Here is a 144,179-nt window from a genome sequence, read left to right as displayed (position 1 = left end):
TATGAGAGATGAGTGAAACCGTTTGGAACTTCTTTTGGTGTTTAATTGCACAGATGTATTTTGATGAGGAGTACAGTATGAGTTCCTTGCCTCCCTTACGCATGATATATTTTTTATTGGATACATAAACAACACATGAAAGAATTTACATCACAAAGAAGGGAAAGTACAACCAGAGCGGGGGTGGGAGTCGAACCCACCGCCGCAATTGTGTCAATGTCAAGCAGTCACTTAGACCGCTCGGCCACTGAGGCCCCGCGTTTGCAATTGGTCGACCACTAGAGAGTGACCGCAAGCATTTCTGAATGCCTCGCTTGTTGGCGTCGAAGAACAAGGTGTAAACGTTTTTCGTTTCTGAACGCTTGCGGTGCCACCGGTGCGACCGTTCCTTGTTTCCGAACGCACCCAGACTGCATGCTAAGCGCCTCGCTTCCGTTTTACCGTATGAAAACAACGACTATTTTCCATTTTCTTACTTATTAACTGAGGAGACAACACATGAAAGATTTACAGCAGAAAGAAAGAAAATAACATCCAGGGCACTGGCGGAAATAGACCACACGTCCTCTTGTGCCGCAATCAAAAAGTGCAGTGAAGATTAGTTGTGCGAAACATATGCTGTTCTTTTCCTTTGCGAGAAAGAAAAAGGTGTAGGACAAAGTTCAAATTTTATTTCCATTCTATTACCTTTTTCGTGTTTGCTTCAATAAATAAATAAATAAATAAAATAAAATAAAATGATAATAATAATAATAATATTAATAATAATGAGATTTATGTCACTGATGCTTCTATAGTAGGCATTGAAACTTTAGGTTCAATGCCAGTGATATTGGTATCGAAGGACTCGATATTACTTTGATATCGGTGTCGAAAGACTCGATACTACACTGACAACGATCCTAAAGAGTGAGAATAAAATTTTTGGATTTGTTCTCAATATGCTCCTACGTTTCAAAACTTTCGTTTTAATTTAATTTTTCTTTCGATGCCAAATAATCCGTAATAGCGGGGTAGTCTGTATACACGTAGAGCAAGGGTGTGTGTTCCATTGACAGCAACGCAATGTGTGGGCCGAAGAAGATGGGCTGCTGAATATCGAGCTTGGATGCAAAATAGTTGGAGTAAAGTGCTATTAGCTGATTAGTTGGGGCCAGAGTTGGGTAAATATTAATTGCATTGACAATTAAAGATTAACAATTGATTAATTGATAAACGTAACCACAACTAACAATGGATCAATTGTAAATGTGAAAAATTACAATTAACAATTAATTAATTGTTAATTAATTAATTAATTGTTAATTGTATTTTGCTACAGTTAACAATTAATTATTTTGTTAATTGTAGTTTACCGCAGTTAACAATTAATTAATTGTTAATTGTAGTTTACTACAATTAACAACTTAATTGTTCTGTGAATTTTATTTAAAACTAACTATTAAAATAAATATTGGTTTTGTATAGTATATTCTACAGGCGACAGGTCTACCTGGGACGTGGACGCCGGACGGGCACCATATTACTATCTATTTAAATACATATGTTAGCAACAAATAAAATATCAATGCACAACAGTAACTTTATTACGAGCAATAAATTATTTACTGCAGCATATGACTTTTCTTAAAAAATATTATGGTTCCAGCAAAATTTCCCCAAAAAAGGTATATTTCAATAAAAAAATTCAAAATTATATTTTTTCCCGCACTAGTAAAAGTCCATAGAACATCTGAGGGAAATTACAGAAATGTATCTTAATTACACGATTTAAAAAAAAAAAAAAACAGAGCGGTCTCTGAGATCTTATGTCCCCTGTTATGCCCTTCTTTCTCACCTCCTCCGTTACGGGTTAAACTATATAAAACAATGATTTGCAAACTTAAAACACTTAATTAAGACACAAACATTTACGTGTGGAAAAAACTTGCCAAGACAAGAATATTTCACGCAGCGAGCGAGCAATCAGAACTGAACGAAAATACAAAATCGAATAATACTTTGAACTTTGTACCTTGCGCTGTACCTATCGATACATTAAGTTAAATGTTAGTTTTAATTGTTTTTAATTTTGAAAAAAAAAATTCAGAATAAACTAAAAATAATAAAATTGTTTTGATTAAACGAATTTTCTTCTGTATTGTTTTTACCCATCGTTCTCAGACGGTAGATGCCTTTTCTTATTGAAAGATTTTTGCTCATATTACCCGTACGAAGGGTATAGAGAAATGGAACTCAAGCTTTATCTTTGATTCTCGTTTTTGCTTGTAGCATTCTCCTGTTCAAAGGAGTCTCCCTCCCCGTCCACTAGAGTACTCTTGCTGTGGGGGGTACGTGTCTAACATGCGACAATAATTCAATTTTTTACTACGCTTCAAACAAAAAGGCCTCCGCCTTTACGCAAAAAGAAGTTACAATGATCAGTGACTTATACGCGATCTCTTTTAATCCTGTGTTTCACTTCAACACTTTTTTTTTTTTTTTTGTGATTCCGGAAAAAACAATGATGTCCCGAATTTGTTTGCATGCCGCTGGTTGCTCTATCCCTTACTTTTGCCCGTCACAAAAATCTTTTCAGCTCAAAATCTAGATTCCTCAAGTGAATTGCAATAATTCTCTTTTTGTTCTGCTTCTAGCATTGTTGTATCTGTCGAAATTGCTACAGAATTGCTGGGGGGAGGGGGATATCCGAGCAGTCTTGTAACCGAATTATGCATGTTAAAATGTATACTGAGAATATTGTCACGTGGATCAAGCACACATCCCCAGAAGAGGAAAGCAAGTTTTATTCTAACCAAGCGAGCTATCACGCTGCCAAGTTCTCACTCTCAGCTCGAGAGAGGGTTTTTATACATAATTGAGGAACATTCTAGAACAATCAAGACTATTTACATAAATTTACATAATTCGAATTTACATTTTTCTACAACTTATTGAAAGGAAAGAAAGTAAAAGAGGAAGGGAACTAAAGTCACACCCAAGTTTCGAACTCACGAGCTTTGGGTTATCAGTCCAGCGCGCTAACCATTCGGCCAGCCAGGCGCTTTCTTGCAATGCGAATTACGGTAATATTAAAAGAGTTATCACCCCAACTGCAATCAAATTTATGAACAATATAAATGCTACTAAATACGTAGACATTGCAATGAGCAAAAAAGGAAAAAGAAGGAATGAGTAACTCCAAAATTTTCAAACAGTATTCTGAAACAGAGCTTTTAAATCGAGACAAATGCACGAAGAGAAAAATCAGAAGATCACTTTTCGAAAATAATAATTATTTAAAAAAATATGATAGCAAATCTCCCAAAACTTGATTGACAACGTAGCTCAAAGCTCGTCACTTTCCAGCAATGAAACTAATGAAAGATGATGCATGAGGGCCCCAATTCGAGTAACGGAAAAATGGACGGAGTAACGGAAAAAAATAAGGGAGGGAGAGTTTTATTTGGAGAAAACCGCATTTGTATAATAAAGGAATAGTAGGAACGAGATAAACAGAAGCATTAGAGCAATTTCACGGTAACAGGCGTACGATCGTTGTACAAAACACCTTACAAAGACTGCAAATATGTTGTATTCCGGTTTCATTGCATGGACTTTATGAGGAACATGGATTCTACTTCCATGTGATGGAACTAAATTTTGCATATTTTCATAAACAATATTTAATCAGTAAGTTACCACCCTATAGCCAGGGCGAAGGCAAACATACATGAAATACACCGCCAGCTCAGTCATTCCAACCGAGGACTGCAGTTTCGTGCTATTAGCACTCATCAGCCCGGCATAGGAACTGACTGAGCTGGAGGTGAAAACCAACTAAAGAAGCCAAGAGTGCCAAACAAACTAATAGCTAATATAGAATTCAGCTCAGTCAGTTCCTATGCCGGGCTGATGAGTGCTAATAGCACGAAACTGCTGGAATGACTGAGCTGGCGCTGTATTTCATGAATATTTAATCAAATTCATTTGCTCAGAAACTTTTCTCATAGCATATGTTCATTACTGAACTAAAAATCGTCTAAGTAATTTTTTATGGAAGTCTTCAAATTTTAATTTATTTAAAAGTAGAGTTTATGTTCTTCATCAAGTTCATGTAATGAAGCAAGAATGTAACACATGAGTCATTCTCCAGAAAACGTAACTTTTTAACGCAAATATTTTTCAATTTCGAAACCTTTTTTTTTTTTTTCATTCTTACATGAAAGTATTACCTACTAGAAGTAACCATAAACAATGACCCAGCTAAGTTCCAATTTTTTTACTCAAAAATTAAAATAAAAAAAATTATAAAATGCCTTGTTCACGAAAATAAAAAAAAGAAAGAAAAATAATGTTTAAAAATTGAAGACAATTTAATATCAAAGTGATAATTTTGTTATTTGTGCAAACAATGAGCTACTTTAACGATTAGTGGATATTTAATATTAAGCTCTCTTTAAGTGCGGTTTAATTAGTAGTTATCGTTTTAGTTCAAATGTGTGCTAAAAATAGTAGGGTCTGGTGGGGGAAAGTGGTCAATGGGGTAAAGTGGTCATACGTCACATAAATGGCTATAACTTGGAAATAAATGTTCGAATGAATGTGAAAATTTTATTTTAGAGTAGGGCAGTTAGAAACTACATTTTGAATACAAAATTTTACAACTGACAAAATTTTACTAGGTATAAAAAAATATTTAGCGTGAATATGAAAAATTTTAAAATCTAAACACCTATTTTAACTTCCTTGGGAAATTTTGTTTGTTAGAATTAGGAACAGATTGACTGCACAGGAAGCTTCCTACATGCCTCAAGAACTCTTACTCATTAGCAGTTAGCTGAATCTATTTTAGATAATTTTTTAGAACAATTTAAGTAAGATGGGGTAAAGTGGCCGTAATATTAGGCTCAACGAATATTGTTCTTCTAATGTCACTCAATCTTTAAGTATAAGACAGACACAAATTAAATATGAATTTTACTTAATATGTATTGTTTTAACAGTAAACGGGGATAAATATACGAGTATATGCGTATATATACGCCTATATACTCGTGTTCACATGAATGCGCCAAAAAATATGTATATGGGTATCTGCAAGTATTTTTTATCCATAAAGTTATACATTCTACTATACACGTATATGCTCGCTTATACTCGTATATATAAGAACACTTATATACTCAAGTAGACACGTATATACGCGTACGTACTCGAGTAGACACTTGCATACAAGCATAAGAAATACAAGCATACAGGGTGAGTTTAAACTCTTGAGCAAATTATTAAAAGGTGTTACAGGGGAGGATAAGAAGCAAGAATCATAAGGAACATATGGTCACAAACACAATGCTGACGCGCTACATGCACGCAAAGCCAGAAACTGATGGATGCAAAAAAAGTCACAAATTTATTACACAAAGACAAATTTACACAACATTTTAGGTCTTAGGAAAGTTTTAAAGCGATTGATGAAATTTGCGGCCTGCAGCTGTAATACATGCGACGTATTCACAGATCACTCTTTGTTGCAGTAACGAGAAATTTTGAAAAACTTTCATCAGTCGCTGTGCCTTTGTTGTGATGTGTGAGCTACTACAGGCCGTAACTTCTAACAACTGCTCTAAATATTTCTTAAAAACTAAAATGTAAGGTAAAATCATCTTTGTGCAACAAATTTGTGCCCTGCTTTGCATCTATCAGTTTCTGGCTTTGTGTGCATGTAGCGCGTCAGTGATTATAACTTCCTTATGATTCTTTGCTTCTTATCCTTCCCTCTCACACCCCTTTGATTTTTGCCCAAGAGCTTAGAATCACTCTGTAGGTCGAAATGTATATAAGGGTATATTCTCGTGTATACATACATGTACTGGTGTATACACGTAAATGTACGTATATATGTCTATATAGGTATATAATCGTGTTTACACGTATACAAGCGTATACACTCGTGCTTCCATATTATATATACGTGAGTCTAGACACGTACCAAAGACGCACTGGATGGATCCACGAATTAACTCGTTTATACCCGTATATGTATGTACACTTATATATGCGTATATACGTCTACTATACACTTATATACTCAAGTATGCACGTATTTTCTCGAGATACAAGTGCATACGTGCATATGATACTCGTTTATACGCATATATACTCGTGTATACACGTGACACGTATGTACTAATCCTGTAGGTAATCGCGTATAGATGCTTATATACTCGTATATATGCTTATATACTCGTATATACTTGAGTAGGCACGTGCATGCATCTGATGTATACATGTATCTACTCATATAAGAACGTGTTTATTCGTGTATAACACACGACACGTATATATTCGTGTATACACGCATGTACTCGTGAATATACTTGTAACTATAAATATAGCCGAAATATACAAGTATTAGGGTTATTTATAATGGTTTTGCATCTATTTTTAACAATGACCACTTTCCCCCACCCCATGGGGTAAAGTGGTCATAAAAACATAGGGAAAAGAAAATGCTATAAAACTACTAAAATCAATATTTTTTCTTCCTAAAATTCAATGCACCGTGTTCTTCAATAATGCAATGTAAAATAACAACAGAAAAAGTTGAAGTGTTTAAAAAATTTGTTGTATTTATTATCCACCTAAGTTGAAAACCTACGATTTTTTGACCACTTTACCCCACCAGACCCTATTTAATAAGTTTGAGAATATTCTGGCAGTTTATAATTGTGGTAGAATGCCAAAGATTTAAGTTTGATGTATTTCCCCTTCATTTATTTTCACCTCACAAATAATGGCATTGATATGGTCTGTCATGGAGGCGAGGAATTTTCCTTTAATATAGGCCTAATGGATACATTTTTCAGGGAAATATGTTTTTCTTCGTTGCTACAATCTGCACATCTCAAGCATATGAAAACATGTTCACTTATTTTTTTTTTTACATTTATTTTCATCCCTGAAATTTGAGTTCACGGAGGTAAGAAATCAGAATAACCACACTTTTTTACAGCAAATTCTCACAACTTCAACTATGGATGAAAATAAACAAAGGGACTCCCTTGTATCATGAAAAATAAAATTTGATGTCATTACTGCCACGTGTTAATGAGGAATGGCATTTTGTGTCTAGGTAACGGGGGTGAGAATTTTTTGTGTGACACGACTACTTATCCTAAAAAGACAAACTAAAACACATTGAAAAATTAAATATACTTAAACAATTAGTATTTGAGACACTTGTGAAAGGAACAATAAATAAATATATACTGTTAATTAAACAAGTTATTAAGTAACATAAACAGTCACAAGGTGTGTGACATACCACGGAGGTGAGAATTCACACATGTTGTGAACCAAAAATATACTAAAATTAAAATTATTATTAAAAAAATGTTAGCAGGTTTAAATAGATATATTTTTGATGAAATTAAAAAGCGTTGTTAAATGAATTATTCCTTAAAGTTTTTTCTGTAAAAGCCGCGTGAAAGAAAAGTTACACTTTTTGAAGACTGACTCATATTCAGTTCATTTGTGGGGGTTTTTTGTGCAAAAAATTATAAATTATTGAAATGCAAATCCCATCAATAATATCGGAAGAATTTTTAAGGCATAAAAAGAATATGAAAATGGGCAAAAAAACCGGAAACATTAGTTTCCTGTGGGAATGTTTACCACGCTTCAAGCGCATGTTGTGAATGGGGATTTAGTCACATGAACTAAAATCCCTAGGTCGTAGTTTAAGTAGCGACACGTCCGCCATCTTGGACCTAAATGCCGCTTTCTTCCTATGCTCGCTTCTTGTAGTGTTTTTCACATGATACTCTTGCTGCGCTTTTGGCTTGCAGAGCTTTTATGAGTGTTCCGGCATTCGGCATAAAACATTTTTTGGGGCAGGCAAACTTGAAACAATTTCCGTTTGGCCCTGAAAACTATGAATCTAGCAATATAATAATAAAGTACTTTAATTTTTAATAACCCTTTTTGCCACACGTGCAAAAAAGTTGTCATGTGGCCGTACGTGGTTAGAGGGAAAAATAGGTTGACCTCTTTGAACCTCTGTTCTACATATTTCAAAAAGAGACTAGAGCGTCCTATTTCCATTTATCTCAATTAGCTGTTTCTAATACCTCCATAACCTATTTTAAAGAAGACAAATTTTCAGATTCGACTTAGTTGTCGTCATAGTGTAATAAATTGGTACACAAAAATCAACTTCTATGAGCTGTGTTTTCAGGTACATTTCTGCCAAGTTGCTTCATTTTCTTTTACTTGAAATACTAGAGTTAAATTTCATTTAACGGTTTTACATTTGTTTCCAACACCATTTTACGAGACATTAAGACTTGTTTCATTATTTAGTAAACAATTAGTTTTATACATTTTTATTTTCAAGGAAACGTAAGGCAAACAAGTAAAAAAAAAGTCAGATGTTGTCCAGTTGTAACCTTAGCTCATTTATCGAAAAATATTTAAACCAATTGTGCAAATATGAAAAATACACGCAATAAATATAATTCACAGCCAAGTCGAATGTGTATCTTACAAAGCCTTACTTGCACTTGAATTACGGGGAAAGGTAAACTAAACGATTTTAGTAACAACTCTCTTGACAAATAAAATCGTGGAAATCACCCATTTCATGTTGGTGGCGGATCTGCTAAAAGGGAAAATATATGGGATCATGTGAACTAGGATCAGTTTTTTTCTCATAGAATCATTGACAAGTTTTCAGACAAGAGTGACGTCTCCGTTAGATGTTTAGAAACAAGTGGAACTCTTTCAGTGGCTTTTCTATGCTTTCAAGTCGTTAGTCACTGGTTAGTTTTCACTACTGCCACAATGGCGGCAGTGAATTGATTCAGTCTATACAATGTTTCCAAAGTTATTTTTAGGAAACTTATGACCTATAAAGTTTTAAATTTTACTTTCGCAAACAAAAACAGACAAAAATGAAAGCTATTTATTCAAATGTTTACTAATGTTAAAAGATTCTATATACAAGGCTTTGAGATTATATATACAATATCCGACTGGTTCCGGGTGCCAAATGACTCGGGTGAGAAAAAACACTTTGGCGACTACTTCAAATCATTCTTTCAAAAGCCTCCCGTGCTGTACTGAATTTTCTAATAAACTCAGAAATAATTAGTTTGCCCCCAAAATATTTTCCTGTTTCCAAAGATTTGTTTTGTCTCTGTGTGTGCATCGACAAAAATTGTAAATCTGAGGAAAAGGAAAAAAAATTAGCCGCCAGAGTAATAATTTCCCAGGTTTTATATGAAAATTCTGAATAATATGCCTTTTGAAAGATTTTTGTTCTAAAAGAAACTTGTCACCTAAGTATTTTTCTTATTCTCCTGCGATTTGTCGGACCCTGCATATGTATATCTTGCTTTTGGGTACAGTGGCCGCCGTTTATATGAATCACGTTTGTTCTGAACAGTTTTGATTCCATAAAGCGGCTGATTCAATAAAGCAGCTAATTCAATAAAGCTGGATATTGTTCTGTTTTTGCCAATTTGATTCATTACAGCGGTTGATTCAATTAACCGGCGTCCACTGTACTTCATTATGATTGGTTTAATTACAAACCATGCTTGTAGAATCCCCCAGTGTGAAATTACGTAAATTTCTGTGACGCATTTCGTTTGTCGTTCCGAGCTATCCTGAAATGAGAAAATTGTTTAATTTTTACTACATTAGACGATTTAAAACTAAAAGAGCAAGAATAAAATTTTATTTTCGTAAAATATTGATGCATGGAATTTTAAAACATATTTTTGAACTTTTAAAAACTATGAAACTCAAAAGAAAATCTTCTCATATGTCCTCATCACTCGAGTCTTTTGTCTGAAAAAAAAAAAAAGTTAAAATATAGAGAAATATGTGTAAAAGGTTGTGACAAAAATTTTTATTTATACTGAAACCTGTGCATAAATTTTCTATCTATAACAGTAAACTTGCCTATAACGATCATTTCTTTGGTCCCAGTAAAATTCTCATTTACCCAATGCTGAAAATGCATTGCAACGGTAATCAGATTTTAGATTTACCTGTTCATAAAGATAATTTATACCACTTAAAAAATAGACAGCTGATACTACTTTTCATTGATACTTGTAAATATTTCTTTACAATTAGAGTAAATGCGGAAAAAAATCAATGTTTTAACTTGATATTCTTCCTTTTCCTTTGGATGCATTGAGCGATAAAAATTAGTCATTCTATTCTACTACTTTGGTAGCCAAAATTATAAGGACAAAAGAAAAACCCTCAAAATCTTGACTGAATTTGGTCGGAAAGTTATGCAAATTTTATGACTGGAAACAAATGGTAAAAAAAAACATTTTTAATAACTTTTATTGAAAATACACATTAATTTCGCAATCATAAAATGAAGTTCGAATTTAGACATCCCTGTAATACGGACAAAATTTAAGGACAATTAGATTTGTGTGTTTTAAAAAGCGAAATTTGCTTGTTTTTGTTCTGCACACAGCACTAGATAACGATATAAGTACTTTGCAAGCGATTGAGGACGTCACATGCTATTTCTACAGTCATGACGTTAGTACTAAACTTAATGAGTTTGAGAAAAGGAAAGTGGTTGATTGAAAAACTTGACGACTTATACTGTACGTCAAATAACAACAAATCTGAAAAGACAGATTGCTTATTTTCGAGTTTTCTCAAAAATCTCGGCAAATAAAAGCTACAAAGACGAACAGTTAGAAAATCTTCTGTTTCTCTGGGTGTGAAGCACATGATAGTAAGAGAGAGAGAGAACTTGCTCCAAAAATCTAACATCATGAGATATTAGATGGAAATTCAAGTTGTGATGCAGTTCTCGAAGTGTTCAATATGTTTTACAAAAAGAGAAAAAGTTTCATGATGTGAAATTAATGCCACGACCGACTGTTAAAAAAAATCATAAGAGACCGAGCAAGAGTTGAGCGTGCCAAAAATGCGTTGTGGTATAGTGTAATCTTTTCTGGTGAGAAAAAATTTGATTGGGATGAACTAGATGTTTTTTGCTACTTCTGGTACGATCTCGGTGAAGGAAAAAACAAATTTCAAATCGTATATTTGGAGGCGGCTCAGTAATGGTCTGAGGAAGTTTCGCAACGGACGGAAACTATACCAATATTTTTTGTGCAAGGCAGAATGCACTCTAAGAGTAATGTTGATGTAATTAGCAATTTTTTTAAACAAAAACACCGTTAATTACTAGTTTAAATAGTTTGCTTCAGCAGGATAATGCCTAATTATATGTTTCTTAAGCCTCAAAATGATTTCTTTGTACTTGTTTTGTGAAATTACTGTACTGGCCGGACAAAGGCTCGATCTAAGTTTAATGGGAACTTTGTGAGGCATTCTGGCACCCAAAGCGTGAAAAAATGGTATTCAAGTACGAACTCATTTCTTCTATCGAAAAACTCGGAATAAAAATTTCCAAGAGTGTTCTTTAGCTTCCATGACACCAAGACTGAAAAAAATGCGACTGAAAAAAGGGGATATTAGTGATTACTATGGGTTTTCAGGGCAAAACGGTAGTTATCTATATAATTTTGTTCAACTACATCGAACACATTTTTATTAACCACGACAAAACATTTATATTTTCAAATGTTCTGCGCTCCACAATGATTTCTAGCATAAAAAGGCATTTTGTGTATGAATTTCACTGAATAATTTCAGAAATATTGTTTACTGTGCATTTTTCTTTGTGTCCTTATCATTCTAACCAACACTGTATTCTCCGCGAGAGGATCTAGAGGGTCGTTGAGGTAAATCCGGAATTTGTTTATTAACTGCCCTCTAGCGGTTGTTGAGTGCATATTTGCGAATAGGTTATCTAATGTGTAGTTCATATCGTCACGAGGCGCGCGCATATAGACATGTTACAACAAGCAACAACATGAGCCGGGAACAAGACAGAAGAGCAGAGATCCTTGAGTCCCTTCGTGCCGGTAAATCACAAAAGAAGATTATTGAGTGGTTATCTTCAGGTGTTATCTTCAGGTCAGTTGAGTGGATGCTTCAGAAGTGCCCACCGTCATGCACACCAAATTTCCAGCAGCGGTCATAGTCCTTGGGGTTATCAGCAGCGAAGGGGATGTTATGCCACCTCATTTCTTTGAAGAAGGTCTCAGAATCAACGCCGATGGATACATTCACGTATTGGAAACGGTAGTCAAGCCCTGGATGGACATGGTGGCCGCCGGAAGAGATTATGTCTTCCAGCAGGACTCAGCGCCAGCCCACAAGTCGAGAAAAACCCAAGCGTGGCTTCACAGTAATGTGCCCTACTACTGGACACCCAACTTGTGGCTACCCTCCAGCCCGGACTGCAATCCTCTCGATTACTACTTTTGGGGCGTAGTTGAGGAAAAGGTTAACGCAAAATTTCATAATACCAAGGACGCGCTGAGAGTCACCGTTACTGAGGTGGTGCCCAACGTGGACAGGAAGGAGGTGAAACATGCATGCGGTCGGTTCCAGTCACATCTTGAGCGAGTGGTGGCAGCTAACAGCGGCTATATAGAATAATTTCTTTTTATAACATATTTTCTATAATATTGCAAAGTTGTGTACAAAATAAATCCTTTTTGTTTGCGTTATAAGAGTTTTAATACTTGTGTCCCATTTTCCGGATTTACCTCAACGGCCCTGTAGTATAAAACAATCGACTGACTTTTTAATTGAGTGAAATTATGTGTGTATTTATTCCAGCGTATTTCCCTTTACTCTACAACAAACCTGCCTGACTGAATGACTGCATTAAACAGAAATATCCTATTTTTCATTGTCATTTAGGGAAGAATAGGGATTTACTATCGTTAGAAGTACAATCAAATGTAAGTTCTATACTAAATCGAGGAAAATGTTCAAAATCCATGAATCTTCAGAAAAAACTAGTCGAGTTGGCAAGTATGCCAAAGGTTAGGGGGTAAGGGTAAACTTAAAGTGTTTCCTTCTCTATACGTTGAAATCCCTGAGCCAGGGCGTAGTCATAAGGGGGTAGGGTGGGGCAACTGCTCCTGCCGAGAAGAGATAATCTGATTATCACGCTTTTTCAAAATGTTTCGCAAGATAATTTAAAATAGCAATTTTAGGTCTTCAAAGTCGAAAAATTTCCGGGGGAGAGTCACATAATCGATTTTCCTGTTTTCATCTAATCAAAAGTAACACAAAATACTTTTTAAGGGGAGAGGAGAACTATAATTTCAAGCAATTTCCGAAGTCCGCACAGGGGGGGGGGGGGCAAATGAAAATTGCAATCTTGTTGCTCTTACGGTTGCCCCTCCCTCACGGGAGGCTACGCCCATGTCACTGAGCAAGAATTTGACCAGAGCACTCGTAAATGTTATTTTGGCTGTTCTTTAACCCGTACTTAAACTTAATTTGATCAATACTAGCTCCTCATTTTGACAGTCCGTTTCTGCTTTGTAGATGAAAAGGTATTCACTCTGTAATAGCGCTATGGTTCATATAGACCGATAACTGTGTGATTCGAAATGCAAAATTTAGCAAATTAACAAGTTCTACAACAACACAATAGTGAATCTTAGGTTCATTGGGTTGCTTACGCCCCGCTGAATCCTCTAAATGCAATCTGAACTCATTTAAAAAGAAAAATCATACGAAAAACGAAATTATACCTTTTTTTTTTTCTTTTGTAAAATACACTTAAGTGCAATTTACATCTAAATCTAATCTTCCAAAAAGAGAGAAAGAACAGCTTAGGTTTTTCAGTATACCTCCTATGGGTGAGGATGCATGATAAATACACGGAAACATAATTTGCACATTAAAAATAACTGAGAAGGTGAAAATCATAGCTTAATGGTTTAAGTAAACTTCTATATGACAACTGAAACCAGTTGCTACGCGTTTGTAGATATGCTGAAGAAGAAAATATAAGCTCGCTCTAAACTTTGGTAAACAACAAATGAGGCAGTGAGATGCAAAGGGATTGAATGTTAAAATTAAAAATTTGAAGATAACCAATACGAATGATAGATGAACCTCGCCTCTGTCTTGGGGCAAGAGATGGTACTAGTAGCCCTGATAAGTGCAGCTATACAGCATGATTTAGAAAATTTTCTCAATGAAAGCGTACCAAGGAAAAAGGGCGGTCATTCCAAGCTCGTCAGTTTGCAAGATCGAGATTCTCGCTCACGTGATTGGTTGTGATGTAGAAATGTCGCAAAGTGGTATAGACACGTTTAGTGTGACGTCAGGGGTTGCCAGAAACACGGGGAAGTTTCCAATCATGCCATTACTATGCGCGTTGCTAAGGGAGAATCAGCATAGGATCTTCGTAGGAATAGGGTTAGAGAGATGTTTAATTGATAGTTTTTTGGCAATTAAATGGTCTAAATAATTTTTTTTAGTGGTTTCAAGTTACATATAAGCCACCTGTAGACATCATTTGACGAGTATCGATAATTTTTACATGTGAATCGGGTTAAAATTCGGCTAAACATAGAATTATGTGGAATACAAGTGTGTTTTCTAGAGTTATACACTCTTCTTATTGTTATTTCTTTTCGTTGGGGGAGAGGGGGACAGGTCCGACATTTGAGAGGGTCAGGAGAGGTATTGCCCCTCTCATGTCTTTTGGAAAATAACTGTATTTCTATAAATTTGGAGTAATTTTTGCTGTTTTTCGACGCAACATACTCGTACATTGACTTTTTCCTTTTTGCACGTACCCTTCAAGGAAATTTGATATATCATGACTTGGGGGGGGGGGGTGAGATTTTTCTTTTAAAGTTTAGAGCGAAATTTAATTATTATTATTATTTTTTAGGAAGAGTAGTTTTAATTGAATTGTATGCATTCTTTTCTTTAGAAGACGAGAGACCATGTCAGCCTAGTCAGCGATACCTGGAGGAGGGGGAGAGAATTTTTCTGCATTTGGTCCAGTAATAATGCATATTTTAATGAAACTCCATTCCTTCGGGCTCTTTGGGGGACAGGGAGAATTGCGTGTTTTCTTCAAATTGTCACGAGTATTTTAATCTTTTTTTTTTTTTTTTGTATTCCGAGGCGGGAGATTTTTACTTTACTCTACATGTTATACATATTTTTTGTATCAATATACATAAATATACATTGAAAATTTCAGTTTGTTCTACTATTTGCAATGCATAGTTCAATTAAATTCTTTTTTTCTTCGGGGAGAGGGGATATTTCTTCTTGCTGCGCGTAATTTTAAGTAATTGCTCTTTGGGGGGGGGACAAGGATATACATATTAGTTTTTTTCTAGATTCAATGGGAATTTTGTTAATTTCTTCAAGCTAGTTTTTATTCCTATTGGGAATAGAGCTCAATTGGAGTTTAACTTAAATTACGTGTGTGTTCTCGCAGAAGAAAAACTTTTAAACTAAAATATCCCAATAAAACTCGCATTAGAATAAGGACAATGTAACCTAACATCCCCCTCCCATTCGAAAAAAATAATTTCAATGCAAACAAGCATCACAATCGAGAAAACTGAAAAATTCTCCTTCCCCAAACAAAAAATTACTTATACCATTAAAAAAAAAAAAAAAAAAAAAAAAAAAAAAAAAAAAAATCCCGCCCGAAGAAAATAATTATAATCAAATTTTAGAAAACTTTAAACAGGATTCAAAAAAAAATATCGTCATTTCAAATTTTTCTGCAAAGGGGGGGGGGGGGTTAAATCATATACAGTAAATGCATATTGCATCGGAAGACAAAAAATTGCACAAAATTTATAGAAATACAGCAATTTTCCGAAAGCGGGGGAGGGGGGGCAATGTCTTTCCAGACCCTCTCAAATGGCGGAGCTGTTCCCCTCCACCCAAAGAAAAAGAAATAACAATAAGAAGAGTGTATAACTCTAGAAAACACACTTGTATTCCACATAAGTTTATGTTTTGCCGAATTTTAACCCGATTCACATGTAAAAACTATCGATATTCGTCAAATGATGTCTGCAGGTGGCTTATATGTAACTTGAAACCACTAAAAAAAATTATTTAAGCATTTAATTGGCAAGAAACCATCAATTAAACATCGCTCTAACCCTATTCGTACGAAGATCCTATGTTGTTTCTTCCTTAGCAACGCGCATAGCAACGGCATGATTGGAAACTTCCCCAAGTTTCTGGCAACCCCTGACGTCACCACTAAACGTGTCTATTCTAATCTACTCGAACTTAGCTGACGGCTACGTTCGAGTAGATTAGAACACTACTTTGCGACATTTCTACGTCACTACCAATCACGTGAGCGAGAATCTCGATTTCGCAAGCAAGCGAGCTTGGAATGACCGCCCAGAACTTAAAACGCTATTTACTCAAAACTTGAAAATATCCATTTACATTATTTTGCGCGTCGCTGTCTCAAATAAGATTTTAATTTTCAAACAATGACGTCCACTTAATCGTTTAAAAGCACACTGAACTATCAGAATATCTCCCGTATGTTGTCTATTCACTTACCAATGATTTAGTTTGAGAGATCACTAAAATTGTGCTCGTACGGTATGTTTTCCTCCTCTGGTCTGACATAAGTTGCATAGCTTTACAAGAACCATGGGCGCCCATATAGGGGGGCAAGTGGGGGTTCAAGCCCCCCCCCTCCCTCCTTAGAAATTAGAACTTTTTTGCTTTTAGTACTTTTTTCTTTGCAAAAATGTAAAAAAAAATCTTCTCCAGCCATCAATGAATAAGTTATTAAAAATGTCAAACTTTAATGACTATAATCTGTACTGAAATTTGTTTCCGTGGGGAAAATATCCTGATAAACAATGGGGAAAATATCTGAGCTCCCCTTAAAATTTTGCATATGGGCACCCATGACAAGAAATCCTTGGTTTAAGACACAGTCATAACAGGATACTGAAATAACATTTTGTCTTACTGATAGACTGTCTAAGATGGATGGGTTAACATAGCCAGCTGCCTTATCAGCCAAGTTGAGGAAAAGGAATCAACGGGAATGACGTTCAGTTAAAAACGTATGATTTTTGATTACACTTCGAAATTGTTTGAAGAGTTTACTGTATAGGTAAGCAAATGAGCCTAGGAAATGAGCGTAGCAAATCCAATCCGCAAAGATATTTGACCGGAACCCAGCGATTTTTGCTCGTTCACGTTAAAAATTTCCCATGCTCAGGAAAAGAAAATACCATCATGATGAAAATAATATCCTATACGACATCATTTACGTGAATTTGGTGATTAATTTTTGAACGTTTCTATGGTTTTTCAACAACGTTTATTTACTTCTGTATTAATTGTTACAATAACTACTTGTCTTATTCTTTAACATTTAAATATTTTTTGCAACAGTTCTTTACACTAATTAAAATTTTGCAAAGTACTTAATAGTCCTTAAGTATTTTTCTTTTTTGAAAAAAAAAAAAAGCTAAAACTTCACCGGTTCGCAAACAAAATTCACATGTTTTAAACGGTCTACAAATGCAAGGTGTTTTTTTTTTTTTACGGAAAAAAGGAAAAAAGGGGAAAAACCCATCACTGGCCCACGAATTTGTTTTTTAAGTTCGTGCTAGCTCACGGGTCAAAAATATTGAGAAACGCCGATCTAGATAACAAGCTCATCTAGAAACTTTGTACAACTGCCAATTTCAATAAGCCATATATTCAGTGCCCATCACAGTTAACTAAACATTCATTCTTGCGTTAAGATAAAATATATAAACTTATAGTGTGAGGAAGCAACGAAAATATCTCACCATTAATACATTTACAACCTCATCTTCAATGCCACTCACACGTTGCCGTTTTCGAGATTTTGCATCTCCTCGAGTTTTTTTATGGATCTAAAAAAAGTGAAATCATAATAAAATATTTGTAGTGCAACGCGTACAATAAACATTCATTTATAACGCATAACGATGTGTAAGAATTATATTCAATAATAAAAACTTTTAATTCGTTTTGCACTCTTAAAGAAGACAAAACAGAATCATTTGAATTGAGACGGTTATTTGATCGCTGAAAGTGTTGTTTTAATTAGATTATCTAGGTGCATATACACAATAGGCACTGCGCAGCAAAAGTAAAGACGTTAAAACTGCACAGTAGACAGTGCCTAAACAAATGCCGATTGTAAAATAACAAAAAGGTCACCAAAGTTTTGTGGCACATTAAATACTTTCTTTGCAATATGATGAAAATTAAATTTTACAGTTTAAGATTCCGTAATGAAAAAATATAATGAAAGTAGCATTCAAAAACAATCAAGTTCAAAAACTTCAGAGAAAAGTTTGACTTTTGAAGTACTATATAATTTTTTGGCAGTAATTTTATTACTCTTAAGTACTACTCATTTGTCATCCTCGTGAGATGACCATAAGATATTTCAATCTTGTAACTTTTCAATGTAATGATTTTCTTTTTTTTAATTAGAATTAAGTACAAAAATTGGCATTTTAAAAGCGTTACTGTGTCTTAGTTTTTGAACAAAGAATATTCAAACTACATGTATGCATGAGTGGTGACAAACGTTGAAAAAATATTAGTAACATCAAAGAGTAAGCTTTTAAATTAAGTATATTCAAATTCATGCCTCATTTTTAATAGCTTGCCGCTCATACGTAATTTGATATTACAATCAAAATATATAGTGGCGGACATAATAACTGCACAACACTTGCAAAAATATACATGTTAATGAATTTTTCGAGAAATAAGCGAACAATTGCTCTGTAATTTTTGTCACTAAAAAGTATGCCTCAGCTGACATGTTTCAGTAAAAATTAAATCACCGATGCATTTAAGGGAGCAACAACAAATTAAAGAAACCAAAAAAGTTTTTTTATCATCCTGCATCGTAAAAAGCTGCGAATAAGCTTTAAATTTCAGCAATTAAAGTACTTACCATGTACTATAATTTTAAAGATTTTTGTGAAAGTATAACTCATATTCACGCAGATATAAGCATTTTGTTCAAAAATAATAATTTTGCTCGCATGTTTTTGGCTAATAATGCGGAGTTTTTTTTTTTTTTTTTTGTCAGACTTTACCAAAACTTGCAGAACATTTGACCGTATACAAGAAAATATTAATACTTGAATTTGAAATCAAAATAATGAAAATTTGATTAAATATGAGTATTTAAAGCAATAAATTAAACATTGCACATGCGTGAAAGGTAGTTATTTATAACCTTCATAACTTCGCAGGCAGCTGCATATGCCAACTTCAAAAAAAAAAAAAAAACATTTTAAAAATTTAGAAAGTTATCGGTGAACTAATGAGATGCATAACTTTAATGATTCTTGGAAGCGTAATGAAGCGTTAGGGATTGTACAAATACTCTGTTTTTGTCATGAGCCATACTGAACAGTTACAGGCACGTGTTGCCGATTTGTGAACGATACCCTACGTTTCGTCAGGCATTCGAGAATTATTAAAGTACAAATGATTAAATCGCCGTTACCTTTCTAGATTTTTGAGATATTCAGCTTCAATATTTCTATGGTTGGCAGACAGGGCCGTTCCAAGGGATGACGGAACCTGGGGCGAATATTGTCTGGTACCTCCCCCCCTCCTCGTACCCCCCCCCCCCCCACACACACAGAAGGGTGGGTGCATAATGAAAAAGTACAACATTTTTATATTCATTTTGAATGTATTGAACATGCAATCTGAATTATTTCTAGATGGTGTCATTCTAGATAGGAATTAAATCTAATGTGTTAGCTTTTAAAAACTATTTTTTAAAAAGAATGATACTGAAAAAAATTATAATCTAGCAAGAGCTTAATTTAAGGGGGCCTCTCATGTCTTGGCGCCCGGAGTAATTGCCCCGCCCGCTTCCCTCTTCGGACGGCCCTGTTGGCAGATACATTTACCTGAGAAATTAGGAAGGTTATAAATTGTCATAATACTTTCGCGCATGCGCGGTGAAAAATTTGCCTTCTACATTCATATCTCTTAAAATTTTCAATGTTTTGATTTCAAATTTCATTACAATGATTCTCTTGCATGTTTGCAAGTTTTCTGAAAGTTTGGTGGAAAACTGCGTATTATGAGCCAAAAGCACGCGAACAAAATTGATAGCTTTGAAAAAAATTCTTATATTTTCGTGAAAGCTTTCACAAAAATCACTAAAATTATTAAACATAGTAATTACTCTCATTGCCGAAATTTAAAGCTTATTCCCAGATTTTTACGATGAAGGATGAACAAAAAACATTTTTGGCTTCTTTAATTTGTGGCTATGGTCTGATAAATGCATGTATGATTTATTCATTTATTTATTTTTTCAAACATGTCAGCTGAACCTGTTGCGTGAAAAAAGGCTGCGGAACAACTGTTCCTTTGTTCCTTTATTTCTGGAGCAACTCTTTAAGAAACATTCTTTAAAATGTTAATTTTTGCAAGTGTTGCAGTTTTTTTTTTTTTTTTTTTTTTTGTCCGCCACTGTACATGCTTCTATTTTCAGCCGTTGGAAAGTTTGTAATTTTAGAATTATGTTTTGGCCGCTAAAAGTTCGATTTTCGCATTTTAAACAGTAAGATACATTTTAAACCTTCTGTACTTCAGTGCAGTTTCATATTTCATGCAATTGAGACTTTTCATAGAACTTGCTGCAATCAATCAAAAACATACCTCTGAAGTAGATTGCTGCGCATTTCTCTCTAAGTCAAACGACATTGGTTCAGTCGACGGTCGAGTAAGAATTTCTTCGTTTCTCGATGCATCAAAGAAGGCACTATCTCCTGTAAAATGAATGACGAGTTAATTAAAAAGAAACAAGGGATAATAATAAAGGGCAAATGACTTACTTCTTGAAAATCGTGTACCAACGGACGATGTTTTTTCGGTATACTGAGTAAATATCTAATTCAAGAAAAAATCGGCAGCATTCCACTTTAGATTGATGTCATACAGTGGCGTAGTTACAGTGTTTGCCGCCCGGGGCAGTTCCTCAATTTGCCGCCCTTTCTTTGTGAAATAGCTAATACATTAAACCGTCAAGGGTGTTAATATTAAAACTAGAAATTTAACTTAAGAAAAAAAAGTGGGGGGGGGGGGGGGGGTAATTATTTTCTACATACTTACAAAATAAAAGGGGGGGCTGGCCCACACTTGAAGAAAATTGCTAAATTTACATATAAAAATCGAAAATTTAGGCAGTTTTTGGTAAAGGAAAGGGAAAGGGCGGGTTGGGTTTGCTTCCGATTTTTCTTTCCGAAGTCTCTTTTAGTGTTTCTTTGTTGATGTTAAGGGATCTGTGGGCACTGACAGGAAATGTTCCGAAATCAAAGTTTTAAAATGCAGTTTAGGCGACTTTGTGGAGAGGTTAAGAAAATCGGGAATGGTCGGATACTAAATTCGAAAATTTTCAGCTCTGAAATATGCAGTTTTTAGGCTATCTTTGGCAACGCAATTGCATGTGTATTCTATGTCAGTTGCAGCGTTAGGAGAGGGAGGGACGCTGAGGTTTCTTATTTTTTTTAATTGAAATCAATTATAGGGGTATATCTTCAGTGATTTATTGGAATGGGAAAGATTTGGTTTCTTTCTTTGAAAATTATTCAGCACCAAAGTGTCAAAAACGCAGTTCTAGGCTATCTTTGGTGACGTTAAAGGGTTCCCTAACACCTAATGGCACCGAAAATTTTGACACCAGGCGGATCTCTTATATCAAATTTCCGTAATTGACGCCCGATTTTGGGCTTTGTTTGATTTTGATGAAGTTAGGAGCAAAAGGGGACAGAGGGAGGTTTCCCTCCCAAAATCTTTCTTCAAGCTGAAGTTCATTTTGGCTACCTTTGAGAAGGAAGAATTATCGAGCTCTCCCAGACACGCAAATTTCTATGAGCAAAACTTTTGGCTGTCTTTGGGGACATTAGGAAAAGGTCTGAGAAATTCGGCTTTCCTTCTTTAGAAATTTTCTTTCTGAAATGTACTGTTGTTTTCAAAACGAATTCCAATTTGTTGATTTTGAAAAAAGGCAAGGAATCTTAGCTATTTCCCTTTGCCTCATTCTTTTAAATGGAACATTTTGTGCTACTGAATATCAAATAGTTTTAACTAAGACTCAAGGAAATCACTTTTAAACCACGTAAATATCTGTTCATTAACTTTGAAAAAAATATCGAAATCTATGGTAGGAAGTTTATTACTTTTGGTTGTTAGCGTTGTTTGACATTAAAGATAAGATAAAGTTACTTTTCCCAGTTTATTGATGTCAATGCTTCCAAAATCGGCTGAAATTCAGGAATAAGGATGCACGAAACCAAAATAGTAATTAACATTCATTACCTAACTGTTGACCACCAAATGGACTGTTGCAGAAAGGACAATTCCTTTGGCACCCAGGATTATTTGAAGAAATCATTGTTTTCTGAAATATAGGATTACAATTTCAAATCGCTAATTTGAAATTTACTACACAAGGTGCTTCAAAAAGAATGATCCGATAACACGTGTACATATCATGAAAAGTATTGAACACTAAGCAATTCAGAGATACATATTTTTCTTTTAACGAAATTAAATTTTCTAATTATCCACTAATTATACTAATTATTTTTGTTTGATACACGAGTTAGCTAGATAATTGATGTACCTTAAATTATGCGAGCCTTTGATTTGTTTTTATAATTCACCTCGGGAGTGTTAGCAAAGTGGACTGCACTTCAAAACTGGTCAATAAAAAAATAAAAAAACAAACCAGACTACAGCAAAGAACACTAAAAGGTAAGAAACCAGGTAGGTGCTGTTTAATATCATCGTCTTATTGAGTAAAATCTGTCATTTGATATGTTGCATATTTTTTTTTATTTAGTTCTATTGAAATTCTCTGTCGCTTTCACATTTATTATATTATAATTCAACTCAAATGACGTAATTGTGCGTTGATTTAAAAAAAAACTAGTTGGCAACGGCATTTGAATTGAATTATAATGTAGTAATAAATGTGAAAGTGACAAAGGATTTCAATAGAACTAAATAGATAGGAATGTATAACATATCAAATGACTGGTTTTACTCAATAAGATTACATTAAACAGCACCTACCTTGTTTCTTACCTTTTAGTGCTTTTTGCCGCAGTCGAGTTAGTTTTTCGAACTTTTTTTTTTATTTTAATATTTTTCGTTTTAATCTATAACAGACAACAAAGTAAAAGCGTGAGTAACACACTTAACAAGCAAGCATTTTAGTTTGAAAAAGAGAACGATAAATTTAATTTATTGCTATTATGTCAAACTGATAGAAAATTTTAACTATAAAAGATTGATCTTAATTAACAAGACTATAATAGTAATCAACATCAAACTTGTTTCTTACCTTTTGTTCGTTTAGTCGGGTCATTAATAAATTTATTTAAAATTCGCGCTAAAAAAATTTGCTAAAATCGAGATTTACAAGGTTAAATTGACTCCTCCTATAGTTGAAGTCGTTTCATACTTAGATTATGCCACTCGGGCCATAACAAATCGACTGACACGTTATTCTTAAAAATCGGATAAATATTTTATGCGTTACGGTAGACCATACGTATAAATACAAAGACTGTTAAATTCAAAAAAAAAAGTCTCCTGCTGTAGTTAAAGTCGGTTAAAATGTAACCTATGTTACCCGGGCGGTAATAACAAATCGATTGACACCTTATTCATCAAAATCGGATGAATCGTTTAGGCGCTATGGTGAAACATACGTAAATACAAAAACATACATCGACTGGTCAAATCATAACCCTTCCTTTTGGCCTCGCCGTAATCGGGTAAAAACAGGAGAAGGCAGGGTTACTATAGTCAAAAATAAGGGGCAAAACAAGGTTTTTCATGAAGCTTCGTTATTTTTGTCGAAATGCCACCTGAGAACTTCTGCGCCTATTTCCCTCAAAAAGGTTAAGAATATTTTTTAATTCAAAATATTTTATTTACTATTCACACTAAACACCAATAGTGTTGCAAAATAAAAGTATTTGAAGCAAATTATTTTTTTTTATGAAATAAAGTAAAAGTTTTATTTGTTCTTGGTATGAGTGCCACGGTGCAAGTTCTGGAGTGTCAATAGAATGTCGATAAGTAGAAGCATCGGAGGAATAAAAAGTTATTTCAATAACCGGATGTGTTACGATTTAGGCCTCCTACAAACCAGGCGCTTAGGAGAATCAACTCAACGAAAAAGTTGCCTGCTAACTAGTTAATTTTTCGTTGTCGTCACTCGAGGCAACTTAGTTCGATCAGATCTTTTCTACTAAGGCTAATTTACACGAGCAGCTACTTCAAAACACTTAAAACTGGACCTAGTTGACTCGACTACTAGTTTACCCGTGTGTAGAGCAAACGCTTGGCATGTCCCGATGAGTGTAATTAAATAAAAAATTGATTGCACTCGACACTCGTCGGGATGAGAAAAGTAGCGGCTAATAGGCTTGGTGTCCTGGGCACACCAGGCAGTTAACTGTCGTGTGAAGGATGACAGGCGATTCCTTCACTTTTCTAGCTGGTTACACCTCCTAATAACCGCCCGTTCGAAAGTTGTTTGCACTAAGTTGCCTCTTGTGAAGGAGACAACCTTTTATAGAGCATTAGCGCCACACCTACGTCATAGAATAAAGTTAAAAAAAATAAAAAATTGCGTACGCACATCACAGCAGGTATGAAAGGTTCGCTTTTTTTTTTTTTTTAAGCTGAGTCGCGCTGGCTTTGGCAGGAAACAGGTAGCAAAACTTGCGGCAAAAACTGAGTAATTACAATTCAAGTGACCTTGTCTCTATCCGACCATCTCCGATTTGAACGAAATTTTATGAAGGCGAAGAGATGCCTTCGTGAAACTTACCTATACAAATTTTCAACTTCCAAGACCCAAATCCTGAGGAGCTAGGATCGATATTAAAAAAATGGGATCAAAATTTGATGATCAACTTTGTGAAACGAATTGCCATGTTTGCCCAAAGCCAACGCGACTCAGCTTAAATACTAGCGAACCTTTTTTACCTGCTGTGATGTCCTTACGCAGAAAATTTTTGGGTCTTTATACTATGACGTAGGTCTGGCCCTCATGGGCCTCTTGTACTATTACTCTTGCTCATTTGTCAAATGATTTTATTTCTACCACTTCTTCGTTCATTTACTTTCGCTTACAGGTTATCCCACGTGCCTCCTCGTGAAAATAAATTTCACGTACAGTTACAAATATTTTGGTTATACGAAGAAGTTCTATCTAGTAATTTTAGCATTGCTTTATGTTGTTGTTATTATCATTATACATTAAATTTCGTCTCAATTGCACTTGATTTTGAGGGGAAACCTTTTCTTTTAGTTCAACATAGGTAATTTGTTATCAAACCTGTTAGAGAATTTTCAAGTGTAGGAAGTTTAAGCTCGGAAATACATTTCAGGCTTCAGTTAAATTAGACGCATTGCAATATTTCTATGCGATCACATTTTAAAAGTATGCAATAAAAAAAAAAAGATTTGTGTTCTATTTATAACATATCACTCACCTGCTGCAATAGTGGCATATCTCAAAAATTTGGTAAACTTGGAAAATTATTGATTTACGTAAAATTTGAATTTAATGATTTAACAATTCTCGCTACAAAACTCGCAAGAAGGTAGTTTGCATAGCTGGTGAGTGTTGACGTATAAACAATAAAATCAATAGGGATATACTACAATTTCGTACTTTGGTCGAAGACATTTTTCGAACTAAAGGCCATGTCACACGTAACGAAATTCGCTCAACCTACCTGTTCAACTTCAAGCTTTCATTCAACTTTCTCTTGGAGAAGTTGAACAGGGTTTCCAGGCTCTCAAACGAAGGGTTGAACCTAAACGTGGCTTCTGTCTACCATTTTAGGCGACTTAGCACAATGTACTCTGAACGATGTTTTTTGGATTTAATGAGTTTTTTTTTTCTCAATTTATTTCAAAGCTGTAAATAAATTTCAGTTTTGAAAGTTGCAATCTTTCGAAATTATGAAAAAGTGATTTATAAACATGTTGATTTTACTAGCTCAATACAGCAATAACAGCCCTATTACCTAATAACAATGAGTAAAAGCAGGCCTGGATCTGTAAGTTTTGATCCCCCCTCCCCCGATAAGAATTGAATAAAAACATGGAAGCTTTTCTTCACTATTTTTTTAAAATTCAATATTATTATTTATTTATGTTTTAACTCGCTATTTTGATGATCATACAAAGGTTTTTTTTTTTTTTTTTTGATCAATCACGATTGCTTATTGTTCTCATTTGACAGTCCTTGACGTTGTGGTTCCTTTTTCAGCTTGGATCAGCAGCATCACCGCCCACCGGCGGCGGCACGGCTGCTGTGGTCCTGAGCACTGTTCCCCGGAATCCACTTCTGCAGGGTGGTGGCGTCCATATCCTACACACGCATGCTCATACACCCTCGCCTACACGCACGAGCATTTACACACATACACAGGCCTACGTGCATACACTTAAGCCTGTACACACATAACCACATAGGAGGAGGGGCATGCTTGGGGGGGGGGAGCCATTTCTAGAAACAATAACTCTAATGAGTAGGGTCTTGTCGCAACTCGTGATTGCGAAAAACATAATTTGAATTCAAAGTTTCAGAATTCAAATTAGAGTTGATTGGAGGAAGAGGGTCACAGGTTTTAGACTTTTTTTTTCGACTTATTTTGTTTTTGAGGGAGTTTGAAATTCTTAACTCCTGATTTTTTTCCTCTCATTTAAAGTATAAGTTCATTACAAAATCAACGGACCGTAAGAAACTTTTTGCAATAAAAATTTTGTTTTATCCATCTTTCTGGGTCCAATAGCAAGTTTTTTTTTTTTTTTTTGCAAATGTTGGTAATTCTTATGTAACTATTACGTTTTTTACACATTGATTAGTCTTGCTGCTTTTCATAATGTATTTAAAGGTTTTTTTTATATAATTTATTTGAAACGCACATTTTCGTGGCTGATGTTAAGGTAATTCTATGTAATTATTTCACATTTGCTGATTTTCCAAAATAAAATCTTTTAATTATCATGATACTTTACAGAAATGTCCCAAATGTGTTTGCAACGTTGAAGGTTTAAGTGTATTCGTTTATTTAAAAAGTTTTCCAATTTCTTGGGTCGTTGCTCCCCCACCTGCGGGCATGCAGATCTGGACCTGAGAAAGAGTCGATATTTATAAATAACTTGTCTATTAATGTAAAAGTTGTGATTATTAAACCAGTAAACTTGTCTACCACTTAAAAATATGTGACAAAATTTAATAACAGCAATTATAAATTAAGTAAATCGACATTTCTGAGTTATTACTTTTAAACACTTATCCGCCCAAAACCTGACTAAAAAATTTGTATTTACTATAAAATTACTACAACAAATGATTCTCAGTTAAAAGTATTTTGATTTCATACACTAGAGGAAACTTTTCGACTATTTTAGATTAAAAAAATATATGTTTAGTAAAAAATCCCAAACAGAATGTTGATTCAACAAGCTGCTTGTCTGTAGAATGAGAGAGATGAATAAAAGAGCTACTATTAGTATAAGATAACAAGTATTGGAAATAGCAGTATATTGAATAGTAACAATAATAATGACTATTTATTCCCTAAATTTTTTAAAGCTGAAAGTGCAAGGCAATGCATACATTTGTCTAGTTTAATTTTCAAACTTTAATAAAATTTGCATCTTTAGTCAACATTTACATTTATTCCCTCTCTAAATCTTTTTCCTCAAAGCATACAGTGATAAAATACTAATATCAAATCCTTTTGCACACCATATCTATTTCTAAGTTTGGAATGGATCAATTCAAAACTGAAGAATATCCTCTCTATTGATGCTGAACAGGGGTATATTGTTTTGTCTAAAACTTTCCCATCATACTTTTGCTGAGACATCCTAAATTGAGAGATAACCGCTACAAAAGCTATTAGAGTTGGTATTTAAGTTTTTGACACTTACGTCTTTGGTTGTATCAAGCAACTATTAGTTCCTCTATAAACAGAGAATATTTATATTAGAGAAAAAATAAATAACATAAAAAATGTAAATAGCACCATTCAAAATATTTAGATACTATTATACTGAACTATTGAGTGCTGATCAACTTAGTTTCATTTTTACTCAAAAGAAAAGAGACATTGCATAAATCCTTTCCCAGAAAGCCTTTTTGATTGATAAAATTAATTGTATCTAATTGCTACAAATAAATTAAGTTATTAAAAAGTTTAAAACAAAACTACTTTGAAAACAAGCTGTAACAGTTATCCATAACTACTTTTACAGTGTAACAAGTTTACAGGAAAATTTATCAATTAATTTTAATCAAACTTATTAATTGAACTATTAATTTTAATGATATAATGTGAAATAATTTTTCAGCATCAAGAAACCATATGTGTTTATAAAAATTATCAATGTCAGTATTGGAGTTTTTAACAGGTCATGTCATAAACAGGTTTTTTTTTTTTTTTTTTTTGTGAAAACCTCAACCTCGTCTAAGTATTATTATTTTGCTATTGAATGTACACCAAGAGTAGTTGTTGAAATAGAAATCTTATTAGCAATACACAAAAAGTGGAATAACAAAATTTTCTACTTTTATATATACATGCTACTGTTTTTATATGAAACCTTTGTACATGAACCATTCTATTTTATCTTTCCAACACATGCACATGAAATTTATTGCTTTAAAAAAAAATCAAAACTTAAATTTTTATATAGTGAAGAGTATAAAGTACTTATTGCATAGTTTACAAGTTACATAGAACGCAAGAATACCAACTTTTTTACTGATTTAGGCAGGTTTGTACTACTTTTCATAGTTTGAAAAATTAGACTTAAATGGTTCTATTGATTTAATTGAGTCATGCAGGTACATTCAATTAAGTAAGAAATTGTGAGTTGTTTTACTTTTGTTCTCTGAGAAGAACAATGCTTCATAGATGTTTTTACAGAGCATACTGAAAGAACATTATCTTTTATAATATATACCAAGAAAGAAAAAAAAATTAAAAAATAGTTCATTTTTTCTAGTATTCTTTAGAGAAACTGACACATAAAATTTATACATAAACTTTATTTACAATAAGTTTCATACACACACACATTCATATGTATTAATACATAATTTTAATTACATTTCAAAGTTCAACAATAATTAACTTCGCCCTGGAACAAACCGTTTTTGACTGCAACCTCTAGAACTGCATCTGTACACAATAACTTGAAATTCTTTCTCACATAATCTAAAATTATGAAAACAAATTAGACAAATATATATAACATGAATATTATACAGGGTGGAGGACAGGCAAAGTACCCCCTAGCTTTTATGAAATGTAAAATCAATGTATTTCAGTAAAGTATAGGCATGGTGTGTGTGCTGTTTTTAAACAATCCACATGTTATACCAGACAGCCCGGTTATCACATCCAGAGACACAGTTTCGTTTTTATTAGAACTCATCAGTCCGGAAGAGCGAATAACCGAGCTGGAGGCAGATGTCATCTCAGCGATAACATCTGCCTCCAGCCTCTGAATGTGATAACTGGGTGTCTGGTATATTATATGCAGAAGAAAATTTAAGTAAAAGATGATAAATTGTAGCAAAAAAATGTGTTGTTATTAATAACAATTGATTTATGATGTGTATATACTTAAATGTTTAGGACAAAGGGGCTAAACATTTATTTCATTTATTCATTTGTTTATTTTTTGTGCGTATTTCTATTGCATGAATTTAATTTATTAAAGAAGATGAACTTTTGTTGCTATTAAATGTTTGGAAAGTAAAGCTTATCTATGAATTAATATTTAACTTTGTGTATGTGTAATGCAATATTTGGCCAACTTTGATGCTCTATAACTCTAGTACCAGTTGAGTCTCAGTCATCAAATTGTAATCATATTTTCATGTCATAAAAAAAGTTGTTACCTGTATCAATTTCATAATTTTTCAGTAGTCCGTTTTGAGATATTTGACTTTAAACTTAGCCAAAATTCGATTTTTTCCATTTTTGAAAAAGTTTGCAAAAAAAAAAAAAAAGACAAAGTTCTCAAGTTTAAAATTCCTACAACAAGTAGTCCTATATTATATCTACACAAGAAAAAAAAAATATAGCTGAGACTCTCCTCCTTTTACTAATTTTGTTGCACTAAAACTCGTATTTTATGCTAATTTTCTGTTTGTAATTGTTAATTTTTTTCTTCACCTTTCTCACCATTTAAATAATATTTTGCAAGCAAATGGTATCTACGGCATCCTTCTGGTGATGTAGGATTTTGTTTTGTCCTGATAGCTGTAAAATTAACCGAGTTAGGTGCATTTACGTAAAACTTGTTTTTGGTCCAAAAAACGGCAACTAAACGAACTTAAAATGGCGGGTTAAAAAAAAAGTACGAGCCTAAAAAATTTTCTTTCAACACTTTTGAATTCACCTAGTAGTGAGAATTAACTAATAAAAAAATTAGGAAAATCAAAAATGCCGAGCAACATGGCCTGGGTGATTTCTACTGGATTGACCATTACCGTTGCTCTTGCTTCAGATTATTTACAAACATTCATTGATTTGGCAAGATTACACACTACGAGATTGGCGAATTTGGCAAGGAAATTCTTACGACGACTTTAAACTAGAAATCGACCTTTTAACACAATAAGGTGGAGGTTTATGATACATTACGTTTTATATTTGTTTTTAACAAAAATATAGTAATAATAACTCACCTGAAGTTATTCTAGCAGTTTATTCCATTCCTTGCACGCGTTGTTGATGTTGTTACAGGCGGCCATGTTGTATTTTGACGTCACAGGTCAGAGGATTGCTTCCTCCTGATTGGCTGAAAGTTGAGGTTGATCCAACTTTTTTGTCGAGAAGATAAAAAGTTGAATGGAATACGTTGAGTCGAACCGAAGTTGATCGTCAGGTTGAACGAATTTCGCTACGTGTGACATGGCCTTTAGGCTACACGAACCAACCAGTAAACGCGTCAGAAATGTTTTGCACGTATTGTAGTATTTGAGACTAAATCGATTAAAGTACTATCAGTTAAAAAAACGTAGTATTGTGTAACAATCATGGCTTTCTTTAAAGCTGCGGTTTTTTTTTTCTTTTGAGAGATGTACCACGATGTTTGCCGAAGAGCGATATACAGGTTGGTTATAAAATAACGTAAGGTGTTTAGAGCTCTCTAGCAAGTAAAGTATTGGACGGAACATTGCCAAATTTTATGGGCGTATAAAGTAGGCTATGAGATGTCGATTTCTGATTATAAAAAAAAAAAAAAATATTACGAAAAATCGCCACCAGGGGAGATTCAAAAAGGTGTATTACTGTGAATATTGTAGGATTAAATTGCTAACTGACAAGATATGCCTTAATTTTATTCACAAAATATGATTTTTACTCACAAATGAGGTTCAATATAACCAACACCAAAGTTTTCCAGGTGCTGCATACAATGCGCAATATTTTCTACACATGGGTAGGGGGGGGGATTTCCTACCTTTGAAGTAATTCCAGTTTTCATAGAGATATCGGGAACATGTCGTAGATACACCACACCGTGAAGAAATCCCCATGGCCTAACGTCACAAGGTGAAAGGTATGGCGACCACGGTGGCCACCGTAGGAAATGTATGACTAATAAAACTGCTATCAAAGAAATATTGCAGCTTTACACTCAGTACCTAAAGCCCAACGTGGGGTGGTGCAACATCCAACATGAATATTATGTAAGAAAGAAATCCTTGTTGCAGCGCCGAAATTTCTTCGTGACGACTTTTGGTATTATTCTTTTCACGTTAGAAACTGAAATTCCTTGTTGGTTTTATTGAACCTCATTCGTAAGCAACAAACATTTGTAGAAAAAACTTGATGTGTGCTACATTTTTAGGCATTAGCTGCTTCAGTATTCGCAAATAATACATTTTTGCAGGGCCAAAATTCCCGCTGGTGTTGACTTTTGGTACTATTTTTATTGTAGAAATCGAAATCCCATGGTCTATGTACGCCCGTGAAATTTGGCAATGTTTTGTCCAATACTTCACTTACTAGACGGCTCTGAACACGTTATTTTATAACCACCCTGGATAATAGACGTCACAACAAAATTTCAATGTCATACTATATACTCTGTTTCATAATAATAATATCCGTTTTATTCCTTTACTAGGGGCTTCGCCCCCCGCTCGTCTCGATTGCCAACCCTGACTCAATGCCGCCTGTGGCGGATGACAATGGATGATTTTATTGCTTATACTTCTGGATGTACTGAGCACATCCCGGATGCCCAGCCCTTTATCTAGAAGGGTATGACTGGGCGGAAGGGCTTTCTTTGGATGTCCTGTATCCGACAGTACCAGGATTGGGATGGTAGACATTGACAGTCTTCAGGAGATCGGGTTGCAGATTTTAATAGTATAGAATAGTATTGCACTGAATAAGGAAGCTAAAGCACAGTATCTGCAGAAATAGGTTATTGAGATAAACGGGAGAAGCGCGTTTATTAATCCATACTATGAATAGGGAAATGTCGGAACGTGAAGTTATTTTCGTGCTCTATTTTCAGCGAAAACCAAATAAGCAAAGCTTGTACAAAAATTTAATCGATTACAAAAATGTAAAAAAGGTGAAGAATGAAAAATTATGTGCAAATATCAGCAGCGGTGTAATTAAGTAATGGTATATTTTGATCTTCATTGATTCTCCCTAATGTCTAGTTATTTTACTCCTCTTATTAATATTTGATTAGAATATTTTTTCCTTCATTTTATATTTGCTTACGATACAACTGTTTTATATATTTTTTAAGTTGATGCATTTTTGTTTAAAATTATGAAATAGGTCAATCAACCAATGCTTGATGTATTTTTTTTTTAATTTCGAGCACAGGTATTCCGATATCACGTTTTAAATACCGAATGATAGCACTTTATTTTTGGTCTGGGAATGTAATTACTATCTAAATTCCTAAAACAAACTCTTTCGTCACACAATGTGAAGCAAAATAAATAAAGTTTCGGGCAATACGAGAGTAAATTTCTGCAGAATTAAATTTACCTACAATTTTTTTTCTAATGATGAATATCATTAAAAAAAAAAAAAAAAAAAACATTTTCAATAAAGTGTTCAGTGGTCTGAACGGTCAATATGATTTCAAATGTTGTATTAACTCTCTGCCTCTGATAGACTACCATTAAAATTTGAAAAAGAATCGTTTTTAGTAGTTTTTATCAATTAAAATCATTTTGCAACTTTTTCCGTTGACCAGTGGCGTATTTACCATGGCGCAACTGTCGCAATTGCGAGGAGCCCCCCCCCCCCCACAAAACCATAAAAGTGCGGAAGGAGATAAAAATATACACATTATAATATTATAAATGTTTTATAAAGCTCTGTGATAGACAAAGGGACCCAGAAATGCATTGCGACAGAAAATCAAACCTGCAATTAGTACAACACAGCCGTTTGCGTGAAAAATGAAAAATATTGAGTTTTAAAATTCTAGAATTTCTATACTAAATCAGATCGTCTATCAGCCAGTCATCGTCAATATTCAGGCCACAGAGAAATTCCTGTCTTTTTTCTAAACTTTATTCATTTATTTATTTAGTTATCTGCAACATTTTTCTTAGAACAAAGCACTAAAACTGTGTTCAAAGTTTCTGTTGCTTTGTATTATTGGTTGTCAGGCAAAAAGATTTGGGTTTCTTCTGCATACAGTAGGGTAAAATATATTAGAAATTTTCAAAAATAGCCTTATTTTAATCGAATCCGAAAATCCTCTTTTAGTTTTCTCGCGAAATATTCTTTCAAGTGAAATTCAAATGAAGCGAATTCGCCTGTCATATCAGCATTTATATAGGATTGAAATTGCGACTTGAAGTAAAAAGTTATTGTAAATCTTCAAAAACAAACAAAAAGTAGTTTAAGTTGAAGAAATAAACAGGGGATCAAGTTGTATCACCTGCTAGGAATTTTCAAACAAATAAAAACTTTGTTCAGCATCGAATTCTTCCCTAATGGTTTTTTGAAGATTTTCCGCGAAAGATATGTTAAAGTTGAACAGAGAGAATCTTGACACTTAAGCTCTTCTCATAGGTCTGGTTCCATCGAGAAGAGATAAAATGGAGGGATTGAAAACTTTCATTCGTGAAACAAAGACATCAAGTCACGTGATAGATTTTAAAGCGAAGCATTGGAAGAGGTCACGTTTCTTTCGCCAGATTCACACAAAACGTGTCAACAATTCGTTTTTAAGTCGCATGACTTGAGATCTTTGCCCAAGCTTTTGCTAAGCCAATAATTAGACTTGCTCCCACCATTTGCTAATTCCTGCTCAAAGCACTGACTCCATATTTTTTAATTATGTTTTTTTCATTTAATTATTTTTTGTTCTAGTTTTAGTGAAACTTTTATGGATTAGGCATTCTTTTCAATTACATTAATTTTAATGTTTTGACGAAAAGTACACTAAAAAATGTTTTCTTTTGAATGGTTTTCTCCCCTCATGCTATATTAGAAGAGTTATTTCTTAGAACTTAAATTTCAGATAAAAATTTTCCTTGTCCTACGTCAGCTGGTACTCAGGCTACTTAGCAGTTCTTCGGAACAATTTATTCTAAGAATCCATGTAGCTACCTTGTTTTAAACTGTAACAATTGCATGCTGTGAATATTTAAGAAGTCAGTCTTCAGATAACAAAATATTTATACCGAATTGGCTGGAGTTAGCTGTTTTTCTTCAAGTTTGGAATCTTCCAGGCTCACCGTACGTTGATCTGAAAGAAGAAATGTTACCCATAATAATAGGATGTATGATTTAAGAAAATATTTTCTGCATTCATGACTTGTTAAAAGTTGAGTTCATTGAAAAATTGGAGCTTGATCGGTTTCTGCATAACTATATTTTCATTTAAAATATTTTTTCGATCCATTTGTTTCCTCATTCCATTTATACGTTTTCAAACGTAACTCTCTTACACGCATTTCATCTGTGTGTGAAGAACGATGAATTAAAACAATAGCCCTGAAGCCAATGCGGTAAATCTGGAAAACAAATATTCAGAAACTTATTTTTTAGCATATAATAGTTGCACTAATTCAATAGCTAGAAAAATCTAATCCTGAAAAACAAATCAACTGGTTTATCCATTAACAACCGAAGACTTACATTTTCGGGGTGTATTTACATTCGACCTTTGTTAGGTTGACAATGTTTTGTGATCATGCTCCCAATCCCTGACAAATGAGCTTGGTATGCACACAAGAATCTTGCTGGTAAAGAAGCTGCCATCGTCTTTGTTTTGGTCTTTTGATTGAAAATAGCGTTATTTTAAAATCAGAGCATTAAAAACACTTATTTACTTCATTAAAATTTTCGAAAATTTTTGAAAGAGTCTGATTTGCATTGGCTTCTGAGTGACTCAAATGGTAAAAGCTTTCAAATTTACACTTGTTCATTTGAGGCAGTGAGAAGTAAGGGATGTTAAGTGGCAAAATTAAAAATTTGGAGACAACCACACTGCTCAGGAAACTTTTATGGTAAATATTACTGTAAAATGGAGTATTGACAGTACAGAAAAAAATTACAATAAATTGTACCGAAAAAAAAACCGATTGCAGTGCCAATTGATACACCACGTGACTTGCAGTCGGAAGCAGATTACACCGTATTCCCCTTCACTCGATGAGCCCCCACTCGTATGGTGGGCAGCAAAGCCGCCTACCAAATACGTAGGTCCCGAGATCGAACTGCTGCTCGCATTTTGCGTTTTTTTAACTATCCTTTATGCTACTGTAAAATTTTATTGTAAAGTAGGATTTTACGGTAAAAGTCACTGGCAACATGGATGCCAGTAACTTTTACTGTAAAATTTCAGGATTTTTTTAAACAGTACAGTAGAAATGGTAAGTGCACCTCTCCTCTGTTTTGTAGCAGGAGAAAGTAATAGTAGTTTCGGTAGGTGCTGAGCTGATATACAGCATGATTTATAAAAACCTTTCAATGAAAGCCTGGAACTTTCAAGTTGGAACTTTAAACACGTTTTACTCAAAACTTGTTAGTGTCCACTTACATCCCTTTGCTTCTCACTGCCTCAAGTGTACTAGTCATAATGATTTACCAGCGATGTCGTGTCACAATAAATATTGAATAGTTTTAAATAATAAAACTAATGCAGTGAAAGAGTTAATATTTAAAAAGGATTAAACTCAAATTTAGGAAGATTAACCATTGGATTACCTTTGTAAAAATCCATTAGTTGTAAATGTTTTTGCTGCTCTGTCTCCGTGCTGGAGATATACTTCGTCAAAAATGACACCTGGCTGTTAACGCTGCATGCAGAAGATTGTTTTAATTTTTCTAGTTGAGTAACTAGTTCAGAAGTGAAATTTTTCATTTCGATCTCCAGATTTTTAACCGTTCCTTCGACTGTCTCCTTGTGGATTAAAACTTGATTGCAATAAGCCTGTAAAAGAGATAAGTAGAGAGTATTAATGACATAGTGGGGGATACGAAGAACTTAAATTTTTAGGAGGGCAGACATTCTCAGCCGAACAGAACTTCAAGTTTTTCCGAATGATGACAATTTTTCCGAATGTAACTCTAAATTTTGCCGAATCGTCAGACGCCCTTACGTGCAGACATCTTTATCGGATAACGAGATGCTCAACTTGACAAACTCCTCTGGATGTTTTTAAAAAAAAAATCAACTAAAAATTTTGTCCTTCAGTCACACTAGATGACCCGTACCAAACATACGCGCTCGACGAAAGGAATTCAAAATCCCGGTTTTTAAGGGGAGTTTTTTTTAAATAGTGAATATTTAACTTTTCTGTTTTCACTGATAGCAGTGGAAAAAAGATGTTACTTTTGAAGTTTCATGAAGTACTAAAAACGTTCTGACGTACCCTCCCCTTTCAAAAAAAAAAAAAAAAAACACAATAGAGAAACAATATACACGATATGTTACGCGGATTTTTTCCTGATTTCAATGCAACACAACTGTGATTCAGAATCCTGCCTCAATGAGTTTAGGTTATATTGAATGAATTATGAGTTAAGATTATATGCTGGCAGTATTCAACTTTATTAAATAAGATTTAATTCTGGTAGCATATAATTCTCATAAAATTTAACACTGGGATTTGGAAGATGTGAGCAAGAAAAAACAGTTTTTTGACTTACACCCTTTTCAATGTCATTTCCTAGATTGTCTTGGACCCGCTTTTACTTCCTTTTACAAAAAAGGAAGTATTGTATTCGCGAAAAAATTTTCACTCAAAAATCGGCCTTAATTTCCATTTTGCTCACCCCCGAATGAATGTTGAGTTTATTTTTCAACCCGACAACAAGTGGATATATGCCTAGGAACGTACAGACAACCGAAATATCCATTTTGACGATCCCCGAGTTAATTACAACGAGTTTTCTCGTGACGTCTGTATGTACGCATGTATGTGAGTATGTGTGTCGTATAACTCAAGAACGGAATGTCCTAGAAAGTTGAAATTTGGTACTTAGACTCCTAGTGGGGTCTAGTTGTGCACCTTCCTTTTTGGTTGTATTCAAATGTCTTTTGCTCCTTTTTGGGGGAGGGGGGGAATCATTGTTAATTTCGATGTAAACTCAAGTGTTGTTATAATTTGGAGGACACTTGGCGATATATCGCCAGTCTTTTGGTCGCCAAGTTTTGTCACCAACTTGGCAACAAATTTGGCGATTTTTTTTTAAAAATCTGGTTTTAATTTGGCCACTGTTGGTGATATTTAGAGAGTGAACTATTGAATCACATTAAAATTGACAATAATGAGAAAATGACATTAAATTGGAGTAAAAGGAAGTCATGTGATGCATACATCAGCTCCTTTGTATGTGTGTTTTGATTTAGGAAGAATGGGCATATATACTCAAAATGTGCTACACCGATCTACAGGCAATGTTCATAACGGTCACGCAGATTTTCTACATATTCTGGAAGTTAGGTTACTACAGATTGCTAAAAAACGAGATAATTTTCTACCGTAATGCTGGCACAGTTCTGAGTGGATCCGCACAGCTGAACACTTTGTTCGACAGACAAGATAAATGCCTTTCAGCTGAAAAGTAATGTTCGAAATAACAACGTCAAAAAGCACAAATTGCAGATTACTGCATACACGTATTTCGGCGTTCCTTGTAACGCCGAAGCACGTGTCTGCAGTAATCTGAAATTTGTGCTTTTGGACGTAGTTATTTCGAACTTTACTTTGTGTGAACTTTTTCCATGAGTAACGTGTAGGCGTTACAAGATATACGATCGAGGGAATGTAATGGCTGCCCGACTGATTTCCACTGTTGTTAAAATCAATTTGCTTTGAAGTCGAAACTTTGAGTAAGACCAATTGAGTTTGAGGTCTGACAGAAACAAAAGGAGCATTAACTACTACTTGAGCAAGCGAGTTACTAGAGTGAAATAATCAGGGGTGCCCATCCCATCAAACAGGAATGGCTCACTCCTTTCATACCCTACGGGCCACCATTTCCCAAGTATAAGCCCCCCACCCCCTCAAAAAAAAAAAAAACAGATCTTAAAAATCTTCTAAAATGAGCCCCTTGAAAATTTTTAATCCAACTCGCCTAAACACCCCTGATTGAATTACATCGTACATTAATAAGAGATAATTTACATCCGAATTGCCATTTATCTTGTTAAAAAAGCGAAACATCCTTACCGTGATGTACGTATCTGGACTAGGTTCGTCTACTAATTCCAATTCCTTGAAACTCTGGAAGAAAATGAAGGTATATTACTGCAGGAACGAAAATTTGAACTTGACATTGCACAACTAACATGCCGACATTTTTACCATTTTCTTGACCTCCCCCCTCCCCGCAAGGCCTCCAGTTTTGGGACGAAAGTGATTTAGGAAAACCTACACTGGTGTGCAAAAATTAAGGACGAGACGGTTTTTTCAATATAACTTTGTACAAAAGCTTTCCAAATCAGAGGGATAAAAAGAATCTTTATTGAAAAAGTAGCATGGAGCGCAATGCGACTGAAGGCCGAAACATCCCTGTGATGGGTGTCCAGCAAGAAACATCCGGTCTTTAGTAGGGGATATGATCTCCCCCGACTGCTAGGCAGGTTTCACAGCGTCTGCCCATGCTGAGAATGAGGGTGTCAATGAGTTGTTGAGGCATTGCTGCCCATTCGTCTTGCAGCGCCAATCGACGCTCCCGAATCGTTACTGGTGGTAAGGTATGAGCTGCCAAGCGTCTGCCTAGAAAATCCCATACATGCTCGATGGGATTGAGATCCGGAGATCGTGCCGGCCAATCCATACGTTCAATATCCTCACTCTCTAAGAGCTGTTCGGCAGCTACTGTGCGATGACATGGTGCATTATCGTCCATGAAAAGGAACTGCGGAGCCATAGCGCCTCTAAAAAGACGCACATATGGAAGAAGAATCTCGTTACAATAACGGGTCCCGTTGACTGAACCTGCGTCGAAGATGTGAAGGTCTGTATGACTACCAAGCATGATGCCTCCCCAAACGAGAACACCGTGACCTCCATACCTGTCCCTTTCAATGATGTTCGAGGGATGATTGCGGCTTCCCCGCTCTCTCCAGATGAGTATGCGATGAGGATTGCTACTCAGACTGAATCTGCTCTCATCTGTAAAGAGTACTCGTCCCCATTCATTGTCTCTCCAATTCCGGTGTTCCCGGCACTACAGAGAACGCCTTCTCCGATGGGCAGGCGTTAGAGGTACACACCGTATAGGGTGTCGTGCAAACAGACCACCACCGTGCAGTCTTCTGGCCACGGTAAAACGCGATATCGGTCGTCCAGTCGCCTGTGTCGTGTGTCTAGCGATTTCTCCCGCTGTCTGCTCTGCCTGTTTCTTCTGGCCTGTAAGACAATATACCGGTCATCTGCGGGTGCGGTTCCTCGTGGACGACCACTACTGAACCCCCGGATAGCTGTTCCTGTAGTCTGAAATTGTCTCCAAAGTCGTGAAACGATGCTGTGAGCAATTCTGAACTCTGCAGCCACACTTGTCACACTGCGGCCTTCCTCCAACTTCCCAATGATTCGACCTCGAGTAAAAGCATCCAGATGTCGTCTAACAGATTGATTATTCGCCATTCCTCGCTGAGGCAGCAACTCGGTGTGATTTTAACTGCTATACGGCGTGCAATCTCTTTGCCAGAAATACTGATCTTACACCAACAGCATGCTTTATACTACTCAAACACTCCCCCATTACGTCTGCCTGCATATCTGCGCATGTGCTACCGTACATCACCTTACTTAATCTCCTGATTGGTCTTTCTGTCCGGTCTGTCTCTTCATTCAGCTGATATGCTAATTTTTCGACTTCGTCCTTAATTTTTGCACACCAGTGTATTTAGTACTCATAAATGAAGATATTTCCAACCTAGTACCCTTAACTAGGTTCATCTACTAATTCCAGTTCCCTGAAACTCTGGAAAGAAATGAAGACATTTTATTACAGGAACGAGAACTTGAATTTGACACTGAACAACTAACAAACCGACATTTTTTTCGCTTTTCTTGACCCCACCCCCAGGCCTCCAGTTTTGGGACGAAAGTGATTTATGAAATCCCACTTAGTACCCATAAATGAAGATATAACGAACTCTTCCCAAGTACCCTGCTTAGGATGCAATCTATTAGTTAAAATTTTCTCTTCCAGTCCATGAAAAAAAAACACAAGAAAATGTGACTTGAAGGTTAGAAATACAAATACAAAAGTGACGACCAGCAGCATGCTCTGGGCCCAGCTAGATTAGTCCTAGTCAATTTACAATTCCCAGTGAAGATCAATGGCCCTCTTAAAACTATCTACTCCCTTGCTCATTACCACTTCTTCCAGGAAGCTGTTCCAAGGTTCCACTACCCTGATAAAATAATAATTTTTCCTAATATCCATGTTTGCCTGAGATTTAAATAGCTTAAAACAATGACCCCTTGTCCAGTTTTCAGTGCTAAATTTCAGCCCCAAAACATCTTTCATTTTAATGAATTTAAACAACTGAATCATGTCCCCTCGGTCTCTTCTTTGCTCAAGACTGTACATTTTTAGCCTTCTAAGCCTGGAATCATAATCAAAGTGGGAAACTCCATTTATTAGCCTTGTAGCCCACCTTTGAACCCTTTCCAATACATTAATGTTTTTCTAAAGATAAGGAGACTAAAACTGAACAGCATACTCAAAATGGGGTCTTACCAAACTTCTATATAAGGGCAGAAGAACTTCTTTAGATTTGTTTGAAATAGATCTATTGATAAACCCAAGCATCTTATTGGCTTTGTTACTAGCAATGCTGCACTGTTGGCTAAACTTTAAATCCTGACTTATTAAGACCCCCAGATCAGTAACTTTGTCTGCCTGACTAATGACTGAACCTTGCAAATAATAACTTGTACCTTTATTTCCATGCCCTAAATGTAGCACTTGACATTTCCCAACATTAACAGCCATACCCCATTTATCAGCCCACTCCGTAATATGATCTAGATCCTCTTGCAGCTGATTTGCTTGTTCTTCATTTTCTACAGTCCCCATAACTTTGACATCATCAGCAAAACAATTCATGTTCCTAGAAATATTTTTGTGAATATCGTTCATAAAGACAATGAACAAAACAGGCCCTAACACTGATCCTTGAGGAACCCCGCTTAAGACCTCACTCCAATCAGAATAATTTCCCCTTACAACTACCCTTTGTTTCCTTCCGGTCATCCAGTTTTTTACTAAAATGAAAGTTTTCCCTCCCATTCCTATATCAGCTAATTTGCTAAGTAGAGCAACATGCGGTACCTTATCGACAGCTTTTTGAAAATCAATGTAAACAACATCTACAGGCTTCTTATTGTCCGAAGCCATGGTAACTTTGTCATAGAAATGTAATAAATTAGTTGCACAAGATTTACCTTTCCTGAAACCGTACTGAAAACTAGTCAATAGATTATTAGTCTCTAGAAAATTTACTATCTTAATTTTCATCAATGTTTCAAAAATTTTGCAAACCACCGAAGTTAGACTCACATGTCTATAAAATCCCGCACTCCCTTCAGACCCTTTTTTGAAGAGCGGTGTAATGTTAGCCAGCTTCCAGTCCTCTGGCACTGTCCCTGAGTTATAAGAAGCATTGAAAATATTTACTATTACATCTGCTAATTCCTCCGCACATTCAACTAAAATTTTTGGATAAATATTATCTGGTCCCGGAGCCTTAGTCTCTTTAATTTTTTTCAAATGAAGTAAAACGTCATTCCTGGAAAATACAAAGTCCTCAAGCTGTACTATAGCTTGTGTCTTTTTGGTGTCAACTGTTGAGATACAGTTATCGTTAAAAACACTCGAAAAAAAGTTATTAAGAACATTAGCAATATCACTATCGTCCTGAATTAAAATTCCGTGCTCATCAACGAGTGGCCCAATATGACTATTTCGATCTTTCCCCGAATTAGCGTATGCAAAAAACCTCTTGGGATTCCTGTTTATGTTATCTGCCAGTCTTTGCTCCAACTCTCTTTTCTGAATCCGTACCAAATACTTAAATTTACGCCTTGCCTTACAAAATTGGAGCCTATCTGCACTGTGACCAGTTTCTCTAAACCTATGAAAAGCGGCTTGCTTGTAATTTAGAGCGTCTTTAGTTTCCCCGGAGAACCACATTGGCCAAATTTTAGTGTTGACACCCTTTCTCCTAAAGGAAACATGATCCCCAACCGTTTTCGCTTTATTTTCCTTAAACTCTGCCCACTGAAGATTCACACCGCTATTGTCCAACCCAGAAGAAAAAAATGCTTTCAAACTCTGTCTAAGTGCCAAAAAGTCAGTATTTCTGAAATTGGGCACAAACCTAAAATTCTCTACTTTGTGCATATCAAATTTTATCCCAAACCTAATACTGTTGTGGTCACTATCTCCAATGTGCCCCCCTACACATAACCCCTGAACAGAACCTTCCATGTCGCAGAAAACTAGATCCAAAATCACGTCCTGTCGAGTACCCTGAGTTACAATTTGATCTAAGAAACAGTCAATTACTTTCAAAAATTCCTCTTCTCTGCTATTACTATGGTAAAAATTATTCCAATCAATTCCTGGAAAATTAAAATCTCCCATTATGATAACTGACCCCTTGATAGAAATGTCACTAATAATACTAAACATCTGTTCATCTTGACCCTGGCCTAAGTTGGGTGGCCTATAAATGTTCCCTAAACGTAGTTTTTTGCCCTTATTGCTTACCAACTCCAGCCAAATCATATCAATCTCATTAGGTTTATCATTAATTATCAATTCATTGCAAGTTAAAGTGTCTCTGACATAAAAATAGAGCCCCACCACCTCTTTTACCTATTCTATCTTGTCTAAACAAATTATACCCAGCAATAGATAATAAATCATCATCACTTTCGGTAGCCCATGTCTCAGTAATTCCAATAATATACAACTTCTCGTCTATTATTATGCTTTTCAATTCTTCCATCTTGTTCCTAATACTACGAGCATTTGTATAAAAAACCTTAAGTAAGCCCATCTAACTTTTATTTAATGCTGCACGATTATTTGAATCCCAACTGTTAAAATCTTTTCTCTTATTAGCCACCCTATTTCCGTTTCTACTAAAATCCCAATAGTTAGTACCCTTTCGAATTCTGCTCCTTAAACCATGCCCCCCATTCCAACTTAGTTTTTTTGATTCTGAAGCCTCTAAAACCAAACCACTAACCATTTTGACCCCTGTAGAGCTCAGATGCAGGCCATCCCTAGCAATCCAATCGCGTTTACATTTACTCCACATATCAATAAACCTGATACTACGCTTAACGCAAATTTCCTTGAGTACCAGGTTCATACACCAATGCTTCCTATAATGCATCATGCTTCAAGAATTGATCTTGTAATGCATATTGAGGAGAACTTAAAAAATAAGTATTCAAGGAAGGAAAGACCATTTTAGGTAAGGTAATTTACATTTTATTTAACCGTTATAAATAGTATTACAGTAAAACCTAATAATTTTCCCATTCTTGTAAGTTGACCACCTGTCTAAGTTGACCGCTTTTTTCAGGCACGGAATTAGCCCTTATCATATAAATCAGCCTTTGTAAGTTGATCACCTGTTTAAGTTGACCACTAAAATAGTGCACCGCAAGTGGTCAATTTGCACAGGTTTTACTGTATAGTTACTGTTTGATGTTATAAATTGTTAATTTATGAAGAGGTTTTTCATTTAGTTCATAAGTTCGATTTCATTCAGTTTTGAATAAATAAATATTTGAGCATTCATTTGATATTTTGTTGTTTTTACTTCATTTTATTCATTTACTATTTGAAGTATGCACACGTGAATGTGACCAAGAGCCTTAGGGGGGGGGGGAATGTAATGTAACGCGCCAATGTTCCGAAATAAGAGCGTGGCCAAAATATCGCTCATTTTGAAGAAGACTGCCACAATACAAAATTTTTAATTTTCTTTTTTTTTTTGCGCTTAAACGGTTTCAAATGACGTTATCTTCTTTGGAAAATAATGACCGATTTTTTGTTTGAATATTAACCACTAGAGAGCACAGAAAAAACTTTTCTTAATGCAAATTGCATGAAGAGTTCAACTTCTAACGCTTCTCCTGTAAAATTTCATTTCTTCGTATTGTAGCACTCTTCCAAATGGACAATGAGAGTTTTTTTTTTTCAAAAATTTTTTCCATTTTGTAAAGTGTTAGTTATCATGAAAAGCATGATAACTGAATGATTATCTGAAAAGCATGGTATTTTTGTCTGAGTGGCTTCAAAATTATTATTGTATTTCCGGAGCGTAGGAAATTACGTTGTAATGTTAAGCTTATTGCCAAATGTTTGACTAAAGTAGTATGCTAATTTCTCTTTGATTTAATTCTTATAAGCATGATTTTTAAAAAACACTACTAAATATGTTCTTTGGCTTTAAACTTCTGTTCACATCATGAGAAAAATATTTACAAAAATCATAGTTTAATTTAGAGATGGTACAGGGTAAAACAAAAACCTGGCAACATTGGGTAGTAACATAGAAGACAACAAATAATTTTCCATCAAATGTCCCAAAACATTGATAAAAATTCAAAAAATGTCTTACTATTTAAGCAAGAGTAAATTTATTTGTCATAGAATTGAAAGAAGTATGCTTTCTCAAGCGCATTAAACTAAAAAAAAAAAAAAAAAAAAGCTTTACATTTGCGAACTTTGGAAAAAAAAAAAGTCTAGTTTTTGTTTTCCACCAAATTGCTGCATTTACAAGATTGAAAATGATTTAATAGCATCTTCAGTGAGTATGCTCGTGGTTATTGGCAACTGCAGAGTTTTAATTTGTTGTCATAGAATTTCAGAAGACAAAATTGGGTCTGTTGCCAAATGGCAATGCGATGTTTTTAAGGGTAAAGTCCCCTATTTTTCATTTAACTACAGCATTAGCATTCAACTTCGCTTCAATTGCCATGACGCGTTAAATTTTCAAATTTATTTGGAAGAAGAAAAAAACTTACTTTTGACATCGACACAAGTTGGGAAGATTTTTGATCTAATTTATCGCAGTTAACTAAATCAGCACCAGTAAGGTTTTTCTGTAAAAAAGAAAGCATTATCAATTAAAAAGTAGCAAATATTATTGGATATATTTTCCTTTAGCTTTAAGAAGTTATAAAGAAAACAATATATTTCATCGAAGCGCTGAACAGAAATGCTATTTCAATTATTCTTATTAAAACACATGACATCAAGAATATTATTACCATATTTTCTGGAAAAATTTCTGAAAGATTCCTGGATTCAAGATTTTTACCCAGATCATCAAAAGCTTTCACGGATGAGTCACAAAATCTGCAAATGAAATTGAAATTTTCATTTTATTCGATGATATTTAATTCTATGTAAAATTAAAGTTGTGTGAAAAGACTCACTGTAGCATATTTGATGAAACTTGCTTCCCAATACTTGTGAAATCTTTCAATTTTAAGTGAGCCTGAAATATACGAAAAAATGCATTAGAAAACTATTAATTGTAAAAAACAAGTTAACAAGTCATTCTTTCAAACATATAAGTAGATTCCAACTATTAATAAATTTTAAACGAAAGCTTGTAAATTCAAACACTTTTCCCCAATATTTAAGCATACAAGCGTATCGGAAACATAAACCTTTACTTAGAAAAATGTCTGCAACATAAAATATTGAATTTAAAGAAAAAAAGCAAGAATAATTTTACAATACTCAGCAAATTTTTGAGCAACTTCGTAAAAACATATTTTACTGTTTGATCGTATATTCGGGCAGAAAAAGTTATTGCAAATTTAGGCTGAAAAAAAAATATCGTTTCAATAAATCATTTAAAATTAAAATACATACAGCTCTTTTTTTTTTCCTAAGAAAAAAACGTGCTTTGATATCGCTTTTTCCATTTAATCTCAAGTTTTTGTCAGTGCTAAGTTCACTAGCAAATGTATTGCGATTTTCATACCATTTTCTTCTTCCTGAAACAAAACTAAAACCGTATTTGGTTGTTCAGCACAAAAATATTGTGGTTTTTATAAATAAGATTTTCGTTTCTCCTTTTGTGCTAAGGTTTTAAAAAAAATAAATTGGCTAGAAAATACCCTGAAAGTGATCTTATGCATTTTCATTACATCAAGTTTTCTTTAAAAATTTATTCAAATTAATTCTGCCTTCTAGTTCAGAATTCTATGTGCTTCACATTTTCCTATAGTGCTAATGTTAAGAGTCTCAACTGATCAAAATTAAATTACACACCCGCATGGGAATGGGGTAAAGTTTGGAAATGGAGTGATGGCAGATGACCTTGAAGCGGAACCATCATTTATAACAGGTTGTTTGTTATTATTTTGTAATTGGTCAGATCAAAGAGAACGCATTTCTTACTACTCGGCGCTTTCTGGCTGATTCTACCTATTACAAATGATGATGATCCAAAATTTTCTTATGATCGAAATCTTTAAAAAATAACATGTTTCGCTGCCATGGAATGAATGTCTATAAAAGTTAGGCGAAGGAAAAACGTCGGACAAGCAGACATATCTCGATCTCCATAGTCTTGTTTTCTAGTTTTACATTTTTCAATATTTAATTTTTTGACTTATCTTTGTTTCAAGAGACGTTAATACGATGCGTTATTATTTGTTTTTTCAACTTTTACAGAAAAGTAAGCTAAAAAGGCTAAAAGCTTGTAGGAGCCTGGTAGAAAAGGTTTACATTTTTCCTGGGAAATATAATTCAATTTAAAGTTTTAAAACTAAGTCAAGTGCTACTCATGAATGGGAAGGCAAAAAAGCAACTTCAAATTACCATGCTCTGGTATAAATTTGAAGAGGGGGATGAGATGCAAATTTACAATTTTTTTTTTTTTAAATTTCAAAGGAGTAAGTCTAAATTTTAGAAAATAGGCTTGACAAGAGGAGATAACTTACTGATAGGTGATTCTCGAATTCTTCTTTTATGTTCTTATTGCAGAACGTTTCCAAAGAGCACACCACATTTTCAACAGCATTTATATGTTCTTCCCAATTCTGAAAGTGAAATATAAAATATTTCGTACTTGTAAAACAAATCAAATATGAATATCTTTTTACTGAATGCAAAAAACCTTCGTTTTATTTTTATTGTTAAGGAATTTTTGGGCGAAAAAATGTGTAAAAAAATTGTCTCAATAACCAGGGGTACTCACTCTACCCACTCCCCGAAGAGCAAGGACGCATCCCCTAATATCACGAAGACCCCCCCTCAAATCAAGAGCCCCACCCCCCAAAAAGTGAAAAATACCCCTCAAAAAACTCCCTCCTAAAAATTTCAATGGCGTAGTCTGCGCCATAATCCCCCCCCCCAGGTGACGCAACTGCAATCACCAATTTAATGAAAAATTGTTTTCCCTACTCTTTCTTCATTAGTTCTTCGTTACGTAAGATGAACGGAGTTTAGTCCTATATGAATATTTTTGATTGAATTACTAACTGACCCGTGCTTCGCATTCGAGCTTGACAGATGGGATTCAAAAACCCAGGCTATAGTTCCTTTTTTAAATATAATTATTTTTTAATAACAGCAAAAATAAGACTTGTGGGTTATTTTTCCTGAAAATTATGTCTTACTTTTGAAGTTTGATGAAACAAAGAAACTGCTGGTGCAACCCCGCCCCCTTCCCCCACAAACAAAAACCCTTTTCAAAATAATAGAAATGATATTGCAATTTACAATGTTAAAATGAAACATTCCCTTGCCTTTGATTTTAATGCAACACAACTGAGGTGTAGAATCTTCTTCCCAATGAATTAAGATTATATCTTCACGGACATTCCGCAGTTCAGAATTCTGCCGAGGAAATGTAGTTATTCAAAACCTAAATTTTCTGGCCGATGGACCGATGATTACTCGAAAGTTTTAGCCAGTCCCTTCGGACTTCAAGTTGTCAAGAGTTGACTGCACATATACACATTGAAGGGCCAAAATAATTGGTATATGATTGTGAATGCAATAAGCAGCGGCATGAAGCCAATGAGATTAATGTAATGCGATCTGCAGTTTCTATACCAGACGACAAATGTCTGGCAAGGTTTCTAGACCAGCTACTTAGGCTACAATGGCAAGTAATCTTAATTCAAGCGAGTTAGAGCATGGTGGCTTACTTTGTGTGCGAGCGATAGGCCATAGCATCTCCAAAGTTTCGATGAAAGTGGGAATTTCCCTTGTGTCAGTTTTTCGAATTTACCGTAATCATAAAGAATCCGGAAAAACATCGAATCTCGGAAATCACGGAGTCCGGGGAAAAGACTTATAGAATGTGACCAAAGATGACTGACGAGAAGTATTAAACGTGACAGATGAGAAATTCTCCCCCAAATTGCAGCAGAATTCAATTCTGGAGCATCCACAAGTGTCAGTTTCCGAACTGTTCAACATATCATCAGGAATTGGAGCTTTCAGAATCGAAAACACCCTATGTACTATTGTTGATAGGGACAGGACGACATAAAGCTCTCACCTGAACTCGCCAACTCTGCCATGGACTGTTGACGGCTAGAAACACCTTGCATGGTCTGACGAGTCTCTTTTCATAGTGCACCGGTCAACTCACGTGCACTGGTTTGGAGACAACCACACGAATCCATGGACCCTTCATGTCAACAAAGGGCTGTTCAAACTGGTGGAGGCTTTATCGTGTATTGGGCGTGGTCAGTTGCCGTAATATCGGACACATAAGGCGTCTAGATAACAATTTGACAGGTAAAAAAATACGAAGGCATCCTATCCGACCACTTGCATTTATTCATATACATTGTGCCTTCTGATGGACGTGAACAATTCCATCAGGGCAATGTGTCACCTCAGGAGTTGCTACAGAGGAGCTGCAGAAATAATCTTCCGACTTCAAACATTTCCGTTGGCCATTTAAATCCGCAGATATCTGGGATGCCTTGAAGCTTGCTTTTCATTTGAAATCAGCACCACCTCACCCTACTATGAATTTGTGGATTTATCAGCAGGATTCATGGTGTACATTACTTCCAGGATTACTCCAAACATTAGCTGAGTCCATGCTGGGCCGAATACGGTATTAGCAAGGTATACCAGTCATTTTGGCACACTTCAGTGTGTGTGTGTGTGCGTATATATATATATATATATATATATATATATATATATATATATATATATATATATATATATATATATATATATATATATATATATATATATAAAATTTCCTTCCACTGAGACAAACATCCAACCAGCCTCCACAGATAGTAATTTTCTTCGCTTTACCGAATGCTACTCGAAGAAAAATATGATTCTATAAAAGTTGATAAGATAAAGTTTAATAGTGTTAGATGATATAAAACTGTTTTGTCACGTAATACAGTTAATTGATACATCCTAAAGGTATACATTTAAGTTAAGTAATCTTCCTGAAAACAAACTAATTAGTACAGAGTTTCACCAAAATCCGTTTCTACATGTCTCCTCGCTTAAAGGAAGTCAATTAGGTAATATGGTAACTCAAACTAAGCTAAGAATCATAGCAGCACAAACGAAATTCTCTTTAAAAAAAGTGTATTAAGTAAAAATCAAAAATGGATTGTACTTTATATCTTTATTGTCAAAACTATCAGTAGTAACTCCTGGTTCTCACTAAGCGACTTTGCAAGTTTAACTTATTTTTCGGTGATCTTCATAGATGATTATTAACTTATTACTGTATACATCAGTTGCCAAATAGACATAAATGTCCACCAATGAATTTATTGAATTTTTTTTTTCTTTTGGGGTGTTTAGTAGTGCATAGTTTTCCCCCCAAATTGTTGAGGAATAGAGCCTTATCTAAAAAACAGAGACAATATTTTACTTTACATCATCTGCAAGTGCAATTTTATATGATATTAACCTACCTTATTAGTCATCTCACGGTTAGCAGTTTGTGAAACGATTGAGCGGTATCCTTCGTATGCCTCAGTCAAATTACTCATCAAATCGCTTGTTTGTTTTGTTACAGTCTCTACCGAATTCATTTGATCAGTTAGGCACAAACAAAGAAACTGCTCCTGTTCCTTCAACTAGTAAAAAAGGGAAACATAGCTACAATTAGCATAAAAAGATTTTTGCTGAACCTGAAGACAGTTTGAAAGATTAAACTCTATAATCTATGTTCAGAGATTAAAGTAACGTTTTTATGGAGTTAATGTTGAAGATGAGAGAAACTAAATCGCCTACTATTTTGTTGAGTAATATATAGAGAGTCGATGGCAAAGTAGTTTTGTGCTCTTTCATTTGCGTTCAGCTACGTATAGTATGTACATTGTACAGTAGTCACATCAAAAATCGTCGTGCATTACGAGTTGACGGCTTATTTTAATTACACATGTTCAAAGAAGCCGTTCAATGCAAAGAAGCGATATTTTATTTGTAAAAAATGTGCTTTAAGAAGGCAAACTTTCGTCTAGCAAAAAATGGAATGACCTAGTAGAGGGGTTCTCAACCTTTTCTAATCCATGTACCTCTTTGTGTATATCGTTAACTATGCATTCCCCTTACTAAAACCATTAGTTGCGTTAAAATATGTTACATAAATAAACGTTAAACTGTTTAACCATTAAATTTAATTACATACTATGACAAATTTAACTTCATAGCAATAATTTATAATTTTAATGGTTGTTTTATTTTTATGTTTTCATTATTCAGACATAAAATTAAAAACGTTTGGGAATGAAATAATTAGTGGGAACTTCGGGCTTATTTTCTTTATTATGTGTAGCTCCAGCTTGTGCAAATACAGCACCAAATCATCAACATGCGATTGTTTCCGTACTTGATGTTCAGGTAAGTTAAACTCCAAAACCATATTTTGCGGAAATAAGTTGTCGCAAGCCCCAAAAGGTACTTTAAATCAACGATTGCTTATTTTTTTCCAATACTAGCCTAAAAGTTAATTTTGAAAAAATATTCCTATGCTTGAAGTTGAATTTACGATCACATATTAAAATATTGTCGCAACTAAATTATATTGTTATCAAGAAAATTTTAAATACTTTTTCTTAGTTAACCGCGTACCCCTTATTAAGAACCACTAACCTAAAACTTGTTCAAAAAAGCAGCTGGGGCAGCCTTCAGGATATAAGAAAAAAAATGACTTCATTCTTAAGCAACCATTTTTTCAAAAATGGGATTTGAAATCCATGGACTTTTTTTTCGGAAGAAAAGCACTTGCAGTCAAGTGCCCATACTTGGGACAGTTTTGATGCTTTACCTTTAGTAGCATATCAATCATATGTTTTCCATTCGAACGAATTATTCTATTTTTATGGTTTGCCTTAGTACCTCACCTCAAGACAAGGTATTATAGATGTGTAGATATCTCCCTTTAACTTAGAACACTTATTATTTTTATCTTTCTTTCATGTGTTTAGCAATAGATAATAGTTTCGGACACCAACTATCATTTAAAAGAAGTTTCTTTTACAACTTAATAAAGAAAAAAATATTAGATAGAAATAATACAATCTTGTAAACTTTCAATGATTTCAGAATGTTTTTTGCCCCTGAAAACATTGAATGTCTCCCCAGCCTTCTTAATTCTTTTGAACGTAATATTTAGGCTTTTCCCTCTATATTTGGAAGAATAAAAACAATTGGTGAACCCAAATAATTATTAAGACAGCTAATTTTAGCTCTCTATGTCCCTAATTTCACAGCTTTTCACATTCATTTTCATTCCTTCATAATACGTGAAATTCACTACAAATAAATTAGTCTATACTCTGGGACTCATTTTCATTAGTAGAACTAATATATGTAATATTTTGGCAAAACATCTTTGCTCATCATCAAATTATTTTTTTTTTTTTTTTTTTTGTCAATGACAACCTGTTCTGTCCTGTTATGGTATGATACATTTACTGTCATCAAAATAGTCATCATTTTTAAAATTTTTGTGTCTAATTTTTTTTTAATATTAACTATACACTTTATTTCCTCAATATTCCTTATAGACACTTTTTATGCCTTACTACCTTAACTTGGAACAGTGTCCCAAATTTGGAGCGTAGTTGCAATTTCTCAAATTTATGAATAAATAAGTTCAACTGAATTAGTTGGGTGGAATTGAATTTGCCTAAATAAGGTACAGATACATAGCCGAGATGAATTGTGAAACAAATTTATTCAAATGCTGTTCATTTAGCGTAGGTAACCGAAGTTATTTCCAGGCTTAAAAATCGCATATTTTTGCGAAATTTTCGAAATTATAAAAATAACCCATAAAGCTGATACATCAAAGTTCAATTCACATAGCCTCATAAAATAACTACTTATTTATTGTGTAATATCATTTATTTCTTCTTGATAAAACACCAACAGGTGTACCAGCCCTTAAAACTAAATTTGGCAAAATGTCCCATGTTAGGGTACTGTCCCAAGTATGGGCACTTGACTGAATTTGATTTCCATGCTATCTCAGGTTTTATTGGAAAATCGGGTGTTACCTCCAATATTTAGACAGCAGAATGAGTTTATGATGCAATAGGGCAGTATATCAGTTTATGATGTTGTTTTATACAAAAATGTAAATAAACCTATAGGCCCAGAACAAATTTGAGCATTCGGAAGAAAATAGACTAAACTGAACTGAAAATAGTTTTGTGGAAAAAACTAATTGCATGTTTGATATCACCACACCCAAACTAGGTAAGATCAAGTGCTTATATAAATGCAACAGAAATACTGTTCTCCAATGTTATGAACTGCTAAGCAAAATATTTTAATACAGTGAAACCTGTGTAAATTGACCACTTGCAGTGCACTTCTTTAGTGGTCAACTTAAGCAGGTGGTCAACTTATAGAGGTTGAATTATATGATAAGCTCTAATTCTGTGCCTGAAAATAGCGGTCAACTTAGACAGCTGGTCAACTTACAAGGGTGGTCAACTTTACAGGTTTTACTGTATCATTAATATCATGACTTAGAAGCGCTCTACGTGTTTTCTCTAATTCTTTATTGACGTTTTGTAACACAACCTTATTTTCAACAAGTACACGAAACAAAATAAAATTATTAGTTTGTAACCCAATTACTTACTTTGGTATATAGATCGTCTTTCCATTCTTTCAAGGAAGCAAATATAACCGACAAGTTGTTTTCAAATGCATTTAGTAAATCTTCGAAAGCCACAAAGTCCCTAGCATTCTGAAAAACATTTAATGAGTAAAAAGCAAAAAAAAAAGTATTTAAGTATTAATGAAACATTTGAGAAAACTTTCATTGGTTAAAGTTTCGAGGCTTGGATGTATTTTTATTCTGAAGTAGCTGGAGTAGAACAGAAAATTACACTACTGAAATGCGTCGAAACTAATAATGTAATGAGCAGTTTCCTCCCTTTTTTAAAATTAATCGAGACAGGCTATTGTAAAAAAAGAGACGCGTGTAATATAGGGTAGACCGGGGCACGTTTACAAGGATTTTTTTCAATGAATTTTCTAATTTTTATGTTTTAACTTAGGAAATTTTAGACATGGCGATTTTATGAAGCAGTTAATGGAGTCAAAATTGGCATATTCACTTGTTGCTCAGTTTGGATTTTTAAACGTTAAAAATATTATTTTTGAGTCCACGTCGGTTGCGTAAACTTACCCTGGACACGTGGCACGTTTACGTAAATTTATTTTGTCCCCTAACGTGGTTCTGTTAGTGCTTCGAACATAACGTCTTACCATCGTTAAAATAAAGCAAATTTATTTCAGACTGAATAGTGTATGAAGTAAAAGTTGAATGAGCAAGAAACAGCACTACATGATTGTAACCTATAAGATACGAATTTGTTTAAAAAATAAATGGTGGTTTTCAAAACTTAAGAGCCTGAAAATACTAAAAAGGTTTGAGACAGTTCGGAGCGAAAAAAGCGTCAGGGCACGTTTGGAAGTAAGACACCGTAAGAACGTGCGTAAAAGTGCTCCGACGTCAATGCGTAAACTTGCCCCGTCGCCAAGTTTGGATATATTTTTAACGTGATAAAAAAGAAATAACATTTCACTTCATACAAGTACAATTCTCAAAAATGGATAAAATTCTGCTAAGTTTTATGTATTTGTTCTTTTTTAACTAATAATTATTGATTCACAATAAGCTTCAAAACGTTCAACACAAAAAACTTACTCAACTTGGTAAAAAACAGATTATTATTTCTGCATGCTAGACCGAAGTTCGACTGATGCTCAAAAACTTATGTGAACATGTGCTAAAGAGCAGCATCAATCTGTTATGACTGTTGGCTCTCCATTTATAGTTCATTTTGAAAAAATGGCACTGCGTAAACGTGCCCTGGTCTACCCTACTGTAAAAAAAGGCCGTTTAATAGAAAATTTCTAGGAAACTGGACTTCCATAATGGTTCCTATAGCTTCTTAAGTAGCGGTACTTGATAAGCTGCATCGTTAAAACGTTACTTAAAAAACAACATAGTTACAAAAAAAATTTAGGAAAACCCAATTTCCTAGACATTTTTTAGTAAACGGGCATGTTTTTTTTTTTTTTTTTTGTAGAAATTTTAAAAAGTTGTGAATTCCAACAGTAAAAAAACTGAGCTCAAAAAGATGAAGATTAACAGTACCTAACTTTCTACACATTCTATAAAGAAAACATGAATTATTACCTTTATAAGATTAATTTTTTTAACCGACTTCAAAAAGGAGGCGGTTATCAGTTCATACCGTATGTTTTTTTTTTTCGTTTGTCCACTCACAGCGTCTCACCTAGTGAACCGATTTTGATGATTATTTTTTTTAATGGATAGGGGATGGCTCAACTTAGTTCCCATTACTTTGTTTGACCCTATTTGTCCTTTAGAAAAAAAGTTATGGGCAAAAAACTATAAATTTCATGCAATTTCCCTATTAAATGATTAAATATGAAACCCATTGTTATGACAGTTTGGTGCCATACAACAGTAACATTAATAGTAATTGTAATGATAATTTTGAATGAAGGCTTCTCTGAAGCAAGCATCAAATTTCTTCACCGGATATTTCGATAATGGGGAATCTGGCGCTGTCGTCTCATTTTTGGCGTAAATAATTTTATTTTAGTAACCCTGCTGATTTATAGTAACCCTATGTGAATTATCAAAATCTTACTAGCCCTTCTTTTCCAAACTCACTCCTTACGAGAGTGGATCGTTCCATTTCCCTTACAGGTGGGGAAGGTAGAGATTTTCGCTGCTCTCGAAACAAACTAATGCGCATGCTCAGAAACTTAGCGCTGAAGAGCGGGGGAATTGTTTCTTTTATATTCTGTGGCTACGATTGTGTTTACAGCGTGCTATTTTGCTATGTCTGACCATTTTAAAACAAAACGGCCCTTTTCAGGGCCAACTTCAATTAATTTGGATGACGACTCGGAACGGATTTTGGATAATGAATTAATGGATACGGATCAAATATTGACTTCAGACAATAATGTTGACGACTCGGAACGGACTTTGGATAATGAATTAATGGATACGGATCAAATATTGACTTCAGACAATAATGTTGACGACTCGGAACGGACTTTGGATGATGAATTAATGGATACGGAACGGACACAGAACACGACGGACACAGGATTACATCTTGCTCAAGAAGTGAAGACATTTTCATGTTCTTTATGCAGTATAACGTTTTCCCGAAAAGATAATCTGCGCCGACATGAAAAAAAAATTCATTCCTTAGATAATGGAACTGGCTCCCAAATATGTGGAATTTGCAATCAGAAAACACGAACAATTGTAGATCTGCATAAACACATTGTGGATGAACACCCTGGCATAAAGTTAAGTTTCTTTAACAAGGTATTTTTTTGTCAGTCTGATTTTGACCAGTGGAAAGCTGAAATTGAGAAGCAAACTGTTTCTTCCTTTGCCCTGCACGCAACTAAAATCAACAAAAATTCAGAAGTTAGATACTTCAGATGTCACAGAAGTGGTCAACAAAAAGTCTGTGAAAATCCAGCAGGTAGTAAAAAACGGCATTCCAAATATTCTGGAACAATTAAAACTGGCATCACTTGTCCTGCAGTGATGAAAGTAACTACAGAAACTGTTCATGAGGCAACTCAAATTACGGTAGAATATCAGTCTACCCATGTTGGACATAAATGCGAAGTTGGCAAACTACATTTGCAAAAAGAGGAACGTAACAAAATAGCTAATTTGCTGAGCTCTGGTGTTCCAATCACTGTTGTCATGGATAAAACACAAGCTCAGTTCTCCCCAAGCAAGCGATTGAGCCTAACAACACGGCAAGATATTTACAATGTTGCAAGGGATTTTAATGTCAGCAGCGTTGTACATAAAGAGGATGCAATGGCTGTTGATATAACTGTGCAAAAAATGATGCAGGAAAACTATAATCCGGTGCTTCTGTACAAGCCAGTCGGGGAAAAACTAGAAGGATATCCTTTTATTGATGAAGAAGAATTTTTATTGGGGATTTCTACCGAAGCCCAAATAGAACTGTTAGATTTGTGCGGTAGAGAATGCATAATGTTGGATTCGACACATGGTACGAACCAATATGGATTTTATTTAACAACTGTTCTAGTCCATGATAAAAACCATGAAGGACTACCAGTGGCAATTTTTTTTTCCAAAAGAATTACTGCAGAAAGTTTTGAACCTTTTTTCTACGCCCTCAAAGAAAAGTTAGAAGATTTTGAGGCTGAAGTATTAATGACTGATGACACAACCTCTTTTTTAAATGCGTGGAAAAAGGTGTTCAAAAAAGAACCAAAGCATTTGCTGTGCGCATGGCACATTATGAAAAATTTCAACAAAAACTTGAACTCTAAAGTAAAAAATGACGAAATAAGAGAGAGCATGAAAAGTGACTTAAAGAAACTACTACATGAATTAGATGTTACAACTTTCAAGAAATATGTTGAAGATTTTTTAACTGAATATGAAAAGGAGGAAGCTTTTCTCACTTATTTTAAAGAATATTATTTATGCAGAGAGGAGAAGTGGGCATACTGCTACAGAAAAGGACTTAAAGTGAATACGAATATGAAGCTTGAGCGGTGGCACCGTCAAATCAAGTACGAAGAAGCAGGTGGTTTAGTGATGAAAAGACTGGATAAATCGTTAAACATCATCCTAAAAGCAGTAACCAAAAAACTAATTAATCGCTTTGTATCCATCGAAAGGGGAAAGTTAACAAACCGTGTCAAACTTATTAGGAAGAGACATGCAGAAAGTGAAACGATGGATGAAAGCATGTATACAGTTTTAAAAATGAACAGCAACTTGTTCATTGTTAGCAAAATTCAAGGTCAGGGTATCATTACATATGATGTGGAAGTTGAAGATAATAAATGTGATTGCTCAACTGCGTGTATTGATTGCAATGTTTGCATTCATACACTATCATGCTCTTGTGTTGATTTCAATATAAGATTTGTTATTTGCAAACATATCCACTTTGTTTGCAAGAAGTTTAACATCGTTCGAGAAAACAACTTGAGTTTTCCGAGTACATCTGCCGAGGAAGGAGAGTTACTCATTGATGTAACAGAAAAAGAAGTTTCTGAAAATGTTGAAAAGAATATTATTTTGAAACAGTTACATAAAAGACCTCATAAGGATATAAATGACAAAAAGTTCTTTCTCGAACAATTATGGAAAAATATTTCTTCCCAAATTCAATCATCGGACTCTTTCGAAGATCTGCAGTATGTAGAAGATAATTTGAAAAATATTCAAGGATATTTAGAAGTGAACAAAAAATCTAAACTTGAACTTCAAACTTCCAAATCTATCCCTGCTAATAAAAAAATATGTCCTCAAAGAACCTTCAAAATTCCAAAACGAAAACAGAAAAAGTAGATGTAATTAGCAATGAACTTTTTAATCTGAAGCATTTCATTTTTGTTTACCTTTTTTCAGTCTTCATTGATTGTTATTGTTTAGATTAAGGGGGGTGCTGGTTATATTTGTCAAGTTTACCTTTTAAAAATATATGCTGTCATAGGTGTACAGAAAAGGAGAAACTGAATATTAAGTTAAAATTTTAAAAATGCCAAAAATCACTATGCTTTAGTATCCTTATGTTAACAATGTTTATAACGAACTTAATGATTTAAATAGATACATGAACTTTGTATGAATCATCTATAAGTTATTCCCATGATTCTTGTGATTTTTCTAGTTATACATATTAAAGAACTGTAATGTGCATTCTTTCTGGTATTTTAATGTTCAACTAGAACTCTAGATGTTTAATAGCCCTAAATTACTATTAATGATCTTGATCAGTGATTAGTGTTCCTTACTGACGTGCCTGTTCTGGTCGATGTTTGAAAATTTATTTTTCATAGTAAAAATTGTTAAAAAATACTTCTGAATAAATTGTTACTATATTTTAAGCAAATTGGGTTTATTTGTATGTGAACTCTTTGTACTCTTTCTTTATAATATAGTGTGCTACAAAGATATCAAAAGACATATCTATCAAGAAATTAAGTATCAATCGATGCAGAATTGCTTATAAATATAAAACAAATTTTCAATCTCTATATTAATTTAAAAGATGTTTCATTTTTTATTTATTTTAAATTAACAACTATACTCAATGTGGAAAAATTTAGGAGTTGAATGGAAATGCATCGACATTTTACAAAAAAGTATAGATAAACCTTTTCTATATTAAATGGCATGAAATAAATATATTACAGTTAAAAACTTAGATCTAAATGTTCGGATTTCATCCGAATGTCCAGTTAGATTTTTAACCTAATATTTGTTGTTCAGTATTCTGCAAAATATGCTATTTGATGGATCTCGAACTATTAACTTTTTTCTAACTTATTAATTTTTTAGCAACTTTCCAGTTAAATAGAATAAAAGTATACTGCTAATATTGTAGGACAGTTTTTGGGTCAACATTGGGTCTTCAGTACACACAAACCTTTCAATCAAACGTAATTTTCTACTATGTTTTACTACATGGTAGAATTGTGTGTAACTTGAAAAGGATATTTTATCAAATTATTATTGTAAGATGAATATAGCATATATAACTATAACCAAACCCAGGGCCATAACCAAACTTTTGTTTTTGGGTAAATTTGAGATTTTGTAGTTTTTATATTACAAACAGTTAGAGGTAAGATCTGAGCCTTGGCTTCTGACTCTTATAGCTCATAATCAGTAAAGTCGGACCTTGCAGCCCTACTCCCTTGTGTGTTTATTAGATAATCAATGCCTATTCAATAAATAAAACATGTTAAATATCAAGCATTGTATGTTCAATTTTAAAGAAATTCGATGCTATCACCTGAAATGTAAAACTGCAAAAAAAAAAATCTCATGCTTAAGAACTTATATAAAACAAAATTAGGGAAATAGAAAACAGACTAAAGTAAAATCCCTCTAATGCGGACACTAACGGGACAAACTTTTTTTTCCGCAATAGAAAAGTGTCCGCAGGACAGGGGTTTAATAAAGTTATTTGCATTGGAACTGGGGAATAAAAAAATGTCCGCCTTTGAGGGTTGTCCGTTAGAAGGGCGTTTTACTGTACATTCAAATCCAATTATCTACAGGTTTTCTAAATCTGAAGAAAAATGCTGTAGTTTCATTAAAAAATTATGTTCTTTACCTTTTTGCCTTATAGTTGCAATAAAAATAAATACGGAAGGTGCAACACTTAAGTTTGCAAATTTTACATACTACTAATTTCATTTTTCGAATGAAGTTGAAAAAAATAAATTACTTTTTGAAATGAAATTGAAAGCAAAAAAAAGTGCAACAATGAGCATTTTGTAAAATAATTTCCGAAAACTTCAGTGGGGGGGGGGGGGGGGACAGCCCTATAAACCTCCTTGCATATGGCCCTGTTTCATTCACAAAAAATGAAATTTATTTTTATAAATGCTCTGCAAAATGTCCAAATTTAAATGAAAGTGAACTGAAACATTAAGGTTATGACAGTAAATTACTGCACCTAAGCCAGGGCTAAGGCAGAACCTCATGCAATATAACATATATTTGCATTAAGTTGATGATTAATGATGCAGAATGCTTACTTTAAAAGGAATTAAGATAGCATCTTTAGTTAAACATTTGATTGTGTATAAAATAATTTGGATGAACTTTAGTGATGAAAACATTTTGGGCAGTTACTCATTAAAAAAAAAAAAAAAAAAGAATCTTAAATTTAGATAAATTCAATCAATAATACCTTTAATTATATATTCCAGTAGATTCTGTGCAATGATCAATCAAAGACAATTGATCAATCCTTTAAAATACAGCTAACACAAATACAAATCAAATTTTTCATAAAATTCTTAAACTCAATGTTGACTCTAATCAAGTATTCATAAGTCTTGTTAAAAAATTCAAAACATGAACCGAGTACAGATTTAATAATTTTCAGTAAGCAAAGTATACAATTCATTTTTTGCTCTTTTTTTTCTTTGTTTTTCTAAAAAATTAATTAAGTAGAGAAGAAAGTGATTTTATAATAATAACGACTCAAAAGTACAATTAGAACAAAAGAAACGTAGCTTGAAATGTAACTCGTAGGTAGGGCGCCCCAAATTAAGTTTGGGAGGGCAGAAATTCTTAATTTGCGGAACAGAATTTCAAATTCTGCCAAATGATAAAATACGGTTATACACATATCGATCTTATAAAAAGGGATATTCTGACATTTGAAATCAATCTTGCAAAGATGTCTCCAAATCGTAGTTAGAGAATATTTGCCGAATAATAATTTTCCAGGAGTGAAGTTACCTCAGCTTGTAGAAAAATTTTATTTTAAAATATAAAAAACTTGATAAGCATTATTGCTGTTTCAATTTGAAACCAGTAGATGGCGCCACTATTTTAAATTCAGCAAGAAATATTCCTCCTTTCCCCACCTGCAATAATAATGGAATGATCCACTTCCATAGGGAGTGAGTTTGGAAATGAAGGGCTAGTCAAAATCTTCCCTTCTTCAGTGCTATTGCTCCATAGTAGGTGTAAACCTAACCTGGAAGCGAGGTGATGCAGTGATTAGGATCTGCTTAGCCTTCACAATGCTACCATTAGCTTTGCCTCAACTATTGTAGTATTTTTATCGTTATCATCTATTCCGATAACAGATAAGAAAATACAGGATTGCATCATGAGCAACTTAGATTCTGTGAAATGTAAATTAGTTAGGAAAAACGCAATACTTAAATGGTTATAATTAAATTAACTACACATGATTTCCAGAGAGGAACAAAGATAAGTTTTTAGTGCCAATCGCTTAAAGTTTAACGCGTGTCAATATTTTTTTTTTAGTATGGAGCATTTTTAAGAAAAGAATGTGAAGTTTCGTGATGGTAACTTCTTACTATTTCTGAAATACCTACATTTACACTAAAAGGAATGAAATAAAAAAATTTTGAAAAAAAAATAGAACCGACTTCAAAATTGCTCTAAAAAGTGAAAAATAATTTTATTCTTTAAACACCATCGATAATGCTTTTAAACATAATTTTTGAAGTTGGCGCAAAAACGATAGATAAAATCATTCACAGCCATAACTCAACTACAACTATAAATTTAACCAGGCCCAGTTTCTTCACTATCACATAAATTATGCATTGATGACAGCATATTTGAATAACGATATAAATGTTTCGTTCGTAACTTTGGATGCTTTTCTGAAAAAAAATATGAACGAAGCATGGTTACACTGGATTTTACGTTTTGTTTTTGCGCCAACTTCAAAAATTGTGTTTAAAAGCATTATCGATGGTGTTTAAAGAATAAAATTATTTTTCACTTTTTAAAGCAACTTTGAAGTCGGTTCTATTTTTTTTTTTTTTTTTCAAAATTTTTTTATTAAATGTTTCATATCGTGGGGTTACATGTGATCCAGTATCAGACTCCTGGTATTTTAAATCTGTCTACTCCTTTTCTCCTGAATCAGTCCGACTCCGACGCCCTGGTGAAGAGTTCGTTTCGTGCCCAACATCGTGTGTTAGTGGACTATGAGGATGCGCAAAATCGTCAATGTCCGTTCTTTAAATAGCAGTTGCAAAGATAAGAGAACCATGATTGGTAAATTTTCGGGCATGGAATCATTCAACTCGAGCAAGAACATTCAATACAACCCAAGATGCATTGAGTGCTAAGCATTGTGGTCTCGCAAGTACAGTACAATTTCGTCAATCCGGCTCCCGGTTATACGGGTTTTTTGTCTTTTCGGGATCAAATTTGTGTAGAAAAAAATGTATTCACTTGCAGTTGTAAATCATGATAGCAAGAATGGAATTATAATTGCACCAAATATTCGCTTTTTATGTTGATTAAATGTACAACTTCCACATAGATCGTCGTACAATAAACTATAGTAATCTAACAAACAACATGGTGCACTTAGAGCGTCAGTATGACACCAGCTGAACTATAAATGATAAAGTGTTTGCAAGAAGCTATCCTGCGTAATTTTGTCACAAAGCATAATTTTTTACCGCGATAAAAAATAAGTCTGCTTATTTAAGAACGTGTTTTTTTTACGACCCATACTCCCCTCTACCCGGATGTTCGTTTTACCGGATTGCCTTTGTTCTCAGTTTTATGAACAAGATTGTACTGTTTAGTAACGGCAGAAAAAAAATAAGGAAAATGGTTCGACACTCCGTTTGATTTTTCTTTTTTTTTTGGGGGGGGGGGGTTATGTCAAAGATCTTGTTTCTCAAATACCGACCAAAAACAATGCAAGAACTTCTTGAACGCATCTGTGCAACATTAAGAACTGTTGACAGAGTGATACTACAAAAATATGAAGCTTTGACTGAGGGAAACTACAAAATGCGAGGACCGGATTGGATTACAAAAGCTTGACCGCACAGAGATGGCGGATGACTTTGACGCGAAATCATCATTTATGTCATTTGTAAAAGGTATAATCATTCAAAAAGCACCCAGTAGCAAGAGTAGTTCTGGTTAATCTTATCTATTACAAAATAATGAAAAACAACCTATTACAAATGGCACAAATGATGTTTCCGCTTCAAGGCCATAAACTATCTCTCCTTGGTCAAGCTTTATATTCCTCTTTACCTTCATGTATCTCTTATTCTAGTATGAACAGTGTTTTCGAAAATGAGATTTTTTAAACTGGGGTCCATCATTTGTACTTACTCTGTATATTTGAGCCTTAAGTTCTGTATTATTATTCAACATTTTCCAGCTCACAACCTTTCTTTCTGAAGCTTAAAACTTGAGATATTTGGTCGTTAGTGCGTTACTTTTCTTTTGTATTCTTGATTTCTAATAGTTAATACACCTTACCAATGTTCTAATTCCGTGAAATAACCGATTGCTCTAAATTAGCAATATGTAAACTTATCACTAAAACCCCACGAGTGTTATTAGGGAAGAATGTTTTCATTTAATGAATGCTCCTTCACCTACATAAGTATTAAAATTTAAAAAGTCTACATGTAAATCCTTTACCAAATTACTGTGGTTGGTATATTCTCCACATGTATTTATCCAATTTTCTATTGAAGATTTTTGGTTTTCTGACAAACTTCTGAGACTCTCACAGAACGACGCATTTTCATCCTTTAACTTGTCGATTCGTGAAGATATGTCTACAAACCCATTTTCATGAAAGCTGTAATATTCACCTAGAATGGAAATTATACATTTTACTTATTTCAAAACTCTTTTCAAAGCTTGTAATCTTTAAGAAAAAAATTGTTTAATAAAGATTAAATTATATGGAAATTCATTTCTGCACGAGATAACAAGTTTTAGACGGCATCATGAACGAGTTTCTTCGAATATTTGATTAACAAAACAAAAAGATTTCATTTTTAAGCATTAAGAGTTTTTAAACGTTCAGAAGAGGAGTTTGTTGATTCTGATAAGTGTGAATTCCATAACGTAGTTTGGCTATATTGAAACAACTCTGCCACGCATTGTTAAAATAACATTTAATCTCATTATCCTTTAGATTTTTTGAAAAAAAAAAAATCCATTAAACAAAAATTTTGCTGTATTTGTTTAAAACACAAACTTCAATAAAAATTGATGCTTTAAAATTTTGTTTCAGCTATTTTAAATCATTTTCAGCATTACCTTAGAATAAAGCAAAATATTCGAAATATATTGGCAAAAATGCGACTTACAATGCTTCAATAAATTAAAGTTTTTGACTGGGTGCCAACGATTCAAAAAGAGGCAGACTTCTATATGAGAATATTTCTTTTATTAGTTCACTAAGCAGAAAATAAGAGGGATGCGTTTGAGTAATGAATCAAATATCTGAAAAATCTCATTAATTTGCATCGATGTGTAACTTAGCAATGCATTGCTATGTACGTATTAAAAAAACTGAATTTGTTTTAAATATTGAAACAATTTTCCATCAGTAGACTATTTAAAACAATTTTTGCAATAATAAGTGAAAGAAAAACGAGCTGATGTGTGCATCACATGACTTCCTTTTACTCCAATTTAATGATAATAATGCTTCATAGTAAGCAAAGAAACGTTTCAAATATTTTCACCCCAAGTTTGTTGCGAACTGGAGCAAAGAAAACGTTTTATATAGATCAATTTTCCCAATATTGGCAGTTTTAATGAGATTCAATGGTTAACTCTCTAAATATGGCCAAATTGAAACCAGATTTTAAAAAAAACACCAAATTTGTCACCAAATTGGTGACAAAACTTGGCGACCAAAAGCTTGGTGATACATTGCCTAGTGTTTGCCAAATTATAACACCACTTGAGTTTGCCGTGAGATTAACAATGATTAAGCCCTAAAAAGGTGTAAAAGATCCCTTTGGAACATCCAAAAGCAACCAAAAGGGGAGGTGCACAACTATAGACTCCACTAGGAGTCTACGTACCAAATTTCAGCTTTCTAGGACATACCTTTTTTTAGTTATACGAGATACATACGCACATACGGACGTCATGAGAAAACTCGTAATAATCTGGGGGATCGTCAAAATGGACACTTCGGGTGCCTATACGTTCTTAGGCATATATCCACGACTGGTCGGGTTTATAAAAAAACTCAATATTCATTCAGGAGCGAGCCAAATGGAAATTAAGGCCAATTTTTGAGTGAAGTATTTTTTGTGACTACAATGCTTCCTTTTCTGTAAAAGGAAATAAAAAACACTCAAAAAGGGATAGACACTGGGAAGAACTTAAAATAAAGCTTTAAAGATGTACCATTATTTCACGGAAATGAAAAGAATACGCAATAAAAGTTTCGGAAAACTTGATGAGTGATTTCCATTAACTTACATTTTAGTTTCATGCTCTAAACGTATAATCATTTGGAATAGCAGCAAAGATATTGTCTATGGTTTATGGTAGCAGTACAGTGTGGCATGGTAACTTGATTCCTGAAATCGGACGAACTCATTTATATTGGTTTAAATGAAAAATTCTTAGATAGCTTCAATATCGCAACTCAAACCTGATTTCTTCGCCCGTTCGCCCCTATTTTAACAAACGGAATCGTTAAAGCCTCAACGAATCGGAAATCCCTTATTGCCTCGCTATAGCAGGATATTGTTGTAACTTGCTTTGAAAAACTGTATCGTTATGGGATAAATGCGATCTTTAAGTGCCATATTAAGGCGTTCTGGTTTGTCAATTGAAAAACAATCCCGTGACAAACAATGCATGGAATATTACAGTAGTCCTCAAATTTCGCAAAATGTTTGCTTAAATGAGAGCACATGACTCTGCAAAACTGTGCGTTGCGTACGAAAACTTAAGTATTCATTTATCATTAACTTTTTGAACATTTTATGATACCGTTATCCGAAGATTTATTCATAGTTGATCTTGCATTTAGAAAGTTATTTAAACTCGCCTCATATCGAAATGAGTAAAGAACTATTTCAGCCCGCAACAAATATATTTCCCTGTACAACGCAGAACCCAGATTAAAATCTTAGAGAATGCATGCATCTATGAGAAAAATGAGCCTAAGAAAATGAGATGACAAGTAAAAACTTGTTAAAAAAGACTGACATTTTACAAAAAAAGGAATTCCTTGTTTTGTGTGCGTATAATGCTGGCATTATTTTACAAGTTTAAAAATTTTGAAGAAAAATCTTCTCAGGAGTCTAGTTTTTAATAATATATAAATAAGAAAGTATTTTTCAGGTGATTACTTGATTTCAAAGAGGCTATTCACGCAAGGGAATTCGCGTTTATCAATGCCGAAATTCAAGTGTTCAGTTTTGATACTTTAAACTTTTAGCTAAAACCTGCCTAGTATTCATTCTGCTGCTTATTGAATGCATGTACTACCGACAGAGTAATTTTTTAAAATGATGAATCAAATTGAAAACCTTAACAGAGCTCAATACACACTTAAGACACTAGAGCCGTACAACAATGATGAATCGGACTACTGCGTTACTATAAATGATTCATTGGTTTCAGAAAAGCTATACATCTAAATGTATTGCACGAAAAACAAAGGGGGGTTATGAAAATAACCACAAACTCATCAAGATTTGGAATTGTTAACCAGGTGGTAACACGAGTGCAGTATTTAATGGCGGCAAAGCAAGAAAAGCTGATTTGCGTGTGTGTCTGTGTTACGTCTTGGTGGTAGCGTCTACCATTGTCCTGGTTAAGTCATCATTGCCACATGGATGCTATCCTAGAGTTCTTCTTCGATTTTGATAGTGGGTACATGAACAAAGTCATTTATGTTCCCCCAAAGAACATGACCATGCAAGAACGTATTACCCCGAACCATAAATGCATATTCTATTTTAAAAACGTAATTCTTGTAGCAACCCTGCATTGCACCATTTAAAAAATACTGCTTTTGTATTACCGCCTGGTTAACTCAGTTCGAAATTTTGATAAGTTTGTAGTTATTTTCATATATTCCTCATCCTCGTACGTGCAATACTTTTGGATACGTAGAGTTTCAAAAACGAATGAATCATTTGTAGCAACCCTATAGTTTTAAGCCTCCAGCACTTGCGTCAAACTTAGTGACTAAAGAGCTTGCAAGAATGAGGCTTTCTTGAATCACCTATTTCCTTCAAAAAAGTATAAAAATATATTTAGTTTGAAATATTTCCTCAACTATTTATTCAAAATGTCACATGTTGTACAAAATAATACTTGCTGAAATACATAAAAGTGTTGTTGAAACAAAAAAGTTTTCCCTTCTTTTTATGAGCATTTTGCTCGTATCAAGACATTTGGGGGCTAAGAGATAAATAAACGATAGTATTCTTATTTTACTCAAAGAACATATTGGCAAACATCTCAGTACAGGGTGCAAAGAAAGTGAAACCAATTTTTATTTAAGTTGAAGTAATGAAAATCATACTTAATTGCTTTTGAAGTTGATTTATGTAGGATTTACATTTGGCAGTTTGAGTGTTTACTTGTTCCTGAACTTCTGAAGCACTTTTCAAAACACTGTTTTTGAAAACCTGCAGATATCCTACGCTTTTAATTCGGATCGACTGTAACTTTTCTAATTTCTCGGAAAGAGCCTTACGCTCACTTTCTTTTTGCAACAGTTGTTCTTTTACCTGAAAAGAAATGAATCTTAATTTTTTTAATCTCTAAATTCATTCTTGCATGTCTGACGCTGCTTATATTAAGAATTTATTTCACTAAAAAGGTGTCTCTGAAATATATTCCGAAAAATATCGTTTTATTGACGTAACAAAATGTTTTATGTACAGGGTGTCTCGAACTTCCTGTACAAACATAAAGAGGAATGAGAGAACATCCCTCGGCATCTTACAGTCATAACGGAAAGCATCGGCAGAAACGCCAGTTGCACGTGGCAGCAATAAAGACACGGGAAAACAAAGCAGATATAATTGCAAAATTTTAAATCATTACAGAGTATATCGTCACCTCAGAGCAACAGTAAGATATCTTAGTGTTATTTTTAGGATTAGATATCTTACTGTTGCCACGAGGTGACGATATATTAGAATTTGTCCCCCTTGGCACTTGTGCACCATGTCACCAACATGCCATGGGTTCAAGATCATTTGCTAAGATAACTGGTGTTACGCAAATCACAGTTACAGCAACTGCATTCATGAATCTCGAGCAACTTCGTATCAGAATTCACAGGAGTGTATATAAATCGTCGCCTCAGAGCGACACAAACACATCCAATTCCAGGAATAATACTAAGATATCCTACTGTTGCTCTGAGGCGACAAAATGTTCTTCAAGGCATCTTAGAGAAAATAAAGAGATTAGAGGCCCTGCAAGACCGAAGCACCAAGCGTAATCTAATAGTTTCCAAAGGTCAGGTCCAAAGGGGCAGCTAAAGCTTGACCACGGAGAGACGGCGGCTGACTTTGAAGCGGAAACATCGCTTGTAACATTTGTAATAGATTGTTTGTTACTACAGTGAAACTTATGTAAGTGGATCACTTGCGGTACATTTCTTTAGTTGTCAACTTAAACAGGTGATCAACTTACACAAGTTAATTTATATGATATAGGACTAATACCATGCTCGAAAAAGTGGTTAATCTAGACAGGTGGTCAATTTAACAGGTTTTACTGTAATTCGTAATAGGTAGGATCAGCGAGCAACCGCTTGTTACTACTATGCGCTTTCTGGCAGATTATACTTATTACAAATGACACAAATGGTTTTCCCGCTTGAAGGTCATCCGCCATCTCTCCGTGGTCAAGCTTTAGTAAGAATGCATCTTGTTGCTATATCATGAGATTGCATCTTGTTGAATCCACATTTGATGCCTATCATATGCGCGAATTAATGTGAAAGTAAAATCGCGGAATTAGACTTTTCATAAATAATTTCAGAATTAAATTTCTACTTATTTAGAGTTGTAGATGCAATTTAAACATATTTGCATATGTTTGATATCTTTACTCCTCAATTTTCTATCTAATTATTGTATGTTGAGATTTTTTTTTTTTTTTTTTTACTTTATTATAGCTCGAAAACAATTATTGAAATTACTAACGTTTTTCAGATAACGTTTCGAGCAGTTTCTGTGGGTAAAAAGCATAAGTCATTTGAGTTCTAGTTTTGCGTACTCTGAGTAGTAAACTTGACTAAACAGTGGGTAACTCAATATTTAGTAAATAAAAGATGGTTATCAGCTTCCATAATTACCTAAAAACGCAAAGTAGTACACGATCCGAATGATTGTACTTTGAAGAGGTTTTTTTTTTTTTTTGTAAACTGTCAATTACTGTTTTCTTATATTATTCATTAAAGACGACTACAATTTATTTTTTACTACATAACTCATTTACTAGTTTTATTCTTATATCATAAAATTACTTTTTCTCTTGGACCTCTGCGGATTATTAATTTCTTATATTTTTTACTTAAAAATAGAGAAGTAGCTCATAATTTTTAAGGCAAAGGCTTCATTCAGTTACTTTCACACATCCGAAAGAACTTAGTTTTCAAACGTTACTTTTCGTTTTTCAATTTCTACAAAAAGTTTTTTTTTTCCAAAATAAGGCGAAATTAAAGAATTTCACATCACATTTTCAACCATGCTCTTTCAAAACACTTTTTTTGAAAAGTTATTAGCAATTCTATTGTCCGACCAAACTTACACCCCTGATCAACAGACGATTCAACCCGCGGTCAGACAGCCAAACCGCCGCACATAGGAGTATTTGGCCAGTAAAACCGGACAAAAACCAAAATTTAAAAGTTTGACGAAAGTTGTTTTAAACCTGCTTTACTTCAAGTTAGATAACTGTTCTATCTATGGACAGCAGTAAAAATCTCACCTGTTGCATTTCCGTTGGTGTACTCTAGTCGAAACTTGGACATTGTTGGAACCTCTCGCTTTTGCTTTCGACGCTTTTCGTGCTAAGTCTCCGTTTTATTGTTACTGTATTTAAATGCGATGGAATTTAGTAAAACAAACTTTTGAGTATGGAAAAGGGAGATATATAGCTCCATCTAAAATTCTGCTTCGTCGAATTATTTTATTATTTCTCAATTTTTTACTCTGTGAAATTAAGTCAAGATTGGGTGTTTATTTTTCTCTAAAATTTTTAGAAATTTAAGTTTTTGTTTACTTTCCGGGCCGAGTCGGGCTGTACTTTTGTTATGGGCATAAAATATAAACTGCTATGATATTCTGTAAAAACATCTTCCGCCCATTTTCGCCATTTTGTTTTTTAAGAGTTTAAAGTTGGTGAGTAAAAAAGGCTTAACTATTTCAAGTTCGGAAATTTTTCTTATTTCCTTATAAATTCTTCTGACACTGTCAAATCTTTCACCGGAATAGGATTACATGATATTATGAAAGAATTCAAAGCCATGATACTCTATAAAAAGTTTACATTGTTGGAAGGAAAACTTGAGGAATTAGGGAAATAGGCAGATCATATTGAGTCGTGTTTTCAAGTATTTTTAAACCGAGTTCAATTGTAAATAGGCTTCTGAATGCTATATTTATGATCGTTTCTTGAAAAATAAAGAACAATAACTGAGATATTTCATTACTGGTATACAAAATCTGCGCAATTAGCAGAAACCATCAAAGTCCTTTCAAGAACTAAATTGTAAAACTAAAGAACTACAAAATCAGGTACCTGTTGAAGAGATGACAAATGTGGTTGGTATAAGCCAGTGCACTATAAAAACAATGATAAATCCAAGATCATAAAATAACTAAATTCTTTACCAACCGGATCAACCAAACTTCGAAAAAACTATTAGTTAATCTATAATAATCTACCTGTTGTTATGAAACAGACACCTCAAGAGGCTCTCGCAATCTTTGCAGACAGACTTCCCTAGAAAGCAGTGGGAAGAAATTAAAATGATAACAAAAGCAATTACCCCTAGATGTTCAATTTCAGAAAGTGTTTGTTTAGGAGGAATGTTAGCCGGATGAGAACCCTGTACGAGTTACAGATACCGTCTCTGAAATTCAACTTCACGTACTGCTTAACCACGATAGGTTACAACTGTATAAATATAATAGTACATGGGGGAGAAACGTCTTCAGAGGGAAAAAAGCAAAATATGGTGCTGATATAAAAATAGACCTATGATGAAAACCAGTACACACAGTATAAATAAAGATTTTAAAACGTTACCGAAAACGATGCAAATATTAAACAGAGCTCACACTACTAGTTGTAATTATTGATGGTAAAGGAAACAAAGTTACAAAAAAAATATTATTCCTTCTTCTGTTAGATTTTGTCGGCCTATACGAGTAAGGTTATCATCCTATGCCTAAAAGTATATATAAATTTTGATGACAGATGCTGAAGTTTACCTCTCAAGCAATCCAACCAATTGCTTAGTTTCCAGAGAAAAAAAGCTGTAACCCGAAATAAGCGCATCACCGAGTACATTTTTCACGGTAATTTTCACGAGTAGACTGTAACACATGCAGACTAAACAGACATTTAGGAAATTCTAATCCCTACTAAAGAAGTGGTAGTAGACCTAGGCAGCTCTAAAGAACAAAGTCGTTTTCCTTAGGAGGAGTAAATATGATTGCAAGACGTAAGCACGCTGTAATAAATACTTAGATGAGCAACCTTTTAATTGCAGTAAGTGTATAGAAGAGGAAAAAAAGATAATTTTTTAAGAAATATCTTTTTTTCTTTAAATAAACACCTTATTTTGATCTAGTAGCAAGTTTCAAAGCATTATATGACAAAAAATCGCATCAAATAATTTTGTCCGGTTTTTTGATACAAATACTCCCATGTGCGCCGGTCAAATACTTCTTCAAGCAGTTATGCTTCAATCTGCGGTTTAGGTGTCTAACCAATGCACATAGGAGTATGTGTATAAAAAAACGGACAATATTATTTTATGCGATTTTTTGTGACAATGTATTGAAACTTAATACTCGATCAAAGTAGGGTGTTTATTAGAAGAAAAAAAAAGATGTTTCTTAGAAAATTATTGTTTTCCTCTTCTATACACTTATTGCTATTAAACGATTGCTCATCTAGTATTTATTGCTGCGTGCTTGCGTCTTGCGATTATCATATTCACTGCTTCTAGGAAAAAAAAAACTTTTTAGAGCTGCCTGGGTTTACTACCACTTCTTAAGGGGTTAGAATTTCGTAAGTGTCTGTGTAATATGCATCTGTTACGATCCAATCGTGAAAATTATCGTGAAAAATGTAATCGGTGATGCTGCTAGGGCCTTATGCGAGTTACCAGCTGCCTTCTCTGAAAACTAAACAATTGGTTGGATTGCCTTGTAAGGCAAACTTCAGCACCCGGCATCAATAATTTAAAAATACCTTTAGACATACTCGTATGGGTCAGCAAAATCTAAAAGAGGAAGGAACAGCATTTTATAATTTTGTTTCCTTCACCATTAATAATTACAACTAGTAGTGTGAGCTCTGTTTAATATTTGCATCGTTTTCGGTAACGTTTTAAAATCTTTATTTATACTGTGTCTGCTGGTATCCATTATGGCCCTATTTTTATATCAGTACCATATTTTGCCTTTTTTTCTTCTGAAGACGTTTCTACAACCTGTAATATATATATTTATACAGTCTCAACCCATCGTGGTAAAGCAGAACACGAAGTTGAATTTCAGAGAGAAGGCATCTGTTACTCGTACTGAGACCGCTTCCGGGTAACATTCCTTTTAAGAGCCATTATTTTGAAATTCAGACAAAAAACGGAAATTTTGGCAGTGACCATTTTTGATTTTCCTAATTTTTTTATATGTCAAAGTAGGTCATAAGAAGTGAAGTGAACATTCTGAAATTTTTAGCCTTCCAAAAAATTTTCTTTCGCTCGTTAAAAATTCCCAAAGTTTGAGGTTTTGCAGCGCTTTTTTAGAAAAATTCTATAAGTCGCATTTCAGTGCGCTATAGCTCTTTACAGAAACACCACCTCACGGTTATGTTTATATATATTGGTTGTACTGTATCTTGTGATGATGACTTCGTAGTTGTTTTGGTTGGGGATTGTTGCTTTCTTCAGATAAGGGGTCGCAAAGTATGGATTTTATTCGTTTTCACGCAAGTTTAACCCATTACCCGCTGGTGTTGCGTTGACGCAACGGTTATAATAAATATCCATAGAAACTACACTAGAAATCTAATTTTTTTATCGATTGCTAATTTGAATTTAAGAATATTAGTAGAAATATGTTAAATAGAAAAATTGCTTTAAATTTCTTTTTTTATGTATGATAAAAATTGTTTCTCTCACATGGTTTTTTTTTTTTTTTTTTTTTGACTAAATTTGTGATCCAGTTTTCTGTCAGAAAAAATTTAAAAAAAAACAATGTTTTGGTTTATATATGAAATACTTTTAGTCAAGGTCACTTTTTATCAGATTATTCCTCAAAGAAACTGCTTCTGCTGGGGAGGAGGGAGAAGTAAAAACTGGCGTTGCGTTGACGCAACGTCAGCGAAAAAGGGGTAGACTGACTGTCTGTCTCAATTGCTTTAGGGTAGAACTATATTTCATTTTTACTCTGCGCGTTTTGACTGTGGAAGCTTTTTTTTTCGTCTCTGCCTTTCGAAATGCCCAGAACAAGATATCTAACTTTGGAAGAAGCATTGGAACAGATTTTCGAACAAAACTCAGATGATGATGATAATGAAAATGAAGAAACATATATTGTTGTTGTACCACCAGAAATAACAAAAGCTAGTGATGAAGAAGAAGGCAATGACAACATTTTAAATAATGATAATGAAGTTTTACCGGGCGATACTGCAGGCGAAGTTGAAGTCTACGTAAAAAAAAAGTTCAATTGTTCCAAATCCAGTAGTAAAAAAACTAAAATACGAAAAACAGAAGATTGGCGATGGACAAAACAGGAACCAATTGATAGGTATCAACCAAAAAATGAAGAACAGGTCCCCATTCAAGCTGTAAGACACACTCTAGAAGGTAAAGCTAGTGTTGATATTTTTAATCTTTTTTTTTTATTCCAATATTTTATCGCATCTTGTAGAACAAACAAATTTGTATGCCCTGCAAAAACGATGGAATGACAACGCTGTTGTGACTATGGGTTCAACCTATGGTAAAATTGAGCCTGTCAAAAACGTTTCTCGCTATTCCAGAAACCAGAAGAAAAAGATTTCTGTTCCTCAACCTTGTATAATTGAGCAATACAACATGAAAATGGGGGGGTATTGATTTGTGTGACAATTTAGTTTCAAATTACAGAATTAGAGTCCGAGGGAAAAAATGGTGGTGGCCAATATTCTCCAATTATATTGATGTTGCATTAACCAATGCTTGGAAACTTTCAAGACTATCGAAAGAAGAAAATAGAAAGTCACTATTGGATTTTAGGCGAGAGGTTGCACTTCATCTTTTACAGACCCCTTATGATAGTGACATGAAAAAGAAAAGTCCAGCTACAGGACGGCCAAGCAAATTCAGCTTACCAATGGGGGATATTTTATCGTAAGGTCGACAGACAATAAAAGACTACGCTGCAAGAATTGCCACAGCCAAACTATTTATCGCTGCAATGTTTGTGAGGTTGCACTTCATCACGATTGCAGCGAAGTTTTTCATGTGTAACTATAAAAAATCGATGTTTACTCAAAATTTAAAATTTCTGAAATGCATTTATGTGCCTATTTTATATAAATTTCAATTTCTTCTAAAGTGCTCGGAATGGTTAAGAGCCATAACTAAGATTATAAAAATTTCCTGTGTATAAAAAGCATTGAAACTGCTGAAGAATTTCTGATAAAACTACTTAGCATTAATACTCCTTTTCCGCTGACGTTGCGTCAACGCAACACCCTATATTTGTAAAAGCAAGTGCATTTTTATTCTTTTTTAAGCATATTACTATTATATAGGTTCAGAATGATAACTTTTATGATTTTTATTCAAAAAAATAACGATTTCGAGTTTCGGCGGTTAATGGGTTAATCTGCGTTATTTCCCCAAAAAAGCCACCCCCCGAAAAAAAAGTGACATATACTGAAAGTTTATACTATGAAGAGAGTAAATAGCACAAAATTTGTTTGAGGTTTAATTTTTTTAGGAGAAAAATGCCCTGATATTTTTCAAATTTTCAAAAATTGTGCTTCTTTGATCGCAATTAACTCAAAACAGCATCACTAGGAAAAAAAACCTTTTATATATTATGGTACCTGGCTATGTGTAAAACATCATGAAAAGAAAACAGCATGGGATCTATTCTTGTTTTCTAGAAAATAATTTTTTTTGTAGCTCATTTTATGCGTTTTCTCGTGCGTAAAACGTGTGTCCAGTATGCAGATTAGATCTGCTAAAACTTAAAGGATGTAGTAAGAATGTATATATGTATGTATAAAGAAAAAGAAAAAGACTAGCACTACTTTATTTTTCTGATTTTTACAAATGGATGGTATTTTAATTGCAGGTAAATCAGGAAACGATAAATCGATATCATATATATATACATTATATATATATATATATATATATATATATATATATATATATATATATATATATATATATATATATATATATATATATATATATATATATATATATATTGATTTTTCGTTTTATCGTATGAATCCCAAAATAATTCTTATTTATGTCCATAGCAATGGAAGAAATTTCATGAACAATATCTGCTTCACTTTCCTCTAAACGTCTATTTTTTGTGTTATCTTCAAATACCTCTAAAAGGCTGTCGGTTCTTGATAAATCAGTATTATTTGCTTTTTTTTTTTTGCTTTGTATATCGGTTGAAAGCAGCTTGAATTTGACTTTTTGTCAGATATTGTTCGGTTGGAATATTTTTATGTCTTCAATCATCTCTGTTCTCATTGCATGTTCTACTTGGTCGGGCGTCTGATTTCTCCCGGTTTTCTCACCATAAAGGAACTTTTCTTAAAGAAACTCTCTTTGTTTCATTGAAAATCGTGTACTTTTACGAGTTGGGAGAGCCCACCCCTCACATGAGATTGACAAAATGTTTTCTTTGTTTTCTCCTTGTTGATTGGTAGATGCCTGAACAAGACCATAAGAAACAGAACTCTGAAGAGGTATTTGAAGATGACATAGAAAATAGACATTTAGAGGAAAGTGAAGCAGATATTATTCTTGAAATTTCTTCCACTGACATAAAGAAGAAAGAATCATTTTGGGATTTATACGATAAATCTATATATATATATATATATATATATATATGATATCGATTTATCGTTTTCTGATTTACCTGCACTTAAAATACCATCAATTTGTAAAAATCAGAAAAATAAAGTATTGCTAGTCTTTTTCTCTTTCTCTATACACATATATATACATTCTTACTACATCCTTTAAGTTTTAGCAGATCTAATCTGCATACTAGACACAAGTTTTGCGCACGAGAAAACGCATAAAATGAGCTACAAAAAAATATTTTCTAGAAAACAAGAAGAGATCCCATGCTATTTTCTTTTTCATGATGTTTTAGACATAGCCAGGTATCATAATATATAAAAGGTTTTTTTTTTCCTAGTGATGCTGTTTTGAGTAAATTGCGATCAAAAAAGCACAATTTTTGAAAATTTGAAAAATATCAGGGCATTTTTCTCCTAAAAAAAATTAAACCTCAAACAAATTTTGTGTTATTTACTCTCTTCATACTATAAACTTTCAGTATATGTTAAATTTTTTTCGGGAGGGCTGCTTTTTGGGGGGAAATAAAGCAGGTTAAACTTGCGCGAAAACGGATAAAATCCATACTTTGCGACCCCTTATCTGAAGAAAGTAACAACCCACAACCAATATAACTATAAATAACTATAAAGTCATCATCACTAGATACAGTACAACCAATAAATATAAACATAATCGTGAGGTGGTGTTTCTGTAAAGAGTTAAAGCGCACTGAAATGCGACTTTTAGAATTTTTCTAAAAAAGCGCCTGCAAAACCTCAAACTTTGGAAATTTTTAACGAGCGAAAAAAAGTTTTCGGAAGGCTAAAAGTTTCAGAATGTTCACTTCTCATGACCTACTTTGACATATAAAAAAATTAGAAAAATCAAAAATGGTCACTGCCACACCTTGTCTGAACTTCAAAATAATGGCTCTTAAGCACTTCCTGAAATGGAACAACTAAGGGTAATTGCTTTTGTTATCATTTTAATTACTTCCCACTGCCTGTCTGCAAAGATTGCGAGAGCCAGCAACAGTTAGATTATTATAGAGGGAATAATAGTTTTTTTTCGAAGTTTGGTTGATCCGGTTGGTAAAGAATTTAGTTCTTTTATTATTTTGGATTAATCACTTTTTTTTATGGTGCACTGGCTTGTACCAACTACACTTTTTATCTTTTCAACAGTTACCTAATTTTGTAGTTCTTTAGTTTTACAATTTAGCTGTTAAAAGGACTTCGGTGGTCTCTGCTAATTGCGCAGATTTTGTCGACCAGTAATGAAATACCTTAGGCATTGATCTTTATTTTTCAAGAAATGATTATCAATATAGCATTCAGAAGCCTCTTTACACATTAACTCGGTTTAAAAATACTTCAAAACACGACTCAATATGATCTACCTATTTCCTAATTCCTCACGTTTTTCTTCCGACAATGTCTATTTATCCAGTAACATGGCTTTAAATTCCTTCATGATATCATATAATCCTATTCTGGTAAAAAACTTGGCAGTTACAGAAGAAATAAAAAAAATTTATAAAGAAATAAGAAAAAATTCCGAACTTAAAATAGTTAAGCCTTTTTTACTCACCTACTTTAAACTCCGAAAAAACAAAATTAGGGAAATGGGCAGATGTTTTCACAGAAGACCATAGCAGACACTCAAAATTTTATGCTCATAACAAAAGTCCGACTCGACCCAGAAAGTAAACAAAAACCTTGATATCTAAAAATTTTAGTAAAAAATAAACACCCAATTTTGACTTACACTTTATTTACACAGTAAGAGAATAGTAAATGTTAAAGTAATTCAACGAAACAGGATTTTAGATTGAGCTATATACCTCCTTTTTCCATACTCAAAAGTTTGTTTTATTAAATCCCATCACATTCAAATGCAATAACAAGAAAATATAGACTTGGCATGAAAAGCGTCGAAGGCAAAAACCAGAGATTCCAACAATGTCTAAGTTCCGACGAGCGCATACCAACAGAAATGCAGCAGGTGAGAGTTTTATTGCTATAATTTGGTAGAACAGTTATCCGACTTGAAGTAAAGTAGGTTTACAACAACTTTCATCAAACTTTTGGATTTTGGTTTTTGTCCGGTTTTACTCCTATGTGCGATGGTAGAATTATCTCGCGAATTTGAGCGTCAATCTAAATTATATTTCTGACTGACGTCGTGTAGCTCTAAGTGAATTTCAAAGTTCCGTTGTGTTTACCTACAATGCGCTGCTATAATCTCAATTGATCTTCAATCTCAAATCCACTATATTTTTATCCTAAAACTTGCCAACAGTTGCTCAAAGAGAACTGAGTACCGAACAAATGTTGACGGTGAATATAAAAAAAACGTGAAATCACTCTAAACTCCCACTCTATTTTTTCTTTTTTATAACCTTGAGGTTAAAATCTGATGGCCGTAAAAGAGCATGATCGTCAACTTGATTTTGTGATATGCACGCAAGCAGTACAATAAGCAGTCCAAGTGCAATGAAAAGCAACACGCGCCAACCTTCAATGAAAGATCGCGTATAATGCCTCTCACCAACCCAGGCTTCACATGAGGCAGTGGTAAAGGGATGCAAGTGGACATTTTCAAGTTTTGAGTAAAGCGCATTGGAAGTTGCGGTCCTAGGCAGGCTTTCATTGAAAAGTTTTTTCTAAATCACGCTGTCTAGCAGCGTAGCAGCACCTACCACGGCTACGCGTACTAAATCTTGCCCAAAGATGAGGGAGGTTCATCTACCATTTGGACTGGTCAGATCCAAATTTTTAATTTATCACTTAAATCCCGTTACTTCTCACTGCCTCACATGAAGTACGGGAACAACTTGTATGAAAACAAATTAGTTTTGGTTTCATTAGATAAGCTTTGAATGTTACACATTTAGTACTTTTGTTTATTTTTTATTTATTTATTTATTTATTTATTTTTATTATCATTTTTGTCATCTATGCTTCGAAACAGAAAAAGACGGAACATTTACAAAGGCAATGCTTCATTCTTTTCTCTAAAAGGTTTTATTCCATCAGAACTATCTCATCTAAGTACGGTTTTTTTCACCAATTCACAGCAATAGCTTGTTTAGAAAACGATACAAAACATGTACCTAAATATTACCTTTTCGTGCTCAGTCTGAACTTCATACTGTTTTGTAAGATCCTCATGCACTTGATCGTGCAAATGACTCGAATATTTTTCCAATGTAACAAGCACCTATAAAAGAACATCATGTAAGAAATAAAGACCCAGTTAAGGTATTATTAAGGACAGATTTTTATAACCATACATTTGATTTATTACAAACATTACCGCCATGATAATGAATTCGTAAATAATTGAAACAAGGCAATATTTCGTATGAACCGCGAAGTATTTAAAATTTATTAAATATTTTGAAAGGAGAAAAAATTCAGTAATAACTCACTCTTTCAGAAGTAGCTAAAGTTTCCCCCTCTTCCTGAACTTCTTGAATCAATTTCTTCTTCGCGTTCCTTTTTCTCTCTAACTTCTTTTTTTCCTGAGCAAGTTCCTGCTGAGCTTGTTCAATTTGCAAATCCACCTATAAATAAGTTAAATATTTCTATTCAACTATGTTTTGTAGATCGTTGAAAACAAAGGCCTCAGTTACTTCTTTCTTAAATACTTAATAACCGTGGTAATATAGAAGCTTTATATTTTGTTTAATCCTGGAGTTAAAGTGTCAGAAATTTTTTGGGGGAAAAGAAAAACAAGATGGGTATGTTTGGCTACAATAATGTAATTAAAACTTTAAATTTAATTTGGAAAGAGAAGGACAAGTTTTCCTTTGTTGGTGCTTCAAACAATTGAAGTTTTCGCATAGAACACATCTGAGGTAGTGAGAAGCAAAGGGATGCAAGTAGACACTTTCAAGTTTAGAGTAAAACACGTTTGAAGTTCCGATCTTAGGTAGGCTTTCATTGATTGGTTTTTTCCAAATCATGCTGTACAGCTGCACTTACCGGGTGTACTAGTACTATCTCTTGATTCAAATAGGAAAAGTTCACCTACTATTTTTACTGGTTATCTCAAAATTCTTAATTTTGGAACTTACATTCCTTTGCTCCTCACTGCTTTGTCTTGCAATAAATGTATGGCAAAGCTATGTTGACGTGGTCGTGGCGAATTTTCAAAAATCATACCGCCTTGGGCATTTTGAAAATTCTATTAATATGCACTCATTCTGCTACATAAATTAGGCCATCAAGCCACAAAGAGTTTAATTCAGATCAATAGTTAGTGCTGTTTCTTCAAATGCCGTTTCTGAAAATGAATTTACTTACCAAAATAGTTTCTTCCTTTATTTTTTCTATTTCGGCTAATGCTTTAAATTTCTCTTGTTCTACAAAAGCAGTTTTCTCCTGCAAATCCCTAAAAAGTTAAGTTCATTACATCAAAAGTACATTATACTCTAGTTCCTTGATTAGAAATAGGGTTACATGAAGTCTAAAGTGAAATAATTTGATAACTATTTTTTCGAGTGCCAATACTTTGTTTTCATACTTAGAGACAATAGTTTCATTATTTGTAGAATGTAATAAAACGCAGAGACAAAGTATGTTAAAGTTAGTTTGAATTTTGAGATCTTGAATTCAAGTTATGAATTTCGCAATCATGAATTTCGACAAGACCCTACTCGTTGAGTTTCTTTTTTCTACTAATGGCTTTTATCGCAACAATAATTTGAATTCAAGACGTAAAAATTCAATTGAATGCCAGGAGTTGGATGTTGCGTACTGGACACTGTTTTAGCGTTAAAAAGATTGTGTAAAGTCGAGACGGTCGTTTGTAAATAATTCGATTCCGAAGCACATGGACGCAAGACCGAATCCAGAAATTTTTTTCGGGAGGGGTCCGGATTCGTACATTGCCCTAACACACATAGAGATAGTTACATATAGACACACATACGTGCATAAAAATATTTAACATTGAAGATGTTTTTTTGTCTTGTTTTTTAATGATTTGCACTGTTGGACTGTTGTCATTTTTATTTTAATTTCTTATTATTTTTTTTTTATTCACCTTGTATTGGTAAGGATAACAGGAGAGTGTCCTCTTAAGTCAACTGTAGAACATCCACAATTTCAGGGGGTCCGGGAGTTTCTCCCCCGGGAAATTTTTTGAAAAATTGATTTATAAATCTGTATTTTGAGGCCTAAAATGGGGTCATTGAGACTACAAAAATATGAAGAAAAACAGGCAAACAAAGTCTTTAAAAGATATGCATTATTTTGCAAATCAAGATCAATCAAAATAAAAATTGCTTGCTCGATAAATCGTTGATATTAATCGACAGAGAGGAAAAACGAGAGAGGAGAAAAGAGAAGCACGTCGTCATTTGCTGATATTGGTTCTTGGTGTAGTTTGCTTTTATCACTTCCCCCCCCCCTTTTTCATCAAATGCCCTACAGTACAAAAATTGTATAAAATGATTTAAAAGAAATGGTGTGGAGATTCAGAAAATAAAAATGAAAGAGTAATATTCTGGCCATTTGGACAAATCATGCTTTATTTTCTTGATAAGAGAAAAAATTGAAGAACTTTTCAAGGAATTTCAAAAACTTAAATAATTTTCAAAGATTCTAGAACAGTTGAAATTATTCAAAGTACTTCATTTGCTCTTTTCAGAAGTTGATTGCAGTCTTACAAAAGGATTATAACTTTGTAAGACACATCCGTTTTGAGTTAGAAATAAATGTAACGAAATATTTCTCAAAGCAAGCATTTTTTTTTCAATCACAAGTAGTGCAGAAAATGAAATAGAATAGAGTAAGTGTTTATTTTTTTCTCATGTTTAATATATTTACAGTATGCAGTAGAAGTAAGATAAAAACAAGCAACAACAAAAGAATTTCCAAAATATTGATTTCTGTATTAAATAAATGGGAAGACATGGAAAATATTAGTCACAAAAATTTATCTTGAAAAATATGCTACAAAAACGGAGAATCATGGTTTTTGCATTTTTTACTCATGATGTATCAAGGAGCTGAATTTGGTCCCATCGTGGTAACCAGATTCTCGCCTAACGGAAACTAGGGGCCCGGTCATTGGGGAGTCCCCTGCTCGAAATCTGTGCAGTGTAAGCTTTATAAGAGTTTTTGGGGGAGGAGGGCAGGGGCGTGCACGGGGGGGGGAGAAGTTACACCTGGTTGGCCAGGGCCCGAGTCTGAAGGAGGCTCAATATTTTTAAAACTAGGGATGAAAATAGGGGTAAACAATATGGAGGGGGACCCGAAAAAGTCACTTGTGACGGGCCCCAAAATTTCTGTGCACGCCCCTGGAGGAGGGCAAAGCTACCAAACTAACAAGGGGCCTGCTTTGCCCCTGGACGGCCCTGAATTGAATTGGGAAAGAGAGTAGGAATTCCTAATTAAGGGTCTTAATTTCAAGCATGCTTTGCAGCTAATGAGAACTAGAATTGCTTTTTCTGTATTTCTTTAAATTTTCACCCATTTAATAGTTACAAAATTAAGAATAAAAAGCTTTGTATTTTCCTTTTCTGACATTAGTCATTAAAAAAATTTCCTTCTGTTTTACCGTACGAAACATTTCGGGCTTCGGGGGGGGGGGGGGGCAGAATAAGATGAAAGAACGGATGTCATTCAACGGTCAAGTGAAAACAATGAGCAATTCGTGATTGCTCAATAAGTGAAACTTATACTTGTTATTTGCTAAATTATTGCCTCTGCTTCATGTTGTTTGCTCCAATGATTGTTATTGACACTTAACTGATAAGGTGATTTTCTATTGCGTAACTGGTGAGGGGGAATGCATAAAACCAACTATATATTTCCAACTTTTCAATACATTTATAACTCCAGCAATGTATTTCTTGTGCACCGCAAAATATTTAGCAACATATAGGACATTTTCCAATAATTTTCGTATTTCATTTTAATAAAACTGATATAGTATCATGTACCGGAAGTGAAATAAGCACATATAAAGTCATGTGGCGCGTTACCCATCTCACCAGTTAAGGGTTGCATCATGGCGTAGACTGTTGATAACATACCGTTCGACTACGTGTACACTTTACAAAATTTATTTGAAAACGTAATCACACATTGTATCACGTGATCCACTCTCTGAACTAACAAACTGCTGAAGAAAACAACTAGGTTTTGTTATTTGTCACGAATTGAGTAACTATCGGTATTTACAAAAAGCACCCGAATTTATAAAAGTTTCTTTTTTTCTTTTCTTTTTTTTTTTGTGTGTGTATATATTACCTTGAAAAATTTAAGAGGTTCGTGTTTTAACTTTATTATGCAAAATTATTTTTGATAAAAAAAACTTTTAAAAAAATGTTTTTTTTTAAATCTATTAAAATTTATTAAAATTGCAAAACAAGGAGAATTTATTAATTAAATATATTAAAATTGCAAAAACAAGGAGACAAAATCAACACTTTTTTTTAAAAAAGTGTTAATTTTGTCTCATTGTTATTGCAATTTTTCAGTAATAGAAAAAAAAAATAAAAATTCAGAAAAAAAATGTATTTTATTTGTAATGCGTGCGGATATAAGTGTATAATGTTTTATACGTGTATTTTATCTCTAATCCAAAAAATTGTTTAAAAATCCTAGTTTAAGTCAGAGTAAGAGGGAAAAATGTAATTTAGAAAATCTCGCCCCGCTGTTGAAGTTAGAGGGATATTTTTTTTCAAATCATATAATTCAATTTAACAGAAGTGACAAAATCGCGAGAAAGTCCCGCATCGAAATATTTTTCGTGTGAAATTTCTTTTAAAAGTGCGCGATTTTCGTGTTCTCACGCTCTATCGGATCCCTGGTTTGAGTGATAATAGTTAACATTACGTCATGTTGAATATTGCACGGTACATAGTTAGTCCAGTCAATAGATACATTTTACCTTACAAAAAATGGGGTCAAAGATTTTTTTTTTTAAATTTGTACATATTGATGCCGATATGGGAAAACCAAGTTATCCAACACGAAAGACCCCGGGAGAACTTTTGGGGGCCGAAAAACCTAAAAAATTTATGACTTTTTTTTGTTTTTTCCAAAATATCTCCGAAATGGTTCAATTTAGGAAAAATATCAAATACAAAGTTTAAAGAACATTAAATTTCCTACAACTTTCGTATTTACAACTTTTTTGTAGCACAAATAACAAACTTGCTATAGCTCTTTGAAAATAGGCAGTTTTCCTCCACTCCGCCAAAAAAAAAAAAAAAAAAAAACATTCACACCGAAAACAAGGCGTCACAATTATTAGAACTCAAATAGAAACTTGAGTTTCAGAGAGTTTATCGACAGTTTGAGTTTCCTGCTCCTTCCCCACTGCTCACAGACTAACATTTCCGGTCTGACAGGGGTAGTCTTCATCAGACTCCAATAACAGATGATATATTGCAGTTTGTCACTGGACTACACATTATATACATTCATTTGAGTCATATAATTCGTACATTCTAGTCTAATTATTACAAACAAAGATGCGATCTTTAAATATTAATGTGAAGGAATGAGTATTAGGCAGCTAATAAGCAAACAATCAACACAATCATGCATCCTATGTTGATACAATAATAATAATAATAAAGCCTCCCCCCCCACCGCTCATGAACTAATAATTCGGATCTGATAGAGATAGTCTTAATCAGACTCTAATATTATTTGATTTATATTTCAGTTTGTAATTTAATTACATAATCTACGCCTTCATTTAAAGCACATAATTCGTACCATCTTTTCTATTACAAGCGAAAATGCGATAGTTGAATATAAATGTGAATTAATAAATATTAGGGTGCTAATAAGCAAACAATAGACACAATAATGCACAAATGAAGGTACAATAGTAATGCGTAATGAACACTTTGAAAATATTCTGCAGAAACCGACTTTTTAAGGCATGGAAAACCCAAAAGAATTACCTTTCAAAATGAAAATCCAACTGTAGAAGTTTAATACGTACATCTAAATTACAGGGAGATTCATTCGACCTTAAAGCAAGTAGAGATAAGACAACAAAATACGTTGTTTATCTTCTTCGAAGCCGTTTTGAAGGCCCAGGTTCTCCTTGTTCAGAATCTGTAGGGGGTAGAAAAAATCTGTGGTCCTTGAATTGTTCATCTCCTTGTTGCTGTGATTCCAAAAGCTCCTAGAACAAATCATCTTCTGCAGTCTCATCCAAAGATGAAATTTGTGCAACATTTTCACAATTTATGCCACTGCAGTGTTTGCGCATGCTGGAGCATTTCAAATCCACCTTGCAACAAGAACAGGCTCTAGTACAATTTTTCTTGCAGGTACAATAAGATACAATCTTCAAAAGAGTCTGAGGAGCTGAATCGGTTTTCAAGTCAACAGACCTTGCATTCTGTGATCCCAACCCCATTTCCCTAGATCAATTATGTTGCCCAACCAACTTAGAGTTTGCTGGTTGCATGGTTGCACCAATATGAATGATAACGTCCAGCATATTTTTCTCTTTTTTTTTTGCACGCTGGAGGTATCCCTGCAAGACTTATTTTGGCTCTGTATACTGATTTTATAAAAAGATTAAATCGCAAAGTATCCAAAGATAGGTTCAAATACCTTACGTCACCTGTGTATAATATTTTCAAAATATTTTCTCCAGCTGCAGCTACGGCATCATGATGACTGATTGGATCCATAAATACTTCAATAGCTTCCGAAATTTCAGAATTTTTTTTGACTATGTTGCACAACTTAATTTTGCCTTGGCCAAAGATTGCCGATGTCGTATCACACCCGCTAAACGCATAGATAAAAAGAATATTGCTGGGGTCAAACTTAAAGGATTTAGTGGGAAAAAAAAACAAATCACAAGTATTCCCTCTTCCAGGTTTTAAAGAGAACAATTTGCTGAAAGGCTGTCCTAAAGCTGTCATCAGTACCAACAGATCCATATCCTCGCCCGCTATAACAATCTTTTCAATTTCCTTCACCTTTGAAAGAACAGTAAGTCGGCATCTTCTTGAGCCTGCCTGGCTTCAATGTCACCCTCTTCGAAATACGTCTTAAGAAGTTAAATAAGACGATTTTTGTTGTTATAATTTGCCAGAAATCTTTCTTGAGGAATTTAGCTTACCAAGTTAGGTTAAACCATTACTTCAAGGGAAGAAATTGATTGCTCATTGATATGGCATTTGTGACAGGCAGTGTGAATTGTCACTTCTTTTAAGTCCTTCAAAAATCACTGATGATCCTCATTTTGACGTTTTGCACTGCATCTCAGAAGATTTTCTATTCCCTTCTCCTTCACAATCCTTATTTCGCCTTCATTCAAACTGATTTTGCAAAAAAAAAAAAAAAAAAAAAAAAAAACATCTTTGTCAAGCGTAATCATTTCTACAAAAAAAAATGTAATACAGAACACACAGATTGATAAAACATACTCTTGCTCGAACTCTGAAATGACCAATACGCGTAGCTATTGAGTCGATACATCGCATTTGGAGAACAAAAAGGGGATAGAATGTGGGTCTTTTGTTTATGTTAAAGGGAATAGAGGCTGATTTACCCTCAGTTGCGAAAGACAAATTATTCCCAAGGTCAGGCAGCCGGCGTTTCTCCTTTTTTCCTCCGTTATCCGATGCGCCTTTACTCACTTTGCTGAGGGGTTCAGAAAAAGTGTGACTTTCAAGAAGTTGTAACTCGCTTGCTTTTCATGCTACAAAAATGTTGTAATGACAAAAGTTCAAGGAAATTTAATCTTCTTCAACATTTACATTCGATGTTTTTCTCTAATTTTAATCATTTTTGAAATATTTTGGAAATACTACAAAAAGTCACAAATTTTTGGGGGTTTTCGGTCCCCAAAACTTCTCCCGAGGTCTTTCGTGTTGGATAACTTGGTTTTTTCATATTGGCACTAGTATATTCGAATTAAAAAAAAAAATCTTTGACCCCATTTTTTGTTAGGTAAGCCCGTTTTTTTTCTACCTATTGACTGGACTAAGTTTACTTTATCATTTTCGCAAATTGACAATAAATCACCAATTCCTGCAGTTTTTACAGCCCTGGAAAAATTTAAAAAAAAATTACTTTTTCCACACACGCGTAGGAGGAAAACAACAAATGAAACAATAAACATTGGTTAAGGTCTTCATTAAAGTTATCGATAATTAAATTTCGGTTAAGCAGCTCTAAACATTAAAAGGAAAACTTCATAGTTCTGATTCTGATGGTCTATTTTTGAAATTAAAAATGGATTCAGAGTGCTCAGATAGCATAAATACCAAGTTCAAGTTAAGCCCTGAGTACTTGAACAAAAGATTATAACAAAAGGATTATTTTTAACATTCGTATTTAGAGCTCGGAGGTTTATGAAGTGACTGAAACAAACATCTAAATTCTTCTTTTAAAGTCATTAAAATGAAATAATGATGACTGCCTGTACTTGCATTAAAACGAACACTAACTTTAAAATTTTGATGGCGCTCAAGATTAAAATTTTACAGCTCGAGGTTTACGAAGCAATGAAAAGTAACATCAAGATACTTTAAAGTGAAAAGTTTTGTTATTCGTTATAATAATGTCTAAGTAACCTTGGCTTATCATTACAGTTGAGAAATTTAAGAAGTTCAAAAAGTGCTATGAGGGCGATATTGGGCAAATTTAGCAGCTGAAGTTTCTAAAATAACGTCAAGAGAAGGCACAAATTGATATCTGGTATACAAAATCCGTAATGACTGTGAAAATAATGTTTTGAACAGGTTATAAAAGAAATACCTCCCTCCCCCTCTGCCCAGAGTAGGAGTATTAAAAAGTGGCACAAAACTTTTTTCATAACGGGAAGTGTACAGAAAGAGCTACTGAGGGAGCCCAGGGCTTCTAAGGAAATTCACGTGCAAGTGTACACATATTTTTACAAAACTTTTACGAGTACTGGTATCTGATTTTACAGTTTTCCAATGCTTTGAACTCTGTTAAAAATAGCGACCTCTCCAAATAAGTACATTTTATTCGGACACCCTGCAGTGTTAAAACTACAGGATGCGATCGGCACATTTCAGAGGAAAAACGCTTGTTCACCAGCGGCACCCAATACGGAGCCGAAATAGCACCTCTAAATAGGATGAAAAACAGGCACCTTTTATAAAATAGGCAGCCGGAGTGAAAAAAAGGAACCTTCGGAGAGTGAAATGGCACCCTTACTGTAGATCCTCCTCCCCCGTATTGTGTGCGTTTCTGAATACAGTTGCGTATTTTTTTTTTCTTTTTTTGAGCAATCACGATTGCTTATTGATCTCACTTTACTTTTTTTTTGACGTTCCTTTGATTTTTCCCACCGCCACCCTCCGCACCATCACCGTCGACGGGCTCCTCACGATGCTGCACCTCTAGCAAAAGCCGTCTCCAGGTTGCATCCATGTCCTGCACACACGCTCATACATACACAAGTACACACACAAACACACACACCTACACACATACACACACGCATACATACAGACACCCACACATACACACCCAAAAACATACACACATACACACAACTACCCACACATTCATGCCTGCACACAGACACATATGCCTACACACACATACACAGACCCCCCACAGACACAAACACACATGCCTACACACACATACACATAACCCGTACACACAAACACATACCCCCATACACAAACACACACGCCTACATACACACACTCGTGTTTGCGAAAAACATAATTTGAATTCAAGATGTCAAATTCAAATTATTATTTTTTTTAATATTTTGTTTTGATTCATGATATTCTACATTTTGGACATTTTTCACTTTGAAGTCAGTACTGGAAATGATTAAAACTTGTAATTACAGCATTTGATCATATTTCAGAGTTTTCAACATAGTTAAGATGTGCTCATTGCTTTAATTCATCTGATCGTGCTCTAACTTAGTGTTTCTCAACCTCTTTTGTCCCACGGGCTCGATAAAAGCAAATAAAAACACTTTGTGGACCAGTGAAATCTTCATCGTTTTCTTAAAAATTCATAAAATAAATAATAATAACTCTGGGGCCGTTAAAAAACTTATGAAAAAATTCTGCGTTCTGGTGAGGTTTCTTTTTTTTCACAAAGTATTGTTAAAAATTAATAAAACAATAAATATCTACCCCTTTACTCGGTATCAAAGATGTCACAAATATGTTATAATTTAAAGACGAATAATTATTTAAATGTGAGAAATTATGCATTCACTAAAACATGACATATACCGAAAATGAAGTATAGAGGTACTAATGAATTATTTGTATGAAGAGCCAAAAATATTGTGGAATATTACAGTTACGGAAAAAAAATCGTTTCATAAACGTTAATCAAGAGTAACAAAATAAAATGCACATGAAGTTTTTCGACAGTTCAAAAACAAAAAGAAATTTCTAACGCTATCGAGACATTAACCGCTAACAGGAAATGATTCAAACAGTTGAATGATAAAGCAAAAAAAAAAAAAAAAGCCAGACGGAGAGAGACTTTTTTTTCTTGTTTATTTTTTCGCTTGCTATTCTGCTATAATTTACCCAAATACAAGAATCATTTTTATTCTGGTTCTCACTTGTTGATTATTGATAATCTTATTGCCGGTTATTTTGGTGATTAAATGTTGCTTATCGAGTACTCAAGAAAATAATGATAGATATTTTTAGTAGCGTTTTGAATGATGGAAATTTCACGACAGTAACGGTAAACAGAAACTAAACGGCAGTAACGGTAACTGAAAAGCAATAAATGCACTTTTAAACACTTTTAACTATATTTGAAAGCCCTAAAAGCTACGAAGTGATCAAAAGCTGTACTTATTTGTAATTTTGGATAATTAATCCTAGAAAAGTTGTGTTTTAATCCAATAGTGTACTTCATTCAACGCAACCATGATTTGTCCGCCATATTTAAGTGGTTGAATGTATATCTAAGGCAAAAGCGCATGCGCAGCGAATCCTCCTGCAATTGCATGCTGTTTTGGCTCCTCTGCTCTATTTCCTGGCCAGTATGGCACCCTTAGCACCATGCTTTCACCTTAGAGGGAATATATTCTTTCGTCTGGAACCCCTGGTTATAACAGTTTGTACATGTTGAAATTTTTAATTTGCATTTCAGATGAATTTTACAACTCTTTAAAATTGTTAATACATTTATACACCTATTATATTCATGATACGTGGTTTAAAGTAAGTATTATGTGCAAATGAAGCACTATTTTTTATGTTTTTCAAACCCTTACGCAATGGCTACTCTTTAAAGTGATTTTCGATCCAACCGATTAATAACGCACACTGACCAAAAAGCAGACTCTGCAAGCACATAAAAACCGATAGAAGAAAATTTTCTAATGCAAGGAAAACAAGCGGAGCATTGTACATACAATTTTGCGAATGCTCCTTACCATGTGCAAAGCGGGATAATTCAGAAGAATCGTTTATCAACTGCGGGGCAAAATGTAAACAGGTGCTATGGAAAATCCCTACTCTCGGCAATAAGTTACTGCATTTCCTTTGTAAAAGGGTCAATAGAGATTTCATTATACCTCCTCATACACACAGATAAAAAAAAATCACATGTTACCTCCAGATAACAGCATCGACATAAAATCCATTTTCCATTTTTTCCAAGATCGTCTTCTTGAGTCTGATAATTTCCTCCAAATAGTCCTTGAAAGAAAAGAGGACATTGATTCATAACATGCTTGACAGTTTTACATATTGTTCAAAAAGCGCAAGATAAAACATTCATCCATATATGAAATACCTCTTCTTAAATGATTCTTATTTGATATATTACTCCAAACACATGTCTGTGATATTTCATCTTCTATTTTTCTTCTTGAATCAATTGAGACGTGCCACCTCAGGGAGTGCAAGCAGTAGCATAAGTATATTGGGGATAATCACCCAACAGGGGTGATTGGGTTTGCGTAGTTGTTCAGCTTATCATAATACAGATTGTTAAATTACGGTTAGCAAGTTTGCGAGTTTATAAGGTGATACTTATTTCAAATAGCAAAGTATTTATTATTATTTTTTTTTTGAATTGCTTTTTGGGTGCATACATACAGCGTGTCCATTTAACTTACAAAGCCTCTATTTTCGCAACAGAAGATAGATCGTCAGAAGATCTTTGATGCATACTTTTAAAGAGCAAAAATGGTCAAAATAAGATGCAGAGTTATATGAAAATTTTGAAGCGGAAAAAAATTAAATGAAAAATTTTGGAATCTAACTTTTTATATGGTCCAAGACTCCCCCACATTGTATGTAGGGATATAATTTCCAATTAAAAAATGACACCAACATAAAATATTTGAAACTTTTTCAACCAAAATTCAAGGAGATGTTCAAGTTCAAAATTAATAGGGACAGCGCAGAAGATGAGATTGAAACCTATCACCCTTTCAGAAGAATGACAGCTTGTCGAACTAAAAAAAGAATATATCTATAGATATATGTGTGTTCTATTGCTATTGAAAAATAAATGGAAATGCTGTGATATGTAAAAACAAACTGATAAAGCTCGTACAATTAAAAAAAAAAACCGCTATTCACGCATAATTTTGTACCACTATTAACACATAAAAAAGTCTTGTTAGTCGCTATACCTCCCCCCCCCTCCCAAGGTGTAATTTAATGCTAGTGTAAAGCGGAATTAAGTCACAAAACGCTGCGTTTCATATCTCGATGAATATTAGTCTTACTAATGTCAACTTTTTGTGTTCGAAATGTTTTTTCACGCTTGTGATTTCCCTAAATGCAATGCAGGGGACTTGGAACCGTATAAAAGTTACTTAGCGTATCTTCGCACTTTTTTTTTCGCTTCATACTTTTTATATCTTAATTCTACATCCTATTTTGACGATTTTTGCAATTGGAAGTAGTAGAACTAACGGTTGCTAAAATAGAGGCCTTAAGTGCTCATTCAGCCCATAACAGCACTTGTCCCTGGACTGTTTCAATTTAGGCGTTTTGAAACATTTACTAGGCTAAAAAATTTTTTTACAATGAGATAACACCAAAATGTAACTCAATCAATTCACACAAACTAACCGTTGTGAATATAGTTAAGGCCTTGAAACCGTGGGTTGTGTGCTTTTTTGGATTATTCTTCCGATAGTTGTGGTAGGTACGGTGGTAACTAGGGTGTGAGTTTGTCGTTTTGAGCTCAACTCTATCAATAAAACGAGCTGATGTGTGCATCACATGACTTCCTTTTACTCCAATTTAATGTCATTTCCCCATTATTGGCAATTTTAATGTGATTCAATTGTTTACTCTCTAATTATCACCAACAGTGGCCAAATTGAAACTAAATTTAAGATTTAAAAAAAAAAAAAAATCACCAAATTTGTCACCAAGTTGGCGAAAAAACATGGCGATCAAAAGACTGGAGATATATTGCCAAGTGTCCGAAAAATTATAACACCACTTCAGTTTACAATGAAATTAACAATGATTTTCCCCAAAAAAGGGGCAAAAAACCGCTTTAAAAACACCCGAATGCAACCAAAAGGGAAGGTGAACAACTAGGCCCCACTAGGAGTCTACGTACCAAATTTCAACTTTCTTGGATATATACCGTTTTTGAGTTATGCGAGATACATACACACATACATACGGACGTCACGAGAAAATTCGTTGTAATTAACTCGGGAGTCGTCAAAATGGATATTTCGGGTGTCTGTAGGTTCCTAGGCATATATCCACTTTTGGTCGGGTTGAAAAATAAATTCAACATTCATTCGGGGGTGAGAAAAATGAAAATTAAGGCCGATTTTTTAGTGAAAATTTTTTCGCGAATACAATACTTCCTTTTTTTTGTAAAAGGAAGTAAAAAAAAAGCACCTTTCTTCCGCACTCTTCATTTTCTTATCATTCAATAAAAGGATTAGCGAAATCTCTGAGCCCCTTGATTTTATTGTTTTGCATTTTGCATATTTGAGTATTAACAGTTTTACTCAGTTTGTCTAGTAAATCTCATTTTGAGTTTTGATTTCTCCAAGAATACTTCTTTCATATTTTCCCCCATACCGTAAATTCTCCTGAAACTACTCTGCTTCCTTTCGATTTTCAAAAATATGGGAGTGGGATTAAAAAGAAAGGAAAAGAGTAACAGTTTTTTTGCGGGAAATATATTAGCAGCCAAGGGAGTGCCCAAAACAGCTGATTATTTGGAAAAAAAATAATCTTTTTTTTCACCCCGAAACAATGGTTTAAGTAGCAAAAAAAAAAAAAAAAAAAAAACTTGAAACGGGAAATTCTACTTATCTCACAAAATTTTGATTTGCATAAATAAACCGCGAGTTGGAGCTTCTTCCTAAATCCAACATAGTATCCCTGAACATTTTTATTGTTAATGAATCCATCTCGATGAAAATTCGGTATTGATTAATAATGATGAGTTATTTTAACATTTTAAACTCATAAAATGAATACTTGCTAACAAATATAAAATTTACCTTTGTTAAGGATGTTGCAGCTACATGCTTATTGACTTCAGGTTTGTTCTTCACGTTTTTAGCTCTCAGAGCATAATTTAAAGTATTTTGCGTTTCTTCGAGATGAAGACTTGATGGAGATATTGTTGCTATCAATGTTGTCTTCGTTTGCCCTCCGAGAGAATCTTTTAGTAAGCGAGTTAATTTGCTTTGCCTGAAAGAAAAAAATTAAAAAAAAAAAATCAATTCTGAAGAAAACGTGAAGGATATTTTCTAGTGTGACCAGAAGTTTTACTTTTGTATCTTTGTGCAAAGCAACTTTGTGTACATACACATTTCATGAATGTTAGGACTAACGTTACCAATGCAAGTAAATTTAAACTAATTTTTGTAATCATTACACAACTAATTAAGTTAATAAATAGAAGAATCTAGATGAGTAATGCAATTCAACATCATTAGCAACATGGCAAAAAAAAAAAATTATTTAAGAGTTTGGGAAAATTCAAGTAATACAGAGACAATATTAAAAATATTCGATTTTTTTTTTTTAAATCTTCATTTATTACTTGAAATCATTCGTACAGCTACAAGAAGAGTTAATTATTGTAGTAAAATTATTTAAATATCAAACAGGCAATGAATTACGGGGTTTTGCATCATTAAACTGAGATACGCGTGCCATTGAGAAGACATCCACGAGAATGCTTTGCTATTGCAAAGAAACGAGTCATGAGGCAACCGCCCTGTTTAAAATTTATGTTGTATTTATGACGCATAAAACCCTTAGCTGCCGAGATGATTTTCTTTTTTGTATAATGTAAGTGGTTTAGTGCAGAGTACGTATTCCCAACGTTACATTTATTTGCACTCCCCATAATTTACTTAAAATTGAAGTAGAAATTTTTTCAGTGATTTTTGTGTTATGTTTGTTATAGTCTAGCTGCGATGAAAACATGCTTAACCTTGGAGAGAGAGAGAGAGGAGCTCATTCAGTTTGGGTTGAAATAGGAAAAATTCTTAGACTGGCACAATGCTAATAAATGTTATCTGCTACTTAAACGGGCTTTCCTACCCCGTTTTTCAACAAATGGAATTTTTAAACCTCAGACGATCGGAAATCAATTTATCAGAGCTACGTAGATTGTGCCGTAAAGGACAAACGACATAAATTCATATGTAAATATCGCAAAACGTTTGAAAGCAAGACATGCAATTCTTTTGGTTCGTAACACATCCCTCATCAGCAATTGTCGTGTCACAAAGCTGCGGGGAAGAGGGGTGCCATTATCTCAAAGGAGGTAGGGGAGGGGACTTCTAATTACACAACAGACAAATTTTTATTTATATACAGAATAACACAAGATTTACATCCTATGAGAGAGGAAAGAACACCCAGGACATTGGTGGGAATAGAACAGACAACCATAACATCCGACTTACAAAATAAGTGCTTTCCTAGCTCAGACCTGGAGGGCAAACGTTGCCTTTACCTTGTAACTATTATTTGTTTTGTTAATAAATTTATTTACAATTCATAGGGTTATGTGCATTGCACTATAGCTTCTCATCAACAAAATTGATTTTATTTTCTATTTTTTTCTCCTTCTAGGACTAGTGACATTGAACACATTGGGAAACTGAAATTACTCAGTCAGGTTCATGATTTAGTAATTTCAGACAGTAGGCAACACACAACTGTCTGAAATTACTCAGTCAGAGTTCGTGATTTAGTAATTTCAGAAATTAGGTCAGATACAACTGTATGGTCCCCCTGGGACAACAATCTAAGAAAGAGCTGTAGACTTGCCACCACACTCCTTTTCAATTTCATATTCTGAGGGTGTAAACTACCTAAACGAAATACTATCTAGCAAAAGATTGGATATTTTGATGTGGAAAGCCACAGTGCTGAAAAAAACTATATATTTTCGAATAACTAAACTAACTGTGCCTACGCCGTGCCTCATAGTAAATCAAGCCCTGCTCATAGTACAAAATGAAAAAAAGTAGAAAGAACTTTAATGCCTTTTATATTTATTTAAAGTATTAAAATGTAGTGACACATACTTTTATTTAATATTTTCGTTGTAATATATGGAATAGTTATAACTAAACATGCTTACCTATAAGGGATATGCTTCGAGTTTTCGCACAGTGAAGTGATAACTCGACTAAGAGCCAGCAAGCTTTGGTTTATACTACCTAAAATTATAAAACTAAGACTTATAAAAAAAAATATAAACAACTTCTAAATAAGGTTGAATATCACTAAACTAAAAGGATAGAGTTTCCATGATTACTTATGAAATTATATATGTATATAAATAAACTAAAGCTTAAAACTCTAAGCTTCTAATGTGTGTGTGTCTGGGGTGACCTCTGAAACTGCAGGGTTGATTTTACCGAGGTTTTCAGTTTATATTGGTTAGCTCTGGGAAGGTTTATAGAATATTTCAAAAAAATTCGATAATTAGTTTTTTATAATCCAATTCGAAACAACTTTCGCAAAAATTCCCGAATATGGGGGTTATTTTAATCGCACAAATTTATATTATATATCGGTCGAAAAAATGATGGTTTCTGCATAAGACGGAATTTGCTTGAATCCTTAAAATTGTGACGGGAATGTTTTAGCAAATAGAATATATGTGTATGTATGTTCCGAGTAAAAATCCAGTTTTAGTCTTATCTCGGCCTAATTTGGCATGTACGTACTTATGTCGCAGAAGAGTTTTCGAGAGCTAAGAAAAAAAATACCGAACCGCTCAAATTTTAAGTACCCAGAAATGGCATTAAATGGGTCTAGTCCCATTTGAAAGCTGGAAAAAAACCCCTCTTAGAGCATTTTCTTCCTACGTTTCGACAACACGAAGAACTTAAATCAACCAGGAAAGAGTTAAGCATTTTTAATGCTCCATTAGTCAGGCGAATCTGCATGTTTCCCTAATGGAACATGCGATACAGGTAGTTAGATGCTAACTTTTGCATTGCTTCAGTAACAATCATTATGTCACCTTACGTCAATATATTAGGTATAAAAAGCACTATAAGGTCAAATCTCCCCAAATAAAGTGATTAAATCATCTAAATACGAGAGTATGAAGTGATAAAGCTGAGAGATGCAGCGCGCCTAGCGGAGGGTTCAGTAAGTCAAAGTGAATATTGAATTTTAAATTTACTATCGATCGTCTGAGAGAACTAAGCTAAAATTAGCGTGAAGAAGTCATTGAGAAGAAATAGCCGAAGAAATATTTGTTGCCCCTTTTTTTGTTTAAGTGTGAACTGATAAAATTCTTGCCTCTGTTTTAAGGCTTTTCCTGTAATGGTGGAAGTTGAAGTTTTCCCTGTTTGCTTATTTTTTTTATGATTTATTTATTTATTTATTTTTGCACTCTTTAAAGAGAATGTTGGAGTTCTTTTGAAACTTTTTTTTCATTCTGAAAGGGGCTTTTGAAACTATTTTCCTTATCCATTAGCGATGGCCGCCCTCGTTTTGAACCCAGAAAAATTGCTTAGCATTGGAAAATGCAGACTAGAAACTTTTTTTCGAAATTCTTTCCCTCTCTTTCAATATAGTTCAGTCATTCTAGGTATCTTTCAGCCAATTCGAATAATTTTGCACCACTTCATATTTTTTATTGTATATTATCTCTTAAAAGAATAAAGAGCAGAAATCGTATTTTATGACCTCGGGAAGCAGAATTCATCACTGGGGCGTATAGTTTTTTTTTTTTCTAAGTGGTATAAACTATGAAAAATGATGTGGCGCAAACTTATCCGGACTGGCTCAAAGTCAGTCAGGATTGAATATAGAATGAATGAATACTATATTCACGTTTATGCACTTGTCCAGCCTTCTATCCCGCTATTCGATGAACCTCTGGAATTCGTCAACTCTGATATCGTTTCATGCCCCTGCCCTCTGCAGAGCTGTTTTTAAAGCCTTTTACATCGTCCAAGCCCCTCCCATCCAGATTTCATTTTCACGTTCAGGAATAGAAAAAAGTCTCATACTGTCTATAGATTTCGCGAAAATGAAGTGAGAGGAATGATAATGTTGGCAAGTAAGTTTAGTTGAGGTTCGGATACTTTTGAAACATGCTATTGAGGCCCAGAAAAAACCCTTATGTTCTACCCTAGCCATTAAACACTTAAATCAGCCACAAAATTACTTTCAAAGGGCAAGAAAAAGTGTCATAAGTGGTGCTTAAGACACGTAGTTGCCTACACGAAAGTATTTTTAAGTAGTTTATCTGTGTAATTTGTACAACCAAAGCATTTTTGAAGGTCCAGTTTTTGACCTTCCATGGTCTGGACATTAGGGTGGAGTGAAAAGAAAATAGAAATCTGATAAACGTTCAGTAATAGTGAGGAAAACTTACCTTTTGTAAATATATTTAGTCATGCAAAAGGATTTTGACAGAAAAAATATCTTAAGGGTTCGCACGCGCCTTGAATTTGACCATTATTGCATATAAACTGGGAAAAGTTACAATAATTTCATCACAAATAAAAATTTGATAAGTTTGATGTAATGTAACTTAAGAGTAGGCGTTTTGTGTAGATTACACACTGCATAAGATCATTTTAACTATAAACTATATTTTAAAGTTCCATGCATGCTTTGAATTTAACGAATATAGCGTCAAAATTGAATAACTTCGTGATGCTCCGTATACTGAGGAAAAAGTATTATTAGAAGTTATTATTTGCAAAAATTTGCTTCCATATGACTTAATTATTACATAGATACGGAAAAAATAAATAATACAAGAATTTCTTATCCAGTAAAAAAAAAAAGTCTCCACTTAATCGATAACTTTAGCTCAAAAATTAAAATTTGCCTACGATAGGGAACAATGGTTAAGTTTAAAAATTTGAAAATGTAAATGTAGCTTGAAACAGCAGATATAATTCACACCTCGAAACAAAAGAAGTTACTAAATAAATTTTAATATTTTTGAACCCTCAAACTGTAATCACATTAATTACTATAAAATATAGCTTGGCGTGCTAGTTGAACTATTTGACTCCTGCCAATTTTCGGTCTTAGTGTTATATTGTGGCGCATTTTTTACAAATGTTCCAAATATCTGCAGTTTTGATGCAAATCTTGGCACTCTTGCAACCACGATTGTTCTTTTTCTTTACAATAGTGAAGATCGGAAACATTAAACATGGAGTAAATTGTTTGGATATTGAAGCTTGACCGCTTGGCAGTTGATTCGGGGTGATTAAATCTCCCAAATCCAAAAGAGGACTGTTTTGGGACCACCATTGGTAGCCCGTTTTTAGACCATTCACTACTTCAAGTTTATGGAGTACTAAACCATTACTAAGAAAACCAATATTTTAAAACGAGTACCCTGCAAAAAAAGCCCATATAATCTACTTTGTGCTGAGCTGCAAATCGCTTACTCTACTGAATAACTTAGATATAAATTAGCTTGCACAGATGTCGAAAAGTTTTAAGTGCTTCAAACGCAAGTTTTTCTTGAAAAACTGTTCTAATCAAAGCATGTGCGTCAACAGACAAGGTCATTCACTCACAACTCTTACGCCATTTCTTGATAATTCATTCGGTACCATTTTCATGACTGCTCACGACCCCCTTCCCCAATTTTAAGCTGGTAGCCCGGATTTAGACCCTAGCCCGTTTTTGAACCACTTTCTCTAATAAAGTTGAAGAGTGTCGTCAGTGCTTCAAATATAGGGAAAGAGATTGGACAAGTGCATCGAGTCTAATGAAGAGTACTTTGAAAGAGACTAAACGAGTTTCGTTATAACTTAACAAATTAACTGTTCAGAGCGAAATTACGGTTATTCCCCCCCCCCCCCCCCAATACCTCTCTAGTTGTGGTTGATAAATTTTGGTAGAAAAATATCTAAGACAAAGATTAACTTCAGTACTATAAAAACAGGTACGTGATAAAAATACAGGCATTTTTATGAACAATATTAACTAATTATTTTTATGCTAAAGACACGAGAAAGAGTACAGATATTTTTACCTGCTTCTCGAGCTCGTTTGTCAACTGCACCAGATCGGCCAATATTTTCGCTGCCAGCTAAATCAACCTAAATGTTTAACAGAGAAGAGTTTAGTATGAATAAATTTCAAATATTTATTTATTCAATATCAATTGAAAGTATAATTCCGTATGATATATATATGCACAACTATCTTCCTAAGCCCCCTTCAAAGAGCAATGGTCGAGTCCATCAAGTCCAGCAGATGCTGCTTTGGACTTAGTTTGCAATTTGAGCTTGCTTGAATGCAATTTCTTTTTCTCCAAAAAGGGGTTGTTCCAAATGTCTTTGACTGGTAAAACTTTGATTGATATAAGAAGCTTAAAATATTTTGCATTGAAAAGGGGTTTCTCGTTTCGTCAAAACACTTACGTGTGATAATGTTGGAACATTTTGCGCTTGGTTTCCTAATTTACTGAATTACCATATTATACAATACAAAAGGATTTCCATCAAGACCGCACTATTTTTACGGAATGAGAATGAATTCTTTGTACTTTTTTCTTTCTATTGGAGCTGTGTTTAGCTATTAAGCCTTTGGCAGACCTAATACGGCATCCAGTCTTTCATGTTCTACTATTAAGGCGCGAATATTAACGGCACAGATAGTTATGTAAGATATTACAAGATAAGTGGCTCTAAAATCAGAGTAAATGTTTCCCAATTTCATTTTTCCCCGTCATTGCACTTTACCCCCCATTCCCCTACTTCAGTTACAATAATAAAATGACCAGCTACTAACTGAGGAAAGTAGAGATGATTCTCTATCCTAATAAGTTTGATAACAAATGAGAAAATCAATCTTCAGTTGTGTTTAGTTTAGTAAAAATAATGCAGCTAATTAAATGTAGTATACAGTTTATAAATCGATACAACATCAAAACTAAATGGGGAGGATTGACTTGGGTCAAATCTCCCGGAGTTTAAGTGGGTCAAACCTCCCTTAACAGCCATTTTAGCAAAAACGTTTAAGACATTAACATAAAAAGAGAAAGGGAAAAATAAGTATGCAGTCTTTTGGTACATTAATCTGAGAACAAAAATATATCAATTCACTCTTTGGTACGTTAATGACTAAGAGCACGAGAGAGAAAACCTTGAAACCAAAAAAATTATATTTTTGCCTGAAAAAGGCATCACATATCGTTTCTCCTTAATTCGAAATAGCTAGTAGAGAGACAACTTTGGATTTCACTTTATACGATGCTACTATATGATACTCATCAGTTAAATGTTTAAACATGAAAGAGATGGTGAGACAAACCTCCCCTGTGGTCAAACCGCCCTAGTTTCCCCTTATCTCATTTAGTGCCAATCCACTAGTCAATATAATGGTTAAAAGTATGGGGTTGCGAGAAAATACTATCTACTGTTGCAGCACACAGCTGTGACATGCGTCTCAATATCAACATTCACGGATACTATTGGCAACTTGAAAGGTTCCATAGATGTCTTTCTAGTTGAAAAGTCTTAAATTACGTTCGTTACAAATCCCGTGTCGTTTTGCATATTTTCGTGCTTAAATACATATACAAAACATAAAAAGATTTGTAACCAACTTCCGGTTTGAAGAACTCCGTTTACTAAACTTACCATATTCAGCTTAGAAATTTGAGACTTCTCCACATTTTCACATTTTTCTTTGATGTGTATATTGGCTGTGAAAACTGTATGACTTCTACTTGACATTTCATTTAATAAGGTAGTTGCTCTATGTCTTTTCTTGCACCCTTGTTCCAAAATAGTGTAGACATCCTCGATACAGTTAACAGGAACTACTCTTAATCCATTAATTACTATTGAGCTCTATAAATGGGAAGAAAATATCCAACTTATATAAACAAAATATTTTCTAAAGTACCTCAAATTTGTAGGTTGAGATTTTTTTTTCCCAGAACTACTAGCAGCTAGTGAACAGTTAATCTGTGGTTATGACTCAACTTACATTGTTGTCATCGCGTTTGTCTTTCTGTTCTTTTTGCTAATTATTCATTATATATAAGTGAGGCAGTGAGAAGCAAAATAATTTAGCTGGCAAAACTAAAAACTTAAAGACAACTAGTACAAGTGGTCGAAAAAACTTCTGTTTTGTTGGAAAACATAGTACTAGTGGCCTTGGTAGATGTTTCTGGACAGCATAGTTAAAAAGTGCAATGAAACTCTACTTAGGCTTAGGTTGAGACTTTGCTTGGGTTTCAGTAAAGATTAAAAAGTCCGTACTTAATTCTTTTGCTGCTTAATGCCTCAATTTTAATCATCAAATCAATATACTCATTTAACCTATTTTGTCGTAAAAATAAATCATTGAAAATTAAAAGCATTCAAAAAACGCGTATTTGGAATATATTGTATAAATACTTTTAAATAGTCTTTGCGTAATTTTACGGTAATCTAGTCGCCTGAAACGAACAGCTGATTCTCTTTTTACGCTTTTTTTTTAAATTATTTTTTTTTAGACAAGCAACCGTCTCCAGCGGCTGCTTTTGTGTATTTAACAATAACAAGCTAAATATTAATTTTAAAAAACATTGTAAAATTTAATTCTCCCCCGCGTCTCCTGTTTTGACTTGTATTTTTACGATCGTAGAGATACAAATACAATGCAAAAATATTATCTTTCTTCCACTCGGGTATTAAGAAAAAAAATTAAAAAAATAATTTATCTAAAATTAAAGTTTATGTATACAGTGTTGCAAAGGTAATGATCCATACAGAAAGGCGTGATAGACCTTGCAAAAACAAACAACTTTTACACTGCAATGTGGGGTCGGAAAGCAAACGATAGGTTGAAAGAGGGTACTTTGTTTGCAGAAAAAAGGAATGCAATAAAGACCAAGAAAAACAATATGAAGACAAAAAACCTTTATTACAAATGCTCAAATGGACCCCCGCCAGCTGCAAGACTGCATTGAACAACGCACACGTTAGAATATTAATGTCATGTCATAAAGGTCTGCAGCGTTTTTTTCGGGACAGGTCTTCTGGTTACGCGATGGGCGTCCATTTGTTGGTACATGTTAATAATTCGGGCAACACCTGCTGGAAGAAGTTACAGTACTTGTATCCATCTAAATAAAGTAGTTATAAAGTTATAAAGGATTTTTGTCTTCATGTTGTTTTCATTCTTTATTGAATTCCCCATTTCTGCTAACCAAGTACCCTCTCACGGTCTGCCGTTTGTTTTCCGACCCCACATTGAAGTGTGAAAGTTGCTTGTTTTGGCAAAGTCTATCTCCCCTTTTAGTATGGACCATTCGTCTTGCAACACCCTGTATGTGTGTGTGTGTGTGTATATATATATATATAGCAAAAGGAAATTTTCCGCCAGCCTTCACCATTTTGCTTCTTATGAATACCATGTTGGCTAAGATCTCTAAACTAAAACTAATCCACAATAACCTTAGAAATTTGTTCCGTTCGTTCCAATCAGTAATATTAAAAATACAAAATGATTTTAATTTCTATTAGAACTTCATTGAAGTTTTTGTTGAAAGTAATGAAACACTTTATACGTGTTAAGCAGTAAATTATAGCCCGTAAGCCAGGGTTGAAGCAGAACTACATACAATATACCGACAGTTCGATTATGCCATCAAGAAACTCGAAATTCGTCCTTATTATGGACCTAGTCCGAAATAGGCAAACTGGAGGCAGATGTCACCATTGAGAAGATATACAATGGAGGGAGTGAAGACTTGCATTCGTGAAGGAAAGTCCCCAAGTCACGTGATAGATTTTAAAGAAAAGCATTGGATGAAATCAGTTTTCCTTCGCTAGTTGCACGCAAAATGTGTCAACCATTCGTCGGTTGAGGCACGTGACTTGAGCTCTTTGTACAAGCTTTTGCTTAGCGAATGATTGGATTAGCTCCCTCCATTTACCAATTCGTGCTCGAAGTGTCACTGACAATCCTGTTATGCCGTCCAGAGACCACAGTTTTGGACTCATCGGTCTGGAGTAGACATCTGCTTCCAACTCTGTTAGGTTCATCTCATTGAAGCTCAGAGTTTGTCTATTCCTCACTGATTAGTCCACAACAAGGACGAAACTGCAATCTTTGGATGGCATAACCGGGAAGTCGATGTATTGTATGTACTTCATACGTGCTTTACAAAGATACGATTTTGATTCGCTCCATTTTTCTAAAGAAAAGAGCAGTGCAGAAACTTCATTCAGGTATGACTTAGGTAATGCAAACTACCACACTAATACAGCGACTAACACTGGAAAAACAGAAGCATGACTCATCTGAGGTCACGACGTTCCGTCATCCAAATCGCTCCAGCATGGTACCATTTCAAGCGTTGACGTCTGTGCTGTAGGAACAATGGCAGTCTTCTTAACAGACAGCGTGAGTGCAAGCCACTTGCAACCAATCGACGGGTAACGGTTTTGGTCGACATGGGAATATACAGGGTGTCTTGCACATTGCACATGCATCAGAATGAAGGTGCACGTGGCATAAAGGACTGCCATCGATTGTCGGCAAATGCGTCGATCCATGCGTGCTGACGTCACTCTGGCTGCACCTCTACCTCTGAAACTTCTCATATTTCCTTGCTCCAACCATCTTCGCCATGGGCGATGCACCATGGATGCATCCTTGTTGGTATCAGTTGCGATTTGGCGCAAGGACCAACCTGTCATTCTCAGTTCCATTACCATACCACGTAAAATCGTCTGTCTGCTGAAAATGCCTCCGTTGACGGTGACTTGGCATTTTCTCCTATTAAACGTATCCTCCGAGACAAAAACGAAATTTCTTCGATGATTCGTCTGGCAGAAATAATGGCACGGATATTGCCCACTCTACACATAAGTTCCTTCTTTTATATCTTTCTTCACGTGCGTTGAAGCGTTGTGCATTTCACATCATTTGCAGAATTCAATGAATTGCGTGTGCCCTGAAATATGCATAAATTTCCGACCAAACCTTCTTAGTGTTGCATTTTCAATGTCAAACACTTTTTTACTCTGTACCGCTACTAATTAGTATTTCTACTAAAAGTTTTTTCTCTGTAAAACTCATTAAGCTATGCCAAAACAAAGCATTGATTTAGCTCGATTTATTTAGTTATTGTTCATTTAATTTTAAGAATTGAAAGGTTTCCTGCAAAAAAGGGCCCAGTTTCGACAGGTTCGCGTTAAAGCTTAAAACAAAGCATCACATTATGTGCAAAGAAAAACGTGGATTGGTATTTCCAGTTCTAATCAAGACCTTTCGAAAATTTTGAAAATTTAACTGCTCATTTTTTGCAATATTTTTTTTAAAGTACTGCATATAAGTATTCAATAGCTCAATGTTTTGAAAGTTTAAATGTAAAATAAAAATTGAAATTAAACTAGGTATTGAATGGTATTTCAAAAAAATAAAATCATACTTTTTGTGAAGTTTTGTCGAACATCTTTAGTTTAGTAAGATCATCAGATAGCGCAAGCAGATCATATATTTCTTCATTATACAGTTCAAGAAAACTGACTTTAATTTGAAACTCCACTTTCTTTCCTTCTAAACGATCAAAAAGATCTTTCATAGCACGAGGAATTATTCCTGCTAGAAGATCCTGAAAAGCAAAGGAATGAATAAGCAAGCGAAGATTCACTAAAGTACAAATTTTAAATAATATTGCCCAGCAGAAAGTTTTAAATTGTACTTTTATAGAGAGTTGAGTTTTAAATCTATCTTCTTTTTGCAGTTTAGAAGCAACAAATTTGCTTCAAAGAAAATGAGAAAATTTTCTCAATTTACAAAGCAGTTATGCTGATCATATTAAGAAAAAAGTTGGAATTCGGTGCAGGATGGAAAATCAGTTGGTTAACTGATTCACCATCTGCTGAACCAGTGAAACTAATTTGAAGTGTATAGCTGCTAGTGTCGGACCTCAGTCAGCTAAATTTTCAATCTAATAATTGACTACAGTTAACATTTCCTTCTGGTTAATTTCATTACTCCTAATGTCAATCACATACGACTATAAAAGTTCCACTTACTGACTTATAAAAGGCAATGTTGAGATGGCTATAGTCGTCAAAAACGATTGCATTTAGCTAAAGTTTAGTCCAGAAAATATTAGTCAAATTTTAACTAGATTAAATTTAGTCAAAATTAACTTAGAATTGACATACATTCTGAGAATTATTAATTTCGATCTGCATTTGTGCATACTGAAAAGTGAATTGTGAACTGTTGACAGGTATAATTTGCAATGGAATTCTGCAAAAGCATGTATTAAAATATCTATTTCCAACAGCTGAAGTGAACACGAGCTCTCAAACATCCTTTCCACCCAAACAAAAAAAGGTCTATTATGACGAGTAAGAAACTTAAAATGTTTTGTGTGAACCGCAAAAGATTAGAATGTATCAAATTTTGAAAATTACTTATTTTCGTTGATCATTTAAGAACTGTTTAGTTCCAGACTTTAATCAACAGTATATTTAAGAACATAGCTAAAATGTTGCGGGATAGGTGGCGTTGCAAACTGAAAATATTTTACCATTTCCCTTTGCTCCACATTCTCCTACATAGTTTAAATTTTTGACTTATGGTCTCATTTCGGTTTACGGTAAATCCAGTAAATGACCACGCAATCTAAAATGTAAAATTTTGGTTAGGTACACACAAGAAATGCCTTAATTTTCCCTTCTAAAAATCAATTGTTTATCGGATTTAAAAGGGACTAAATTATGTACCGAGAGTAAAAAATTGATCATTAGCAATATTTTAGACCGTGAGGAATTGTGAAATTCCGAATTAGACATTGATTTTGAAATGCACCGTATCACCGAAGAGTTTTCTTTAAATTAAACATTAGTCATTATACAGTGGTGGACAAAATTATAGAATCAATTTTTGTTTCTTTTGTTTCAATTACAACATAAACCAGTTTAAATTATTTTCATTGAAGTAAAGATGAATAGTTGAAGAAATAGTTCTAAAATTAGTACATCTTATCAATTAAATTTAAAAAATTCATAAAATTAGAAAATTTAATATTTTATTATTGCGTGAAACCTGGACAAAAGTATAAACTCAAAGGTGAAAAATCCAGAATTACGAGAAAGTTTCGTTCGAAAATGTTAATTTACCGCCGTAGAATGATTAAATGTTGCCATCAGTGATTGCTAAAAGTTTTGTTTTTCGAAATTTATGAGAAACATATAAATGCACAGCTGGACAAAATTATAAACTTTTTTTTTTTTTTTTTTCATTTTTTCAGTCATAATTTAACTCAGTTAAAAAGAAAAATTGTTCCAGTAAAGATAAAAAAACTCTCAGCATGGTAAAGCAGGATTGGCTTTTCTTAATGAAAGATAGAGCGCTGAAGATTACCAATTAATACTGGAAAATCATCTTTTACCTTTTGCTCATCTGATTCCTGGAGGTAACTGGTTATTTCAGAAAGATAACGGGAGTGTACACACAGCGAAAAGTACAAAAGAATGGATTAAGCGCTGGGGTATCAAAGTTGTGAAATAGCCAGCTCGTAGTCCGGATCTTAATCCGATTGTAAGTCTTTGGGGGACCACGGTTCGCTAAGTTTATCATGATCGGCACCAGTACCAAACCACAGAGGAATTAAAAAGGGCAATACTTTCAGCATGGAACCATATGCCATTGCAGCTGTTAGAAACTCTTGTGAAATCTACATGCCCAGCCGCATATTCGAGGTAATTCAGAAAACTGGGGGGCCAACTTGTTTTTTTAAAGTTTGTAGTTTACACTAATGGCTAGATTTAATGCAGTATTAATTTTTAAAACAGTTCAAATATTGATCTTTTTTTTTTCAATTTATCCATGTTAATAGCAAAATTATTTTCCTAAATCTATGCTTTTGTTTTACTGAAGTAATTGCAAATGTAACTTAATTAAATTCAAAAAATAAATAAATAAATAAATAAATAATAAATAAATAAAATTTTGTCAGCTTATAATTGTGTTTTTTGCAGTATTGTAAGTTTGTAATTCTGTAGTTCAGCATTGTAGCCCAGTGGTTGGGTAGTTGAATACGGAAGTAATTGGTGGAAAGCTGGAAATTGTTTTAATTTATGCCGCATGGGTCTGTAATGACCATACTACCCCCTTCTACTAAGTGAGCTTTCGCCACAGCGTCCAAATTAGTGCCAAAAAACACCTGTTTTTTCCATTAGTGTTACAATATCTCAAAAATGGCTCTTAAAACGACCAAAAATACTTGCAGGTTTCTTGTAGAGCACAAAATACTGAACAAAATGAGTACCTACAACCTACATTTTTGTTAAATATTAAGCTCACAACTCTATTTCAAAAATTGGCTTAAATTACTAATTAAGCGCTTAAAGCCAGAACGCACCTCGTTCCTACGCTCCCTAACGTAAAAAAATGGCAGGAAAACTTTATTATGTTCATTATTGTAATAGAAATATATCGTAGGTGGAATAGAAGTATGAATGAGAAGGAAGAAGTTGAAAATAAGGAGGGAGGGGGGGAAACGCGTATCCAGGTTAATTATGCTAACCCCTTCCCACTCCCACCGGCTCTCCCTTTCTCCACTGAAATACCTTCGTTCCCTCCCTTCCGTCCACTCACCCCTTTCTTAGAGGCCGAATAAACCTTTTTATGCTGAAATTTCTCCCATTCGCTAAAAATTCCGGAGGGTGGTTTCTTACAATCGAAATTTTAATGCATTTCCAATGGGAAACTATTATACAATATATTTAACAACACAGCTTTTATATCTAAGTAATTCTTAAAAGTAATTCTTCTAAGAAATTAAAAATAGTATAAAAGAAAATAAGTTCAGAAATGCAAAATTCGCTTCTCAGAGTATGTATGATGAAATTATACTCGAAACAGTATTCATATATCACTCATAAAAAGTAATCTTCTTTTTATCTAACTATTGACGATAAATAAACAGTCAGACTTATTTCAATGAACACTCAATTTTTGCATTCTAGTAGTGCAAAATGAAATATTGATCAAATTAACACACAGATAAGAGTAATTAAAAAGGTACTAGACACGTAATTGTAGAAAATATATTTAATTACGAAAACGTGAGGTACAAAGGGCAACATTCCAGATTTCAAAACAGCTCTTATTTTCTTATGTTAAATAAAGAAAGACATTAGATATTAAAAGTAAAATGCAATATATACATATGGGTCACCTAAAATGATACGTTGAGCATCGCTAAAACATTTGACAACATGTGAAAGTTTCACATTGTGTGGAATTGTGATAAAAACTACAATAATTTTCTAGCTTAATGAAATTTAACATAAACAATTTTGTTACACATAAAATAAACAGTTAAATGAACTTAATTTTTTTTCTTGACGCTGAAAGTGTGTTGCAAATGTCAGTGTCAGTTTGGTCATTGCCACTTTCATTATTTTGCAAATGATCATATCGCTCCTCCAATGAGTCAACTTCTTCTAAATTGTCCTCCAGTATATCAATTTCCGCTTCTAAGTTAGTTGAGTTTGAAGTGCCGTCATCATCCTCCGGAGAGTTGGTGCATGCGTGCCCTCTGCAGCTGTAGCATATTGCAGAGCAGTTGATGCCCGCTTTTCTACAGCTACACGCCAGAGTACAGCCTTTTTTGCACTTACACGAAATCGTGGAGAGCAATTCTAAAGGAGCTGGTTCTTTGCGGGTTGCGACTGGGAATAGTCCATGCTTATTTTTTTTCCAGCCCCAATCTAAGGGGCTTTTCGTGAATCCACTCCAATATTGAATTTGCAAAAATGTACGGAAAGAGTGCTCACGTGCTGCTGCTGCAGTGGGAGGAAGAGTGGCTAAATTAAAAGTACTTTTTATTAGTGATTTTTTAAAAAGCTTAAACCTCAAGGAATTTAATGTTTCTTCACTGTCCTTTCCCCCATATAATGCTATCAAAGTTTTTTGCCCTGCTTCATCAATGCTATCAGGGGATGCATTTTCATTACGGAAAACTTTTACAGTTTGTTGTAACACTGTACAGTTCAAGATCTTGACAAATTTCTTTTTCCCTTGTCTAAAAAGAGCAGATGTTGTATCGCAACCACTGAAAGCGTGGAGAAATAAAATATTTTCTCTGATGTATGGAGCTATGTTCAGAGTTGCTGCACAGTATAAAGTGTCTTTTATGTTGCCTCTGCCAGGCTTCAAGAAAAAACTATTTCTCGAAGTAGTGGTTGCTGCCATTATTACTAAAAGGTCGATGTCTTCACCCACAACTATGACACATTCAGACTCATTTTCGATTTCTTTAGCAGTTTCAATTATAAGGTAGTCTGCATCTTCATCCGCTTGCTTCACAACAAAACCTTCTTTTTGAAATTTCACACACAACATATTAATAAGCTGTTGTTTGTTTTTATCATTTGATAGAAATTTTTCTTGAGGCATAGTTACTAACATCGATTCATCAAATATAACGTAACCAGCTTTGTGTTTCTTTGTTCGTCTGTTGCGTTCAGCCGACTTGGTACTTTTTGCTACACAATCATCAGGATAACCATCAAAAACTATAGTGGACCTTGCACTGAAATGCCTTTTGATGTAATCAACATATTTTTGCAGAATGGAGGAAAATGAATCCCCTTTTTGCCACACTAACTTATGTAAAAGAAACCCACCATCGACCACATGACGTGCTGAATTCAGTGGAACAACATCAGTAGCAGAAAACAAATCATAAAATACTGATTTGCGTGTCTTACGTAGTCCTTCTTCATCAAATAGTGACAATGGGAAAGGTGCCAATTCAAATGCAAAATAGTTTCGCAACTCTTCATCTGACTTTTTCAGGAGGGAGATTCTTCTAAAAATTGTGTCAGGATTTACAGGAATAAATTCATCGTGAACTTTTACCTTACAGCTGGAACCACGAATAGGCATTACTCGGTTTTTCCGTTTAAGTTTAACATCGGCAAAGTTATTACCAACAATTTTTGACAGTGAATCAGTTCCAATTTCGTAAGCATTGTGGCAATTAATGCTTTCATCTGCCACAATACCGTTTGATATTGACATGAGATGTTCACTGTTTGGAAATGGATCATGGGATGAGAACCAGTTAACCAGTTTCTGTACATCTGCCTCGTCTCTTGTGATTCTTGAATCCCTAGCATCCGCATGCTGTTCAGTCGAGACGAATGATAAGTTACAAAACTCCTCAACTTTCTGAGAAACTTATACAAGAATTGGCATGGAGAGAATCCATTTGGCCATTGTACTGTCAGAAATGCCTCGTCCTCGAGTCAACCCTCCGGTAGACTTCATAGATCTCATTAGAGTTTGCTCTATCGTCATATCTGTCCAAAGACCGCACCAAAATTTATCCGAGCGTCTAATTGTGAAAAACCCTTCAGTAACAAACTTATTGTAGTCATTCTGATCAAGTCTGACTTTTAGATCAATCATATCTTGCAAATAAAGGTGGCAGGATTTTGCATATAACAAATGTCCACTTGAATGGAAATAGGGTAGCATCATCTGTATGGATTTTAGATGCATATCCCAGTTTCCACTTCTTTCTGCAAATATAAATTGTTTCATTATGGTAACCATGCGGAGGTACTGAACCCATAGTTTAGATGTAGGTCCATTTTTCTCAAGTTCACTCAGTTTTTGTGTGCACTTTCCAATCAAACTTGCGATAGTTGGGTCTGATGTGTGAATCGTATCAATATTGCAGAGAACTTTCTCAATTGATGCATGCTCGTCTGTAGTTATAATCATTTGAGAGAGAATTAATTTGGTCATTGCCAGATGAACCAATATATGAGCCCTAACAGCTCTTGAATAGGCGTGCCCTGACAGCATTTTGTCAGTAGACCCAGCTGCATATATGATGTTGAATACGTCTTGTAATCCACTACCAACCATTATATAGCCAATGGTGCCCAGGTAAGACATGATGAGATGGAAACCACCAAGCCTCAGCACAACTGAACTAAATTCAGGATTTGAAGCAACAATTTCTCGACCTTTCATGTATAACGGTTGATCAAAAGTTACAAAGCAACATTTTTGATTTGAAGACTTACATTTATCGATGGCAAAGAGAAGTGCTGTATGAATGGTGTCATAGCTGCTTGGTGGAGCATTGATGAAAGGCAGATACAAAATGCGTGATTTTGAGTAAGCGTTGACAGAGGTGTTTTTTTCCATGAAGCCATTCCAGCCTGCAACACTCAATCCTTTCCACTTGGCCAGAATCCATGCAAAATCACTTGGTAAAAGTGTGACAGCATGTGAAATAGGGTTTATTTCATCTAAATCATGAATTACTTCATTTTTAAGTCCATGTGTTTTTTGAAATGGTTGAATTCGGATAGCAGGAAATTCTTCGACGACATCAGCTGTCTTGATTTTCTTCAGCCTATCAATTTTTTTATCTGAATAGGCAGTAGTTGCAGGCGTCACACACTGAATTCCTCCCATCGCATGCAAAGTGCTAGATCCATCTAAAGTGTCAACATTCACATCTGCATTATCAAAGACGTACTGAGAAAATGATCCAGGCATCACTGCGCTTAGTGGATGACTTAGACAAGACAACTCAAACAATCTCACTTCTTCATAATTGCTGCAAAACCCCATGGCATAAAGCAAATTTATAAGGTCTTTTGATCCATGATTTTTGTAAAGTAAGGCACCAAGACCAACCTGTAAGGAGGATATGAAAGATCTAGGCCTTGCAGCTGCAGTAATAGCATGACCAATTGCAAGAATTTTTACGCGCCATTTATCTTCGTTTGCCCGTTTACCCTTCATTATAATTTTTTCTAGAAAGGTCATCAGTGATTCAGGTATTACCTCTCCTATATCACTAAGAAAACTATCTGGTTTTGGGTATTGATCCATTGAATGTATCATGGACCTCATGTCTTCCAGTATAATGCCAGCAGCTGCTTCCACGACACGAAGGCGTTCCACTCGTTCATCTTTATTCCGTGATTCATACCACTTATTTGAAAGAATCTTGTACCCCGTATTGCGGAAACAGATTATTGGTTCTCTATTTTTTCCTGCGGTTATAATGATGTCTTGGCCATATTTGTCTTGCAACCTTTTTTTCGATGCCTTTTCGCTTGGAATATGCCCTTTAAAATCTTTCAATATGTCTTTCAAGGAAAACTGGCATTCATCTTCATTTCCCTCCAAATGTCGGCAAACATGTTCAAAAGCAGCGGTGACCTCATCGACTGGAGGGCGGCCAGGAGCAGCATCAGTTGTAATTTTCAAAAAATTTTTGAAACACGAACTGTGATACCTGCCTTCTACTTTCACAAGTTCACTTACAGGTGTGATTCGAAAGGTGACCTCTTCACTCCACTTATCACCTCTCTTCTGAGCAGCTTTTAAAACTTGATTCCTAAATTCTGTTGTTTCTACACGATGAACTTTTTCACGTCTGTTAACTGGTTTTTTCATTTCAAGTTGGAGGAATTCTTGTGATGCGTCCTTACCACAAAGTACACAGTGTGTTTTAAAGTCAAAGTTCTGTAAATCTGATCGCGTTATGCAAACTTTTACCTTTTCTTTTTCGGCAGCAATAATACTTTGGCTCCTGGTGTAGGATTTTTGGCATTTTATATGCACTTGCACCATTGTAAGCTCTTTGAATTTGATATGCTTTCCGTCTCTTCTTCTATGGCTGCTTTCAACAAATTTTTGAATACCACGTTCTTTGACTTCAATCACATCACCTTCAGTGTATGATTTATCGCAAATCACGCACAAGTCAGCCATGTTCCTCTCAAAAAGTTCACTCACGCAAGCACAGAGTTAACTTGACTTCGAAATCAATACAGCAACTCAGTGGCATATCCACGGAGGAGGGGAGGGGGGAGGGGGTCCTGGGTTAAATTCCTCCCCAGAACTTCGACACATTCATTTTTTCAAAATAAATTTTAAGTAACGGTAGTAGAGGGAAAAGGCCGGTTCTGCGCCAGGAGGGGGCTCTAGGGCTCATAGCCCCCTCTCACTCCGCCTCCTCCGCCTCCCACTCCCCCTCTGACCTTGGGTTGCGCGTGAAACTTGAAGAAGATGACGGGGTTTTCCCGAGATTTCGCTCTTCCTCGCTTCCGCTCTTCCTCGCTTCCGCTCGCGTTTTCGCACCGTGAAAGGTTATGAAGGTATTTATTTAACGCGCTTTTTTTAGTTTCGGTTTTCGGTTGGCAACACTTGTTGTCATGACAACCAGAGTTTTTAGTTTTCGGTTGGCAACACCTGTTGCTATGCTTTAACTTATGCGGTGTTTAACGTTCATGGCGCCATCTATTGAGAGGTTTATTTTTATTTTTTTTATTTCTACGAATTTAATTATTTTTATTTTTACACAGTGTTGAAGTTGGGAATCGAACACCCAAACTTTGAGTTAGCAAAAACGTATGCTAACCACTATGCTATATTTTTCATTACTCTTTCAGTCTTAATGTGAATCTGTACCATGACAACGAATATTACAATTAAATTAATTTTAAAACCATCAGTTAATTTACTCTTTAGTACTAATCATGGCATATCATTAACTGAATTTCAGCTCATAATTGAAACTATAACCATTATTATTATTTTTCATAATAACAAAGTTTTCACTTAAGTAAAGATTTATTTAAATACAACCCATTCGAGATTTTAGATTTATTTCAATGCTTTGTGGACTTGAAATATATTTTAAACTTTGATTTTCTTTTTCATGCATTTCAAACTTTATCCTTTTTACTTTTTCTAACTTGTTAAATTTTCTTAACTAATTTCTTTTTTCTTTGTCAAATTTACAAATATTTTTTCTAACTTGTAAAAATTTCGAAGAAATAATTTTCTTAACTAATTTTTTTTTTTGACTTTCATACAACAAAATATTTTTTCTTACTTGTTAAATTTTCAAAGAAATAATTAACTTAAATATTCTTTCACACATTTTGAACTTTAACGTTTTTTCCTGTCATTTAGCACTTTGATTTTTTTTTCACTATTTTAGCGTTTTTCAATTATTTTCAGTCTTTAACTATTTTCTTAACTTTTTAGTCTTTAACTAATTTCAAGCATTTCAGACTTAGATTATTTTTTCGTGATTTCGATTTTTTTTTTTAGTATATTGTAGAGTTTGATCATTTTCTCGCTTGTTTTTACTTTATCGTTTTTTTCCGATATTTTTAAACTTAGAAATTTTTCGCAATTAGTGACTGGAATTGAAACCTCAAATTTTTCGAAACATTATCAGGTCTACAATTTTCATCCAACTAATTTAATTTAAAAACTTGCAATCAATTTACTCTTAGTAGTAATTAACACATATCATTAACAAATTTTTACGGATTTTAAGAAATCAACTTAATTAATTTTTTCCAGTAAGCAAATTCCGCACTCAAGTTACATTTCATCACTGCATATACGTTTCAAGAGTTTCATTGAATTTATCACATACCATTTAATTAACTCTAATAATTACTTTTTCATTAATACTTAACTTAATCATTTTATCATACATTTATTCCAGTTACAAAATTATGCTTAAAAGTTATTTATTTTTCTTAGCACAAGAGATTTTAACATGTTCCTACTAAAATGCTTTTCACTCTAGTTTGAGTTTACTAAAATAGCAACTCATTTACGATTTAGATTCATTTAATCGTCTTTGATTCTTTTTCATTATTATTATTTTACATTATCACATACGTTATTATTTTTATACATTTATCCATTTAATTTTCCAAAATCTACAATCAATTTACTCTTCGTATTAATTAACACTTATCACTATCAAATATTTTCATGAATTTTAAAAATTATCTTCTTAAATAATTTTTTACTGTAACCAAATTTCCCACTTAAGTTATATTTTATCACTACATATGCTTTTCATGAGTTTCATTTAATTTATCGCATTTCATTTAATTAACTCTAATAATTATTTTTTATCATCGATATTTAAGTTAATCATATTTTCCTTCATTTTTTTTTTCATGCAAACACTCTTGATGGAATAAAACAAAATTTTCAACTTTCATGAATTAAATCCCCTCTGACTATTTTATTTTACTTTACCATACTTTACTATTTTACTTACTGCGTTTTACTATTTATCATTCATTACAGCTTTTCCAAAATATTACTTTACAACCAACTAATTTCATTAACAGAATTTTCATTACAATTTATAAATTTCACTTTTATTTAATTATTTTTACCTACGCTAAAATAAAACACATCACATAAAAAAGTTAAACATCAATGAAGATCCCGAGAAATGTTAAAATTATAAGTCGAGTATCAAAACTTCATGTCAGCAAATTTTAAAAATAGACTTACCGAAAAATAACTTCTACTGAAATTCATTTCAAAACTTGGAATCAATTTACTCTTAGCATTAATAAACACTTATCATTAAGAAATTTTCATGGATTTTAAAAATCAACTTATTTAATTTTTTCCAGTAAGCAAATTTCGCACTCAAGTTACATTTTATCACTACATATGCTTTTCAAGAGTTTTATTGAATTTATCACATTTTATTTAATTATTTTTTGATTAGTATTAAACTTAGTCATTTTATCGCTTAGTATTTAACTTAATCATTTTCTTGCTTGTTTTTACTTTATCGGTTTTTTTTCCCGTTATTTTTAAACTTAGAAATTTTTCACAATTAGTAACAGGAATCGAACCCACAAATTTTTCGAAACATTATCAGGTCTACAATTTTCATCCAACTAATTTATTTTAAAAACTTGCAATCAATTTACTCTTAGTAGTAATTAACACTTATCATTAATAAATTTTCACGATTTTAAAAAAATCAACTTATTTAATTTTTTTTCCAGTAAGCAAATTTCGCACTCAAGTTACATTTCATCACTTTATATGCTTTTCAAGAGTTTCATTTAATTTATCACATTTTATTTAATCAACTCTATTAATTATTTTTTGATTAGTATTTAACTTAGTCATTTTATCGCATAGTGTTTTACTTTATTATTATTTTTTTTTTCATACAAGCACTCTTGTTAGAATAAAACAAAATTTTCAACCTTCATGAATTAGAATCACTTTGGCTATTTCATTTTCCCAATAATATTTTACTTTAACAACTAATTTCTTTAACAAAATCGATATCATTTATTTTAGTCTTTATCCTTTTCGAACGATACATTCAAATGGACAGCTATACGTTAAATTAAGAAACTTAATCTAAATTTTGACAAATTAAGTTATAGCTAAATACTGACTAAAATTAAGTACAAAAGACTAACCTTTTTGGGGTGAAATCCCTCAAGTACCAGCTATCGCGAAGTTATTTAAAAACAGTGAATGAAATTGTAATAAGTGGATTGTTAATTATAACTCAATCTCACAAAATTACAATTACACGCATGTTTTATTTGAAATCGCTGCATACGGCTGGCTGCCCATCGTCGATTTGCAGAACGCATGCCGTGATATCGCAAATCAACTCGGCTGTTGAAAAAAACTACCGTAATCCTACAGCACTTCGGATCGTCCACACACACACCGAGGCGAATTGAGAAAATGACTTTATCAATATTGCTATCTACCCCTTTACCGATAACAGATAACAAACCCCACGTGCTAGTATTATTCACCACCTGGCCTACGTCTTTCAAGTGATGTCACTGTTTCTGACCAATTAAAATTAGTTCACGTTTCTCAAATATCAAGCACATAGATCGACAATAGCCTGATGTCAGGTTTTCCAAACAAAATTTTAGATTTTAATTCGTAGTTTCGAATTAATTTCTTTTTCATTTCAAACTTATAAAAAAAAATTTCCAGCTTGTAAGAATATTTCTTTCAAAAACAGATTTTTGATTCAAAACAGTATTTTTTCAAACTTGTAATATTTTTCTACTTAGAGAATGAAATCAAAAATTTTTGTTTTCTTTAATCATATAAAATGTTTTTAAGAAATAATTTCTCAAACTTGTAATATTTTTCCACTAATTAAAAAAAATCAATTTTTTTTTTCAATCATATAAAAATAAATTTTTAATCTTACAACAGTAAATTTTTCCGCAAAAATATTTTTTTCAAATCAAAATAATAATAATAATAATATTTTTGTAACATATTGTTTTTTTTCCTTTCAATCTTTTTTTTTTTTTTTTCAAAAATTTTCAAACTTACAAAATAAAATTTTTTCAACTGAATCTTCAAACGAAATGATTTAATTAAATTTAAAACTCAATATCACTTTACTCTTAGTATTAATAACCAATAGCACTTAACCATTTACTCTTTGCACTCTAAGTATTAATTAACACACACGCATTACAAATAATAATAATAATATTTAAGATACTTACAAATCATCCACTCAAGCTTTCAAATATCCATCTAGCATGTTATTGTTCATTCGTGTGAGGGAACTTGTAATAAAACTTTACTTATCAACCGAAATTATAAGCGAAAATATCGCATTTTTTAGCACTTAATATAATCCTACAATTAACAAATTGGTTTTAACTTTGAATTTAAGAAAAATAAAAACTATTACACACTTAGTAACATATCTATCGATGTATATTATTTCATGACAAATCACAAATAGGTGAGGATCTTTTATCGATCATGTGACCAACTAAGTTAAGAAAGAGCGTTCTTATCTCATATGAGAATTTATAAGTCTTTAATATTTCTCTTTAATGTAAGTGTATTGATACGTACGAGTTTGTGTATGTGAATATAACTGTGTATTGTTTTCAAACCATTGTCATGTTTAAGCTTTACGGTTCTAATTTTGACTTTCCACTTAGCATTATTTGAAGTCCTTCGCATGTATTAAACTATAGAAATATCACAAAAATTATATTTTCATTCAGTCTTAATTACAAAACCATACAATAAGATGAAGACAACACCGATAGTATAAAGATTACTTACAAGAAAGTGCATATAAAAATATATGTAAGAGTGATTTCAAAGTATAATCCATCAACCATATTCAACAACTCAATAAAAACACAAGTCTCTTTTAAAATGATAAACACAATTTATTCACACACACACAGTAAAAGACAATTAAATAAACTTACATCTTTAAGTAAAACTCTTCAAAACTTTCAAGCATAAATTTAACATCGATTGCATCAAATAAATCAGACACATGACATTTTAAACATGGACTATCAACATTCAAAGTAACGAAGTCACGAGTCAAGTTTTCCCAATTAACATTAAAAAGAGCCTGTTCGAAAAAAGTGTCGAACTTTCGACCCCTTGTTAATGATTCACATTCATGCACTCTCATGTAAAAAATGAATCCATTTTTACAACCCACACATTCTTTTTAGAAAGGTACTTTATGTTGCATATGAGCTCATCAAATAGTCACTTACGTAGAGAATCAGCCAGTTTACCAACTTCTTGTGATGTATATGTGCTGATTTTATCACATCGACAATCACAGGGATATTTTTTCTCAATTTCCGAAAGGATGTACTCTTTTAGAGTATAAGTCATAAGTTTGTCTTTGACACTACGTGAGATACAAGGGGACGCGTAACACAATTTGTCAATCTGGCTTTCCAAAAGTAGAACTCTATCAGGCATCAACTGGAACACTTCTCGTTTCAGTTTGAACAATCTTTGCACACTAACACAGATGTTACCATTCGCACTCGACTCTCCTTTTTTTTTTATAACAAAAGCGAAATCACGGTCTTCGATTAATTTTTGATTTATATTTTTACGTAGGCTTGAAATAAGTGATCTCCACACATCTGGTTCTAAGGAAATACCATCCATAGTTGGTCGAAAAATACCATCTTTCCCACACGTATATCTTCTAATATGCACGCGTGTACGTTTCCGAAAAGTATTCACCAAAAGTGAAAATACAATCACCCAAGTGTATCATATCATCAGGCTGTGGAGAAGCCTCAATGTTCATTTTCATGTTCGTTGCATCCCATCTGTTCATCTTCAGGCTTCAAAGTTTCAGAATGATTTTCACCAGCGTTAGTCATTCTTAACTCTCACAGGATTAGGAGTCACAATACTAAAACAACTTCCTATGAACTTAAAAAATAAATCAAACTAGGTTTTAACACTAGCTGGTGAAGAAAAATCCTAAGTGCATAGAATAAAATTTCACGATCTCTTTCAAAGCTCAGAATCACCCTGAAAATGATTCTCCAAACATCCACTATAAACCAATGAATATTCACTTTAACCAATGAGAAGTGTACATAAGTCTCTTGCTACTGACGTCATAGAATATCACACGAACTTTTGAGCAGAGTTGAGTTGTTTTCCTCAGTATTCAGATTTTTAGAAATGCCAACACTTTGACTTCCAACTTCACCCTGACCTACTACGAGTAATTTTAAGATGGTAGCAGGTTTTCACATCACATCGAATGCCGATGACGTTTTCACATCTCGCGCATGACATGGTCAATCACGTGTAATTGATCATGTCAAATTGCATGATGGATTGTAGATTTTGGAAAATTAAATGGATAAATGTATAAAAATAATAACGTATGTGATAATGTAAAATAATAATAATGAAAAAGAATCAAAGACGATTAAATGAATCTAAATCGTAAATGAGTTGCTATTTTAGTAAACTCAAACTAGAGTGAAAAGCATTTTAGTAGGAACATGTTAAAATCTCTTGTGCTAAGAAAAATAAATAACTTTTAAGCATAATTTTGTAACTGGAATAAATGTATGATAAAATGATTAAGTTAAGTATTAATGAAAAAGTAATTATTAGAGTTAATTAAATGGTATGTGATAAATTCAATGAAACTCTTGAAACGTATATGCAGTGATGAAATGTAACTTGAGTGCGAAATTTGCTTACTGGAAAAAATTAATTAAGTTGATTTCTTAAAATCCGTAAAAATTTGTTAATGATATGTGTTAATTACTACTAAGAGTAAATTGATTGCAAGTTTTTAAATTAAATTAGTTGGATGAAAATTGTAGACCTGATAATGTTTCGAAAAATTTGAGGTTTCAATTCCAGTCACTAATTGCGAAAAATTTCTAAGTTTAAAAATATCGGAAAAAAACGATAAAGTAAAAACAAGCGAGAAAATGATCAAACTCTAAAATATACTAAAAAAAAAATCGAAATCACGAAAAAATAATCTAAGTCTGAAATGCTTGAAATTAGTTAAAGACTAAAAAGTTAAGAAAATAGTTAAAGACTGAAAATAATTGAAAAACGCTAAAATAGTGAAAAAAAAATCAAAGTGCTAAATGACAGGAAAAAACGTTAAAGTTCAAAATGTGTGAAAGAATATTTAAGTTAATTATTTCTTTGAAAATTTAACAAGTAAGAAAAAATATTTTGTTGTATGAAAGTCAAAAAAAAAAAAATTAGTTAAGAAAATTATTTCTTCGAAATTTTTACAAGTTAGAAAAAATATTTGTAAATTTGACAAAGAAAAAAGAAATTAGTTAAGAAAATTTAACAAGTTAGAAAAAATAAAAAGGATAAAGTTTGAAATGCATGAAAAAGAAAATCAAAGTTTAAAATATATTTCAAGTCCACAAAGCATTGAAATAAATCTAAAATCTCGAATGGGTTGTATTTAAATAAATCTTTACTTAAGTGAAAACTTTGTTATTATGAAAAATAATAATAATGATTATAGTTTCAATTATGAGCTGAAATTCAGTTAATGATATGCCATGATTAGTACTAAAGAGTAAATTAACTGATGGTTTTAAAATTAATTTAATTGTAATATTCGTTGTCATGGTACAGATTCACATTAAGACTGAAAGAGTAATGAAAAATATAGCATAGTGGTTAGCATACGTTTTTGCTAACTCAAAGTTTGGGTGTTCGATTCCCAACTTCAACACTCTGTAAAAATAAAAATAATTAAATTCGTAGAAATAAAAAAAATAAAAATAAACCTCTCAATAGATGGCGCCATAAACGTTAAACACCGCATAAGTTAAAGCATAGCAACAGGTGTTGCCAACCGAAAACTAAAAACTCTGGTTGTCATGACAACAAGTGTTGCCAACCGAAAACCGAAACTAAAAAAAGCGCGTTAAAAAAATACCTTCATAACCTTTCACGGTGCGAAAACGCGAGCGGAAGCGAGGAAGAGCGAAAACGTAGCCGAGCAAAAGCGAGGAAGAGCGGAAGCGAGGAAGAGCGAAATCTCGGGAAAACCCCGTCATCTTCTTCAAGTTTCACGCGCAACCCAAGATCAGAGGGGGAGTGGGAGGAGGCGGAGTGAGAGGGGGCTATGAGCCCTAGAGCCCCCTCCTGGCGCAGAACCGGCCTTTTCCCTCTACTAACGGTATTTAATTTTGTTCGAATGGGATAGATTTCAACAGAACAGCTTCTGACACACACCATTACTGCCATAAGAGAGCAAGAATGGTCTGTACAAAACGCAAAGGACATTATGGTCACTAAGCACTTCCAACGCTGCAAAAATCATTTTTAGGGAAACCAGGTGTTATATCTGTTTTGTGATTCTTGATGAACTGCAGATGAACACTTTATGAGTTATTAAAAAGCAATTCCTACCTGTGTATAAGCCTGTGTTCTATATGAGATGTTTCGTCCTTGCCTCAAGCTAAAAAAATAAATGTATAACCGGAAGTCGCTAATTCCCCTCAATGTTACCATTTCTAAGAAAAAATCTTAATTCACTCTACAAGTCTGGCACACCAAATTTTCTGTTATCTCAACGCTTGCAGTCAAGTTCGTCGATAATTTAGGATCTGTTACCAATTATTCAGGATAAGATTTTCGATTGCATATTGCAGCTGGAAAGTTTACTAGAGTTTTATTTCATAATTGCACATTGCAAACATCGTTTTAAGAATAAACTAGATCGTATCTTCAGTTTTTGATTTCAGATGCATGAAATTTGATTAAATTTATTTCAGTTATTGTATCACACAGCAAACTTATGGGGATTTTTCAAAATGATATAGCATGTAAGCAGGCAACAATGAACTTTCATTTTCAATATTAAGAATTTTGAATTCCTTCTTGCTAAATTATTTCGCAAGAACAGTTAAATATTCTGAGTTAAATATTCTGGCTATTATGTACATTAAAAAAAAAAAGAACATTACTGTATCTGAATGATAGGTTTTAAATGATTTCGAGGAAAATCCACGAAGAATTTATAAAAGATTATAACAAACTTAACGGTAAATATGTCGTCCCCCGCTTTTTTAGTTTTTTTTTAATGGTTATTGTGTCAAAACGAATCGTTAATTATTGAGAGGGTGATATAATTAAACAACTTCTTAGCCATAAAAGCTGTTTTTTTAAATATATTGTATAATAGTTTCCCATTGTAAATGCATTAAAACTTCGATTTTAAGAAACCACCCTCCGGAATTTTTAGCAAATGGGAGAAATATCAGCATATAAAGGTTTATTCGGCCTCTAAGAAAGGGGTGAGTGGACGGAAGGGAGGGAACGAAGGTATTTCAGTGGAGAAAGGGAGAGCCGGTGGGAGTGGGAAGGGGTTAGCATAATTAACCTGGATACGCGTTTCCCCCCCCCCTCCCTCCTTACTTTCAACTTCCTTCCTTCTCATTCGTACCTTTATTCCACCTACGATATATTTCTATTACAATAATGAACATAATAAAGTTTTCCTGCCATTTTTTTACGTTAGGGAGCGTAGGAACGAGGTGCGTTCTGGCTTTAAGCGCTTAATTAGTAATTTAAGCCAATTTTTGAAATAGAGTTGTGAGCTTAATATTTAACAAAAATGCAGGTTGTAGGTACTCATTTTGTTCAGTATTTTGTGCTCTACAAGAAACCTGTACGTATTTTTGGTCGTTTTAAGAGCCATTTTTGAGATATTTTAACACTAATGAAAAAACAGGTGTTTTTTGGCACTAATTTGAACGCTGTGGCGAAAGCTCACTTAGTAGAAGGGGGAAAACTTAGTATGGTCATTACAGACCCATACGGCATAAATTAAAACAATTTCCAGCTTTCCACCAATTACTTCCGTATTCGACCTTTTTTCACTCCCCAACCACTGGCCTATTGGTACATTTTTGGATATTAAATGATTAAGTGTTTGAATAAAATTCTACCAAACTTCAGAGTTTCTTACTTTTGAGTTGATACTTTTGTCCAGGTTTCATGTATTATAAAGATATTAAAGTTGATTTTTTTTTAATTAAATTATTTATTTTGTAAAGTTTATGAGTTATATTGAATTTAGGACTATTTAGTCAGTTATTTATCTTTACTGGAACAAAAAGTTTTTTTTAACTGAGTTAAATTATGATTGAAAAACTGGAAGAAAAAAAAAGAGTTTATAATTTTGTCCAGCGGTGCATTTATATGTTTCTCATTAATTTCCAAAAACAAAACTTTTAGCAATCACTGATGGCAACATTTATTCATTCTATGGCGTTAAATTAACATTTTGGAACGAAACTTTCTCGTAATCCTGGATTTTTTACCTCTGAGTTTATACTTTTGTCCAGGTTTCACGCAATGATAAAATATTAAGTTTGCAAATTTTCTAATTTTATGAATTTTTTAATTTAAATAGATAATAAGATGTACTAATAAGAAATACATAAGATGTACTAATATTGATAATAAGATAAGATGTACTAATTTTAGAACTATTTCTTCAACTATTCATCTTTACTTCAATGAAAATAATTTGAAATGGTTTATGTTGCAATTGAAACAAAAGAAAAAAAATTGAGTCTATAATTTTTTCCACCACTGTATTGCAAAGTTTTTGTTTTTATTTACCTTTATCCCTTAGAATAATTGCTGAATACATACAGTCGCATGTTTATACGTTAATAAGTAATCTCATAATAAAAATACTATTCAAATCGTTTACTAATTTGTCTAATCTTTTACTACATACTAATTTCACAGTGCACAAAAACAGGGACTATATCGTTGCACAAATATACTCCTTTCAAAAGCATAGTAAGGGAAAAATAAGCATAGTAAATAGCATAGTAAGGGAAAGTGGAGAAATGACGTTCACTTAAGGGAAAACAGAAGATATAGTCACATTTACGCAAACAATCTATTTCTTTTTAATGAAATAGAATGCGAAAGCATAAGGAACAATTTACAATTAACTAATTTGCATAAAGGTTTTCCGATTTTTTTTTCTTTTGTTTATTTAATAACACCTTTGATGGAGGGTAACGTCGCACATGGTTGGTTGGTTGCGCTCAAAATTTGGTAGAGTATTTAACGCGTAATGTTAATTGTCTAAAATTTATGCACCTTTTTCTCAAAACTTTTTGATGGCAGAAACTTAAAATTTTCAAAACTTGCATCAAAAGATAGGTAAGAGCCTACTACAGTGAAGATTTAAGGTAATTCTGTTTATTTTATAATGTATTAAATTTTAACCAAAAGTCATTTTTAAAATGAAAAATTAAAAAAAAAAGGTTTTTACCATAAAAACAGCTTTTTGGGAAAAGTGTGAGCACTAAAGCAAAAATTTCTCTTCGGTATAATTATGAACATGTAAATAAAATGTGAGGAAAATTTTAAAGTTATATGTAAAGTGCATAAAATACACCGTCAGCTCAGTCATTCCATCCGAGGACTGCGTAATTTCATAGCCATTCGTTTTCTATTCACGTATAGTATTTTTATTATCAGTTAACTATTTCTTCTAGTTGCAAACGTTCACGAAATTAATGCATTTACAACAACGTTTGTCCTGAGGGCATTTTCCATAGCGGTGAAACTGCGATATTTTTCTTTTCAAACACAGCACGTTTTATCACGTTATAGAAGTCCAATATTACGGCACATGATTCATCAACTAAACTTACTATCTGTTTGACCGTGTAGATCAGCAGTGTTTTTCAGCAGCAATTTTAAAATAAAATCAGAGTTAATGATCAATTTCTTCATCTCCGAAATCTTTCATACCAATAATTAAGTCAAAATAATTAAGTAAAGGTCTAGTTAAAATTTCATTTCAAAACTTATCCCAAACCAAAATATGTCAGGTAGTTGCAAAATAATTTTTAGTTGCACTTTTATGAAATTGAACAGTTTTGAAAAACCAATGACAGTTCGTTTCAGACGTGAAATCTTAGTTTTTCGTATTTGAAAATACTTGGCACTTAATCGAAAATGGTTTAAAATTTGAAAATTTTCTCACGAATTGCGAAGCTCATATTTTATTTTTCGGGAAATATATGTTTCATTGTCATTTTTTACATTGTACACAATAAAACCAGTAAAGTTGACCACCTGTTTAACTTCACCCGCTTTTTTTTAGGTACAGAATTAGTCCTATATCATGTACGAGTATATGAACTTCCAAGTTAACCACTTGTCTGTGTTGACTTCTAAAATATTGCACCGCAAGTGGTCAATTTACGCAGGTTTCACTGTATATGTTTAGCAGTAATGACAGTTAAATTACTTAAAATTACCTACTGGAGTTCCAACAGGTTGGTTAGGAGTCCTGCCACCTACAATAGTAAAAGTTTTACCCAGTCCCGGTTTGACCATATCTAGGGAAAAAATAAATTTGAGAGCAAAAGTTCACACACTATTTTAACATATCTTCATTGAAATAATCTTAAAGTACATTGTGCAACTGAAAATTATTTCTAGAACATTCTTCTTTTTTTAAACTTCAAAGCATTTTCATTCAAGTTTTAACAAATCTAGAAATTAGAAGACTACAAGGTAAGAAAAGAAAAATAAAGACATTAATACAATTTTTAAATGTAATGAAATAAAATAATTTACTTTTATACAACTAGAAACAGAAGCTTCTTTGTAAAGTAAAGGACAAAATGTAATTGCAAGACATTCTATCCGAAAATAGATTTTTTAATCAGTTTCAAAACCTTTTTTTTTTCACAAAACTTGTGAAAATTCAAAAATTTGAGAATTGTTTTTTGAAAATTTAGAGAAAATGTCCGATTTTAAACGTCTTTTATTCACTCAAAAAAATTGAGTGAGTCCTTGAAGAAATCTGTAATTACACAGAAAGTAATGTAGGATATTTTTTGCAATTTTTGCAGAAAAGTTTTAGCAACTACTGCAACTGCTGATTCGTTCATAGTTCCACTCCACAGTTTTTGGATGCATTCTTCAAAATCTAGTAGCAATCACTTTTTTTTCAAAGAATCCGAAAATTATTTGAAGAACTTTAAACTTTTAACTTTTGAAATTTTTTGAAAAAAAAAAATAATAAAATTTCAAATCGCATAAAATTGACGGTCACGCGATTCTCTAAGAATGAGTAATTTTACAACTCTGTAGCTCTCACCGAACGCTAGTTACAACGTGTAAGGGGCCATTCATTGATTATGTAAGGGTACGGAGGGGGAGGGGGGGTTGGAAAAATCTCTGCATACCCTTACTTTGGGGGGGGGGGCAAAACATATTCTTGCGTAATATTTTCAAAGCCGATATTTTACATAAAAAATCGCTCGATCTAGTGGTTTGGCAGGGATTATAGGGGAAGCTGCTGTACACACGGACGGTTGTACCTACGGACATTGGTCGGGAAATTCCAGGTATCGTCGAGAGGGATCCTAATTGGGGTTCAACGTGTGTCACAACCCTCTCCAATACCCCAGAAAGTTTCAACGCCATCAATCAAACATTTAAGATTCTATCACATTTTTTCGATTTTAGTAGGATCTAAATAAAAAAAAAAACATGAACAATTTCTTTTTTTTTTACTCCGTCGTGGATTGTATGATTCGTTTTTGTTGTACGTATCATGATTCCCTATATTTTTAAGGTTTTGTTTCTGATTTTTAAATGTTGTAAAACTGTCGATGTGACTGGCTTGCAAAACCAAAATGGCATACCTTTGTTACTCAAGGACACACAACCATGTGTACCCACGGACAGCAATTTTTAGTCTCCTTGCGTCACACCCGAGTCTTCTTACAGTGTGAAGTACCTCAAAATGGTGCCTTGTCATCAACGTCCAAAATTTGCTTTTAACAATGATGATGAATTTGAAGTACGACTTGAAAATATAGTGTTGAAATAACCCCCACACCTGTTGTAGGATCTACAGACCCTCAAAATGGTGCCTTGTCATCAACGTCCAAAATTTGCTTTTAACAATGATGATGAATTTGAAGTACGACTTGAAAATATAGTGTTGAAATAACCCCCACACCTGTTGTAGGATCTACAGACCGTCAATCCCACTTGTTTTTATTTGAAGTCGACTTTTCTAGATTTTTGTTGGTTTAATTTAAACAGTTTTTTGTAATGTGTTAATTTTGGTTAAAGGTTTCAATTTGCATATGAATTGAAGTTATTATGTACGTACATAGAGAGTCATACTATCATGAATCTAGTTTTTTTTTTGTTTAAAAAACATATTAATTATTCATATCATTAACTGCCTTAAGACTTGTAACTTTTTTAAAGAGTTTACTGACGTTAAAAATTAAGGAAAATTTTTAAAAAATTGAAAAAAAAATCTTCGATTAATTTTCAAAGTTTAATTTCTGTTGGATATGTTATTTAATGTAATTTTCAATGGATGTTTGAAGTATTTCAATATAAAATGGCTTATGAAAATGCATCGAGTTTAAATTAGTTCCTCAGACCTATTTATATGTTATTGTTTTATATGTCTATGGGTACAAAGCACCTGTCCACGGGGTGAACGGGTTGCTGTACCCACGGACAAAAAAGATGGTTTTTAAGAAAAATTTATGAGGTTGAAAGCTTTGAGATTTTTACCTGACAAAAATTGCCAAATTAGATGATAAGCTGTAGTATCTGCCAGAAACGTTTTCCGATCGATTATCCATTCATAGAGACCAGCAAAAATTTAAAAATAAATTTGGTCCGTGGGTACAGCAGCTTCCCTTTATTTGCGTCCGAAAGGTAGAAAACTTAACAGGAAGAGCTGTTTTTTAATTGTTTTACAAAGAATGATTAGTGTAAAATAATGAAAAATCGCACATGTATCGCATGTTTTATTTTTAATTAGTATCGCATCATATACAAAAAAAGTCGAAAACATTCAGTCTAAATGATCTGAACTGATGACGTTTAAATCGTTTTAATTTATTTTCTTTAAAATACATTAAAAACTAGTCGATCATTATTTAAAAGTGTTATTGGTTTGTATTATTTAACTGGTTTATGTTTAAGATTATTTAAAAACTTACTTTTAACTACTGATAAATGGTATTCCAAAAGCCAGATATTTATCCAGTGATATAATGGTAATATGTAGTTAATAGCAATAAAATATAATTTTTCTGATGAAAAATAAAAATCTCTGATTGACGTCAAACTGAGAGTTTAGTGTATCTGATCTCTTTCGAACAACATTTTGTTACAGTGGCCGCCGCTTTATATGAATCACGTCTGTTCTAAACAATTTTGATTCCATAAAGCGGCTGATTCAATAAAGCTGGATTTTGTTCCGTTTTTGGAAATTTGATTCAATAAAGCGGTAGATTCAATTAACCACCAATGCAATTAACCGGTGTCCACTGTACTATGAAACAAGATATGGAATCTTAAGAATAGGGGGGAGGGTTTGAAAAATCTTACGTACCTTTACATGGGGACAGGGGGGTCGAAAATTGCTAAAATCATCCTTACGTTATTAATGAATGACCCCTAACAGTATTGGCGGTAAGTAAAAACGTGCTTTTTAACGATTTTCAAAAATTATTTAATTTTTAATGATTATTACTTCCTTTTACAAAAAAGGAAGTACTGCATTCGCGAAAAAATTTTCACTCAAAAATCGACCTTAATTTCCATTTTGCTCACCCCCGAATGAATGTTGAGTTTTTTTTTTTTTTTTCCGACCCGACCACACGTGCATATATATCTAAGAACGTATAGATGCCCGAAATATCTATTTTGACGTTTCCCGAGTTAATTAAAACGAGTTTTCTCGTGACATCTGTATGTACGTATGTCGCATCACTCAAGAACGGTATGTCCTAGAAAGTTGAAATTTGGTACGTAGACTCCTAGTGGGGTCTAGTTGTGCATCACGGATGATGCACAATCTAATCAATCTAAAATCTAAAAACAAGCATGAGATATCAAGGAGGTTGCACCTTTTTTGGGAGAAATCATTGTTAATTTCGATGCAAACTCAAGTGGTGTTATAATTTGGCGGACACTTGGCGATATATCGCCAGTCTTTTGGTCGCCAAATTGGCGACAAATTTGCCGATTTTTTTTTTAAAAATCTGGTTTCAATTTGGCCAATGTTGGTGATAGTTCGAGAGTTATCTATTGAATCACATTAAAATTGCAATAATGGGGAAATAACATTAAATTGGTGTAAAAGGAAGTCATGTGATGAACACATCAACTGGTTTTTTTTTTATTTATGCAGGGTGTTTCTGAACTCTTAGGAAAAAGTATAAGGGGTGATAATGCACATCAGGACAAACAATATAATGTTCAAAATGAGAGTCCCAAACGTTTTCCGAAGGAGATAGGCGCCATTAAAGTTTGGAGTCCAAAGTTTCAAATGATCATAAATAACATTAAAATCGAAAACAAGCATTTAGAGAATAACCATTATAGTAACACGTCAACGTTAACGAAAGATTTATGTTCCAATCGTAAATTCAAGCCACTGAAGCCTGTTTTAACTTGATGAAATTTTAACACAATCTAGGTAACCGAAGTTTTCCAAACCACTATCCTTGCTTCTTGTTTGTCCTTTTCCGGGTGAAACATATGCCCCAACATTTAATATGGCAGTCATATGTTCAAGCATGCAGATTTAAACCTTTTCTTAAAAAAACTCAAACATTTAATTTAACTTAACTTAGTGTTCATAAAGATTTTTCTTCAATTTGTTGATAAAATACCACAATACAATCAAAACTGACTTGTTGTATTATTTGCCCCATTGCACTGCTTCTCAATTAATCTACAATTATGATTACTATTTCATCAATGCAATTGCCTCATTGCTTTGTTTACTACAAATTTCTGTCAAATGCGTAAAAAATACATGTTTTGAAATGTTCCAGATGTTAAAAAAGAAAAAAAAAAAAAAAGAAAATCATGGAACAGCGAACTTTAAATTGCTCAATTCTAGCAGGATTTGCATGGGGAAAAAATATGCATTATTACGGAATATCTGCGGGTAGGTTTCTGAAGTATAATATGCGAAAAAATTTTATTAATTATCAACAACATTTTCTAGTAAGTGACAAAACCCAAAAGATCATCCATTATCTGTAACAATTTAATGAATTTATATCTAAGTTCAATGTTGGCATAGTGTTCCACTGCACAGTTTACAAAACACAACTGTAGAAGTCTTCCAACAAAAAAAAATTTCTGTACAGTTAAATTATGTATTCATTTCGAAAAAGCAATTTTACTTACGCCATTATTGTGCAATTGAATCCTCTCAAAACTTCCTGGATTATTGGAGAGGCAGCTTCTCGGTAGAGCCGATCCTTAATTATGAGCAAAATATTCAATGTGACAAAATTTAAACTCGTTCATAAATATTTAGTCATTTTAACATTTAAAAAAGAAACAATTAGTAAATGTGAAATTTTTAGAATGTTTCTCTTACACTCACATCCTAGAGAAACCATGGTAGAAAAAATATTCTCATGTTTTTTGTTTGTTTGTTTGTTTGTTTGTTTTTTAATTTGCAAAAAATAAAAAGATATATACATAAAATCATTCACAAAGGACTTTAAAAAATCTCGAATAAGAAAATACAATGTAATAAATTTAAAAAAAAAAGTTCTAAGACTTTTCTTTCAGCAGTTGGATCATACATGTAAGACAATCACACGTAATTTTAACATAGCATGTTCCAATACTTGAAAAGTTCGTTTCCAAAAGGCGTTAAGTCAAACTTTTTGAAAAAGTTTTCAATGGAAAAAAACTGCAGATTTCTAGGAATGTATTTCCTATAAAGAAAAGTTTATCGTAATGAAAACAGAGAGTGAAATTTATGTTTTTTATCCTAAAAAGAAATAAGTCATAAGTAAGTTTTGTGACAAAAGAGATTAAAGCAAGTTGAAACCAATTACAGCGTTTCTAGAGATCACGTTATCTCACCGGAGAGCCCACGGGAAAAAAATTCTCCCTTGCACTCTTTCTGAAATAAAATCTAAAAACAAACATGAGATATCAAAAACGAGATATCGAGACAACTTTGTATTGAAAAAACAGTAAATTATTTTAGGACCGAAAGAAAACTTCAAGAGAATTGAATATTCGAGTTATTGAGAATCGACTGAAAATAAATGTGTGTGTATGCGCAGAATTGCGCATATTTTACATTAACTAATCACTTGAGTTATTTTATTTATGCTTAACGGGGTTCACACAAAAGGATTGTAGAACTTTATATTAAAAAAAAGAGTAACTATAATGCTATACAGTCGAGTCCCGACTTACGCGAGAGATGCGTTCCAAGACTCCTCGCGTAAGTCGAAATTTCGCGTTGTGGAAAAATGTATGCGTAAACATTTTTTAGAAACATACCAAATTTATTTAGACATTCGTAAGCACTCCTCAAACTATACATTACAGTTTCTTACATTAAAAACTCAACTTTCACTGTATTTAAAAAATAAAAAAGCTGTTTTATTCAACATAAAATAGGTAAAACACTCTTTTTTTTTTTTTCAATTTTATGTATAGCAAGAGAAAGAGTCCAGATTTTGCTTGGAGGGAGGGGGGGGGGGTATTACTAGCATATTACTAGTAAACGTGCCATCAAATTAAGATAATTACTTTACCTGAGCGGAGAAAGATAATTAAAAATATGAGCCTGCAGTCGTAAGGGTAACTTTTTGCGAAGATCCTCCTTCGGAAAATGTTCGAAGTTCTAGTTTTAAAATTGCAGATTGCACGATCACTGGTAATGTTTGGAGGAGGAGAGGTTCAGAGAATCTTATGAATGGTTCAAGCTCGGAGACTGCTTTTGAAGCTTCTCGAAATTGGAAGTCCTAAAAATGAAGTTTTAGACGACTTTTAACGGAGGGTATTAAAAACGCATTTATAAACCATCTTTGTAAACGTTAGGAAAAAGGTTTGGACTCTGAGCCTCTCCTCTGGAAATTTTTTTTAATTGAAGTCCCAAAAACGAAATTTAAGACGAGTTTTAAAATGATGTTAGGGGAGAGAGGACTGGAAATTTTTAGAAATTTAAGTCCCAAGATCAGAATAGTAGATTGCATTTGATAACGAGGCAAAATGTTTGTTGGCCCTCACCCCAAATTTTTTTGAAATTTAAGTCCTATAAACGAAAATGTATACGACCTTTATGTGAAGGGGGCACTCTTATTTTTTTTCCCGAAGTTAAAATCCTAAAAATGGATTTTTTTGATGATATTTTTGATGAAATTGGAACAGAATGGGGTTCGGGACTCTTCCCGGACCATTTCCAAAATTAAGTCCTAAAAACGCAATTGCAGGACATCTTTCAGGATAAGTGTTGGGGTTTAGAGAATCTCTCTCAGAAATTATTCGAAATTGAAGTTACAAAACAGAAATTTTAGACGATTTTAGATGATGTTAGAAGGCGGTGAATTCGGAGTTCTTTCGTGGAAATTGGAAGGAAATGTATGAAACAAAATGTAAAATAATCTTAAAGGCTCTAAAGTATTGATGCTACTCTAAAATGCTTTTCTTTCATTATGTATTTTAATTTTTAAACTATGTAATGATGTATTATTAAATGTCGCGACCCCATAAGAAATGCTTCGCCATCCCCAAGTTGGTCGCGACCCACAGGTTGGGAACCTATGGATTAAACAATCTTGCAACGATACACCATACTCGAACGTATGTGAAAATAATGGTAGTAATGAAGGAGGATTTGTAAATAAAAATTTGCGGACACTACCGTCCAAAATTGTGTATCTATAATTTATGCTGTATTCACATGAAAAAGAAATACTTAGATTACTTTCAATTGATAATAAAGTCATTTCATTTCCTTATTTATTTCTGCCAAAAGGGCGTAAATCAAAGTTTTGTTCCAGAAGGAATTTAGTCATTTTTTCTTCTTTTTCCTAAATAAGGTAAGGATTTCTGTCAGGATTTTTTTTATCTATATAATATAGTGCTATCATCATTCATACATTACGAGGAAATATTATCTTTTTTCCTTAAATTCAATAATAAATCTTACATAACAAAATCAAGTTTTTTTCATGGATGGAAAAAACTTGACTTAACGCCATTTGGAAACGAGCTCTAAAATTATGAGCGCAGATATAGAGATTTTTTTTTCTAAATTCGCAATTGAAAAATTTCAACAAAACTTCAAAATAAAAATTGCTTAGATTGTAGGCCATTCATGATTGAGAATGTTTAATAAGACTACAAGAGAAAATTACTTACAAGGTAATAAAATTTAACACTTAGTTGGTGAGATTTTTTTGTTTTTACTTAAGTGAATAGGTGGGATGCATGTGACTCCAACATTGTATTTTTTGTGCATTCCCCATAAAATTTAATAAACGGAAGTAGAGACATTTAAAATGTTTTTTGGATCAGTTACTTATTTAAATACATCAGTACCGTAAATTACATGCACATAACATGTAAAGTCAGACATTTGTAATGTATACAACTATTACAAAAAGTTCGAAAGCAGAATCAATGCTTCTGGAGTTAAGTGATATAATAGTATAAAGGAGGACTTAAAACTCAGATAACACAAAATGTAAGTTAAGAAACTTTCAAATACAGTAAGAATTTTTTGTTACAGGTTATAACTATTTAATCTAATATAACAATAAAATATTTTGTTTAAACATTAAAAGCAGCAATTAAAACAAGAAGTTGCTAGTTATAACTGTAATTGTAATTTTAGGTTAGATATTTCAATCATCGCCAAGCTGTACAAGTTGCAGTTCTGGCTAAGTTGTTTTTGACACTTGTCCTGTTCATTGCACGTTTACTTTGCAAAAGTTCGATTTTCTTCATTGTCTTACAATGGCTGTAAGACAGATAAGAATATAATAAACTGATTTTATAAACACCTATTCAGTACATTTTCATAATCATTTCTTAAGAACATTTTTAAAGTTAATCTTTGAATCTTCAAAACCCTTTTAAAGAAAATATAATCTGCAGCTTTCTTGATTTCGAAGATTGTCATTCATATTCTTTTTCAAACAAAAGTTTTAACGGTTAAAAAAAATTGTACAGCACACCGCTTCTAAATGAACATTTTATAATCTTAAGATTTAAATTTTCAAAAGAAAAAAGTATGAAAAGCTTACATCTATACATATAATAAAATAAGATGTTTGTGTGTGTGTGTGTGTGTGGCGCGCTTCCCGGGAAAACGGTAAGGCCTAGAAAGATGAAATTTGGTATACTGGTGCTGTTTTTGCCGAAGATGTGCACCTCGGGCTTCGATTTTTGATATTTTAATTAGAAAAAAAGTTATTTAATGTTTTATGTGTTTTTTTGCACTTTTTACCTCACAGACCCCGAACCAATTGCACCACACGAATATTTTTTGTATTATAGTGTAGGAAATTTAATTTTAAATATGATGAATGAAAAAATTTTGAAGATAGAGCAATTTTTGTATTTTTTATGAATTTTTGAAAAAACCTTCAATTTGCATTTTTTTCTGGGTTTTACATTTTTCTAATCTCATCCTGCGAGAAGTATCAAAGCCTCATTTCTAAAATTTAAGTTGGTAATAGTAAGAACATTGCGCCCTCTTCAGAAGAAAAAAGTTCTTAAAAATACGCAATAGTTTTTTTTTTTTTTTTTACAATTTTTTTAATGCTGAACACATATCTTTCTACGCATCGGTCGAAAAAAAGCATTCTTCAATCTTCTATGCCTCTGACGTCACTACTTGGATTTCGATTCGATATTTACGACGGAATCTTAATCGCAAACAATGTTAATTTTTTTTTTCTTTTTTACTATATAGCTTACTTCTACATATTATGACGTGATGACCACGTATTTTTCCGGCAGCGCTTGCTTTTTTCTTTCCTTTTTTTTGTTTAATTTAGGGAATGCATATATTTCATTTTCCATCTCCCCTCCCCCTCCCCCCCCCCCCCCAAGCTGGACGTTTTGCTGTTTCGATATTACGTTACATTTCATAGTTGTGCGCATTTAATTCAATAAAAACAGCGAGATTTTTTTTTCTTTGTCAAACGCCACTTATTGCACACTACGGGGAATTTGAGCTTTTTTTTTTTGCTCTACTTAAATAAAAAAATGTTGTTTTTTGAGTGATCTTCGTTTTTATTAGGAAATGGACGGGGAGGTTAAAATAAATAGAGATGCATAAGAAAATTTAGAGATAGATCGTAAAGGTAGATGGCGTAAAAATGTGAATGGCACAAAAAAAGATAGAGATGGATTGATTAATACTGCAGCCAAATTTGTTTAAACAGCCACCGAAGGCGGCAAACTTGAAGTAAAAAGGTAAATGACAAGTTAGCCAAACAGCTGCCGTAGGTGGCTGCTTGCACAGAAAGGCGACTGGCGTAAGAAGGCGAACCAGCTGGTCGCCGCAGGCGGCTAGTTTAAAATAGAATAATACTGAAATGTGCATATGAGCAAAGCTGAAAAGCAACAAGCCTTATATTTCGTAACATTCTTAAATATAATAATTTGGAAATTTTATTCATATTAGATCATTTTAAACAAGAGCTTTTTCTTCTTAAAACCTGCACAAAAACACACAAAAACTTTAAAAACAGTTTTAAAAAAAGCGAACTTTAAAACATAAATTAGTTAAGATTACTTATATATTTCGATTTCATACATAGCATTATTTCGCTTCTTGGTTTCATACATAGTAAAATATAGATAAGTTTGTAGATAAAAAATTGTTATACAGTAAAACCCCTCTAATGCGGACACTAACGGGACAATTTTTTTCGTCCACAATAGAGGGGTGTCCGCAGTATAGGGGTTAACTACGTTATTTGATTTGGAATCGGGGATTAAAAAATGTCCGTATAAGAGGGGTGTCCGTTAGGAGGGGTTTTACTGTATTTTAACTCAACTAGTGAGGTGATTTTTTTTTTTTTTTGTAACTTAAGTGGTGTGGTGGGGTATTTAATTCCAGCAATACATTTCTTGCGCACGCCACAAAATTTAGTTAATAAAGTAGGAAAATGTCTAAGGATTTGCCTCATTTGTTCGTAAAAGTGCAACTAAATCAGTACTGAAAATGACATACATAAATAGATGCATGTAAACATTACTAAACGTTTGAATAAATTGTCCAATTCTTTAGGGGTGAACGCCGTCCCACCACGCCAACTATGGGCTAAATTTTTGAAAGAAATTGCCTTAAAACTATCAAATTGGAAAATTGTTTTAGTTTTCCCTCATTCTTTTCATACAGTCTTATACCGAATTCGCTAACGTAAGAAGCATCCAGAAGCAGCCTCTTTTTAGATTTTTTGAAGTATGGTTCATAAGCTCGAAGACAAAACCTATTCCGAGCTAAGAAAAGCATAACCTGAATGATTCAGAAGTTCTTTTATTGTCAGAGTCGCGCGAAGTGTGACTGACTCGCAGCTTTTGAGAGAATGTTTGTAATAATAAAATGAGAATTAGTCTAATTATTAAGTCAAAGAGAAATTTGCAAACTACTTTAGTCAAGCATTTGCAATACGCTTAAAACGACTATGTTTTTTCTTACGCTATCGAAGACCAATGATAATTTTTATAAGCCAACAATAAGCCAATTTTATAAGACAACAATATCATGCTTTTCAGATAAACGCGTTAGCTCCCGTGTCAGTCGCCGGTGACTGACAGTTTGCTTTCCCTCCAGACCGCGTCAGTCATCGGTTACTGACACTAAACTTGGTATTCAGGCAGCACGGGTTTCATTGATGACTGACAGTATAAAATGCGATATGAAACTAAAAATTAAAATGTTAGAAATTTCAGGATTGTACTATACTTATTATTAAGTATTGTACATTACTATTAAGTATCACCCGCCAAAAACCATAAATGGGTTTTGTTGAAAGAGTCGAAACAAAAAGTCATTCAAACATTCAATACCTTCGCACTGCTCATGTGGCCCGACCGAGATTTCCTGATTAATGAGCATCGCAGCTAAAGTATTTAAATAGCATAATGTTGAAAATCAATTCAATTTGTCAATATTAATGAGATTAATGAACAATACTGTACTTGTACTGTTTCTGACCCAAACACTTTTTCGAATGCGAATGTCTTAGAACTGCCTGAATCGGAAACAACTATTTTATTCACCCCGGGATGAACTTCTATAACAGGCTTGAGATTTTTTTCATTTTCCAAAAGCGGTCTGAAATAGAACAATTTACAGTAAATCATAAATGTAGCCAAAACATTAAATATTGATTTCGATATCAGTAAAATGCTAAACAAGTTGATGCAAAAAATTGTCTTTTGGCAAATAAATTAAACGCGCATTAACCCTTTCAAGATAGGTCCTGGAGAATTTGTACTTGTACAGTAAACTCCCGATTATCCGCGGAATAGGGTGAAACGGTAACTGCGGATAATCCGACTAATAGATAAGAAACGATGCTAGTGTATATAATAGCTAAAAAATATGAATAACACTCACGCATACATTTAAATCAAAGCTAAAAACGATAATATTGAATATAAAAAAAAATATGTAAAAGCTAAAAACTAACAATAACACAGTCATAAAAGTTTAAAAAATATTTAATAACTATAATATTAGTAGGAAAATGTGAGGAAACGTGAAATGGTTAAGAAAACTTACTTTTTTAAAAATTGAAAATTTGTTCTGAAAATACGGTACATGAAGAAAAAACAATATCTCTTACAATAAAACTTGCATTGAAACATAATATTTTATTTTTGGCAGTAAGTTTTTGCCTCAAGAAAAAGATAGAAATTTTTCATCTTATTTTTCCATGGGGCAAAGTGAAAAATGAAATACCTTCGTAATGAAATGTTTTCTATTCGATTATTAACGATATATTTTACCAAATAAACAAATAAAGGAATGAATGAATGAATAAATGAAAAGAAAATGACAGAATAAACAAAAATAAATAAATGAGTGAATACAATTTAGAATATGAAAATAAATGAATAAATAAAGGAATTATTAAATGAAGGAATGTAAATGAATTAATAAATGAAGACGTAAATGATTCAACAAAAGACTGAATAAGTAAATGATATGAACTATTTCACTTTGTCCCGCATGGACATGACTAATTGTACAACGCATTTACAATACAAATATGCTTAGTATTAAGCAAATAAGTACTGTACTGAATATTAGTAGGTCTCAATTAATGTTTGAAATGTTAATAACATGAACTTTATCACTTAATACCAAAAATATTTTTCGACTTACAACAAAATATTGCAATATGCATATCAATTTTTGAAAACTGCTTGTATTATCATATTCCTTGATTTTCAGAGCGGTTTTTTTCTTGACTGTAATAGACTACATGTTTTACTACATAGTTAAAAGACTGCTACACAACTTTTGCTAAAAGCAGAGTAAATATTTCACCATTTCATTTTGCCTCGCTATTTCACTTTGCCCTACATTCCCCTACATATCTTAAATTTTTAAAGAAAAGTAGGTTAGTTTTAAGTCATCACCCTTAAAAAAAAATATGAAAAGACTCGCGGATAATCCGATCGCCGATAACCTGGAGTTTACTGTATTTACAGGATATTTTCAGCATTAAAAGTGTATTACAAAACGTTAAGTAAGATTTCTACACATTAAATGAAATTTTTCATAAAATTTCAAATTGAATATGCTTAAAGTGATATTTTTCTTTTTGAATGTGAACAAAAAGCAGGAGTTCAAATGACCAAGCTATAGCAATTGCAATATGATCGAAAACTTTTACAAATAAAATATGATGCAAAAACAAAATTTCACAATTAAAAATTTTAACTAGCTATTTTTAGAGTCACGAAATTTTTAAACCACAGATACGAATAAACATCAGTTAAGTAAGAATTTTGTAATGCTTTTTCATTGAGTAAATATTTGTTTAATAGGGCCCAATATATTCATGCTTATTAATAGTTTCATGTTCACTACTCGTTTTCAAATTTTAACGAAGTAGAAATCAAAGTTACGCAACTTTAATTTACTCATTTATTATTATTATTATTTGTTTTTGAATTTAGTATACTACAGAAAACATAAATTTGAAGAGATATAGCTTAAAAATTTCTCTTAAATAAAACTATTGTTCATTTCGATAAAACATTAAAAGGGGTCGTCCGCAAATGATGTCACACTTGGAGGGGGAGGAGGGATGTTCGTGAAACTATAACATTTTGTGGCCAGAGGGGGGGGGGGGGGGGTAGAGCAACAAGAAGTGTGACATTGCATATTTTTATAACTATGTTTTTGAAAAACAGCGTGGCATGTGACACGTTGAGGGGGTAAGGTGAAATGTGGGTCAAATTTGTTGAAAAACAATGTGACATCATTCATGGACAACCGCAAAAAAAAATGAAATTTTGTTACCGGCATCTAACGAAGACTTTAATGGATTCAGTAGAACTTAATTCTTTAGCACTCATTTTCTGTAAGTAAACTGCTTTTCTTCTTGAATTGAAAATCCGCTAAAAGCGTGTTTTTACTACTACCATGTGCACAACAGGCGTAGACGGATTTTCCTGTATAACCCACAGGAATTAAGGGTTGCTAGTTCTTCAAGAATGGAAACCGCCCAAAAGGCCTAGAAAAGTAGCCAGAGACAGTTCCCGTTATTAAATTATTAATTTGTTTTTATTTGTTTTAGCTTTAGCTAGCTTCTAAACGTTATTTTTTTCAAGAAAACAAGATCCTTTGTGTTTGAAAAAGTCATAAAAAAGGCAACTGCTTCAAATTTTCGCAAACATTTAACGTCTCTCAAGAAGTAAGCCAGGCTGTTTTTAAAAAAATTTATGCCGTCAGCCAAAGTAAAAAGGAGCGCAATTGGCAACTTTCGCCTAACCTGGCACTCGATCGATGCCATTATACCTGCGTAAATTGCGTATTTTCGATAAAAGTTCAGAAACTCATTGTATTAGGCACCATGGCGCAATGATACGAAGAGAGAAATGGAAACTATGTCTCTACTCTTCAATAACCCTAACAAGAAATGTTGCATGGATTCTAATTGAACAAATGCAATTTTGCAAACCTCCGTGGCTGTGTGGTAGAAGCTTCACTTCTTATCTAAGAGGTTGTGGGTTCGATTCCCACCGGTGCACTGGATATTATTTCCTTCTCTTTGTGTTGTAAATCTTACCTGCTCTTGTCCGCAGGCATTGCCCTCTATATATGTGGAGCTGATTAGCATCTGCATAAACAAATAAAAATAACACATCAACTCCTCGAAACCAGTTCACAAAAGTGCTACAACGAGCGATGAGAAAACAAATTGAAAAACAATGGTTAATATTTTCAACTCCGTGAGACGAAAACAAAGCAAACAAACGTCCATAAGAGGGGTTCAAAAGCAGCTCATTTACTCAGAAGGAGTCAGCATAGTTCTGTCAGAAAGGAATAAAATGCTGTCTTGAGAATTTACACACTGGGCAATTAAGTTAGGGTGTTATTTCCACATTTGATATCTGTGGTACTTTCTTTTCAATTGATATTGAATTTAATATTTTGAAGTCTTGCCTAAGGTTTTTCTTTTTGAATTTCGAACTTATCTGTGCTTAAGTAGCAGGTATGATTTTTATTTTAGTACATTCATTATGTTCTACATTTTTTTGCAAAAGAATTTGCTTTCTTATTGCATATTTTTCTTATTAGGGCTTAAACCCATTTTAGTAGTTGAATTCCAATAGATTTTCTGAAGTGTTCTAAACGTTTGCGGGTGGGAGTCATTAAAAGTTATTCATCATATTTAGGATTGTTCAGTCTTCATCGCACTCAGAATTTATGAAAATTGCATTGCTGATTAAGTATTTATAATCGAAACCAAGTGCGAATTGCTCGTATATACCAAAAAGCTCCTTACGACATTCAAATACTGTTATTTCACCCTTTCTGGAAACCATCAGCTTGGAATAGCTATAACAGAAAGCAAAAACCATACTCAGCTTTCAAATGAGTTTTTTTTTTTTTTTTTTGTCTTCAGCTACGTTATGTCTATTCCAAACTGATGATTTCAAACAAAGAGGAAACTGTATTATCTAGATGCAGTAACGAACTGTTCAGTATTTGCATGTTATTGATTTTGGTTGAACCCTGCTTAAAGGAATTTTTTTCCATTTGTCTTGCCGACATTTCTGCTGTAAATGCAAAACATATTCGTAGAACTCTGAATTTTTTTCCAAATTAGATCCTTGCTATGTATTCCGATTGCAGCATTTTTGTTTTACGAACCTTCTGTTGCTTGAAATTGGTAGTTTTTATTATCTTGGGGTATCTGAAAACAAATCATTTGAAGCAGAGTTTGTTTTAGATTTTTGATAAGAACCATATTTTGTAACTCTTAGTATAGTTTGTGGCAATTAAATTTGGCTAGATTCAAGACTAGGGGTGAGTTGACCCAAATTCAGGCTTATCGCTGATGTTAGTTGGTGATAGGGTAAAAAAAATCGCATTAAAGGACTAAGGCATTTATTAATGAAAAAAGGTATTTTTTGTTCACACTTATAGTGTTTCTGATGCTTAATTTCACACTTTAAAAAATTCAGCTTGAGTGTTAATTTAATACGTAGGAACTGATTGAACTTTAGTTATAAAGTTCAAATATAAAATAGTAACTCTACTGATTGTTAAAGGCTTTATACTTTTGACAGTCTCGACAATTTCCCCATCTATATCTTATCAACATCGGAAACATACTATTACACCCCTAGAAAAGACAAACACATTTATTTCACTACTTTTCCACGAAAGCTCAGGAATATTGAGGAATGTTTGATGTTACAAAAAAAGGGGGTGGAGGCAAGGCACTTAGTATGCAGTCCTCGACATAAATACAGTTGTAGTCAGTTGTGACTCTTGAATAGAATAGAAAAAAAGGGGGGGGGGGTCCTTTATTGTGGGAATATTGTAAATACAACTGGACCTGAAAGTTTATAGTTGATTTTTAAGAAACAACTGCACATCCCTTTGGTGTTAAAACAATATTTTTCTTTCTCTGCTTGTATTTCATCTTTTTTATAGTTGTGACAGTTCTTGCAGGGGTGTGATGACGAGATGGTGTGAGGACATAAATACATGACTTTCGAAGGTTTTTTTTTTTTTTTTTTGTACAGGGCGTTCCGTTTTAAACTGTAAGACTTCTATTTTCAAAACCGTTAGTCCTAGATGCATACTTCCAATTGCAATATTGAAAGTTTGAAGCAAAAATTAAAATGAGTCCAAAATACAAAATTTATCTTTTTATACGGGCCCTTCATCCCCTAACTTATGTTTAGGGGAATAATATCCATTGAAAGATATTACTCACACAAAAAATTTGTGCGACCAAAACTAAAAGAGATATTCGAGTTCAAAGTTTTAAGGGACAATATAGAAGATGAGAATGGAACTTGCCGCCTTTTAAGAAGAATTTCAGGTTGTCGAAGTAAAAAAAAAAGTATTTATATTCTTCATTGATATTCAAAAACAAATGCAAATGTTATGCCATGATACGCAAAAACGCATTACAAAACCTCAATCAATTTGAAAAACCACTCTATACACATATAATTTTAAACTCTTGTTAACTGCTATATTTTCCCCCAAAAGACAAAAGGTGTTATTGACGGCGAGTGTAAGGAGCTGTAAGTCACAAAACCCTGCGTTTCATGTCTCCGTGAATATTGGTCGCACTAATGTCAAACATTTTGTATTGGAACTATTTTTCAATGAAGATTATTTCCCTGAATATAAGTTAGGGGACCTAGGGCCCGTATAAAAATTTAAATTTTGTATTTTTTGACTCAGTTTAATTTTTGCTTCAAACATTCAATATCTTAACCTTGCATATGATTTTGAACATTTTTGCAACTGAAAGTATGCATCTAGAGCTAACGGTTGCGAAAATAGAGGTTTTGCATGTTAAAACGGAACACCCTGCATAGTTCATGCTTGAATTTATCAAAGAATAATCTGATTATTTTCAAGTAAAAAAAAGAACCGACTTCAAAAAACAA

General features: G+C 33.5%; 1 protein-coding gene across 1 annotated transcript; it reads right to left on the bottom strand.

Moving 5' to 3' along the window:
• Positions 1-35,079: 35,079 nt before the first annotated feature.
• On the bottom strand, positions 35,080-110,981 carry LOC129219029 (kinesin-like protein KIF11-A). Its single transcript, XM_054853349.1, has 14 exons — positions 110,804-110,981; positions 110,061-110,188; positions 105,496-105,678; positions 101,708-101,920; positions 100,096-100,162; positions 96,208-96,286; positions 94,103-94,295; positions 80,070-80,204; positions 79,763-79,858; positions 53,605-53,712; positions 47,447-47,545; positions 45,512-45,589; positions 38,675-38,728; positions 35,080-35,085 (listed from the first exon to the last, which is right to left on the bottom strand). The coding sequence occupies exons 1-14, from the start codon at positions 110,979-110,981 to the stop codon at positions 35,080-35,082; spliced, it is 1,617 nt and encodes a 538-aa protein (XP_054709324.1).
• Positions 110,982-144,179: the final 33,198 nt, after the last annotated feature.

Source organism: Uloborus diversus, chromosome 3 (genome assembly GCF_026930045.1).
Source record: "Uloborus diversus isolate 005 chromosome 3, Udiv.v.3.1, whole genome shotgun sequence".
NCBI lineage: Eukaryota > Metazoa > Arthropoda > Arachnida > Araneae > Uloboridae > Uloborus > Uloborus diversus.
This window is presented reverse-complemented; position numbering and strand designations above follow the sequence as displayed.

Coding starts and splice junctions, on each gene's coding strand:
- LOC129219029 (XM_054853349.1), bottom strand. CDS start 110,981: ATGCCTATTCGTGGTTCCAGCTGTAAGGTAAAAGTTCACGATGAATTT. Junction 79,859..80,069: donor CTTTAGCTACTTCTGAAAGA/GTGAGTTATTAC, acceptor GTTCTTTTATAG/GTGCTTGTTACATTGGAAAA. Junction 45,590..47,446: donor AATTCGAGAATCACCTATCA/GTAAGTTATCTC, acceptor TCTTTTTTACAG/AAAAACCTTACTGGTGCTGA.